The sequence below is a fragment of the Mobula hypostoma genome, chromosome 10 (genome assembly GCF_963921235.1).
Source record: "Mobula hypostoma chromosome 10, sMobHyp1.1, whole genome shotgun sequence".
Taxonomy (NCBI): Eukaryota; Metazoa; Chordata; class Chondrichthyes; order Myliobatiformes; family Myliobatidae; genus Mobula; species Mobula hypostoma.
Genome location: NC_086106.1, coordinates 108451560 through 108591272, shown reverse-complemented (window position 1 = coordinate 108591272; position 139713 = coordinate 108451560). Strand labels below are relative to the sequence as shown.

General features: G+C 42.3%; 1 protein-coding gene across 8 annotated transcripts; it reads right to left on the bottom strand.

Annotated features, from left to right (window-relative positions):
- Window positions 1–25715: 25715 nt before the first annotated feature.
- Window positions 25716–118661, bottom strand: LOC134353104 (long-chain-fatty-acid--CoA ligase 4-like). Of its 8 annotated transcripts, none has more exons than XM_063061012.1 (16): window positions 118549–118661; window positions 67844–67910; window positions 65987–66562; window positions 62576–62753; window positions 59134–59243; window positions 54342–54480; window positions 50406–50556; window positions 48821–48944; window positions 48291–48362; window positions 47790–47929; window positions 45335–45507; window positions 44098–44172; window positions 40759–40947; window positions 35174–35288; window positions 31378–31535; window positions 25716–30079 (listed from the first exon to the last, which is right to left on the bottom strand). In XM_063061012.1, exons 3-16 carry the CDS (start codon window positions 66335–66337, stop codon window positions 29922–29924), a joined length of 2133 nt encoding a protein of 710 aa, XP_062917082.1. In that variant the 5' UTR covers window positions 66338–66562; window positions 67844–67910; window positions 118549–118661; the 3' UTR covers window positions 25716–29921. The 8 variants fall into 8 exon arrangements, with proteins under 8 accessions (XP_062917082.1, XP_062917085.1, XP_062917087.1 ...); XM_063061015.1 differs by having other exon boundaries at window positions 65987–66482; XM_063061017.1 differs by having other exon boundaries at window positions 65987–66226.
- Window positions 118662–139713: the final 21052 nt, after the last annotated feature.

The window sequence follows — 139713 nt, the reverse complement described above, 5'->3', positions numbered from 1 at the left end:
AGAAAATATGAGCAAAAAGATACAAAGTGTAAGATACAAAATCAAAGGAGTCCAAGCATAATTCAGCTCAGCCCAGCATTCGTTATCTGCAGGCTGCCCCGATTCAAAGTCACCCAAAGTAACCACAAAAAAGGTATGACCAGAAACCAGTAACACATCATAACGTGAACTAGTGAGTCCAATCCACACACCGCATCAATTAAGCCTTGCCCAAGAACTCCAGCACCATCTTCCGACAGCATCAAGAGAGGGAGAGACCATTCGAATGCAGGCGAGTGACAGAGAGAGAGAGACCGTCACACACAGCCACCTTCCACCAGCAGCAACAAGCAAGAGGCTGGTAGACGGCGCTGAAAACTCTCCCACCTTCCAAAGCTCGCCTCAACGTATTCAATCTTCCACCGCACTTTAATCAGCAAGATGTGGAGTCAGTCATAGGCTAGTGGCCCGTCTCCAGGCTTCTTGGCCTTGAGACCACATCAACATCGTTCCAATTATATAAATAATTTTCTATGTGTGAGTCTGTACAAAGTGAGTCATGAATTAATCTGAATACTACTGCTAATTTCATTAGATACGACTGCTATATTGGTAGTTTCTCAAGGTGAGGTAGCTGGAGCTACTGCTTGAATTGTTCTGTTTTTACAAAGGTTACAATAGTCCATTGATCTACAAACTTGACAGATCCAATTCAGCACCAGCTGTTAGTTGCTAGATTGATGAATATTATGTCAGAACGTTGATCCTGGCAGTTAAGGATTAACCTTTTAGTTTTTCACAAGATGCATTTAATTTTACAATATTTTTGTCCAAAAAGAATTGCGTACTGCATGGTATGGAAACTGCACTGTGGCAAACAGGACGACTTTACAATGGGTAGTCAAAACTGCATCACCGGCACCCGCCTACCTGCCGTCATATACTGAAAGGTGCCCCAAAAATCCAGCAATATCACGAAGGATCCCACCCTGCTCATGGACTGTCTGCCCCACTCCCATCAGGGAGGAGGCTACATAGCATCCACGTCAAGGCCATCAGACTCAAAACAATTACTATCTCTAAGCAATAGGCTGATCAACACCTCCACACACCAATCGAGCCAACCACATCCCCAATCGCCACTACTTTATCATTTCCTGTCAGAGACACTCCTGTGCCTAACATTGCTTTATGTAAGTACTATCAGTATAAGCTCAGGTCAGGTCACTGGTCTGAGTGCTACTGGTACCATGTAACCCAGTACTACCTGTCGGATGGTCAGGTGGTCGGCAACGAAACCAGCTCCCTCACTGGGCTTGCCTGGTGAGGAGGATGGCTAGACACCCTGCAGGACGAAAAACAAGACCTGTCAAAGGGCGGATGAACCCTCTCGTAGGATCAACGTCCATCTAGCAAACACACGCCGTGAAGTGCAGAAAGGACATCCCTTCCGTCGAAGCTTGGTCCGGCCATTCACTGCAACAGAACTTCCCCCAACCATCTTCGACCCCGCCATGCCGCTGGATCTGGGAGGGGATGTCAAGAGGGTGGGTCTGGACCTGTGCAACCCCCTACTCACCTAAAATCCACTCACGCACACGCTGTTCCTTTCTGGGGAGTGGAGTATAAACCCCACTAACTGACTGAAAGGAACCATCATCATCCTATGGGATGGATAGCCAGAGAGGGAGATCAGTATACGCTATCTTAAGTATTTCTATTTATTGTGTTTTTTATTATTATGTTCTTTATCTTACTTTTTTTTGTGCTGTGCTGGATCCAGAGGAACATTATTTCATTCTCCTTTATGTGTACTAGAAATAACATTAAACAATCTTGAATCTAGAAATACTCAGAATTTTCATACAGATCAAAGTCCTTGAACAAATAAAGAATATAAACACAGAAGGAAAGAAATATAAAATGATACACGCTTCTAAAAGAAAACTGAAAGCAGCAGAATAAATTCTGTAAAGCAACACAAATATTCCAAGGCATATATGTCTTTCATGGTTTGTCAATTATATTATCTGAAATTATAAGGGAAGCAAATACATTTGTGTTATAAATAATAAATGAGATACATTTGTGTTACAATAGAAGTGCATTCATTCCAAAGGATGGTATTCTAGTGGGTTTCTTCAAAAATCCCCAATGATTTCTATTTTTTACAATCTTTGAAATGAAATTTAACCTCACTACAGGATTCAGCTTCCGTTAGTTCCCTAATTGAAACCTGTTTATATGTACTCCTATAACGTTTACAGTGATCTTCTTCCAGTTCTCAAACAATTAAATATTGACTGACACCTTATTATGGTTTTGCCTGGGAACGAAATCCCTTTGGCTATTGAAAATTTAATGTTATCTGGTACTGTAGGTGTAAAGTCAATGAATTATTAAGAGTACATTTTCTGCTAAATTTAAAACTTGAAGGTTTAAATATTCCATATAATTGCTTTTGTAATGTGATAGCCTTCAAAGATTTTTGCTTTCAAAATACATTGCTGATATTTCTGAAAATGTCTAGAAAATGACTGTACTGAATGTACAACTATAGGGTAAAATACTTCTGAGAGTTTAGCAAAGAGATATTATTTCAAGATCACACTTGTCAGAAATTTAGTGAGATATTGTAGGTTACACTTTCATCATGTTAAGATTCTTATTTCCAATAATAACCTTAATAGTTTTAATCAATTGAATGCATTTTCTGTTGATTGGATTTTGGAATGTTAATGCTTGTGACTTTTTTTGTTATTGTATTAAGATATGGGACTCTGTTGCTTATTACAACTCTGGTCAACCCAACAAAAAGCTGTAGTATCAGCTTTCAAACTGCTTTGATATTGAATTCTTGTTTCTCAGCAGTGATCTTCTTTGAGACTCCTTTAATTAATTTAAGAGATTTAGTGTCAAATTACAGAAACAAAATAGGGGTGTATAGGGTGTCCAGGGAGGGGTAGCACCTCCGTTGACGGAGCTTGTGTCAATTCTGGGTCAGCACACTCACCTTTGGTCTCCACTGGATACTCAGCTCTCACCTGTGGCTCCAAGAAGCTGTTTGCATGTGACAGCAGCCACATCCCGATACACTGCTTCGACAGGTGAGGGTAGTCAGCGGCCTCATACCCCGGTGAGATAGGGACGTGCCTGTCCTAGCATGTGAAGTTGGCTCTGGCAGATGGGTGGATGAGATCTACAGTGAGATCCAATGGCTAGGGTGGCAGTTCTAGAATGCTAAATGGAGAGAAGAAGTTGGCCATCTACTGCTACCAAGGATCTCCCCAGTTTGTGATGACTAGTTCATACCACTGGACCCAGACCTCCGAGGTCGATAGAGTGCAGCTGCCCAGCTTTTCCACTCTAAAAACTCTCCCACACAGGTCTCCTGTCATTGTTGGATGTGACAGACAATGAACACAGAAAATAGCTTCAGTCATGCTCCTTAAACTTAATCTACAAAACATTGTGCATCACGTCAAATCAAAAGAATAATTCCTAAACCTGTCAACAATTTACTAAGAATGAAAAACCAAAATTAAGAGGCAGAAAAATTAATCCCCTTTGTAATTACCATGCTAACCTTCCTCAGATGCAATACTGTATATTACCATTCCAACTCGTCCCATTGGTTTATGTAGAAAATTGGACGATCACCTGAATAAATACCCCCTCTCTCTGTAAGATCAAACCGTATGGCAGGTCTTCAACTGACCAAACCAAAATGAAGTCAAAAGAACATTCAAGACAAGTCAGGGAAATGATAATAGAGAAACACAAATCTGGGGATGGGTACAAGACCATCTCAAAGGTACTGAACATACCTCAGAGCTCAGTGCAGTCCATCGTGAAAAAGTGGAAAAAATATGAAACCACAGCCACACTGGCTAGGTCAGGCCATCCCTCTAAACTTAGTCACTGGAGAAGAATGACACTTGTAAGAGAGGTTACTGTGATGCCAATAGTCACTCTGAGTGAGCTGCAGAAGTCAGTGGCTGCAACTGGAGATGAAATTCATAGCTCCACAATCTCTAAGGCCTTACACATAAAAGGGTATTTATGGAAGAGTGGCAAGGAAGAAGTCCTGGCTTAAAAAAAGAATATCCCTGCCCGTAAAGACTTTGCAAAGTGTCACTTGGAAGATACTGTAAAGATGTGGAAGAAGGACTTGCGGTCGGAGGAGACTAAAGTGGAATTTTTTGGCCTCAACACTAAGTGATGTGGCATAAATGTAATACTGCGTATCAGCCAGGTAACACCATTCCTACTGTAAAATGTAGTGGAGGTAGCATCATGCTGTGGGGATGCTTTTCAGCAGCAGAGATGGGAAGTCTGGTGAGGATTGATAGGAAGATGAATGCTGCTATAAAGAAAGAGATCATTGATAAAAACAAACCTGCTAGCGTCTGCTGGAAAGCTTAAAATGGGGATCAAGTCCGTCCAGCAGAACAACAGCCCAAAGCACACTGACAGAGCAACCAAATGAAGAAAATTGATGTCCTTGACTGACCCAGTCGGCGTCCTGACCTTAGCCTAATCGAACATCTCTGGCAAGACCTGAAGATTGCTGTCCAACTAACCTGGCACAGCTTGAGCAATTTTGCAAGGAGGAAACAGCGAATCGTGCTCCATCATTTTGTGCAAAGCTAATAGAGACTTATCCAGAAAAACTACAGACTGTACTAGCTGCGTTTGCTCGGAAAATCCAACAGAAGGTAGTGGATTCATAGAAACATAGAAAATAGGTGCAGGAGTAGGCCATTCGGCCCTTCGAGCCTGCACCGCCATTTATTATGATCATGGCTGATCATCCAACTCAGAACCCCGCCCCAGCCTTCCCTCCATACCCCCTGACCCCCGTAGCCACAAGGGCCATATCTAACTCCCTCTTAAATATAGCCAATGAACTGGCCTCAACAGTTTCCTGTGGCAGAGAATTCCACAGATTCACCACTCTCTGTGTGAAGAAGTTTTTCCTAATCTCAGTCCTAAAAGGCTTCCCCTCTATCCTCAAACTGTGACCTCTCGTTCTGGACTTCCCCAACATCGGGAACAATCTTCCTGCATCTAGCCTGTCCAATCCCTTTAGGATCTGATACGTTTCAATCAGATCCCCCCTCAATCTTCTAAATTCCAACGAGTACAAGCCCAGTTCATCCAGTCTTTCTTCATATGAAAGTCCTGCCATCCCAGGAATCAATCTGGTGAACCTTCTTTGTACTCCCTCTATGGCAAAGATGTCTTTCCTCAGATTAGGGGACCAAAACTGCACACAATACTCCAGGTGTGGTCTCACCAAGGCCTTGTACAATTGCAGTAGTACCTCCCTGCTCCTGTACTCGAATCCTCTCGCTTTAAATGCCAGCATACCATTCGCCTTTTTCACCACCTGCTGTACCTGCATGCCCACTTTCAATGACTGGTGTATAATGACACCCAGGTCTCGTTGCACCTCCCCTTTTCCTAATCGGCCACCATTCAGATAATAATCTGTTTTCCTATTTTTGCCACCAAAGTGGATAACTTCACATTTATCCACATTAAATTGCATCTGCCATGAATTTGCCCACTCACCCAACCTATCCAAGTCACCCTGCATCCTCTTAGCATCCTCCTCACTGCTAACACTGCCACCCAGCTTCGTGTCATCGGCAAACTTGGAGATGCTGCATTTAATTCCCTCATCCAAGTCATTAATATATATTGTAAACAACTGGGGTCCCAGCACTGAGCCTTGCGGTACCCCACTAGTCACCGCCTGCCATTCTGAAAAGGTCCCGTTTATTCCCACTCTTTGCTTCCTGTCTGCTAACCAATTCTCCACCCACACCAATACCTTACCCCCAATACCGTGTGCTTTAAGTTTGCACACTAATCTCCTGTGTAGGACCTTGTCAAAAGCCTTTTGAAAATCCAAAGATACCACATCCACTGGTTCTCCCCTATCCACTCTACTAGTTACATCCTCAAAAAATTCTATGAGATTCGTCAGACATGATTTTCCTTTCACAAATCCATGCTGGCTTAGTCCGATGATTTCACCGCTTTCCAAATGTGCTGTTATCACATCTTTGATAACTGACTCCAGCAGTTTCCCCACCACCGACGTTAGGCTAACCGGTCTATAATTCCCCAGTTTCTCTCTCCCTCCTTTTTTAAAAAGTGGAGTTACATTAGCCACCCTCCAATCCTCAGGAACTAGCCCAGAATCTAACGAGTTTTGAAAAATTATCACCAATGCATCCACTATTTCTTGGGCTACTTCCTTAAGCACTCTAGGATGCAGACCATCTGGCCCTGGGGATTTATCTGCCCTCAATCCCTTCAATTTACCTAACACCACTTCCCTACTAACATGTATTTTGCTCAGTTCCTCCATCTCACTGGACCCTCTGTCCCTTACTATTTCTGGAAGATTATTTATGTCCTCCTTAGTGAAGACAGAACCAAAGTAATTATTCAATTGGTCTGCCATGTCCTTGCTCCCCATAATCAATTCACCTGTTTCTGTCTGTAGGGGACCTACATTTGTCTTTACCAGTCTTTTCCTTTTTACATATCTATAAAAGCTTTTACAGTCCGTTTTTATGTTCCCTGCCAGTGTTCTCTCATAATCTTTTTTCCCCTTCCTAATTAAGCCCTTTGTCCTCCTCTGCTGAACTCTGAATTTCTCCTAGTCCTCAGGTGAGCCACTTTCTCTGGCTAATTTGTATGCTTCTTCTTTGGAATTGATACTATCCCTAATTTCTCTTGTCAGCCACGGGTGCACTACCTTCCTTGATTTATTCTTTTGCCAAACTGGGATGAACAATTGTTGTAGTTCATCCATGCAACCTTTAAATGCTTGCCATTGCATATCCACCGTCAATCCTTTAAGTGTCATTTGCCAGTCTATCTTAGCTAATTCACGTCTCATACCTTCAAAGTTACCCCTCTTTAAGTTCAGAACCTTTGTTTCTGAATTCGGACAACTACATCACAGGTAAGGCCCTCCCAACCACTGAGCCCATCTACATGAAACACTGTCATAGGAAAGCAGCTTTCATCATCAAAGATCCTCACCACCCAGACCATGCTGTTTTCTCACTGCTGCCATCAGGTAGAAGATACAAGAGTCTCAGGACTCACACCACCAGGTTCCAGAACAGTTACTACCTCTCAACCAACAGGCTCTTGAACAAAAGAGGATAACTACTCTCATCTATTGAGATGTTCCCACAACAGATGATCTCACTTTAAGGACTCTTTATCTTCTTGTTATTTATTGTTACTAATTTATATTTGCATTTGCACATTTTTGCCTTCTATGCTCTGCTTGATTTTCCATTCATCCTGTTTTCAGGTACCATTCTATAGATTTGCTGAGTATACTCACAGGAAAAAGAATCTTTGGGCTGTGTGTGGTGATATGTAAACTCTGATAAAAAAAAGTTACTTAGAACTTTCAACTTTGAAAGGTGGTTCAACTAAGTTCTCAGCAAAGGGGGATGAATACTTTTGAACTGCTGTCATGACAGGTTTTGAAATTTTAGTTTTTCATGCTTTACAATTTTCCCTGTTTTTTGGACTCGATTGTGGAAAAAAAGGAGCATGTCATTCACAAATAAAAATTCTCAGTTAAATTGATCAAAATCCTTGGTTGTATTATTTATATACGTGAACAAAGCTGGCTGCATCATTGAATTGAATTACATCCTTCATATATACGAGGAGTTAAAACCTTTACGTTATGTCTTCACACAGAAACTTCTTCACACAGAGAGTGGTGAATCTGTGGAATTCTCTGCCACAGGAAACAGTTGAGGCCAGTTCATTGGCTATATTTAAGAGGGAGTTAGATATGGCCCTTGTGGCTACGGGGATCAGGGGGTATGGAGGGAAGGCTGGGGCAGGGTTCTGAGTTGGATGATCAGCCATGATCATAATAAATGGCGGTGCAGGCTCAAAGGGCCGAATGGCCTACTCCTGCACCTATTTTCTATGTTTCTATGTCTCCATCTGGTATGGAGTAGCACAATGAAATAAATTGCAGAAACTTGTATCACTAGTCAGCTGTATCGTGGGTACCAGCCTCCATTGTATCCAAGACATCTTCAAGGAGCGGTGCCTTAGGAAGGTGGCGTCCATGATTAAAGACCTCTAGCACCCAGGGCATGCCCTTTTCTTACTGTTACCATCAGGTTGGAGATACAGAAGCCTGAAGGCCCACACTGAGTGATTCAGGAACAGCTTCTTCCCCTCTGCCATCTGGTTCCTAAATGGACATTAAATCTTTGGACATTACCTCACTTTTTTTAATATACAGTATTTCTGTTTTTGCATGTTTTTAAAAATCTATTCAATATACGTACAACATAATTGATTTACTTATTTATTATGTTTTTATTTTATTTATTATTATTGTTATTATTTTTTTCTCTGCTAGATTATGTATTGCATTGAACTTCTGCTGCTAAGTTAACAAATTTCACATCACATGCCTGTGATAATAAACCTGATTCTGATTCTGAAATAGTTTAGATTTCATTTTGTTTCCTCGTTACCTGTTTTTTTATGATCTCCTACTACAAAAGCCGAAGTATATTTACACTGTTTCTATTTGCCGATGATCGTGAGAGTAAAAAAGTTCATATTTCCAGGACAGTGACCTTTCCTGCCCTGCCCTGCCCTACTGAGCTTCCCATGGTTCCATATGACCCTAACTGGTTGTGCGTTGTAGTAACACACATAAAGGTTGTTGGTAAACGCAGCAGGCCAGGCAGCATCTCTAGGAAGAGGTACAGTCGAGGTTTTGGGCCGAGACCCTTCATCAGGACTAACTGAAAGAAGAGATAGTAAGAGGTTTGAAAGTGCAAGGGATTCGAACACAGGACCATCCATCTTGAAGTGCAGCGCTGTGCCACTACACCACTAGCTTCTGTACTTCCTCTCTAATGGTAGTAATGGGAAGAGGACATGTCCTGAATGATGTGGTCCATATTGATGATGCCACCTTCTTGAGACACCAACTTTTGAAGATGTCCTCTGTGGTGGGGAGGCTTCTGCCTGTGATTGAGCTAGCTGAGTCCTCTGTAGCCTCTCTCAACCCTGCGCATTGGAGCTAGGCTATGATGCAATAAATTTCTTTCAGCTTGAATTTCTTAACACATGGTTTCACATCCAGAAAATTGTGATGGATCATTTTCTGGAAACGTAGGATTTCAGCGAAGTTGCTCAACCTCAAAGTTACTGCACAAGTTGATTATTATTAGATTATGAGGACACACAGTCCTCTTTTATTGTCATTTAGTAATGCATGCATTAAGAAATGATACAATACTCCTCCGGTGTGATATCACAGAAACAAGGGACAGACCAAGACTGAAAAACTAACAAAAAACCACAAAATTATAACATATAGTTACAACAATGCAACAACACCATAACTTGATGAAGAACAGGCCATGGCACAGTAAAAAAGTTCAAATTCTCTCGAAAGTCCCAGATCTCACGCTGACGGGAGAAGGAAGAAAATTTTCCCTGCCATGCCCGACGACAGTTCGACTCTGAGTCGTCCGAAAACTTTCAGCTCTGATCAGCTCTCCGACACCGAGCACCGAGCACCATTTCTAACCGAACCCTTCGACCTCAGCCTCGGTTGCCAGCAGCAGGCAAAGCCGGGGATTTTGGGGCCTTTGCTCTGGAGATTCTCAATCGCACAATAGCAGCGGCAGCAAACCGAGCATTTCAGAAATTTCTCCAGACGTTCCTCTGCTTCTCACGTCTGTCTCCATCAAATCAGAATTGTACATGGCATCCTACTTACAAATACGGTATCATTTCACCGGAGAGCTGCGCGCATTGCGCTGCCATCTTCTCCTCCCGCCAATCATCCTGATAGGGTGATTAAGACACATGGTGTGTTGGCCTTCATTAGAGGGTTCAAAGGATATGCATGGAAGTGATTCTGAGATTGGAAGGCTTATCGTATGAGGAGTGTTTGATGGCTCTGGGCCTGTACTCACAAGAATTCAGAAGGATGAGGGGGAATCGCATTGAAACCGATCGAATATTGAAAGAGGGGATGTTTCCAATGGAGGGAGAGTGTAAAGCCAGAGGACACAGCCGCAGAATAGAGGGATGTCCATTTAGAATGGAGATGAGGGGGTTCCTGCTGAAGGGTCTCGGTCTGAAACATCAACTGTACTTTAGTTGCTTAGATACTGCCTGGCCTACTGAGTTCCTCCAGTATTTTGTGTGTATTGTGGAGATGAGGAGGAATTTCTTTAGCCTGACTGTAGTGAATCTGCGGAATTCATTGCCACAGGCAGCTATGGAGGCCAAATCATTGGGTATATTTAAGGTAGAGTTTGATATGTTCTTGATTAGTCAGGGTATGAAGGGATATGGGGAGAAGGCAGAACAATGGGACCAAGAGGGAAATGCATCAGTCATGATGAAATGGTGGAGCAAACTCAATGGGCCAATTGGCCTAATTCTGTTCCTGTATCTTATGGTCTTATAGTGTATTGAGTTCAAGAGCTGTATGGTAATCTTGCAGCTCTGTAAAACTCTGGTTTAAAAGGTACATTTAACGTCAGAGAAATGTATACAATATACATCCTGAAATGCTTTTTCTTCGCAAACATCCATGAAAACGGAGGAGTGCCCCTAAAGAATGAACAACAGATAAACGTGAGAACCCCAAAGTCCTCCCCCAGCTCCCCTCCCTCCTGCGTGTAAGCGGCAGCAAACAACAATCCCCCCTCCTCCCACCAGCAAAAAAAGCATCGCACTCACCACCAAGCACCCAGGCGTGAGTTGGCTTCCACAGCTGCCTGCGGCAATGAATTCCACAGATTCACCACTGTCAGGCTAAAGAGATTCCTCCTCATTGGAAACATCCTCTCTTTATACATTGGATAGGTTTCAGTGAGATTGCCCCATCGAAGGTCGGTGGTCGGCGTCACGGCAGGAGACCCGTGTGTCATTGGGCAAGCTGGAATATCTACAGCTGTGTGCGTAGAGACTCGAGATCTTCGGCACAGAGCTTGAAAAAAGCGACGCCATGGACTTTTAACATTGTAAACCAGTGAGTTGTTTGTTATGTCTCCCTGCTCGCAGAGAAAACAGAGACACCTCTTTCTCCCTTATTAGGGAGAGAGAGAGAGAGAGAGAGAGAGAGAGAGAGAGAGAGCCTGTGGTATGTCAAATGCCAGTGAGCAATGTAGTCTTTGGGGTAACTGCAAGTCTAGGTCTTTACTGTTGCATCACTACACCCCTCTTTACACTGGTGGCACAGCAGTGGAAACCGCGAGCAGCTTCAAACTCCTGGGACTGCTCATCTTGCAGAACGTCTTATGCTCTCACAACACATCCTACACAATCAGGAAAGCTCACCAACACCTCTGCTTTCTGAGGAGGCTGAAGAGAGCTGGACTGTGCACATCTATGCTCACGTCATTCTACCATGTGCATCCTAACATGCTGTCTGACTACATGATACGGAAGCTTCACTGTGGTGGACAGGGAGGCTCTATGACAGGTAGTCAAAATTGCCCAGCGCATCGCTGTCTACCCATCACCGAGGACATATTATCAGAAAGGCGCCAGTAAAAGGCCAGAAACACGAGGAACTTACCTGGATCATGGACTGTTCGTCCACCTGCCAGCAGGGAGGAGGCTATGTAATTTCCACGCCAGGACCACGAACAGTTATTTTCCCCTAGCAGTAAGATTGATCAAAACCTCCAGCCATGAACCCACTCCTCCACACCCCCAATCACCACTACTTTACCATTTCCTGATAGAATCATCTTATGTACAGACGCACACGTGCCTAGTGTCATTCTGTGGACATGCAATCAATTTATATATATATATAAGCTATCTTACTTATTTATATTTATTGTGTTTTTTATTATTGTTTTCTTTATTTTACAGTGTTTTTTTTGTTCTGCATCTGACCCGCAGTTACAATTATTTTGTTCCCCTTAGAATTGAAAATACATGTGGACTAAGATGTTAACTGTCCTGTGCTATCACCAGTGGGATCATCAGTTGATCTGCCACCTGTCTTCAGGAGTTTCGGCCCGCTTATGATCAAGACTTCCTCGAGGTGGTGGGCCAGCAGCGCTAAAGCACCACCTCCCACTGGTGAGCTTAAAAACTTGGCATCTGCCTCTGTCAGAGTTGTTGGTCACTTCCATCCAACAGATAGTCTGCTCTTCAGGTGTCTATGCAACTACTGAAGGGTTTGCAAGATATGTATACACTGTCTGACTATCTGCCCCTCTGGACGTACTTGGTCCACACCCATGCTGGTCCTTTCTCTGCTGCCTCAGCTACAGCCCTGCTGGTTGACTTGATCTCTCTTCTAGTGAAGCCAAGGTCACGCAGCCACTTCTGGAAAGTGAACGCAATAACCCCACGGCAGCCTACCTCGAATGGATAGCATGAGACGTTCCACGCTCTGTCTCTGCACTCTGATCTTAATTCTGCGTACTTGGTTAACTTGCGCTCATGGGCTTCATCGATGTTGTCTTCCCAGGGGACTGTGAGTTCACCAATAATCACTTCTCTACTGGTGTCAGACCATACGATACCATACACTTGTGTACTGGAAATGGACATTAAACAATCTTGAATCTTGAAGAGTTGGCACAACATTGTGGGCCAAAAGGCCTGTACTATGTTCTATGATGTAATTGGTCCAGATGAATACAAGATGGAGGTCCGAGCTGAAAGTGAATGGTGGAGAAGCGAGAGGTGGTTGGTGCTGGCAGGATTTGTATCTGGCTCTTGATTTAATTTGAAGCTGAGCGCCAACAACAATTCAACCTAATCCAAGAGCCCTCTAATAGTAGGCTCTCAAATCAAGAGTATGCCAGGGCTCTGAGCTGCTTGGTCTTCAGCATTTCTCCATTACAAAGAGAACGACAAATAGAGAAAATGCACTGTTCGTAGTGTTACGAGAATACACATAAAATTAAGATGTTTGCTGGCCTGGGCTAGCATCAGTGGCATCAGCAGTTGGTCTGCCACCTGCCCTCAGGGGAAGGAGAGATAAGGAACAATGGAGCAGCGTCTGGAGATGTGTAATGAAGGGATGTGGGAGGAAGAGCTGTCTGGAGCGGCTCCCCCCTTTGAGCCCTGAACTGTTTGAAGTGATGGACAGGCGATACCCCAGCAGGGGGATAAAAAGGGACAGGTTCGCTAAGACAGACACACACGCCACCCGAGGTAACGAGACCCTGGAAGCGGTGCGCTTCTCACGAGTGGGTGAGAAATCCCAGACAACGACAAGGGTGGAAAGGTACGATCAGCGGGAACCCGGTGTGTGTCCGCCCTTGCCTGGGTGCCGGGTTCACTGCAGAGGATCGACCGCATCTGGAGGAGGGGTCACAGTCGGTGGCCTCAGGTGACATCACCAAGGACCTGCCCAAAAAGCTGTTTGTGAGCCATCTCGCTGGTCTGTGAGCCATCCTGCTGGTCTGTGAGTGAAGCCGTTCTGAATGATGAGTTGTTCCTATTCTATCTCTCTCTTCCCCCACATTGTCCACCGCCATGGCAACGATTACTGCGAACTGAACTACTAAACTGGACTGAACTTTGAGTCATTTTGAAATTGGTCATTTACCCCTAGACAACGATAGAGCTTGATTGATGCTGTTATCTTAATTCTGTGCACATGTGTGGTTATCATTGTTGAATTGTTGCATTTATTATCCTTTCGATTACTGTGTTGCTTGTTTCTTTAATAAAACTTTCTTAGTTCTAGTACTCCAGACTCCAACTGAGTGATCCATTTCTGCTGGTTTGGCAACCCAGTTACGGGGTACGTAACAGTAGGCAGAGCTCAGCTGATAAAGTACAAGCCGATGAATCTGGTTTTTACTGCGTTTCATTTATTCGCACGGTTTTACATTTGAGTCATTGTCTTTTTTTTTATTCAAAAGAGACAAACTGACAAGAAGCTCTTTGTTTCAAACAGGATTTCTTTGTTAAGTATAGATGTACATCATGTATGGGTCTGTCATGGCACATTTAAATAAGGAAAATTTTTTAATATGAGTCATTTATTATCTAACAGCTTAACAAATCACTTCTTCTTTAGCAATTTGAGGCTCAAGGATACTTATTAGACATAAGGCATAGAAGCAAAATTAGGCTATTCAGCCTATCGAGGCTGAAGAGGGCAGTGTGAGATATACAGACTCTGCCTCAGCAAAGACAGAGCATAGAAATCTAAAGCACATTAAAGGCCCACAATGTTGTTGCCAACCATGCCTAGAATTTCCCTACTGCATAACCCTCTATTTTTCTGAGCTCCATGTACCTATCTGAGTGTCTCTTAAAAGACTCTTTTCTATCTGCCTCTACCACTGTAGCTTGCAGTGCATTCCACGCACCCAGCACCCTCTGTGTGAAAAACTTAACTCTGACATCCCTCATGTACCTTCTTCCAAGCACCTTAAAACTATGCTCCCTTGTGTTAGCATTTCACCCCGAATAAGTTACTGGCTATGCACACAGTCAATGCCTCTCATCATCTTATACACCTCTATCAGGTCACCTCTCATCCTCCGTCGCTCCAAGGAGAAAAGGCCAAGTACGCTCAACCTATTCTCATAAGGTATGCTCCCCAATCCAGGCAACATCCTTGTAAATCTCCTCTGCACTCTCTCTATAGTATCCACATCCTTGTTGTAGTGAGGTGACCAGAACTGAACACGGTACCCCAAGTGGGGTCTAACTAAGGTCTTATATACAGTAGCTATAACATTACCTCATGGCTCTTGAGCTCAAAATGCTGTACTTCTTCAATCATTTATGCTGGGTTTCGCTGAACTTCCAATGAATTTGCCTATGTTTATCATTGGCCTCTTGAATGCTCTTTCTACATTTTGAACTAACATGATCCAGGGATTTCTTCATGTCAGTGGAAATCCAATACCTTTTCCAAGGAAGCTTGGATGATGTTTTTGAACTGTTTTCCCCATCTACCTGGTAATCTCTTGGGATAAAGATTTGGGAGTCTGGCAATGGGTGAATGTGAATGACATGTCTTAGCCATTGAAGCCAGTAATTAGGGCCTCAGTGCTGAGGACCTTAGTTTGAGAGATGTTGACATTAGTTTACCTTTCCTGTCATGTCGGCTATGTCTAGGGGGTGCTTGCACATGCTCACTGTGACTATATAGGTTTCTTCCCCATCCCAAAAATATGTGGTCAATAGGTTCATTGACCAGTGTAAATTGCCCATAGTGTGTAGATTAATAGTAGAATCTGAGAGTAGTTTTTGGAAACATTGGAAGAATAAAATGGGTCTGAGGAGGATTAGTGTAAAAATGGGCATTTGATGGTGAAGAGCCCATTGATTGAAGAACTGCTTTCATGCTATACCTCTGTAAGAATTTGACTAAATTATTGGACTTCACAATGGATAGTGTCTTCTCATAGGCTTTGTTGCTTTTGTTAGCATAGCTCAGTGAGAAAAAATCCTCTCAACATACTGAGTGCAACAAAACCATGTTTAGCAAGCATTTGATGCATAAATTATTTGAGGTTTAATTTATATTAATGACAAAGCTTTCTCTGCAATTTTATTGCTTTTCTCATAAAATTACAGCTTTCTCACAACAGTCTTTTAAAAATTGGTTGCCAATCTTGAGTACCTGAGTTACAGGGAAAGGACTTTATACCCTGGAGCGTAGGAGAACGAGGGGAGATTTGACAGATGCATACAAAATTATGAGGGGTATAGATAAGGGAAATGCAAGCAGGCTTTTTCCACCGAGGTTGGGTGAGACTAGAAATAGAGGACATGGGTTAAGGGTGAAAGGTGAAATGTTTAAGGGGAACGTGAGGGGGAATTTCTTCACTTAGAGGGTGGTGAGTGTGTGGAGCATGTGGAAGTAGTGGATACAGGTTCAATTTCAACACTTCGGAGAAATTTGGATAGGTACATGGACGGGAGGGGTATGGAGGTTTACAGTTCAGGTGCAGGTTGATGGGACTTGACAGATAGATAGTTCGGCGTGGGTTAAGTGGGCCATACGGCCTGTTTTGATGTTGTAGAGTTCCATGACTCTATGACTCCAAGGAAAACAGCCTAACTCATGTCCTGAAGCACTCCCACAGCCCTGGCGGACCCCCTTTGCACCCTGTCCAGTGCTATTACATCCTCCAGATAATACAGCAACCAGAACTGTATGCACTAGTAATCCAGCTGTAGCCTAACTAATGCTTTATAAAATTGAATTAATTGAGTCGAAGAAACATACCGCACGCCTACCACTATGGGTGATTTACAGTGGTGAATTAATCTACCACTCATACAAGATGTGAAAACTCCGCACAGACAACACCAGAGATTTGGATTGAGCTTGGCTTGCTGGAGATGTGAAGTGAAAATTCTTCTAACCTTGCCACCATAAGCTGCACCAATATCTTGCAGTTCAAATATTCTGCCCTCTCTAATGAAGCAAGTATCTCATATAGCTTTATAACCACCCCATCTACTTCCCTGTATGTACATAACTCTAAACTGATTCCACAACCTACATAAAAAATGCTGGTGACCACAGCAGGCCAGGCAGCATCTATTGGAAGAGGTACAGTCGACGTTTCGGGCCAAGACCCTTTGTCAGGACTAACTGAAAGAAGAGCTAGTAAGAGATTTGAAAGTGGGAGGGGGAGGGGGAGATCCGAAATGATAGGAGAAGACAGGAGGGGGAGGGATGGAGCTAAGAGCTGGAAAATTGTTTGGCAAAAGGGATACAAGGCTGGAAAAGGGCAAGGATCATGGGACGGGAAGCCTAGGGAGAAAGAAAGTGTTTGCCACAACCTACAGACAACCTACACAACTTACACAGTTTCAAGGACTTAACAACTCAAGTTTTCAAATATACAGTCCTGTGCAAAAGTCTTAGGCACATGTAAAAAAATCTGCAGAGCAAAGATGTTTTCAAAAATAATGAAATGGGAAGTTTCTAACTATCAAAAAATTACTATTAAGATCAGTAAACAGTAAAAAACTAAATCAAATCTATATTTGGTGTGACCACCTTTGCCTTCAAAACTGCATCAAAACTCTTGGGTACACCACCATGCCGTTTTATAAGAAAATCGGCTGGCAGGTTCTTCCAAGCATCTTGGAGAACTTGCCATAGTTTTTCTGTAGACTTCGCCTGTCTCGCTTGCTCTTGTCTCTCCAGGTTATCCCAGACAGCCTTGATGATGTTGGGATCAGGGCTCTGAGAAGGCCATACCATCTAAAACCATATAAAAAATCTAGGATAGCTTAAACTTTTACACAGTACTGTATATGCATATCTATATGTTTTTAAAAATCATGATATATGCAAAACTTGCCTTCTTTTGCACATTGGTTATTTCTCAGTCTTGCTTAGGTATTGGTTTTCATAAATTCTGTCGTATTTGTTTTCCTGTAAATGCCTGCAAGTAAAAATTTATCTCAAGGTAGTGTGTGGTAACATATACAGTACATACTTTGATAAAATATTGACTTTGACTTGGACTGCCACCTTCGGGGATCCTCACATCTGGAAGAAACATACATGGTCACAGGGAGAATGTGTAAACAGCACCAGAGATCACAAGGGGACCGTATGGGCGGAGCCAATAGAAACATAGAAACATAGAAACATAGAAAATAGACAGTGTACTAACTGTGGTGACACTGTGCTCTTCTTCCATCACAAATTGGATTTGAGAGGTTTAGGAGAAAGCACGAGTTGTGTTTTAGGTGAGAATCATGGCTGTCAACATGTTTGAGGAAAGGTATAATTAGCTCTACTTCCTTAGCTGTGTCACACATTTAAAATAGCACTTCCACACAGAATGATAGGAGCTATTCATAAACCAAAGTCTATTTCTGTTCCTGAATTACACTTAGCATGTGGTTAAACGACAATCCTTTGAAAAGATGTTTGTCAAGATGAGAAAACAAGATCTACTGTAGGAAGTTCTGAAATGAGAAATATCTGTAGATGCTCAAAATATGTCTGTGGAGAGAGAAACAGGATTAGCATTTCAGGTCCACGACACTTCATCTGCTAGTAGCATTTCTCTCTCTGAGCTGATACTATATCCAGCATTTTCTGCTCTTACCTTATTCTTGAAACTAGAGAAATGACATTAGATCGTTTGATCATCCAACCAGGCGAGGCTGAAGAGGGACCTGCTAAGGTGGACAAAATTACGAGGAGGCAATAAAGTCACACCTCTACGAGGCCCACAACCTTGTCGTGGTTTGGAGGCTTGCGTGCCTCAATGACCTGGAGAGCTACGCTGGCTGAAGTCAGGGCTTTATGCTCTGGCTCTTGGTAGGGTCACCTATGCCAAACAGGTTAAAGGGTAAAGGCCATACAAAGAGCTGTCCACCAGTCCTCCAGGTTCAGGGGTTCAGCTGAGGGCTAACAACCCTGACTGGCAAAACAAAATTGTTACGGAAACAGCAATGAAGAATCCTTCTACATCTGAGGGGCCAAGGACGGACTAAGATGGAGAGCCTTCATTACTGCCCTAAGCTCCAGCGGTATACTGGGCAGTAATAAAGTCACAGGGTCACAGAGGAACAACTTCGACCCAACGAATCCATGCCGACCACAGTGCCTGCCGAGCTAGTTACATTTCCCTGCATTCAGCCCATGTCTCTCTATGCCCTGTCCCTGCATATATCTATTCAAGTGCTTCTTAAGTGATACTAACGTACCTGCCTCAGCTACTTTCTTTGGCAGCTCGTTCTATGTACTCAGTATCCTGTGTGATAAAAAAAATGTCACTCAGGTCCCGTTTAAATCTTTCCCCTCTCTCCCTATGTCTAGGACTCCACTATCATGGGGAATGGACTACAACCATCCATCTTATCTACACCTCCCATGATTTTAAACACTTCGATAAAGTCACCCTTCATTCTCCTGTGTTTGTTGGTCAGCATGGACATTTTGGGCCAAAGGAACTGCTTCTTTGTACTACGAGGATCTCAAGTTTCTCCCCACATCCAGAACAAATGTTGATTGTTAAGTTAACTGGCTTTAGTAGAAATTATCCCTAGTGTTGGGAGAACTGGTGGGATCAGGTGGGGGGGGCGGGGGGTGGAAATGGTATTAATAGGAATGCATGAGAGAATAGGCAGCAAGCAAATAAATTGGTTGATGGGATTATTGTAAGAGCTGGCAGAGATTCTATAGGCAATTTGGATTGCTTACAGAGACACAAAAGACTTTTAGTTGCAGATTCCAACATCTGCAAAGTGCTGGATGGACTTAGTGGGCTAGGCAGTGTCCGCAATAGGAAATGGACTTGACGTTTTGTGTTAAAATCCTTCATTTGGATTGCCCTTGAGGAGATTTATCTTTAGCTGCCTCATTGAACCAGGAGGCTGGAAACCTTTGAGCTTTCTGCAGGTGCCAATGTTAAACTTTTCCAGCCACCCAGAAGTGCCAGTGTTAAACTCTTCCAGGCACCCAGAGAGTACTCTATGAGACTCTTGAAATAAAAGATAGTGGAAGGACATTGGTATCAATGTGGCTAATTTACTAGTTTTTTGTCCTTAGAGGTACTCAAGATGTTGATGGTGGAGGTGACAATGCCAACTTTTGAAATTATGAGAACTTGAGAAAAGATTACTGGGACAAGGACTTCAGGTATTTATGAATCTGCACACCAGGTTCAAATACAGCTAATTCCCTTTAACCAATTTCATCTTAAGCCAATTTGCAGAACCTGAATTGCCACTATAATTTAGCAACACCATACCCATTCTGGTTACTTTGCACTAAAAATGACCTTCTTTTCTGTTCTAATTGTTTTCGTTCCATGCAAAAAATGCGTAATTTGTTTGTTTTTCTTGTGAATGCTGATATGACACTGTATGCCTATGATGGTGCTGCAGTAAATTTTTTTTATTGCCCTTGTAATTGTGTATACGATAATAAACTCCATTCTAACTTTTAATTACTCTCACAGTAAAATTTCATGAAAATGCCACTTTACTGAATAGGATTGCAAATTGCATACCAAAGCATGTTCAACAGCAAATGCTTGGCACTAAATCGGGGGTTCCCAGCCTGGGGTTCACAGACCCCTCAGTTAATGGTAGGGAGACAATGGCATAAAAAAGGCTGGGACTCCCTGCATCTCTATTGAGTGTATGCCTCAATCTTTATTTGTGTTAAAATACTAAAATTTGTGAAGTTTACATCTATTGGTACACTTTCTGAGAATATTTCCATTCAGTCAGATTGTCACAATTCTCTTCAAATTCTGTACAATTAAATAAGGCTCTGGGAATTTCTGACAGATCAGCTTGGGTAATATGCGAAGGCAGTCACTGTTGTAGTAGTGTATCCCAATATTGTCTTATCAGAAGAAAATCAATATAAAGATGATGATTATATTGACTCTGGTATATTACTTTACTGCCACGTGGTTTGGAGGTGCACACACTTTATTCAAGGTATTTAACAAAGTGTAATTAAAACATTAAAACACAGTTGGTTGTAAGATCTTTCTTGATTGTGCAAGCAATAAAAACTCATTGCTACTGATTTTTGGCAGCTAAACCTTTTGTTTGAGAGTAGGTTCCAAGATAGCCAAATATAATTACCCCCAACCTATTAAATACACAACTCGAGCGGTGGGGAATTGAAGCCATCAGACAGCAGCTCAGCTTTGGCATGGACTTGTTCAACAGACAAGATTCAAACTCATTCTGTTCTATTCCACTTGGATGGAAACCAATGAGGGGTCAGGTTTGGTGGAACTTGGTCTGTATAGTTCATAGTGTAAATGTAATAACTTTATATTCCTGGGCGTTATCATTTCAGAGGATCTGTCCTGGGACGAGCATGCAAGGGCCATTTCAAAGAAGGCAGAACAGTGCCACTATTTAGAAGTTTACACAGATTCCGCAGGTCATCTAAAACTTGTATAGAGGCACAGTTGAGATTATCCTGACTGGTTCCATCGCAGCCTGATATGGAAACAATGGTGACCAAGAATGGAAAATCCTTGAAAAAGTGATGGATACAGCCCAGTGTATCACAGGAAAAACCCTCCCCATCATTGAGCACATCTACAAGAAGCGCTGCCACAAGAAAGCCACATCCGTCATCAAGGACCCCTCAGCATCCAGGCTATGCTCTCTTCCTGCTCCTGCCATCGGGAATGAGGTACAGGAGCCTCGGGTCCCATACCACCAGTTTCAAGAACAGTTATTGCCCTTCAACCATCAGATTCCTGAACTAACGCAAATAACCTCACTCACCTCAACACTGTGCTGATCACTGAATACAACCTATGGACTCACTTTCTAGGGCTCTACAACTCATGTCTTAGTATAACTTGTTTGTTTATTTGTATAATTTTGCACATTGGCTGCATGTCAGTCTTTGTGCATAGTTTTTCAGTGATTTTATTGTATTTCTTTGTTCTAGAAAATGAATCTCAGGGTACTGTATGGTGACGTATATGTACTTCGATAATAAATTTACTTTGAAAGTTGAACATCAAGATTACAAAGATCAGGTCACTAGAACTATCTCGCCGTACATTCAGTCAATATTTATGTTAATTATTGACTATTTGGACTACCAATGAGATGAGAATAATAGTCACATTTATCGATTCAAACAATAGCACAGTCAATCATTAGCACAAAAGCAATAGGTTATTGTAACCCAAATGCATTCTTACAACTATTTCTGATGAAATGCCATGCCTATTTTATTTAACACTTAAGAACTAAGAGCAGCATTTTTATACATAAACATGCAGGACTTCATTTATTCCCTCAGTTATAAGACAATTCTATATTTCTTACAGAAACGTCTGCATGATGCTAAGCTAGGACACATCATCAGTGATGTTACCTGGGGTTGTCAGGCGTTTTGGGTCTTCCAACACCATACACCCTCGCCCAGGCGACCCGACCGGGGTTGATCAGACCCCGGCCTGTGCCCCAGCAGCAATCCATGGATCTGCCCTCTTTATCCATAGCCATCTTGACGCTTTCTCTGCTGCATCTGTGGTGGTAGAAATGGTTCTCCTTCTTCTCTCTCCCGTGATTCCAAATGCAGTGTATACTTTGCAGAGCGACTGGCCTGCAAAGCCACGACACCCGGCCTCCACGGGCCAACACTTTGCTCTCCAGCCTCTTCTTTGGCAGTTGTTCTTCAGATCTTCATACTTGGCTCTTCTCCATTCGTAGGCCTCCTCCATGCATTCTTCCCATGGCACGGTAAGCTCAAGCATAAGAACGTGCTTCGATGAGTCGGACCACAACACAATGTCGGGCTGCAATTAACTGCAGCTGTTTTCCCAGGTCTGCTTTCAGCTTCCAGTCCTACTGCCACAGTTATGATCACTGTTGTCATTACCTGCAGCCTCCTCTCCACACCACCTTTGGCCACTGTTTCCAACTCCAGATCTACATCCTCATCAAATCTTTGCCACTCTGCTGTCTGGCAGGCTTTGGGCCAGCTGATCCACACGGTCTGAGATGTGATGTTGGGATACACAGCTTGCACCACGCGGAGGCTCTGGGTTCTGTGGGGTGCTTCCTGACCCTGCTCCTCCTCTGTCTCAATCTGCGCATTGTGTTGCTCTTTACACTTCATCCTTGACCAGTGGATTTTCAAGCCTCTCCGGTTCTTACAAATTTTACCACAGACGCACGGTATACTGTACTCGTTGTCGTGTGTCCATTGCACTGGGCCGGTAGCCTTCTGCACCACCCCCTTTCTCGGGTTTCCCTGGGAGTATCTTTCCATTCTATACATAATTCATTCTATACATTTCCATAATGTATACATTATGACCCAATTATTAAATAGTGTAGATGCACAGTCTGATCATATCACACATGAGAATCATTCACCAAAAAATCAGTACCAGATTAACAATGACCAAAACTTGTTCGTAACTGCAAGGCATATGAAAATAGCAGCAGATGCAGAGTCTGCAACAATAACTAAGCAGCAATTAAAGATTCAAAATAAAAAGATCTTCCATGAATAACTCACACAAAGTAGTAGAATGTAGATATAATTTGAAAGAGCCAGGCTTACATGCAAGTGCTCACAAAATCAGAAATGCAACAGGCTTTTTCTTAAAATTATAGATCAATTATTTTGTACTTGTAAATCTTACACTTGTTCAAATGCTGTATTGCTAAATTAGGAAAGGCATTGAGGCTGCAGTCGACTGTAAGCAGGGCTGCATGTATCTGTCTGCGTGCAGATAAATATGAGTTCTTCAAGTGTGTGTGTGTGTGTGTTTGTGTGTGTGTGTGTGTGTGCGTGTGTGTGCGTGTGAGGGAGAAAGAAAGGGGCTTCTTTTACCATTGTTGGGGTCTTGCTATTGTGGTTCCTCGTGTTGTTCTGCAGAAAATTGTGGACGTGCTATGTTGGCACCAGAAAGAGTGGCTTCATTTGAAGGCTGCCCCAGCACTGACATGTCTATCCACGGCCTCCTCTACCGTAGAGATGAAGCCACACTCAGGTTGAAGGAACAACACATTCTGTCTGGGTAGCCTTCAACCTGATGGCATGAATATTGACTTCTCTAACTTCCCACCTCCCCCTCGTACCCCATCTGTTATTTATTTCTATACACACATTCTTTCTCACTCTCCTTTTTCTCCCTCTGTCCCTCTGACCATACCCCTTGCCCATCCTCTGAGTCCACCCCCCCCACCCACCCCTTGTCTTTCTTTCCGGACCTCCTGTCCCATGATCCTCTCATATCCTTCTTGCCAATTACCTGTCCAGCTCTTGGCTCCATCTCTCCCCCTCCTGTCTTCTCCTATCATATTGGATCTCCCCCCCCCTCCCCCTCCCACTTTCAAATCTCTTACCAACTCTTCCTTCAGTTAGTCCCGACGAAGGGTCTCAGCCCAAAACGTCGACTGTACCTCTTCCTAGAGATGCTGCCTGGCCTGCTGCGTTCACCAGCAACTTTGATGTGTGTTGCTTGAATTTCCAGCATCTGCAGAATTCCTGTTGTTTGCGTTTTTAAAATGTAGCACTGTTCCTTTTAAATCAATTTCCTCCTTTTCCAAAGTCACGCGCACTACAACTCCATGCAAGGCATGGAGTTATCCAAAGGTGTGAAATTATACATTAATTTCCATTTGATTGTTAGCTTAAAAAAAAAGGAAGCCTTACTAAAACAAGAAAACATGTTGGGGTTTCTTACTTTATTAACTGCACTAAATTTAAAGGTGTTTCCCTCCCCCTCTCCATTTATGTAAAATACCTCTGCCAAAATGATGAGGCTGCACTGTAGATTCTTTTTAATCTGCGTCCTTTGAGGTGGGTCTTGGTACTGTTGAGATAGTGTGGTTTAACCTTTTTTTGCCCAGAATTGCAAGTCATCGTGTGGTTAGCAGTATATGTCAATTAAGAATGGACAATACATACTTTTATATCTGGACTATCAGTATCCCAGGAACTGAAATCAAAATTCCATTCCAATCTCAAATTCACACATTCTTACAACCAGATGCAATACCTGTGGGTTATTTAACCTCTTGCCAGCTCAGTGAACAGACCTTTAGGCTCATGTTATTGTGCCAACCTTTTAACCTACATTAGTCAATCTAACCCTTCTGTCCCACATTTCCCTCCATTTTTGTGCCAATCCCAGAGGCTCTTAAATATCCCTCATGTATCTGCCTCTACCACTAGTTCTGGCAACACATTTCATACACCTATCCCTGTGTAAAAAAGAAATTACCTCTGACCACCCCTCAGACTTCCTTTCAATCACCTTAAAAGTATTCCCCTATTATAAGCAATTTCCACCCTGGGGAAAAGTCTCTGCCTGTCCATACAGTCTATTCCTCTTATCTTGTACACCTCTATCAAGTCATCTGTCATCCTCCTCACCCAGTTGAAAAGCCCTAGCTAACTCAACCTTCTTGACAAGACATGCTCTAGTCTATAATCTAGGCAGCATCCTAGTAAATCTTCTCTGCACCCTCTCTTAGAGATTCCCATTCTTCCTATAATGAGGCGACCAGAACTGAACTACATTATCTCAGGGCTCTTAAACTCAATCCCCAATTGATGAAGGTCAGTACTCCATATACCTTATTAACTGCACTTAACAGCTTGCATTGCAACTTTGAGGGATCAATGGACTTTATTTATTTTGAGATGCAGTGCAGAACAGACCCCTCACACTTTCAGCAACTCACTGATTTAACCCCAACCTAACAATGGAAAAATTTACAATGAGCAATTAACCTACTAAGTAATATGCCTTTGAGCAGTGGGAGGAAACTAGAACACCCAGAGGAAACCCAAGCATTCACAGGGAGCACGTACAGACTCCTTACAGAGGATATAGGAACCAAACTCCAGTGCCCCCAAGCCTCTCATGCTAACGGAGATCCCTCTTTTCCTCCACATATTAAGAATCTTATCATTAAATTTGTATTCTACCTTAAAGTTTGACCTTCCAAAGTCTGTCACTTCACATTTTTCCTGGGTTGAACTCCATCTGCTACTTCTCCACCCAGCTCTGTATCCTATCAACAGGGTATGTCCCATTGTACCCAACAACCTTCTATACTACCCACACCACCACCAACCATTGTGTCATCTGCAAACTTACTAACCCACCCTTCCACTTCCTTATCCAAGTCATTTACAAAAAAAAACAGTAGGGAATCCCAGAACAGATCACTGCAGAACACCAACCTCCTGGCAGTGATCATTCATCCAAAGGACTTGCTTAATTTAAAGAAAAATACAACCTCGTTCTGTCTTGGAGAGAGACACCTTTAATACAGGCCTATTCTACAGCAAGAATGGCAAACTCATTCTATAATGAGTGTTTCAAACATAAACTTGGTATAAAACGAAAACAGTAACTCCCAGCAATTGTGCCAAGAAATTGGTTTTATTTACACAGATCCATGGGTGGAGAAGGTTCAACCTTAAATTGCACAGAAACATTTCAAGAACTGGTAGCAGTTGGGTGTAATACAAAAGAGAAATGGACATCAGCAATCAAAATGTTTGATCATAATAAATAGAGATTCATATGATATTTTACAAAACTTCAGCACGCAGTAAGATAGTAATAGAGTGAGTTTTATAGCATGCTAAAGCATGACTACTTCACTGGTAAAATTGCTCAAACAAACAGTGATGAAACATTTCCACAGGCAAGATTTTGGCCTTAAATATATTACAAATGGAGTAAAGGTTACCTCTGAATCATCAAATCCATTTTAACATTTCTTATGACACAGGAGGGCATTCAACTCAGAGTTTAACCCATGAATTTACTTCCCTGTAACAAGTTTTCTTTTAGAAACCATCCATTCCCCTCCAATTCTACCACCAATCTACACTAGGAGTGTTTGCCAGAGCCAATTAACCTACGAATCAGAGCATCTCTGGGATGCAGTGGTGCACAGGGAACTTGCCAACTCCACACAGGCAGCGCACAAGGTCAGGTCTGAACCTGGGTTGTGGCTGCAAGTGGGCAGTACCAGCTGCTCGACCATAGCGCTTGCTGTTCCCGTTGATTAGATTTCACTGCAAACACCAGAAGCCCCTCTGCAACTTGTTATTTTTCCAAGAGGCTGTGGCCCAAAACCGTCAAACCCCATTGTCTTATTTCAATTCAATCAGTTGTTTTCTGCAGGAGTTTCTTCCAAGCAGCACAAATCTCTTCCTCACAATCCCTCCCAATCCTGGTGGACTTGGAAAAACATGGGAACAGGGGCAATAAGTTGGAGATCGAGTGAGTTCCATAATAGTTATAGAAAAGGGATGCTATATAAATAAAGGACATTCTTCCTAAATAGGTCTCCCACAAAAACTGCAGTCTGAAAGAAGCTGAAGAATGGAATAGCTCCATTAAATATCAGTGATGAAAGTGCTGATGCAATGCAAAGATAGCTTCAAGTACAGTCTAGAAATGGAGTCAGCAGTCTCCTGTTAATTTGAAATCACCGCCTGCACCATCTGTACCAACAATCTGCTGTGTTTTTTTTGTTTTTAAGAAACAGATAATGTAACAGTAGCATTTCATCCCATCAAATATTTGGGAATTATCCACTGGAAAATGGTATTTTATGGTCTAAAAGCCAACCAGGAGAAGATTTTTCTTTCCTCTCTGGAAACATTAAGACCAATCATAACTCATAGGAACAGAATATGGTGAGTTTCCAGTGAATTGATGTTTCAATACTATCAAATAGCTTCATAGATCACAGCCTATTTGAGGACATCACTCAACCTGATATCATCTTTGGCCTCTTGACTCTTTGCCAGAGGTGGTGATGAAGGCTGAGGTATGGTGTTATTGTTCTGGCAACACACCCTCAGGATCAACCGTCAATATAACCGCTGGGGAAACTGTCACAGCTGAGATCGCAGCCGCCCTTGCCTGGAACAGCACTTGCTGCAGGGACCACTGAACAACATTCAAAAACCGACGACTTATTTTGCTTCTCAACCCAAAGATTCTCATGTGATGTAACAGCCAGTGTGAAAATGCAACACAAGGAGCAGCTTAAAACCAGAAACCTCAAAACGTTCACTACAACATCACAATGAACTGTCTACCTCATCCTCCCATTTACAGACATTAAATAAAGGACTATTCACATGTACAGCAGTTTACAGTAAATGATTCACCACAAATACTTTTGAAGTAGACTGTATATAAAGGATGTTTAGAAAGCAGTTCTAAAGAATTGTCTTTCAGAAAGATACACCCTCAAATACTTTACTTTTTAACCTCAAAATATATTTAAAAAAAACATTAAAGTCCTGTTGATTATGCTAGTCCCTGACCGGTTTTATTCCAATGTGCGATCATTAACATTAATATTTCATTAAATGTTTTACATCTACTACTCACTATAATATTCTTAAAAGTGGGGGGGGGGCTGTTAAGTGCTACATTCACTGATGAACAAACTGATACTCAATGGACAAAGTTTATGGTGGACTCAATTGGAATTAGTGGCTAAAAAGCTTATAAATGCAACTCACCAATGTGGCCCATTAAATGGAAGCCAAATACTTCATTTTTGGCATGAATTGTCTCTGGAATAGCCTCAATGAAAACCTGCTGCTAATGAACAAGCTTTAACACAAACAGAGAATTATATACAAGAGTCTCAACCACAAGATCATGTACTGGCAGTAGGCTTCAGAAATGCCGTGCAAAGTCAGAAAGCAGAGAGAATGTTTGTAAAACACATGTCTTATGGAACTGATAAAACCCATTTTGCATTCAGGCTTTTCCTCTTTTCCATAACCTTCTTCACAAATCTATCACAGGAAAATCACTGGCAGTTGTGCTCAATTGTCATTCCCCAGAATTAACAAACACAGAGTATCTTTGGCTACTGAACCAATGCAGTGCTCCTGCTAATGACATGTGATTAGTTCATATTTGTTTGGACCAAGAGAGGACTAGAAATCCTCAATACTAGGTCCCACATGGACGGGAACAAATGGGGCAAAGTTCACAGCACAGTAGGGCTTTGGGGAAGTTCCAGCTGCCAAATCAAGTCGCTAAGAAGCCAGTCAGATACAACAGTGAAGATTCATTTTCACAAGTGTCACTTTCATATTATTAGAGATAATTGAACCATATAATGAAATGGGTTAACTACCGGGGGGGGGGGGGGGCTTTCCTCTCTTCTCCTTAAGTGGTGGGCTCGCTCTTGGATAATGCTCTAAGCATGTCATCTGCTGACCTGTGTACTGCTTGTAGCATCTTTGAGTGGGAACTGAGGTTGGGAGAGTAGGCTATGTGAGGCGGAAGCAGGTTATGTGCAAAAGGACATGGACGGACACACACACACAAAACTAGTGTATATGCAGTTTTCTCTGTCCACCAGCTCCCAACTAATATTTTCTAATAATTCATCACTAAGTGAATTGGTACGAAACATTTATAAAAATTTGTTTTTTTTCCCCATAAAACAGGCTTTGCAGCAATTCATTTTGTGGTGAATTGGTGCAAAGTACATTTATAAAACAAACAATTGTGGTTCAAGTAACATTTCCTGAACAAAGTTTGGACTTTAGGCAATGCACTGTGAACTCAGGGATTGCTCAGCACCATGTTCGTTGGAATGTCACTTGTGTATTCAACATACTATGTCCCAGAACGGTCATACCATGCTTTCTGAAGGCCAGAAGGATTCTTCTGATGCAAAAGGACAGGAAGATATCGCAGCAGTTGAAGAACAATCTGCCAGATGAAGTGGGAGGTCAGTGATTGCAGGATTATAAACTACTTAACCAGAATAATCATAAAGACACTATTTGCCAATAAATATATCTGGGTCCCCGGTTTTTTTTTTATATAAAAGTGAGATCTGCCTCTGATCAAGGCATTAAACAAAGTAGACTGCTATGAATAGCAACAACTATGTTTTTGGGATATTTTTCCTGTAACGTTTAATACAAATACAAAATAGTTATAGTGCAAACGTCGCATCAACAAAAAACTGCGGTGACATTACCTGACTAGGGGACTTGAAGATCAAGGTGAGTGGAAGTATCCTTTTTTTTTCTTTTAAGAGGTCTTGTTTTAACAAAGAATGATTGCTTACACCAATGATAAACTCAATCCTTGCCTCTACCCCTTGTACATACCAATATATCCAGTGGTCCTTATTTAATGACAAAAGTGGGGTAAAAAAGTTCAGAAAGCCAACATGCAAAAGGACAATGGTCACTAGCAGAAGGCAGGTAGATGGTACAATCTTACATATAAATTTGATTCTTCTCAGGTAAGACTGAGTACATTGGAGAATAACCATGAAGTAGAACATTCTTCTTTTGGTTCATTAATTCATGTTTAAAGTGAGTCACTCATTCACGGACTTTTAATTTATAGGTACACTATGCAGCAGGCACCAGGAAAATATCATCCAGGGGTTTGAAGGGTCTATTTCCCTCCGTACATCCTCTCAATGTCATTGAGGTAGTGGTTCTTCAGTTCCTTCCGCTTGAGCTTGAAGGCATCCGTTACCAGCCCCGTTTCTGGTGTCCATGGCTCTGGGCTCAAACGCACCTTGATGGGGACTTCAAACTTCTGCAGTTTACCTGTCGCCAGAGTGCACAAAATCAGCAACATCAACTTGTGTGTTCTTTCCACTGGGCACCTACCCTTGGGGTTTAGTTCGCCATCTTCCTAATTTCCTCCCTGTAACTAGCAATGGCAAGCTTGTACTTGAAGCAAGGGCAGTCAGACAACAGATCACATTTCTCTTAACCGCCTTGAAATAACTTATGAACAACTGGGAACATCAGCAACTGTGTTCATGTCCTCCCTTTCTTGCTATAGGGCAAATAAAACAAAAACTTCAGACCATCTTAAACGTTTCTTCCTTCAGGAAGTTAATCTAACCAACCAATCTAGTCCCTCCCCCCCATCGATTAGATCAGTCACTGCACTGCACAACAAGGCATTTTAGACCACTTCACTGTTTGCACTGTAAATACTTGCTGATATTTATGTATTTTTGCATATTTTATTCTACATCCAAACTTTAACTTCTAGCTTTTTTTTAAAAAACATAATTCTTTATAATTGCTGAAGTTTTTTTTGCATGTCGCGCCAACGCACCACAAGAAATTCCTAATACATTCGAGTGTAAGTAGCAAATAAAATTGATCCTTGCTTGCTATTTTTTTGGCATGGCTCTAACCTGCAATCCCGATGCTCCAAAAGGCCACAAAGTGGACACCTTAATCTTGATCCAGTTGATATCCCAACTATTGCTTTTTAATAATTTTTTGAACAACAACATTATAAAATAGTCAGTTTCAAATTAAAAACTGACCTAATATCTTCAGCACTCTCGAGCTCTTAAGGGGCCCCACTGTTCCTGAAAACATCCTATTGTGCCCATAGAGACCACATGTTCCTTCTCCAGGGGCACCAAGGCAAGGATGTAACCCTGGAAGAGGAGCTGGCAATTGACTGGGGCAGAGCACCCAATTGCCCGTCACTTGGACCCATGGATAGCCAACTTGGCCAGGCCCAGGAGCAAACTGAACAGAAGCTCCTTCAAGTGACCCAAACCACTCTGCATCGGGTGACTGTAGATCAGGAACATGGGGGTTAAAGAACAACCAGAACTTGAGGAGCAACCCCTTCACTATCTTAATTACTTTGCAGACAATGGCACTAAACTAAAGCTAGAAGGCCATGTTGGTGTTGCCTGTTATATCTTAAGCGCTACAGCTGATGACCAAACAAGTGGAACAAATATTTCTGCATGTTTGGAGTTGCTTAATACAATACATAGACTGAATATTCTAATTAAAAAGCACTGGACAACAATAGTCAGCACTGGAGCTTCTACACTGAATGTGAGCCCAGCGACCTCGGTACTCACTGGACGCTGATGCCTCTTTAATCTCCCGTAGTACCTCCGCCTCCATCTTGCTGTCGTTGCAAATTTCCTCCCAGGTTCCCTGAATTTGCTTCTGCTCAGCGAGAGCAGTCAGCTTCTTCTGATTGGGCACCACAAAACTGATCACATAGGACTGCTCACTGTAAAGGAAGAACGAATGTGGTTTGAAGTTCACCGATAAGGTTAGAAACCAGAATCCCTACTCTGCACACTTAACACTTTCCCCCGCTTTATGCTCTCCAAGAGTGGTGGGTGGCTGAAACAGTGCAAGGGGGAGGTGTTGGAAGTAGATAGGATTGCAATAGTTAACAGCACTTGGACACAAACAGGCAGGGACTAGAGCAGGGGTTCCCAACCTGGGATCCACGGACCTTTTGGTTAATGACAAGGCTCCATCACATAAAGGTTGGAAACCCTGGAATAGAGAGAGACGAGGACCATGTGCAGGCAGATAGAATTAGCTCAGACTGGCATCGTGGTAGATACATCTATAGTGGGCCTAAGGTCCTGTTCCAGAGCTGTACTCTTCTACGTCCTCATGTAGTCACTGAGAGGTTTAACAACTTCCCAACATTTCCACCAACTAGTAAGAACATGACGTCCTGTACCCTGAGATGGTTAAACGTTTCTTCCAGTAACCAGTAATAAGAATTCATCCGCTTTGAATCACCACTTGCAGGCTTCCATTAACATTACAAAAAATAGGCGCCCAGGTGTAAAAACTACCTCCTGTTTGATGATATAGGTGGTGGTAGCTCAAAACAACTCGAACGTGTCACCAGCCATTCTAACTACCTGCATCGTCATTGATGTAGAGAGGGTGGAAATGACCAGATGGTCTTCTGCACCTTACTTAGACCCCCATACATAACCAGCAATCAGGCAAGCCACTCCAACACAAACTCTGTAGCATGTCATTACTACCCACAATCTTTTAAGATCTTTACAAAAACTGTAAAATCGACATTATGTGTAAAGAGTTAAAGCGTCTTTGTTAATGAAATCAAACCAAAAGACATTAGCTCTGTATCCATATTTCAGAGAGTCGTGCAAGTGCGGAACGAGCTGCCAGTGCAAGTGGTGCATGTGAGTGCGATATCAACGCTTAAGAGAAATTTGGATAGGTACACGGATGGGAGGGGTACAGTATGGAGGGCTAAGGTCTCGGTGCAGGTCAATGGGTAAAGGCATTTTAAATGGTTTGGCATGACTGGACGCGCTGAAGGGCATTTTCTATGCTGTACTTTTCTATTCTATGACTCTATAGGTCAAACAACATTTTCATGTTTTTTAGCACAAGGGTTCGATCTGTTTCTCTTTTCACAAATACCCTCTCACTCGAGATATTTTCTGATTTTATTTCAGATTTCCAGCATCCAGTTTTAAAATTTTCACAAGATGTAGGCAGTACATTACACTCCTGTGGTTTATGGGGATGATAAGGCTGGAAGTTGCTGAAAACCACTGGTATTTTCCAATTAACGTGCCATAGATTTCTGGACTCCAGCACAAATATAGAAATTCCCAACAACTGTGCCTTCAACTACCTTGGTATCAAATCCTGGAATTCCCTCCTTAAATGGCCATTGTGTCCAGCACTTACAGGCGGCACATAGTTGTCCAACTTTGAATCCAGGTCTACGGTGCCTCACAGCACTGAAGAACTGGTTTTGAGTCTGGTGTCTGGTGCTGTCTGTGTGGAGTTTGCAAGCTTTCCCTGTGACTGTGTGATATTCCTCCGGGTGCTCTAGCCTCCTCCTTGTGCAGGTTGGCAAATTAACTGACCACTTCAAATTGTTCCTTGGGTGAGTGGTAGAACGTTGGGTGGGTGGGAAGAGTTGATGGGAATGTTGAGAAAAACGATGTTAGATGAAGGATTAGTGTAGTTTTGTGGTTGCTGGTCAGTATGGACTCAGTCAGTTTGCATGCTTTTTCTCCCTGTGACTTCTTTGAGCCAGGCACTAATTCGCTTTGCTGAAATTGTCTGCTGTCTTGTTGTTCAATTGTTTGATGATTATCCTATGAAACAGTTTTGCTTCCTCCTTGATCACTTTCTCCAAATGTCTATTCCATTAAATAAACAGCTTTCCTTCGGAATCCAAGTATATGTCAACTCCCACAGCTTAAGTAATGTTGATAACTTATTTCTCTCTCCATATCCAGAACCATAAGTAATCCATACCTCCTTTCCATTTAAAATCTGCCATTATCTTTCCTTCATTGCACCACCACCTCCCAGTAATACTTGCAATGCCGCTCCAAGACCACCTCTGTGCCACGCTAAGGCCATCGTCAGGGTGGAGGAGCAACACCTTGTATTCCATCTGGGTTGCCTCCAACCCGAAGGCAGGAGTATCGATTTGTCCTTCCAGTAAAAAAAAATTCCCTCCCCTCTTCTATTCTCACTCTGGCCTCTTACCTCTTCTGCTTATCATCTCCCCCTTGGTCCCCTTCCTCCTTCCCTTTCTCCTACGGTCTACTCTCCTTTCCCATCAGATTCCTTCCTCTTCTGCCCTTTACCTTTCCCACGCACCTGGGTTCACCCATCACCTTCCAGCTATCCTCCTACCCCAGCCCCCACCTCGTCCTGAAGAATGGTCTCAGCTCAAAACGTCATTTCCATAAGCATTGCTTTAGATTTCCAGCATCTCCAGAATTTCTTGTGTTTTTCTTTTGCATTTTTACTGGAATTAATTTCCAGACTATCCCCTGGTTAGTCTGGGAGGACCTGGAGGCTTTGCAAGGGGCTTAGAAGAGATTTGCTAAGATATTTCCTGGACTGGCAAGTACATTATGTTCCCCAAGCACTGGAGGCTGAGAGGTGTCCTGATGGAAATATACAAAATTATGCGAGGGGGAGATGGGGGTGATAATCAGAATCATTTCCCCCAGGAATGGAAATGTCAAACACTAGAGGGGATAGGATTAAAGGTGAAAGGGGAGACAAGTTGCATACTTATTTTTATACAGAGTGGTAGGCATGTGGAATGAGATTCCAGCGAGATAAGATAGCAACATTCAAAAGACTATAAGGCATAGGGACAGAATTAGGCCATTCGGATCATCGAGTCTGTTCTGCCTGATCACGGCTGATTCATTTTCCCTCTCAACCCCACCCTCTTGCCTTTTCCCCATAACTTTGACGTCCTTAGTAGTTAAGTACCTAATAGCTTCCGCTTTAAATATGCCCCATGACTTGGCCTCTACAGCCGCCTGTGGTAATGAATTCCACAGATTCACCAGCTTCTGGCTGAAGAAATTCCTTGTCCCTGCTGTTCTAAGGGGGGGGGGGGGCTTCTATTCTGAGGCTGTGTCCTCTCAACCTATTCTCTCCACTATCAAAACATCCTCTCTACCCCAACTTCTAGATCTTTCAATATTCGGCAGGTTTCAATGAGATCCCCTCCCATCCCATTCTTTTAAACTCCAGTGAATACAGGCCCAGAGTGTGCAAACACTCCTCCTACATTAACCCTTTCATTCCTGGGATCATTCTTGTCAACCTACTCTGGACCCTGTCCAATGCCAGCATATCCTTTCTTAGAAATGGAGTTCAAATCTGCTCACAAGATGAATGAATGACATATTTAATATTTTACAGATTAATATTATATCATAATTAACTTACTGATTCTACTTGCCATGAACCAATTGCCTAAAGTACAAAAACTTTATGGAAAAACTGTAGCCAACTACTGAATGAAAACAAAGCTTCCAATATTGTTACAGCAGATTATAATTCATATAGTTACTGGACTGTGACAGAAATCTGACCTACCTGTTTGCGTATGCACATATATTATCAATGAGTGAGCAGCTTTTCAGGGCAGACTCAACTTTGCCCAAAGACACATATTCTCCAGCTTGTAGCTTTACTAAGTCTTTCTTTCGATCTAAAAAATAAACAGTTACATTATCCTAGAATTAGTTTAAGTTATGAAAGGTTACACCATGACGGATTAACACAACAGAAGTGGTAAGGGGATATGCACACAGTTATGTCTTGCAGGCTGTCAAATGATATCAAAACACGAGCAAGCCCCAGGCAAAAAACTACCTGAGCCTTAGGATGTTTACAGCCTTCGAAAGGAATCTCTTCCAATACTTCATTACACTCATGCCATCATTTTCCAGGTGAGACATCACACCGCAGCCCTGTCTACTCCTTCAGGTAGATACATTTTAAAACATCCATTCACACCACTGTAAATTGGGACAGCAGAGATTTGCCCAGTGTCCTGGCTGTCATTTATCCTCAAACGAACCTCAGGAGGAGACAATTGTCAGGTCTCAACCGGATTGGAGTTTGCTGTGTGCCAAGCATGACTTCATGTCTCTGCAGTCTCTGACTCGTGGGTACTTGCACTTCATCATTTATCTGCACTTTTCAGTGTCTTTATTCTGCATTATAATTGTTTTACCTTATTTAGAGATACAGTGCAGAACAGGACCTTCACCCAGTGAACCAGCAACCCACCTACTTAACCCCAGCCTAATCACAGGACAATTTACAATGACTAACTGGTACAGCTTTGGACTGTGGGAGGAATCTGGAGCACCCAGAGGAAACCTACGCAGTCACTGACAGAACACAGAAGCTCCTTATAGACAATGCTGGAACTGAACTCCAAACTACAAAGCCCTGAAATTGTCATGGTAACCATTACAATATCATGGTACCCTGTTCTAGCTCATGTGATGATTTCATCTATATAAACTGTATGTAAGACAGGTTTTTCCACTGCATCTTGGAAAATAAGACCATAAGATATAGGAGCAGAATTAGTCCATTGAGTCCGCTCTGCTATTTCAACATGGCTGATCCAATTTTCCTCTCAGCCCCAAAATCCTGCCTTCTCCCCGTGTTCCTTCATGCCCTGACCTATCAAATATGGCAATAATAAATCACAACTAGCACGTACCAATGTCACTGGTGACAAATTACTTTGAGATGTCGGTCATGACGGAATTAAAACCCAACAAAACCACTAATTGGAATATATCAGGGACAAAGAGTCTTTGTTGTTGCTGCCATGTGGTGGAAGGAACAGAGGCCACCGTTTTGTGAACTTTTCCCTAAACTGGTTCTTGCTCAGGGAAGGTTCGGTCAGAGCAAATGAAAGTGAACATAAAGCCCCTACCGATCATCTGCCACAGACTTATGGAAGAGCAGTTTGTGTCTGAGATGATGTCACCCAAGCCCAGGGTCTGTCTTGAGCTGGCTGTAAAATGACTTGACTCAAGCAGAAACAAGGGAATAAGATCAGAGGCAAGTCCTTAGTTGGGAGAAGAGCAATCAGGTAATACCTCATTGGATCAGAGCCAATGGAAAGTGGACAGCAGGCTAGCCAGATACAGAACCAACAGGAAAACATTACAGTGAATAATAATGGGCAATTGTTGGTGCAGAACAGTGAGAACTCTGGAGACTAAAGATCTCAAGGAAGACCTCCATGCGTGGGGGAAGGAGAAACAGGATCAATTGTTTGGCCAACTGTGGATCCCCCATTTTGCTGTGACATTGGAGTTGGAATCTGGGTGAAGACTGGTACAAAAAGACCAATAACATTCAGGAACCTAAATCATTGACCCAGAGTCAGTTATAACAAACTTTCTAGTTTACATGGTCATTTACAATAAAATTTGAGTTTTTATTTAGTTAAAATTTGCCTGATCATCACTTGACTCAGACATGGGTCAACAGTGACATTGTACACTCAGTGATAGGCTTTTTTCAAAAAAATATAAATCTCTAGTAATATAGGCACATGATATGCATTCCATATTGCATGCAAAAATCCAAAAAATATTCCTGCTAAAATCATGATTTCTTTTCTCTGGAAGTTGGTGACTTTGGGCTCCACTAAGTCCTCTTCTTCAGGAACATTGAACATTACAGGCCATTTGGCCCACAATGTTGTACTGACCTTTTAACCTACCTCAAGATCAATCTAACCCTTCCCCTCCACATCAGCTTTCCTTTTTCAATCAACCATGTGCATATCTAAGAGTCTCTTAAATGCCCCTAATGTATCTCTCTACCATCACCCCGGCTGTGCATTCCATGCACCCACCACTGTGTAAAAAAATAAACTACCTCTGACACACCCCCTATACTTTCCTCCAATCACCTCAAAATTATGCCCCTCATATTAGCCATTTCCACCTTGGAAAAAGGTCTCCAGCTGATCAGTGCCCCTTATCATTTTGTCAAGCTCTATCAAGTCCCTTCTCAATCTCCTTTGCTCAAACAGAAAAGTCCCAGCTCACTCAACCTATCCTCATAAGGCACGTTCTCCAATCCTGGCAGCATCCTGGTAAAGGTAATTTAGATAAAAGCACAGCCCAGGGATAGAATGGAGAAGATACAATGATCTCACACAGGTTGTGTGTTCACCCAGCGACCACATTATTGGTCAGCCAGGCAGACCCATGGCTGATCTCTCTGTAGCCCAGGGAAACCTAATTAATTAGCGATGTTTCCAATCTGAAACCCTGCCGGTCTGGGTGTTTTGGTTTTACACACCATGGACTAATCAGGGTAAACAAAACAACAGATGTATTCAGAGCAAAGAATGCTGCTGCATTCAATCTTAATCTCTTCTTTCTGAAAACGCAATCCCAGTTCACTCCTTCCGATAATCCCTTCCTATCCTTGCCCAATATCTGCTACTAATTAATTCAAGTCCGGTGACTCGACAAGTGTACGAAAACACAGCATGGTTTGTGCTCAGTGCTGCTGAGGGTGGAGACTTCAGCAAGTGAGGTCAGGGCAACGGCAAGTGGAGCCGTTGTAACTTGACATTGGCATTGGATATAAAGTGGGGAAAGAATTGCTGGCAGAAGGCAGGAAAATGGCTAGTGAGCATCTGATTTCTACTCTTATCTATAAAAGTGATGCACGAGAGGGCAGCTCAGCCAAGTGGAATGTGAATCCTGTACCTGTGGAAGTACTGGATGCTCCCAGTGAATTGGAGAGGAACATATACTTAAATGTTTCCAGCTTAAGCACTGGGATTTGGAGATGGGGCTGTGGTGCCAGGTTGAAGACCCTGCTGATAGCACTTCAGGGATATGATCATACTGCAGCTTAAAAGTATGAAGAGAGAATGGTCTACCACCGAGCAACCTGGGAGAGGATAAAGCTGATAGTCCACGAGTTCTCCAGAGTCCCTTTCACAATCAGATTTTCACATCTGAACCCTGATGACTGTGGTGCCTCAGGAGAATGCAGCCAGATTTAGGATAGCAGCACCACAATTGACATGACAGCACCCAACAGGAATAAGAAAAGTGAGATAGAAATGATAGAAGATTCAATAACTAAGGAGATGCAAAGATGTACTTGTGTATATAGATGTGACTCTAGGATGTGTCTTCCTAATGCAAGAGTTCAGGGTGTCACTAAACGGAAGGTAGGGAGAGGCAAAGATTGAACCAAACATAGGTAGAAGAAAGGAGGAGCAAACTTTTGTTTTGGGAATTGGCAAAGAGCTTTAAAAAAAAGGAGAGGATGTATTCTGGCATAGACAAGACAGATTTCTAGATCAGCCATTTTTGATCTATTACTGTGCAATAAGAAAGGGTTAATTGATAATGTTTTTTGTAAGGGAGTCCAGAGGAAGCAGCAACTATAATAGAATTTAACACATTACATTTGAAATTGGTGTAGTTCAATCTGAAGCTAGTGTTTTCAACCAAAACAAAGGAAATTATGAAGACATGAGGGCGCAGCTTGGCTCTGGTAGATTGGAAATCCTCATTCAAATTACACAGGTAAGGTAATGGCTAACATTTAAGAAATAACACATGATTTGCAATAAATATGCAAGTCCTTTCTGAAAATCTGTTTGAATGAAGTCACAATAACAACCTATCACTCAACGTCAGCAAAGACAAAGAGCTGATTATTGACTGAAGGAAGAAAAAACTGAGGTCCATGAACCAACCCTCATTAGGGGATCAGAACTGGACAGGGTCATTAACTTTAAATTCTTGGCATTGTTGTATCAGAGGATCTGTCCTGGGACCAGCGTATCATGCCTCCTTTGTGATAGCACTTACAATGCCTCTATTGTCTGAGAAGTTTGCATAGACTTGGCACATCAACTAAAACTTTGACAAACTTCTATAGATGCACAGTGGGGAGTATCCTGATTGGTTGCATCATGGCCTGGCATGGAAACAACAATGCCTGTAAGAAAATGAATCTCATGGTAGTGTTTGGAGGTGTACTGAACATGTACTTTGAATTTTAATCCACGAAAAGGACCAAATATGGATTACAGGAGAAATTATTAAATCAAAGGAAAAGACTTATAAAGTTACACACATCAAAGTTGCTGGTGAACGCAGCAGGCCAGGCAGCATCTCTAGGAAGAGGTACGGTCGACGTTTCGGGCCGAGACCCTTCGTCAGGACTAACTGAAGGAAGAGTGAGTAAGAGATTTGAAGGTGGGAGGGAGAGGGGGAGATCCAAATGATAGAAGAAGACAGGAGGGGGAGGGATGGAGCCAAGAGCTGGACAGGTGATCCCCTCCGGTCTTCTCCTATCATTTTGGATTTCCCCCTCCCCTTCCCACCTTCAAATCTCTTACTAGCACTTCCTTCAGTTAGTCTTGACGAAGGGTCTCGGCCCGAAACGTCAACTGTACCTCTTCCTAGAGATGCTGCCTGGCCTACTGCGTTCACCAGCAACTTTGATGTGTGTTGCTTGAATTTCCAGCGTCTGCAGAATTCCTTGTGTTTAAGACTTACGAAGTTGCTGTGAGCCTGATGGTTCAGAGCCCTTTTTAAAAAAAAAATCAAGGGATCACTGCGGAATTGATAAAGAAAGGAGAAACAGATATGCGAGCAAGCTAATGAGATATTAAAACAAAAGTTACCGAGGGTATATGTGGATTGTTTACTGATAATTTATAATGGATAATAAGAAATCAGAAGACAAATTTTAAAAATACATAATGTCTATCTTCACAGAAGACCCATAAAACTGAAGGCCCAGAGTGCAGAGAAAATAAAAGAAAATGAAAAAGAGATTGAAAAATGACAAGTCCCTTCCAGGAGGCAAGTGCTTAAGGAACAGCTTTTCTCTTCCAGGAACCCTTAAAGCAGATAATGAATGATGAATTGCAGAATAATGGACAGGTCATTCAGGACTGAAATAAGAAAATTCTTCATTCAATGTGTCTTTGGAACTCTTGACAGCACATGACTGATTTACTGACGATATTCTAAACGGAGATTGAAGGAATCTAGAGCAGAGTGTAGGAAAATGGTGGAGAAAGACAAGTCATTTTGAATGATAAGCTGGGTCAAGAGGTCCTGATGCTCTTCTCCTGCTCCAGTTTCCTGGGTTCTTACCAATGATCTGTAGACAACCGTCCGGGTGGAATTCGCCAACATCCCCCGTGCAAAACCAACGCTGACCATTGCTGTCCTCAAAAAAGTCATCATTGGATGCATTTCCTTTGAAGTACCCCACTGCCACGTTCGGCCCGCCAATCAGAATTTCTCCTCTTGGATTTGGCTGGTCACGATTGGTATATCCCCCTATAGTTGAACAACAAACAACTGTTAAGCAGCAGAAAGTCAGAGAATGCAAATAAGCTCTTTAGCTCATCAAATCTGCAGCAACCTATTCCACACTGATCAGTTTATTCTCCCAGAAACCCAACTCCTCCAGATTCTAATGACTTTCCTACACTCTAGGGGCAATCTACTGTGGCCAGTTAACCTCCCTGCCTTTGGGAAGTAAGAGGAAACTGGAGTCAGTGGAAGAAATTGATTCAACCACAGGGAAAATGGGCAAATGCCACAAGGAGAGTTTTTGGAGGTCAGGACCGAATCTAGGTCATTAGAGCTGCGAGATAGCAGCACTACTAGATATACAACCAAGCTTATTCTGAACGTTTCAGGAAGAACATTTTAAAAGAATGCAACACAAACATTTTCATTTCTTTTTTTAAATTGTCCAGCTGGATTTCTACAAATTAACTGAAAAATCAAAAGCAGCCCACTTTGTTCCTGACATGAACTGATGAATCACTTGGAAAGTCATAATCACATTCTAGGCAGGAACAGTAATGCTGACTGCCACTGTCCAGAATGACTCATTTTCATCCTGGGTTAGCTTGTTGAGCTCAGCCTGTTGGTGGAAGGAAACAGAGGCCTCAAAGACCATGACATTGGAGCAGAATTTGGCCATTCAGCCCATTGAGACTGCTCCGCCATTCTATCATGGCTGATTTACTATCCCTCTCAACCCCATTCTCCTTCCTTCTCCCCGTAACCTTTGAAGTCCTTACTAATCAAGAACCTATTAACCAGTGTTTTAAATATACCCAATGACTTGGCCTCCACAGCCATCTGTGGCGATGAATTCGACAGATTCATCACCCCTTGGCTAAAGAAACTCCTCCTCATCTCTATTCTAAATGGATGTCCTTCTATTGAGGCTGCTCCCTCTGGTCCTAGACTTCCTCACTATAAGAAATATCTCCACATTCACTCCACCGAGGCCTTTCAATATTTCATTGGTTTCAATTGGATCCACCCACCCCCCCCCACCACCACTCTTCTAAACTCCAGCGAGTATAGCACCAGAGCCATCAAATGCTCCTCATATGTTAACCCTTCATTCCTGGAATCATCCTCGTGAACCTCCTCTGGAGGCTCTCCAATGCCAGCGCCAGCACTTTTTTTTAATATATAAAGATAATGGGTCCAAAACTGCTCACAATACTACAGGTGAAATCTAAAGCAGTCACAATACACCAAAGCCCACAGAGATGGAGGATAAAGGGAATTCATTAATCACCCACTAGAAAAAGAGAACACGAAATTTTGTGAGGAGAAACTTTGTCACTGCACCCTGACGGGATTGAACAGTTACAGAATTATACATCCAGGAGACCATCCAGGCAATTTTGCCAATGACAGGCCGCACCACTCTACTAACTATGTGGCTAAACACAGCTCAAATACCACTTACAAATGACACTACAGTGATTGATAAAATCTGAGATGTCAACTAGGTGGGCAAGACCAAGGGACTTCAGGTAGTCAAAACCAGGAGAACACATACCAGGAGAACTCAATGAGGGGCCAGCAGTGGAAAGAGGGAGCAGCTACCAATGTCTTGGAGCACTGTCTTGCGTGCAACATGGCGACGCAAATCACAAAAAGAAAGGCATGCCAGCAGTTCCACTTCATTAGGAGTTTGAAGAGATTTGGTATGTCAGGCAAGACTCTGGCAAATTTCTACAGATGTCTGGCAGAGGGCATTGGTACAGAGGCCTCAATGCACAGGACTGCAAGAGGCTATGGAACGTAGACTCAGCCCACCCCATCATGGCACAACCTTCCCCTCTTTGGAGGGCATCGAGGAGGAGAGGCCTAGAGAAGTCAGCATCCATCAGTAAGGACCCTCACTGTCCAGACATACCCTCTTCTCATTGCTACTATCAGAAAGGCGGTTCAGGAGCCTGAAGACCCACACTCAATGATTCAGGAACAGCTCCTTGCCCTCCGCCATCAGATTTCTGAATGGTCAATGAACCCTACCTTATTATTCCTTTTTTATTTTGCACTATTTTGTTTCAATAGGTACATTCAATGTCATCAGAGACATGTATACAATATACATCCTGAAATGCCTTTTCCTCACAACCATCCACGAAAACAGGAGTGCCCCCAAAGAATAAATGACAGTTAAATGTTAGAACCCCAGAGACACCCCCCCACAGCTCCCCTCCCTCCCGCGCGCAAGCAGCAGCAAAGCAACGATCCCCCCTCCCCATCAGCAAAAAAAAGCATCAACACCCACCACCGAGCACCCCAAGCGTGCAGCAAAGCAACAGCAAAGACAAAGACTTGCAGTACCCCAAAGACTACTCGTTCACCCAGTACCCGACATATCACAGGCTCCCTCTCTCCCTATAAGGGAGAAAGAGGTGTCTCCATTTTGTAATTTGTCCTTGCAATATACCACTGTTTCAAAACAACTTGAGTCATGTAAAACAGTGATAATAAACTTTAATCTGATTGTAGAGACAATGCTTTATAATTTCCTCACAGCCCTGGTGACAATCACAGGGACTGTGATTGACTTGGGCCCCCAGACAGACTTCGAGAAGAGAAAGGGGGAGGGGAGGGAAAGAAAAGTAGTAACTTTGTTTTAACACAAAAAAAACTGACTGACTGCTAAATTTGAATTGTGCATCATGCAAACAGGCTCTTCAGCTATCAAGTTCAGACCAATCATCAAACACCCATTCAGACTAATTCACCTCACTGGCACGCTGCGGGCAATGCAGCAAGGTCAATTAAGCTGCTAACTCACGCTTTCGGGGAGCAGGAGCGAAACCCACAATAGTGCAAAATGTATAGAGCAATGGATGTCAGGATTGAGGCCAGGGCAGTGGAGGCCGTCAGCACTCACCCTGCAGTGGAGCTCCCGGGCTGCCTGTCACTGGTAGAGTATTTTCCATATTGTTCTTTTCACAATCTCTACATTTGACAATGAAATGTACCATGAGTAGTAAGAAGAATGGGGTTTTAATTCTTGTCGCCATGGTACTTGTACCTATTGTAGACGATACAGCCATCCCCTGAAGCTGTGCAAGCTTCTTGGAAGAGTAACCCACTAACTCCCAGCCCCCATACTGTCAAATCACACGGATGCAGGTCTTATAAAAGTACCTTCTTCCCAGTTGCCAAGCTTGATTTCGCAGCAGATAAGTGGAGCTCCAACTCTGCCCGTGCTGTAGTCCGATACTGAAATTGCAGAGAGCATGGTTAGATTTTGGATTCCTTTCAGCAATGAAACATTCCAGAAGCTCTTTACAGAGCCAGTGGTGCAGACAAACTACGTTCCTTTGTGTACTTGCTGAAACCTGCGATCCTGTCAATCTGCTCACTGAAACAATCTGATGTTTGGTGTCAATTCTGCATTCCACATTGTTAAAGAGAAGAACCATCTCTAACTGATGTCATCAGTGACACATCTGGTCAACTTTAGACATGTTTCTCCTCTTCACTGGAAGGAGTGAAGACCCCCCAAGCAGCAACTCACAGCAGTGTACAGATTGCTTCCTTGTAAATCTTGTCAATTATGACAATTTTGATTTTAAATTTATACTTGTGAAAAAAAGAATTTTTAAAAAGCAACAAAATACTGAGAATATGCTGATTTTCAGAGGTCACCTGTGTCCTGTCATTCCATAGGTCGAAAAAATGGACAAAGGAAAACAGATAGACAAACTCAGTTTTTGGAAAGTTCAGTGGAAATTACAAAGTCAGAAAATCCATGTTAATTTTATTATAATTGCTGTTTCCAAATCTTAATCATTCTGGATGTTCAGAACACCAAAACATCAAAGCATCTAATCAAATTACTTATGCAGAGTGGGACCAGGATGGGAATTGATCAAATTCCCTGTCCCTGATTCCTTCAGATTTAGATATTGAAAGCCAAAAGTGGAAACCTGAGGGAAGAAGGGGAAATCTTTGGGCTTCACAGAATTGTTTAGCAGCAGTGAACAATGTTTGGATATCCACGCACACATTTGGCAATAATCTTAAGACATAAATCTTCCCATTAGTTTCCCAAACACATGTCATCTTGACCCAGGTTAACCTATGAACTAAGCCACATGAAACAAGCATAAACAACCATCATTTTCCTCAATGACTCTAGCACCTGCATGCAATTTAGTGTAGAGAATAGGATTTCATACATATATGCAAACACACAAAAGAAAAATTTGCTGTTCACATTAAAATACAGCACCAATAATTAATAATTCTCCTCCATCTCCATTTTGTAGCCTGTAGTATATTCAAGTCTCCCCAGTTAATTTCCTTTTATCACTACTCTTGCTTTCCCATGAGACATTACCACACTCCAAGCAGCACTCTTGTTAGCTCAGTCACTCACCTTCAGTGATGGTACCAGCCCCACACGTTTCTGTCAAGCCATAGCCTTGACCTACTGGACAGCAGAAACACACATTCATAAACCTCTGTGTCTGTGGGGAAAGAGGTGCACCTCCAGACAGCATCATTCGAACATTTCCTCCCAATAGCGCCTTCACTTTTTTAAATAATAACCTATGATAAAACACACACAAAAAAAAATGCTCTTTAAAGTGGGTCTCACAAGATGCTCGGGATTGCAAATACCCCAAAGCACTGGAAATGATAGAGATCTGCATGACAAATTCTCCCCCCCGCTATTTAAAGACTGGCTTTATTTGTCACATGTATTTTGAAGCATTGAAACATACAGTGAAAAACATTATTTGCGCCAATGCCCAACATGGTCTGAGGACTGCGGTGGCCTCACAGGTGGCATTAACACTTCCAGTGCCAACACAGAATGCCTCAACTCACTAACCCCAACATATGCCTGTGGAAAAACCGTGACTGGTGATGCTATAAAGCGATTGCACTAGCCGCTATTTTACTGTGCTACCCCTGTCAAATAAAACATCTACAACACTTTATGAAGTTCCCCAAACTACGTTTGGGAAGTTGGTGATGTGCAGATTTGGAACAGTGGGCAAACAACATTTTAGTATGTTCACCTGACCCGATACCATCTTACTAAGGTTTTGAACTTTATCAAACTCTCTCCGCATCTTGAAATCCATTCCTATTTCCCCATTATCCATGCTCAGCGACCTACAGTGGTTGTCTACCTAGTGGCAGCTCAGTTTAAAAAAAAACAAACCTGGCCCCTCTTCTAAGTCACTCTGAAACCTCTTCTAGCTTTATTACCCTCAGGGACTTCAGTTCCCGTCTCTTGCTCAGGCCCAGTCTTTTTATCATTCTACCACTGGAGATGCCCAAATTTCCTCCCAAAACGGTCCTTTACCGAATGCAGTATTGGGATTCCATCCTCTAGCCTATATCCACTATTTGCATCTGTATTGCATCAAAACATGCAAGATATTTATCTGAATAATATAGTCATAGAGCACTGTCCAGCAGCAACAGGCCCTTTGGCTCATGTATTCTGTGCCGAATTATTATTCATCCTAGTCCCACTGACCTGCACCCGGATCACAGCCCTCCATACACCTTTTATTCATGTTCTTACCCAAATTTTTCTTAAATGCTGCAATAGAACCCAATCCACCACTCCACTGGCAGCTCGTTCCACACTCTCACCACCGAGTGAAGAAGTTTCCCACTGCATGTTCCTCTTAAGCATTTCACCTTTAACCCAGTCCTGACGAAGGGTCTCGGCCTGAAACGTCGACTGTACCTCTTCCTAGAGATGCTGCCTGGCCTGCTGCGTTCACCAGCAACTTTGATGTGTGTTGCTTGAATTTCCAGCATCTGCAGAATTCCTGTTGTTTGCATCCCTAGTTCAAGTCTCGCCCGACCTCGGGGGGCAGGGGAGAGAAATGCCCACTAGCACTTACCCTATCTATACCCGTGTTTTTTTTAAAAACAATATCTGCATACATCAACCTTCACAAATGCAATGATGATTAAAAGCAGTCATTCATTGTAGCTGCATTGAGAGTTATTTCTATTGGACTATTTTGGTTTACCCTCAAAAGTACATCACCGTGGAGACCCAAGGTGGGATGACACTAACAGAAGGGCCTCAGTATGAATGAACAGTCCTAGAGTATCACTGAAAGAAGCAGTTATTTCCTTGTAAGAAATAAACATGGGAGACAAGAGATACTAAGGGACACAACTCAAATGTTTTCACCTCCAAACAAAGATTAAGGAAAGGCTACACTCGTGAAGAAAGTGAAAGGTTTCTCAAAGGTAGGCAATCTACCATTGGAGACAAGCTTACAGTTACTATCAGGGTAAAGTGCATTTAGTTGTTGAAGGAAAATACAGCTTGGTTCTTTTAAGGCTGGGCGCGGAGAATGTGCATTTTATGTCCTGGTCAAATGCCAGACTGCCTTAGTCTGCCCAGAATAGCATTTCTCTGCAACACAAATCACTTGCTTGCCAACAAAAGTTGGCAGAATCAGAAACTTGCCTGTGGGCAGGAAAGGAGCAACACAGGCTGAACTGGCCTGATATGAGCACAACTCCAAGCCCTTCCCATCTGACAAAGGGTCTGGTCTCTGTAGGTGTGGAATCTCTTTATGCACCAAGTGGAAAGATCCTTGTCCCTACCCTGGCTGGTGCAAGTCCAGAGGCTAAATGCTTTGCCATTTGGCAAGTATCTGTGTTCACATCAAAAATTTAGCACCAGTAGAACTGCGGCAAGAAATGAGTGAAGTCCACTTGTATCTCACTACAGCAACTACGTTAAAAATACTTCCCCAAAATAAAACTGGTTTTTGTGTCAATACAGAACAATTTAGATTTAGATCCAGTTTCAGTGAAATCTTTTAGGTAATATTGAGTTTTCTTACAGGTTGCAAAGAGGTGCATCGTAACCCCTTTTGATCTGTTCCAGCTTGTAATCATAACAGAGCTTGAACATGGTTCTCTGCAAGTAGTTCATTTCCTGCACCTTGCTCATGAGGTTCTTATAAATTCGGTCCATAATTTCCTGAAAAGACAAAGGCAGCCAGTTTACCATGGGAAAATATTCAAAGAAATAATGTACCTCCCCTTCTCCCATCACCAGCCATATCCTATAATAGTGAATCAATATCCCCATGTTTGTTAGCAAAACTTCAATGTGGAATTACATGTTAGAAAATACTGACATTTAGCAAAATAGCCTCCATCAGATTATGATTCTGTCTGCCAAAATGGCAATTCTACTTAAAAGTAAGTGAAGGTTCCTTCAGAATCCATGTACCTCTCTCCCCACGAGTTTTGGGATTCTGGTGATAAATACAGTGTTTTACTAGAAATTACACCCCAGGCTAGAACACTTAAGCTCTTGTCAACATTCAGACACTCACTGGGACTGCTGCCATCAGTGTTGGCTTCAGGACTGTACAATCCCCTTTACTGCCCTTTTTGATCCGGGTTGACTGTGAAACAATAGAGAACAAAATTCAGTAGTGTTGCCACTTTTTTTATTCTACTTTTTCCATTCAACTACTGAACAATTTGTTGTCGTCTGGAAAGTAAATTTAGCAACATACAAGCTCAGCAAGCGTGCAGAGCAAGTGAACTGGGAATGTGAAGTGTAATCTCCCATTATAAAAGCAAGCCATTTCCACTTCTTTTAAGTTTGCGAAACCAAATAGCTTATTCCCCTTCTAAATTCCCAAAGTAGAGATATACAAAATTTATAAAAATGCTTTTTGACAGGAAGTTAATTCTAAAGAGTTGTGGATAACCTCCACTCTAAAAGGCCTATTACTGTAAAGGCCCAAAACAGCGACTGTACTCAGTTCCTCCAACATTTTGTGTGTGTTGCTCTTGATTTCCAGCATCTGCAGATTTTCTTGTTTGATATTACTGTAAAGTCCAAAATGTTGCTCACCTGGTCGGACAACGTTTGGGGGGATGAGTAACCGATTCGACAGCCATAAGCAACACAGGAGATTTCTGCAGTGAGTTCCAGCACATGAGCCAATGGCAGATATCCAATGTACGTATCTTTGGGTCTAGAAATAAATTTTAGCATTTTTAGTAAAAACTGCAAAGGACTGATGCTGAAACACTCATTCAGTCCTGAGGTTAGTTTTAGTCATGAGGATTTATACAACAAAATTCATGATACTTGGTATATTTTAGAAATTTTGATTCCAAAATTTCAGAGCTTTTTTCTTTGATAAAACCATTTCTAAAATATAACCATAGTTTCTAAACAACTCAATGAAAATATAAAGGCTGGGTACATACCATAAAATAGTCATGGGACAAGTTTAAAATAGAATTCTACAACCACAATAAGTAGACTGCAAGGGCCAGGACTGAAAGATTGAGTTGTAAATGGTGAGACCATTCTAATCCTAAATTCCTAGGCCCCAGACAACTGGCTCCTCGTCATTCAAATTTTCCACCTCTGATCCCATCACATACTTCCCCTCGAGTTCTCGCTGGATCTCTGAACTCCATTTCAGTTTTAGCTTAAATCTTCTTTTGGCTAACTTCTCCTAGCTCCTTTAAAAAGTCATCAAGTACAGACAGCAATTACGTTTCTCTCCACAGATGCTGCCTGCTCTACTGAGCTTTTCCAGAGTTTTCAAAGCTTGCTTTTTTTTTAAACAAAAGAGCCTAGTATTTCAGTGTTTATAGTGAGATAGTGGTACTTACAACCTATGAATGCCCCAAACTCCGAAATTTTGTAATTAAACAAAAAGCCTCACAAGACCATGAGACATAGGAGCAGAAATAGGCCATTTAGCCCATTGAATCTGCTCTGCCATTCCATCATGGCTGATTTATTATCCCTCTCCTGCCTTCTCTCTGTAACTAATCAAGAACTTAACAGCGCAACACACAGAAAATCCTGGAGGAACTCAGCAGGCCAGACAGCATCTGTGCAGAAGTGTAAACTGTTGACGTTTCTGGCCGAGACCCTTCATCAATCCTGATGAGGGGTTTCGACCAGAAATGTCGACCGTACTCTTTTCTATAGATGCTACCTGGCCTGCTGAGTTCCTCCAGTATTTTGTGCCTGTTGCTTGGATTTCCAGCATCTGTAGACTTTCTCTTGTTTGTGAAGAACATATCAAACTCTGCTTTAACTATATCCCATTACCTGGCCTCCACAGCTGTCTGTAGCAATGAATTCCACACACTCACTAACCTCTGGCTAAAGAAATTCCTTCTCATCTTTATTCTAAATGGACCTCCCTCTATTCTGAGACTGTGCCCTCTGGTCCTAGACTCACCAACTATAAGAATCATCCTCTCCACATCCAGTCTATCAGGCCTTTCAATATTTGGTAGATTTCAATGCGATTTCCCCCTTCATTCTTCTAAATGAAGATCATATAACTCTGGCCTACAAAGTCAATTTTGACAAATGACAGTTTGCCCAGTGAGATCATTAGTTCTTAGATCAACGAGCAGCATTATCTGTCAAAACCAGGTAAAGCTGCAAAAGTATAACTACTTACCCCAGCTCAGGTATCCTTTGACACTGGCCTGTCATTCCCGCTATTAAGTTACTGTGCAACATCATCACTCCCTTCGGTCGACCCGTAGATCCACTCGTATACATGACAACTGCTAGGTCTGATGGGACAGGCTGGGAAGGTGTTGTGTCCACTGTGCAGGAAAACAATTGTTAATCAGTGTTGGGCAACTTATCAATACAGAATATCTTCCACATCAGCTGCAGTTCTCATTTTTAAATTTGTACATTGATTATTGTTTTCAATGTGCAATTATGGGCAGTGCAACTTAACAAGCAATGGAAAAGACTTTGTAATAACGTCAGAATGATCAAGACATCTGGGGGAAGAATTTTTCCCCCCACAAGACCATCCATGTGATCCAAGAAACAGTGGTTATTACAGACCTCTAATGTGACGCACAGAATTTAGTGATATTTTGTGTTTTGATCCAAAGCTCACTGCCACAGATCACTACTGGGAAGAATTATGGCTCAAGTTATTTTGTGACTGTTAATTTAAAATGAGAGCAGATAGGGATAGGGATTTAGAATACTGCAGGATCAGAACGATGTGAAACTATTGGGTAGGACAGTATTATAGAGTCAAGGAATCAGGAGTTATATAGCATGGAAATTAGTCCCTTCAACCCATCTCATCCTCACTGACCAAAGTGCCTTCCTAAGCAAGGAAGTTGCATCCCAGCTGTGTAGATATGCAAGCCTGGGCAGCACGACATGGACGAGCCCCCCCCCCTCAGGATTTCTGCCTGAAGTTGCGTCTATATCCTCCCAATCCTCTCCCACTCATGTGCCAAACCCAAATATCTTGTTCATTTGTTTTGGAAAAGGATTCAAGTTCTGGGAACAGTACGTATGAGAAGTTTTTGGTGGCATGTCATAACTAGGCAAGGATGCTGAGATTAAGTGCTTTGGGATGAGTCAGTAGGCTGCACTTCAATGAGCTCTGCACTTCCAGTTACAGCCTACAGAAGCCACATTTAGTTGCACAATCTGGAGAAACTTTATTGTTCACCTTCAATCTTTCACAGTAAAACTAGTCACTCAGTTCAACATGTCAAGGCCAGAGTTTCACAACCAGAACCTCCCCCTCCCCCATGCCTTTTCATATAACCCCAACACCAAATCCTACTAACAACATACATCAAAGTTGCTGGTGAACGCAGCAGGCCAAGCAGCATCTATAGGAAGAGGTGCAGTCGACGTTTCAGGCTGAGACCCTTCGTCAGGACTAACTGACTCTTCCTTCAGTTAGTCCTGACGAAGGGTCTCGGCCTGAAACGTCGACTGCACCTCTTCCTATAGATGCTGCTCGGCCTGCTGCGTTCACCAGCAACTTTGATGTATGTTGCTTGAATTTCCAGCATCTGCAGAATTCCTGTTGTTTGCGACCAAATCCTACTTCTTTCTTTCTCATAGACCAACTCATTTTCTCCCTTAAATGCATCTAAGTAAATCACTTCAATGACTCCAGTTTGTTATATTTTTTCATATGTGGGCATTGTGGCAAGAATGACATTTATGGGCCATCTCCAAGTGCCTTTCAATCAAGTGGTTTGTTATGCCAATTCAGGAAGCGGTTAAGAATTGATTTTTGAAGTTGCACGTAAACCTGACCAGGAAAAGGGCAACCAAGTTCCTTTGTCAGAAGGTCAGTCCTAATGAAGGGTCTCGGCCGGAACGTCAACTCTTTATTCCTTTCCATAGATGCTGCCCAACCTACTTCAGCAAGTTATGTGCGTTGCTCTGGATTTCCAGCATCCGTAGAATTTTGTGTGTATGATAATCAGTTTCTTCTTCAATAAGCAGTTCAGTTACTGCTAAGATCCAAGTGTTTTTTTAAAAAATAAAATCGTATTATTAAATTAACCAAATTTAAATTAAGTAATAAACATGGTGGAAGCTAGTTCCACAATCCAAACCACTGCTGAGGTCAAAAAGTATTTTTCAGAATCCTCTATGGAACTTTTTTTTGGCTAATTCTCACATTTAAACAGAACATACAGAATTAAAACTTGTCAGTCATGGTCAGGAATGAACTTTGTCCCAGAAAAGAATGGCAGAGCAGGAAAAGGGTTACTGCTACTTGGCCACATAAGCAGTGCCCAGTAGAGACAAGATATGGTAAAACTACCCTGAAATTCAATACTGACCACTCATCTGTGCTTAAGAGCCCTTCCTAGGAGTTGGAAAAGATTTAGACAAGCATCTGAAAGTTCAAATCTGCTGAGGTGAGAAAGATATTACGAAATGCACACTACGTGCTCTATTCATGACCTATTATGAAAGTATTACTCATCTTTAATAAAATGCCTTTTAATACAACTTATACCGCTTAAAGTTTTGATTAACTTGCTGAATATTCTGTTCTCCAGGACAAGGGCGAAATAGAAGCAACGTTAATTTGCTGGAATGCAGATATTCTTAGAATAGTTCAAAAGGGCACCACAGTGGCATAGCTTGTAGGGCTGATACCTCACAACTCCACAGAACAGGACGTCACCAGCAATGGGTAAGGTCCTAGAGGATCAGAGTGTAGCAAATGTCATGCCTTTGTTCAAAAAAAAAGGGGAAAAAGGGAATAATCCAGGTAATTATAGGCCCCAGTGAGCCTCATGGCAGTCGTAGAGAAGCAATTTTTTTTTTTTTTTAAAAAGAGGGTGGCAAAGGAGCTTGACGAGGGTAAGGCAGTGGAAGTTATCTACATGGACCTTGGTAAGGCATTTGTAAGGTCCCTCAATGTAGGCTGATTCAGAAGATGAATATGCATTGCAAGTTTAGGTTCAGAACCGACTTGCCCATAGAAAACAGAGTTAAGGATGGAAGGTTGTTATTCTGGGGGGAGGTCCCATGATCAGTAGCATTCCACAAGGATCAGTGCTGGGACCTCTGTTGCTTGTGATAATTAATAATTTGGATGATTTTGAGATTGTGATGATTTTGAGATTGTGATCTCAATAATTTGGATGAAAATGTAGATGGTTTAATTAGCAAGTCTGGTGGAGTTGTGGACGGTGTAAAGGACTATCACTGAATGCAGTGGGAAATAGATCAGTTACAGATGTGGGCAGAGAAGTGGCAGATGCAGTTTAATCTGGGCAAGTGTGAAGAGGTTAGGTGAAGTTTGAGATGTTTTAAATAGATGCATGAACATGAAGGCAATAGTGCGATATGAATTGATTTACAGGAGGAAGACAGAATATAAATTGACACCGAGACAGGTTCAGCATCCTGGGTCAAAATGCCGGTCGGTCCAGGGCAGTACTCCTCTATGTCTACATCTGATATACTTTCAAAGTATTTTGAAATAGAGGCAAGTGGAAATTTCTTCTCACTGAGGATGATGAATCTCAAATTCTGAGTTCCAGAGTTGTAGAGGTCAATGAGCTAGATGTACTTAAAGTGTCTGTGGGGGTGGGAGTTGAAAACTATGTTGGGGGGGGGGGTCTGACAACGAGGAATTGAAGCTATGGTTAATGAGGCGTAATTATCTTGAAAGGTGGGTCAATCCAGAGACCAGGTAACCTGCCCCTGATCCTATTTGCTCCTGTCCTTGTGTTCCATTGACTAGAGTTCAGTCATGACCTTTGGTGCCATCTCTGAAGTTTGCATGTTCTGCCAATATCAGAATAGGTTTTCTCTGGCTCATATAAAAATGTAGGGTAGGTGCACTGGCCATTGCAAATTTCCCCTGGTGCGTAGGTGAGGGGGAGAATCAACAAGGTTTATGGCAAAAAAAAAGTGCCTAGGATTGGTGTAATCATGTGCTTGGTGATCAGTACAGATTTAGTGAACCTAAAGGCTTATTTCTGACTTTGACTCCCTCCTCAAGCATTTGCCTATAGCGAGCAAGCAGTAGCAACGGTCACTTCCAAAACATGCCGTCAAGCAACAAGTTGTAAGTAAGTCCTGCACGTACATATCTCTGGCTTGGCTCCAAGCTCTTCCACGGAAGTCATACTGTGAATCTGAAGGGTCTCTGGGTATCCTGAAGTATTTACGGTCTTTTTGTCCACATAAATGACATGCTTCAGATTCTGAATTTTTGGTAGTACATTCTGTCAAAAGAGAAATTTGAAAACATAAAAAAGATTGATGATATGCTGGATTATATAACTTTTATAGTTAGTTATGAAGGTAAATTTCTTACGACTGAAGATCACAGATGTTTACTGCCTCAAAAGTCATCTGACCATTTGTGCCTGTGCCAGTCCTTTTCTCAAGTAATCCAAAACTAATTTCCTTGACCCGTTCTTTCCACTCAGCCTTGCAGTTTGTTTCACCTCAAACACTGATCCAACTATTCCCACACTAAATGCCTTGTGCATTTGACAAAATACTACTCAGTCCCGGCAATCTCTTTTTAACTTGTTCCTCATTAGGGAATTGAGCAGATGGCCTTGCATCATCCTTCCCAAAGAAAAACTCTTTCCATCAGAACGGTTTATAACTTTTAATACCCTCTTATAAATTGTGTATTCTCATTAGAGATTCCACCCAATTTTATGCCATTATTTACAAAATCTTAAACTTTTATTATTAGAACTATTTGAGCTTCTCGATTTTGTTTCCTACACTTTACATCCTCTTTCCATTATGTATATGCTCAGTCCAGTTCTCCTCTTCTGCACCATTATTACACTCTGTGTTTGTAGATTTTGCTCCAGAATTCCAGCACCCATGGTATTTTGATCCATGATTAGTCAGATTGTTTTTCTGAACCATACAGCTCATCATTCACATAAGACTCTTGATGCTCAATTTGTAAACCAGGAATATTAGGGAAAAAAATAACAACTTCTTTCTGTAATCTTTTATTCCCTCATAAATAGGGATAGAACCAATGCCTTTTCTTCAATTAACTTCAAGCCTTTCAGTTGTTCCTGCAAAACAACACTTCTGTTTCCAGAATTAGTTGTAAAACCTTACGCAATATATTTCATTAACAGCAGCATTGTACCTACATTGTCTTAATTTAGATTCCCCTTTCCTGTACACAATCTTATCTGCCTCATTTCATTTTCCAAACAATTGTTTGATTACATTATATTCACGTCTGGTTTCCATTTGGTCATACTCATCTTAATGCCATTTCAAACAAATTGTACATGATACAATTCTGACAAAGTACAGAAAAGCTAAAGAAAAACACCTCAATCTTTTGAGATCATTTTGCATTAAGTGTATTAATTATTTAGTAATAACCTTAGTTAGTAATACTAAGAATTTTTGGTTTAGTAATACTAAACATTTAGTAACAAATCAGAGACAAACAAGAGAAAAATCTGCAGATGCTGGAAATCCAAGTAGCACACATAAAATGCTGGAGGAACTCAGCAGGCCAGGCAGCATCTATGGAAAACAGTACTGTACAGTCGCTTTTCAGGCCGAAACCCTTCAGCAGGACTGAAGAAAAAAAGATGAGGAGTAGATTTAAAAGGTGAGAGGGAGAAACGTAAGATGATAGTTGAAACCGTGAAGGGGCAGGGTGAAGAGCTGGGAAGTTGATTGGTGAAAGAGATACTGGGCTGGGGAAGAGGGAGTCTGATAGGGGAGGACAGAAGGCCATGGAAGAAAGAAAAGGGGGAGGAGCACCAGAGGGAGGTGATGGGCAGACAAGGAGATAAGTTGAGAGCGGGAAAAGGGGATGGGAAATTGTGTGGGGGGGAGGCTAGGTGGAGGTCAGTATGTCATTACTACAGCACCTTTCCCCCCCCCATCTCCCGTCTTCGGGTATGATGGTGAGGTTAGGATTAGTGCAGAGGGAGTGGAGAGCAGAGCGTTCGGAAGGAGTGCGGTTGGAATTGGAGGAGCGTTGAATTTGAGTCGCTTGATGTCCCGTCGGCAGTTAGCAAAAAAAAGATCCAGAGCAGGCAGAAGAACAGGGTGGGGTGTCCAGGAAAAGGAGTTGGGGGGGCGGGGGTTGAAGACAGGGGAAGGGGTCAGTGGTGCAGGGTGCAGAGTCCTTGCCAAAGAAATAGACTTGGAGACAGAGGAAGAAAAGCTCAGCACTGTGGTGGGTGGGTGCAGAACTCACTGGACTGTGGATGCAGGGGGACAAAGGTGAAGTTCCTACTGAGGACAGAACGTTTTGCCTCAGAGAGGGCAAGGTCAGAGGGAGTAGTGAAGATCAGCCATTGATGAGAGCTGGGACCAAAAAGTGGGGTGGAGGGGGTTGGTAGTGTCTGAGGAGAAGGGAGGTTTGGGGTGTTGAGGGATGGTGGGGGTGAGAGGAATATGGAGTTACCGACGACCCAAGAGCTGGTGGTGGGACCTGAGAGAGACAGGATTGCAGAGTGGTGGTGGGGAAAGGGGTGATGGGGATTGCAGAAGTACGTGAAGACCTGTCTGAGAGAGACAGGATTGTAGAGAACAAATACTTAGTAATAATAATTTTAACATAGAACTGTATAGCACAGTAAAAGCCCTGTAGCCCATGTTGTGGTGACCTGTTAATCTACTCTACAATCAATCTAACCCTTCCCTCACATATAGATCTCTATTTTTCCTCTTATCCTTATGCCTATCTAAGAGTTTCTTAAGTGTTCCTAATGTATTTGCCTCCACCATCACCCCTTTCTATGCACCCACTGCTGTCAAAAAACTTACCTCTAACATCCCCCCCCCCGTGCCTTCAAAAGGCCTGTTTCTGTGCTGTAGTTTTTCTATGGTTTCTATAGGTCAGTGGGACTAGGCAGAAAATGGTTCGGGACAGCCAAGAAGGGCCAAAAGGCCTGTTTCTGTGCTGTAGTTTTTCTATGGTTTTCTATTTACTTTCCTCCAATCATCTTAAAATTATGCACTGTTGTATAGGCCATTTCCATCCTTCGAAAAGTTTCTAGCTGTCCACTTGATCTACGCCTCTCACCTTCCACACTGTCAAGTCACTCTCACCACCCTTGGCCCTAGCCTGCAGACTGATTATTATTAATATAACTAATTTATCTATATTTAAGATGGTAAGAACAAGTTCAAGAAAGACAGTCACTGAATTATTTAGTAACAGTCTTTCTTGAACTTATTCTTACCTTCTTTTCAACATGGCCAGTCTTGGCAGAAATATTTTAAAAATATTGTCATATACAGTGGCAATGCAGGAATTGAAATCTTCTCACAACTTAAGTAACTTGAGATTGCTTATAACCGCGACGCCATTTACTCTCGTGTTCTCCTTGTGGCATTCAGTGGATGCTCTGGTGTCCTCCCACATCCCAAAGCTAGGTTGACTGATAGAAATTATCGTTAATTAGAAATTAATGATAGTAAGACTATTTAGGTAATTTCTAAATTATCATTAATGGAGGTCACAGGAGGTTGAATTGGAGATGAGCCATGAACTGGCATGAGTGAAAGCGGGGTTTATAGGGACATAGATTGAGATATGGGAGGGGAGGAAATTATACAAGGGATCCAGTACTGATTCAATGGGCCAAATAGCCTTAAATGTTTAAGGAAATATGATAACTGGTATTACACTGTAAGCTATCAGAATTTCATGTCACTGTGACTCAACAGAAATTGGCAATTACTTTAAACTAATTAATTTATATAGAGTCATAGACCACAACAACATAAAACAGGCCCTTCGATGCCAAACAATTAATCTGCCTAATCCCATCAACCTACACCTGGACCATAGCCCTCCAGATCCTTTCCATCTATGTACCTACCCAAATTACTTTCAAATGTTGAAATCGAACTCACAATTTCAAGTTGAATTCCATTTTTACTAGTCAAATTGAAACATTGGGACACATCAAATGCATTGATAAAAGCTAAGTGGATCACACATTGAAGGATCAAAACATTAAGTTTTTATTCACTCTACAAACTTTATAACTGGTGCTTGCATAATATAACATTCTCTGCACATGCTGCAGCATGACTTTTACAACATTAAGAAAAATTTCACCCTTAAATTATAAGCATTTATAAAACTCAAGAGCATATTCAAAAGACGCCTCATATGGGAGACATTGCCCAAGGATAGATCATACAAAAAAGCAAAACACTGCTTCATCATTTCATAATGGATTATAATAAGTTATTTGCAACTCATCTGTGTAAGAGGCAATGGGATGTGTAAAAATTTCTTTTACAAGACCATAACACAGAAGGAGAATTAGGCCACTTAGCCTATTGAGCCTGCTGTGCCATTCCATTATGGCTGATTTGTTATCCCTCTCAACCCCACTCGCCACATAACCTTTAACACCCTTACTAATCAAGAACCTGTCAACCTCCACTTTAAATATACCCAAAAACTTCCTCCTCAGCTGCCTGTGATTTTGAATTCCACAGATTTACCACACCCTGGCTCAGGAAAGTCCTCCTCATCTCTGTTCTAAACGGATGTTCCCCTATCAAGCTTCACTTTAAATATATCCAATGACATGGACTCCACTGTGGTAATGAATTCCACCGATTTTCTGCCCACTGGCTAAGGAAATTTCCCCTCATCTCTTTTCTAAGGGGACGTCCTTCTATTCTGAGGTTGTGTCCTCTGGTCCTAGACTTCCCCACTCTATGAAACATCCTCCCCACATCTACTCTAGCTAGGCCTTTCAATATTTGATAGGTTTCAATGAGATCCCTCTTCATTCTCCTAAACTCCAGTGAGTAGAGACTTAGACCCGTTAAACATTCAAATGTAACCCTTTCATTTCTGGGATCATCTTCAGCTTTCAGTATTCTATAGGTTTAACACTCACCTTCAACTTTGAGTCAAGGAGTTCTGCACTTGTGATAAGATGAGTTACATCAGATTCATTTAGTCCATAAGCTACAGCATCTTCTCCAAGGGTAGCATAAATCGTCACAACTAGGTCAAAGCAAAATAACTCTAATTGAAGTCTATGCAAAATACACAGCAAACATAGGAATCAATTTCAATATTAACATTTCACATACAATAAAGGCAAAAATAAATCTCTTGATGGTAGCCTTAAGAGCTAAACTCAATGTGGCATTAGTTGATTGGCATCTCGGTGCAGAACATATGACATCATCAAAAGGTGCCACCCTTCATATGAGATAGGCGGCCAAGGGACTCTCCCCCTTCCAATACACATCCAGAGTAGAAGGCAAATTTGAACTCTGTTTCTCCCTCTGACGCTGCTCAATCTGCTAAGTATGGCCAGCTCTCATTATTAGGTCTTTGGATGTGTTACCTTCGACAACTTGAGTCACTTTCTTTCAAATTTGCAGGGTTCTAACTCCACTATATTAAGATGTCAGTGCGGCAGTGAGGTCACTCTATTGGAGATCCTGTCTTTCAGATAAGATATTAAAGCAGGGGTCTCTTCCAAAATAGACACAGTTATACTGTCTTAAAAGCAGATGGGTGGTCTTTTTGGCTAATGCTAATCATCAGGTCAAAAAAGATCAAAAAAGTCAGGAAACACATTGTGACTGGAAGACATTCACAGCTAAGGCTTAATGGGAAGTACTGAATGCATTTAACAGCGGCGTGTCCTAGTTACTCTGTGTTAATCATCAGTACACTTGCAGTGGTTTTGAAAAAATATTTAGTGTGTGGGAAGAGCCGGGAAAGTAGCTGCTGGGAAGAGGAGACTGGAAAGATCTGAAATTAACTCTGGAATATCAACCATCCTTGACTGACATGACATCATTGTGTGGAAACATTAAAAGTTACTCCCTTCGAAACGGAGCACAGATGCAAGTCATTATCAGGAATCCCACTCAAATATGACATACTTGGAAAATACACATGCGGGGTTTGATTTTCACCCATAGATTACTCAGCAATGCGAGACACAAACCATCCGTTTCTTTCCATCTCGCCAGGAAATACGAGCTTTCCTGAGTGACTTGTTTGGCAATTGTTGGGGCTCTGAAAGTAACTGTTTAGCTTCTAATCTAGTTAGAAACTATAGACGGTACAAATTGAGGGAAATAAAAACCGTGATGGAAAAAGCCAGTGATAAGGCAGTTGGCTCTTTTACCCAGAATGGTAATGGACCGTCGCATCTTTCTACTCCTTTCATTAATACTTTTCTCCCAACTTTAAACAACTGAATAGGTGACCCAGTTTAAGAGTGGGAAGTTAACGTGGACCTGTAGCACACTGCAATCTAACGTCACAGAAAGACAGACAAACTGTGTTTCACAGTTTATTGAGCAATTGCCCTCTGTGCTTTGTTCTTCTTATATACAAGAAATGGTTTGACAAATATCTAATCGACAATCACCGGAAAAAATTATATTACTTTATGGTTGTCACATTGCTGCGGGGGGGGGGGGGGGGGGCGGGTAATGTTGCAGTGTTTTCCAAGTTAAAGTGACAAGATATGAAGCTGTTCATTTTCTGTAAACCATTTCAAGATATCGGAGAGGCTCTGAAGGCATAGAAGCTCCTTCAAGTCACTGCAAGTTTGTTAAATCATATCCAAGCCTCTTTTCAAAACTTCAACCCATGCAGGTAAAAGAGGTTGCGGTGTTGTGTGGGCTGATGGTTTACCTTTTAAGGAATTAAAGATTCATGTTAAAGTTTGACCCTTTTGTCCTCTCTGAAGTGGATTTGAAATCAGCGCCAATCCCAGCCCACAGCACAGAAGACGTGTAAATGGAACCAGGGGTAACAATCTCTTGCAAGGGAATTTCAGTCTGTGTCTGTGACTTTTCACGCAGTCTAGAGAGACAGCGAGCTTCGAATCCACGCAGTCCTTGGAGTCGCTTGATGCCGGTGGCCGGAGTTGGAGACGTCGTAAGCGGTGTGCGAGGAAGCCGAAGCGAGGCCAGCGGGCAGGAGTCCAGGCCAGGAAAAAAGCAAGCCCTAGCCGGCTGGCTGTCCCATCCATTCTGCTCTCCAATGGACATCAAATTGGACTGCATCCGACTCCAACGAATTACTCGGCGGGAGTACAGAAACGGATGGAATCCCGGATGCCACCATTCAGCTGTTTATTTATGTAACAGTTTTCCCCCAAGCCATCGAACTACAAACCTACTGCCCTCTGCTTTATTGTAATGCCTGCACTGTACTGTGTACTTTACGCAGTCCTGGGTAGGCCTGTAGTCTAGTGTAGTTTTTGTGTTATATTACGTAGTTCAGTGTAGTTTTTGTATTGTTTCATATAGCACAATGGTCCTGAAGTACATTGTCTCATTTTTACTGTATGCTGTAACAGCAGTTATGGTTGAAATGACAGTAAAAAAGTGACAACTTGAAAAGGTGATGCCTCAAGGCAGCAGCATCCATCTTTAAGGACATCCATTACTCAGGCCAAATCCTCTTCTCATCACTGCCATCAGGAAGGAGGTACAAAAGCCTGAAGAGCTGCTCAACGTTTTAGGAACAGCTTCTTCCCCTTTGCTGTTAGATTTCTGAACACTACTTATTTATCATTTATACTTCCTATTTAACTTATTACAAAACTGGGTGGCACAGTAGTGTGGTGGTTAGCACAACACTTCATAGTACTGGCTACCTGGGTTCAACACTCCACCACTGTCTGTAAGGAGTTTGTACATTCTCCCTGTGGCTGTGTGGGTTTCCTCTGGGTGCTCCAGTTTCCTCCCACAGTCCACAGCTTGTAAATTAATTGGTCCTATATTTTGGCTCAGATTAAATCTGGGGTTTACTGGGAGGCATCGCTCGAAGGGCCTATTCCGCATTGTATCTCAATAAATAAAATCATCTCCGGTGGTCTGTGGGGATGAATCCACAGTGAGATTTGACAGCTAGGAAGGCTGTACTGCAACGCTCCGTGGAGAGCGAAGGGCATGACAGGGCACAGAAGACGTCATGGTCATCTACTGCAGTCAAGGAAGATCCCGGTTAGTGACGCTTCTTCATACCACTGGACCTGGACTTCTGATGTCGAGAGAGTGGAAATGCCCCAGTGCAACAGCTTTGCACTTTAAAAACTCTCCTGCACAGGTTTCCTGTCATCATCAGACATGATGGACAACCACCAACTGTAATTTGCAGTAATTTTTTTTTTTTTTTAAATGTACTGCAGCCACAAAACAACAAACTTCATGACATATGTCAGTGATACTAGACCCAATTCTGACATTAATAGAATTCACTGAACAGCGACATAGCATATCCCAATTAGTTCAGTTACCAGAGTAAATCCCAATGAGTTGCTCCCCTTTCAATTTGCATTGAGCCCATCAAATACTTACGTGGAAAATTATACTTGAAGCAAGCTTGAGCTGCAATCATCCATTCAGCCCTGGTTTCACAGAAGATGCCAATCATATCCTTTGCCTTCAGTCCCAATGCAGTGAGACCACTGCCAAAGGCATCTACATGGTGACTGACTTCCTCATAGGTTAGCCATTTATATTCCCCAAGAATTAGCTGCAGGGAAGTCATAACAAATGAGCTATCAATAACAAAGCAAAAGGTACCGGGAGACAGATACATTCGCAATCACGAGGAAATCTGCAGATGCTGGAAATTCAAGCAACACACACAAAACGCTGGTGGAACGCAGCAGGCCAGGCAGCATCTATAGGAAGAGGTACAGGCGACGTTTTCGGCAGAGACCCTTCATCAGGACTAACTGAAAGAAGAGCTAGTAAGAGATCTGAAAGTGGGAGGGGGAGCGGGAGATCCAAAATGATAGGAGAAGACAGGAGAGGGAGGGATGGAGCTAAGAGCTGGAAAGTTGATTTGCAAAAGGGATACAAGGCTGGAGAAGGGAAAGGATCATGGGACGGGAGGCCGAGGGAGAAAGAAAGGGGGAGGGGAGCACCAGAGGAAGATATAGTGAGAGGGACAGTGGGAGAAAAAGAGAGAAAGAAAGGAAAAAAAAAACTTCATTAACTTTGCCTCCAATTTTCACTCTGCCCTCAAACTTACCTGGTCCATTTCCGACACCTCCCTCCCCTCTCTTGATCTTTCTGTCTCTGTCTCTGGAGACAGCTTATCTACTGATGTCTACTATAAGCCTACAGACTCTCACAGCTACCTGGACTATTCCTCCTTCCACCCTAACTCTTGCAAAAATGCCATCCACTTCTCGCAATTCCTCCGTCTCCGCTGCATCTGCTCTCAGGATGAGGCTTTTTTATTCTAGGACGAAGGAGATGTCTTCTTTTTTAAAGAAAAGGGGCTTCCCTTCCTCCACCATCAACTCTGTTCTCAAATGCATCTCTCCAATTTCACGCACATCTGCTCTCACCCCATCTTCCCGCCACCCCACTAGGGATAGGGTCCCCCTTATCCTCACCTACCACCCCACCAGCCTCCGGGTCCAACATATTATTCTCCGTAACTTCCGTCATCTCCAAAGGGATCCCACCACGAAGCACATCTTTTCCTCCTACCCTCTCTGCTTTCCGCAGGGATCGCTCCCTACGTGACTCCCTTGTCCATTCGCGCTCCCCCCACCAATCTCCCTCCTGGCACTTATCCTTGTAAGCGGAACAAGTGCTACACATGCCCTTACACTTCCTCCCTCACCTCCACTCAGGGCCCCAGACAGTCCTTCCAGGTGAGGCGACACTTCACCTGTCAGTCGGCTGGGGTGATATACTGCGTCCGGTGCTCCCGATGTGGCCTTCTATGTATTGGCGAGACCCAACGCAGACTGGGAGACCGCTTTGCTGAACACCTACGCTCTGTCCGCCAGAGAAAGCAGGATCTCCCAGTGGCCACACATTTTAATTCCACATCCCATTCCCATTCTGGTATGTCTATCTACGGCCTCCTCTACTGTCAAGATGAAGCCACACACAAGTTGGAGGAACAACACCTTATATTCCGTCTGGGTAGCCTCCAACCTGATGGCATGAACATTGACTTCTCAAACTTCCATTAATGCCCCTCCTCCCTTTCGTACCCCATCTGTTATTTATTTTTTCCCCTTTCTTTCTCTCTTTTTCTCCCTCTGTTCCTCTCACTATATCCTCCTCTGGTGCCCCCCCAACTTTTCTTTCTCCCTAGGCCTCCTGTCCCATGATCCTCTCATATCCCTTTTGCCAATCACCTGTCCAGCTCTTGGCTCCATCTCTCCCCCTCCTGTCTTCTCCTATCATTTCGGATCTCCCCCTCCCCCTCCCACTTTCAAATCTCTTACTAGCTCTTCTTTCAGTTAGTCCTGACAAAGGGTCTCGGCCCGAAACGTTGACTGTACCTCTTCCTAGAGATGCTGCCTGGCCTGCTGCATTCCACCAGCATTGTGTGTGTGTTGGCAGATACATTCAACAACTTATTGAGTGACATTTCGCAAAAGCAACCTCATCGCAGAATCCAACCCTGGAAGTAGCATATACTAAACTTGGCCAAGTGAGTGAACAAGCCCTGAGAAATTTACAGGGTGGCACGGTAGCACTGCAGATAGCACAACTGCTTTACAGTGCCAGTGATTACCAACTGGGGTTCGATTGCCGATGCTGACTGTAAGGAGCTTGTACATTATCCCCATGGGCTTCCTCTGCATGCTCTCGCTTCCTCCCACGTCCCAAAGACACACAGGACAGGGTTACCAAGTTCTGGCCATGTTATGTTGGTGCCAGAAACACTTGCAGGCTGCCCTCAGCACAATCCCGGGACTGTGTTGATCATTGACACAAAATAACACAGTTCACTGTGTGTTTTAAATGTCTCATCGTATGTGTGAAAAGTAAGGCTAATCTTTACATCTAATTTTTTTTTAAAAGCTATTGAGGCTTACGTATGATGAAGGGTAGGATAATGATAGGCATCTAGTGCATTCCACAACTTCTCCCAACACATGCCATACCTTGTGTAAACATCAGCAGGATCAATTCAATCAATTCACTGCATTGGACTGCATGACAGTGGAGTGGAGGTGGGGAAAATCTTAATTTCTATGGTTTAAGAGTTTGAGGGGGAAAGGGGAACGTGTGGAAAGAGATGCCAGAAGGAATTCAAAATACTTGGCAACAATTGGCAAATGGAATAATTTTAAATGTTTCTTGATGCCAAAAGGCAACTTGCATTTTGCTCTGTGGAGGAGCTAGAATGAGCATGAAGCTGAAAAAAAAACCAAAAGACTCAAACTCCTTAAAGGGGAAGAAAAGACATCCAGTGTCTGCTTGCTCAGGAGAGGTGGAAAAGGATATTGGTTCTACTTTGACCCTTGCATGAAAATAGAGTTTAGGTCAACATGAATAAACCTGCATGCTCAGGCAAAAACTATTGCTTGTGGCCTCCTCACCTATTGTTCACTATCTGGCCCAATAGCATCATTCCCTATCTGGTCCAATAACATCGTTCACTATCTGCAGACCTTGACAGTGAAGCTGGAGGAAACTTAGTAGGTCAGAAATATACAGTCAAACTTTCAGGTCAAGTACAGATCGGCTGCTCATTTTCCTCCTTAGATACCACCTGACTTGCTAATTTCCACCAGCATTTGGCATGTTGTTCCAGATTCCAGCATCTGCTGTTAATTACATCTCCGGGTTAGGAAGTAGTTGCTCTGAAACTCCTGATCCTTTGCACAAGCTTTAATCTAGTCTGGTTGCACAGGGACAAAGTATCGTTGCAACCAAAACTCCTCCCCTTTCTGCTCTAATGTTGCTTGTACAATTTGTAAATTAATATCACCACGAGTTTCTTACCTTCTTAAACACTTTGCCGTTGGTCTGAACTTCGTTTTCTTCACTCAACATCTCCCGCGTACCCAAACAATTGTTCTTCCGGAACTTCTTTACAGCTGCTTCAAAGAGTTTGTCCAGTGTATCCAGCCCAGGGAAGTCCACTCTGGCAAGGGAGTCGAAGTGGTCGGCGGAGCGGAATGGACTGCCGGGTTTTTCAGATATGGGCTTTGCCTTGATTCGTTTTGCCATGGCCTTTTTATTCTTTGCATCAGAGAGGAAATACCATGGGACAAAGGTGAGCACTGTGTATAACCACATCAGCAAGTAGACAGGAAGCAAGAAAATGTGGGGCACCTCTTGTTTAAGGTTCATGATGGATTTGTTTCTCCTCCAAGTTTTAGGAATCCCAGAGGCAAGAAGCTTTCTAGAATCCACTGAATGTCTCTCAATGTCAACTGACTACGCTTCTTGGCTCAGCTTCCAGAAGTTGCAGAAGTGCAGTACAACTAAAGCAATGCTGGAGTGTGACGTGATCAGGAAAGAGAAAAGACGCTAAAGTGAAAGCTACACCACCGTTTTATAAGCCAGGAGCAGGCACTGGTCAGTTCACAATAAATGGAGCGCAGGAGAAAGAGAAATTGGACAAGTTAGTACCATAGTTAACATACTAACTAATACAGACATTTAGCAGTGAGAAGATTAAAGTGGTATGATGCAGTGAATTCACAGGCATGTGCAGGAAGGATTAGCAGGGGCAAAAGCCCTTTAAATTGAGGATACATGTTTCTGCACGTATCCATATAAAATGTCTCTTTAACATCCCCATTCAGAAGCAGTCAGATGCAGATTCCCATACATGCCCCCAACGAATGTGAATCCATCAGTTCAGAATCTTGTGCTGATGGGAGTCCAGTTAGACATCGAGTCACCAAGTGGGCCACACAGAATGCAGTTTAAAACATGAAGCTCTTACTTCCCATGTTAACTTGCAAAAGCGCATAAACACACACATTAATCACTTTAAATGCACATCAGACTTGCAGACTGTGGCTTTCCCTTTTAAAATCAGTTCAGCAGCTTGCTCGCCATGTTTTCTGTACCGCTTTGACAAAATAAAGTCAAAGGGAAATAGTTTAAGATCTAGACTGCACACTGTATGTCTGGAGCTTTTAAAAAACAGCTTAACATTCACTGTGACCCTGTTACAGTAATACAACTAGAGATGAGCTAGTATAACTAAAACACTGGCAATTTTGGCTTCTTCCAGCCCAAAGGAAAAGTAATCACAAAGCAGGGAACAAAAAATATTTAAGTATACCAGTAAAGTGTTATTTCTCCTTGTACATGACCATAATCCAGTCAGAAACACAATGAAACAGCATTCCTTAAAATCACTATGCAATTTGAAGAACATTCATACAAGAAACTTCATTAATAGAGTTTCAGAGAAAAAAAAATACCTGGGCTAAAATGACAGACCACAGCACTATTGATCACATCCACCTCTAGTTATACAGCAGCTGCATCAAAAATATCAAGGTGCCTCACAATACGCATATGAAAAAAGTTGTCTAAATTCTGGACTTTGGGTTCTGAACAATTCTAGCATATAGTTCAAATAAAGCAACACAATTCTCACAGGCTGTAAAATAATTGCACAGGTTATGGCTGAGTTGGTTCAACAGCAAATCACTTCTACTCCTTGTTGCTTAGCATTTAAAATACATTATCAACATTATTTAACAAAATTGCATCTTGATTTCCAGGTGAAGATCCTCCAGGGTCATTGTACAAACAGCTAATGGTCTCTCTGTAAAGGAGCTATGCTGGTGAACGGATTATTAGAAGCACATTTCTATGTGGTGTTCAAGTACTTACAAGGGATCCTACTTTGGTAATTCTTCAGGTCGTTTGGCAGTTCCTGTATTTTTGGATTGGTTTAAACCTGCCAAAAAAAACAGAAGCAAAACAAATTGTTCATATTAGCAAGTCCAGATACTCTTTGTTACTTACACTCCTTGATCGCAACTAAAAATCTATGACTCAGTGCAATTAGTTGATCTTGGAGTTTAATGGTTGTGGGTTAAAAATTCTACAGAGAACACCATGAATTCTGTCAATTATTGTTGACAGTACCCTCAACTATCTCAAGATTCTGAGCATTTCATATTTCTAAAACCTCACATTTTTCACTCAGTAATTTTATACAATTATTCTGCTTCCAACATCTCTGCTGCTTTTTATGTAATCCTGCTCTTTTCCCATCTCTTCCTGCACAGAACTATTGCAGGGTTACCCTGATTCTCACCTTCCACCCTAGCAGCCTCTCCATTCAACTAATAATCCGATAATCCCTCTGGATTTTCTGGGAACTACAGCAGGATGTCATCACCAGACACAATCTCTTTTTCTCTATGTCAACAATTCATAAAGGGACCACTCCCTTTATAATGCTTTGGTTAAAAATTCCATCTTCACCAATACATGCTCCCTTTATAGTTCCTCACTACCCAAGTGAGAAAGGCAGCATCCATTATTAAGGACCTCCAGCACCCAGGGCATGCCCTTTTCTCACTGTTACCATCAGGTAGGAGGAGGTACAGAAGCCCAAAGGCACACACTCAGCGATTCAGGAACAGCTTCTTCCTCTCTGCCATCCGATTCTTAAATAGAAATTGAACCTTTGGACACGACCTCACCTTTTTTTTAAAAATATACAGTATTTCTGTTTTTGCACATTTAAAAAAATCTATTCAATATACATAATTGATTACCTGCTTATTAGTTTTATTTATTTATTGTTATTATTTTTTCCTCTCTGCTAGATTATGTATTGCACTGAACTGCTGCTAAGTTAACAAATTTCACATCACATGCTGGTGATAATAAACCTGATTCTGAAGGCAACACAATATCATTTCTTCCAATTCAGTGTACTGCACAGAACAGTATCCCTTTAAACTGGGGATGAAAACTAAATAACCCTAACCCCAATGCCTGCAAAGGTGGCCCAGAATTATCAAGCACCCATCTATTTCATTCCCATGACACTCTGACCTCTGAATTTGGCTTTCCAAAGCTCAACACAAGCTCAATGAACAGTCTCCTCTGACTGGGTGCAATGCAACCTCTAGACTCAAAACAGATAATGAACAATTTCAGCTTTTGCAATTCAAACTTCTAAAGCTCCACATTTCTCTTTTTGTAATTTTATATAATCATTTTGCTTTCCCCATTTAAAACTTGCTTCCTTATTTATCCCAACTCCAATCCATTTTACCTTTGGTCGGCACTCCATTCCTCCTACCATACACCCTCGCACTCCATTCTGTCCAGCCTCCTCACCATTAAAGTTGGCTTCCCTGCTACCACATAAACACGCTGACAATAGCTCATCAGCCCGAAACACAAACCATCTAATCTCGACTACTTCCAGCACTTCCTGTTTTTAATGGCACTTGATCAAAGCCAGATCCTCACTGTCAAAGGTTGACTTAATTAGAAACCAAGGCCTCATTTCTCCTTGAGGACATTCCCTGACACAATTTAGAGCATTGGAGACATCTTCATATTTTAACATGTCCGTCATTAACATAATACATCAGCATGGTTCTCCACCATGGAGGTGCCCTTCTATGCACCAATTAGCTGTAAATTCTCAACGTTACAACCATAATTGCACCTCAGGGAAAAGGCATTTCATTGGCTAAGAAAGATGGCATGAAATTCAGAATCCTATAAAGTATTATATAAATGCCAAGTATTTCCTTTCAGCACTCTGCATGATTAACTTGATCTAAAATATTTAAACTTTTGCCAATATATCATGCCTATAAGTCCCACCAATTTGCAGAGTACACACTTATTGCAGGAACAGGACACACTCAGCTTATACCCCGAACAGGTTTATCTAATATCGTCACAAACCATACCAAACCTCTGTAACTAGTAACTCAGTCAAAAGACAAATTCAAAGTAAATTTCTTATCAAAACATATGCATGTCACCATATACTACCTTGAGATTCATTTTCTTGCAGGCATTCACAGTAGAACAAAGAAATACAATAGAATTAGTGAAAAACGACGCACCAACAAAGACTGACAAACAGCCAATTTGCAAAAGGAGACATCTGTGCAAATACAAGGATAATAATAAGTAAATGAATACTGAGAACACGAGTTTGAAGCGTCTTTGAAAAAGGGTCCATGGGTTGTGGAATCAGTTCAGTGGTGAATGAAGTTAACTTCGCTGGTTCAGGAGCTTGATGGTTGAAGGGTTACAACTATACCTGAACCTGGTAGTGTGGATCCCAAGGTTCCCGTACCTCCTTCTGGATGGCAACAAGTGAGAAGAGAATATGGCTTGGATGGCGGAGGTCCCTGTTTTGTTGTGGTTGTGCTCAATAGTAGGGAGGGTTTTTCCTTCGATGGACTGGGCTACATAGATTTTTACAAAGTGCAACTCCCTTTGAAAGCACAAACATCAACTAGAAAACACACTGAAGCGTATATTGGAGTTGATGCTGTGCTACGTCATCTGGCACACTGTCTTTTATGAACATAGAACATAGAACAAAGAATAGTACAGCACAGTACAGGCCCTTCGGCCCACAATGTTGTGCCGACCCTCAAACCCTGCCTCCCATATAACCCCCCCACCTTAAACTCCTCCATATACCTGTCTAGTAGTCTCTTAAACTTCAATAGTGTATCTGCCTCCACCACTGACTCAGGCAGTGCATTCCATACACCAACCACTCTCTGAGTAAAAAACCTTCCTCTAATATCCCCCTTCAACTTCCCACCCCTTACTTTAAAGCATGTCGTCTTGTATTGAGCAGTGGTGCCCTGGGGAAGAGGCGCTGGCTGTCCACTCTATCTGTTCCTCTTAATATCTTGTACACCTCTATCATGTCTCCTCGCAGCCTCCTTCTCTCCAGAGAGTAAAGCCCTAGCTCCCTTAATCTCTGATCATAATGCATACTCTCTAAACTAGGCAGCATCCTGGTAAATCTCCTCTGTACCCTTTCCAATGCTTCCACATCCTTCCTATAGTGAGGTGACCAGAACTGGACACAGTACTCCAAGTGTGGCCTAACCAGATTTTTATAGAGCTGTGTGGCGACCCACTTTCTAGCACCCACGAACCGGCTCACAAAACAGCGCGCACAGGCAGAAGGCCAGCCCCAAAAAGGGCGCCAGGCCATCTTCACCAGCAGGGGGAAAATCCCACGCGCGGAAAGGGTCTGGGAATATGCATTCCCCACAGCAGTCCCGCCCCAGGGAGGGCGGGAACGGAAAGACTTTAAAGCAGGCCACGAAGTTTGAATAAATCTCTTCATCGCAACTCCAACTCACCAACTCGGTGTGGTTATTCTAGCGCTGTGTGTAGCACACCGCTACAGCTGCATCATTACATTGCGACTCTTAAACTCTATCCCTCGACTTATGAAAGCTAACACCTCATAAGCTTTCTTAACTACCCTATCCACCTGTGAGGCAACTTTCAGGGATCTGTGGACATGTACCCCCAGATCCCTCTGCTCCTCCACACTACCAAGTATCCTGCCATTTACTTTGTACTCTGCCTTGGAGTTTGTCCTTCCAAAGTGTTTTACCACCTCACACTTCTCTGGGTTGAACTCCATCTGCCACTTCTCAGCCCACTTCTGCATCCTATCAATGTCTCTCTGCAATCTTTAACAATCCTCTACACGATCTACAACACCACCAATCTTTGTGTCGTCTGCAAACTTGCCAACCCACCCTGAAGCTGCACAAGTTCAGACAGTATAGATAAAAGATGCATGTTTCACATACCTGTGAGCTGGCGAGGGCAATGTTATGCTATTTTCCTGATAGCTCTGCCATTCTCTGCTGCTTTAGAGTGACGTAGTTAATTCAGAAACAAAGGTTCTGAACTTAAAGAGGGGTAACTTTGAAGGTATGAGACATGAATTAGCTAAGATAGACTGGCAAATGACACTTCAAGGATTGACGGTGGATATGCAATGGCAGGCATTTAAAGGTTGCATGGATGAACTACAACAATTGTTCATCCCAGTTTGGCAAAAGAATAAATCAAGGAAGGTAGTGCACCCGTGGCTGACAAGAGAAATTAGGGATAGTATCAATTCCAAAGAAGTAGCATACAAATTAGCCAGAGAAAGTGGCTCACCTGAGGACTGGGAGAAATTCAGAGTTCAGCAGAGGAGGACAAAGGGCTTAATTAGGAAGGGGAAAAAAGATTATGAGAGAAAACTGGCAGAGAACATAAAAACGGACTGTAAAAGCTTTTATAGATATGTAAAAAGGAAAAGACTGATAAAGACAAATGTAGGTCCCCTGCAAACAGAAACAGGTGAATTGATTATGGGGAGCAAGGACATGGCAGACCAATTGAATAATTACTTTGGTTCTGTCTTCACTAAGGAGGACATAAATAATCTTCCAGAAATAGTAAGGGACAGAGGGTCCAGTGAGATGGAGGAACTGAGCGAAATACATGTTAGTAGGGAAGTGGTGTTAGGTAAATTGAAGGGATTGAAGGCAGATAAATCCCCAGGGCCAGATGGTCTGCATCCCAGAGTGCTTAAGGAAGTGGCCCAAGAAATAGTGGATGCATTAGTGATAATTTTTCAAAACTCGTTAGATTCTGGACTAGTTCCTGAGGATTGGAGGGTGGCTAATGTAACCCCACTTTTTAAAAAAGGAGGGAGAGAGAAACCGGGGAATTATAGGCCGGTTAGCCTAACGTCGGTGGTGGGGAAACTGCTGGAGTCAGTTATCAAGGATGTGATAACAGCACATTTGGAAAGCGGTGAAATGATCGGACAAAGTCAGCATGGATTTGTGGAAGGAAAATCATGTCTGACGAATCTCATAGAATTTTTTGAGGATGTAACTAGTAGAGTGGATAGGGGAGAACCAGTGGATGTGGTATATTTGGATTTTCAAAAGGCTTTTGACAAGGTCCCACACAGGAGATTAGTGTGCAAACTTAAAGCACATGGTATTGGGGGTAAGGTATTGGTGTGGGTGGAGAATTGGTTAGCAGACAGGAAGCAAAGAGTGGGAATAAACGGGACCTTTTCAGAATGGCAGGCGGTGACTAGTGGGGTACCGCAAGGCTCAGTGCTGGGACCCCAGTTGTTTACAATATATATTAATGACTTGGATGAGGGAATTAAATGCAGCATCTCCAAGTTTGCGGATGACACGAAGCTGGGTGGCAGTGTTAGCAGTGAGGAGGATGCTAAGAGGATGCAGGGTGACTTGGATAGGTTGGGTGAGTGGGCAAACTCATGGCAGATGCAATTTAATGTGGATAAATGTGAAGTTATCCACTTTGGTGGCAAAAATAGGAAAACAGATTATTATCTGAATGGTGGCCGATTAGGAAAAGGGGAGGTGCAACGAGACCTGGGTGTCATTATACACCAGTCATTGAAAGTGGGCATGCAGGTACAGCAGGCGGTGAAAAAGGCGAACGGTATGCTGGCATTTATAGCGAGAGGATTCGAGTACAGGAGCAGGGAGGTACTACTGCAGTTGTACAAGGCCTTGGTGAGACCACACCTGGAGTATTGTGTGCAGTTTTGGTCCCCTAATCTGAGGAAAGACATCCTTGCCATAGAGGGAGTACAAAGAAGGTTCACCAGATTGATTCCTGGGATGGCAGGTCTTTCATATGAAGAAAGACTGGATGAACTGGGCTTGTACTCGTTGGAATTTAGAAGATTGAGGGGGGATCTGATTGAAACGTATAAGATCCTAAAGGGATTGGACAGGCTAGATGCGGGAAGATTGTTCCCGATGTTGGGGAGGTCCAGAACGAGGGGTCACAGTTTGAGGATAGAGGGGAAGCCTTTTAGGACCGAGGTTAGGAAAAACTTCTTCACACAGAGAGTGGTGAATCTGTGGAATTCTCTGCCACAGCAAACTGTTGAGGCCAGTTCATTAGCTATGTTTAAAAGGAAGTTAGATATGGCCCTTGTGGCTACAGGGGTCACGGGGTATGGAGGGAAGGCTGGGTTCTGAGTTGGATGATCAGCCATGATCATAATAAATGGCGGTGCAGGCTCGAAGGGCCGAATGGCCTACTCCTGCACCTATTTTCTATGTTTCTATGTTTCTATGTTTATCAGCTATGCCAACATCCATAGTCAAAAGGGGCACAGACAGGCAGCAAGGACAATTATATTCCCCAATAAGCAGATCTCATTACCATCTAGACACCCCTCCCAATCACATAATGGCTTAAAAACAAACAGTCTACAAACCCTTCACATCACACATCACCCAATCCATATCCTTTTTTAGTATACTGCAAAGAGAGTTTTAATAGGCTCAATCGTTTTTTTACTGAATTTCTTCATCTCCCAATAGCCCAGGGAATCAGGTAGTACACAAGAAATTACGGTTACAAATATTACAGCTGTTGCGGTGTACTTGTCCAAACCAAGCTGAACACTTGTACAGTTTACAGCATATAGAGAGGGAAGGATTTGTCTAAAATGAAGCGGGGGGGGGGGGAATGTTCATTTGAGAAGCGTGGTGAGGCTTCTGAAAAGCGAGAGAGGAAGGAACTGTCAACATCACTTACGAAATACCCAGATGAGCCACAATGTCCAAGACCATAGATCTCAGAACAGCCCAGATAAAGACCATTTCTGCCCAGCATAAATCCCAATGGGCCAAATGGTTCAGCAGGCTTCTGCTATTCTATCTCGCGTGTTACGACTGCTGAAGTCATCAACTTCAACAAAAAGAGTATTTCTATCTTAGCTGGGGCCAAGAGGCATTTTTGAACAGTTGTTTATCCAAGATCCGGCTTTTGCAATGTTTATATTTGAATTCTGTAGGAGTACATTAATGCAGGACGAGTTCAAATATTTTGAAACCTGTTTAGAAATAAATACACATGGGTGGGGGAAAAGAGGAAATTCAGCCAAGGTAGCTGAACTAATAAAACAGGAATTACATGCTCTCACGCTTAAATAGTTTCCACTAACATGACATGTTGGACGACGGAGTTTGAAAAGCAGATGTGATGCGCAGAATTGGAAGACAAAGAACAAGACTTCATTGGGTTGCCTGTGACTGAAGGAGGAATTGCTTAACACTTTCATCGTGTGGCAGGACGTTTATTATTGGCGTGAATGAAATGAGATTTATTAATGGATTAAAACAAGAAAGCTGCACTTCAATTCCTCCTTCTCAGCCCAATATTGCCGCATTATACTTTTGCGGAGGTTTACAGCAAAGAGCACTCTGACCGGCAGCATCACAACAATGGTATGCTGCCTCCAAATGTGCTGCCTACTGTAATTCTGCGAAGGGTTGTAGACTCAGCCAGTTCCATCACAGGGACATCCCTTCCCCAACCGAGGGGATCTTCAAGAGGCAGCATCTGTCGTTAAGGTTCCTTACCATCCCAGAGGTGCCCTCATCTCAGTGTTATCATCGGAAAGGAGGTCCACGAGCCTGAAGACCCATACTCAATGTTTAGGAAAAGCTTCTTCCCCTCCACCAGATTTCTGAACAATCCATGAACCCAGAAACATTACAACATTACTTGTTTTTTTTTGCACTTATTTTTGTAGTAATTATACATATATAAAAAATAGCAACATACATCAAAGTTGCTGGTGAACGCAGCAGGCCAAGCAGCATCTATAGGAAGAGGCGCAGTCGACGTTTCAGGCCGAGACCCGAGTCTCGGCCTGAAATGTCGACTGCGCCTCTTCCTATAGATGCTGCTTGGCCTGCTGCGTTCACCAGCAACTTTGATGTATGTTGCTTGAATTTCCAGCATCTGCAGAATTCCTGTTGTTTGTATATAAAAAATAAATGAGTTCCACTGCACTGCTGCCACCAAACAAATTTCACAACGTACACCAGTGATACAGACCTGAAGATAGAAGATAGGTTGACTGGCAAGAGGCAAAGAGTGGGAATAAAGAGATCCCCCCCCCACCCCCCAGTTGGCTGTCGATGACTAGTGGTGTTCTTCAGCATCAGGGCCAATTCTTTTCACATTACATCTCACCAAAATGGATGACAGAATTGATAACTTTGCAGACAATGTGACAATAGGTAGAGAGGCAGATAGTGTTGAGGAAGCAGGAAGTCTACAGAAGGACTCAGACAGATTAGGAGAATGGGCAAAGAAGTGGCAGCTGGAATATAGGGTAGCGAAGTGCATGGTCATGTACTTTGGTGAAAGGAATAAAGGTGCAAACTATTTTAAAAAAAACAGGGAGAAAATTCAAAAATCACAGGTGCAAAGGGACTTGAGAATCACCGTGTAAAAAACTCGAAAGGTTACCTTGCAAGTTGAGTCAGTGGTAAGGAAGACAAATGCAATGTTAGCATTCCTTTTGAGAGGACTGGAATACAAAAGCGAAGATGTAACGCTGAGGTGTTACGGTATTGCAGAGACCGCATTTGGAGTATTGAGAGTAGTTTTGGGCCTCTTATCCAAGAAAAGATGTGCTGACTTTAGAGACAGTCCAGAGGAGGTTCTCAAGAATGAAAGGGTTAACATATGGAGGAGCATTTGACGGCCTCTGGGCCTATACTCACTGGAGTTTAGAAGAATGGGGGGGCGGGGGAAAGAATATCTCATTGACACCTATTTAATCTTGAAAGGTATGGATAGAGTAGATGTGGAGAGGATGTTTCCTATAGAGGGAGTCTGGGATCACAGGGTACAACCTCAGAATAGAAATCGTGATGAGGAGGAATTCCTTTAGCCAAAAGGAAATTCTAAATTCTCTACTTTATTAATAACATTTTCTGTTAAAAACTATGATAAGCAATCAGCACAACGAAGAGGTGAGCAAAGACAAGGCTGACTCGAGGGCCGAGGTGTGTGGGTGTGAGACGGATATGGAGAGAGGTCGAGGTGTGTTCAAGGAGAAGTTGTCGGAGCGAGGTCTGATCGATCTAAGCACTGGGCTGATTTGGAAAGATCGGGTACGGGCCAGAACGTGGCAGCAGGGCCCAAGCACACCGCCATCTATCCATGTGGTGGGGCTCGGGTCTTACAGCGAAGAACAATCCAGTATTTGGACAATTTAAACACTGGGCTGGGTGGATTGAAAAGGCAGGGTGTCAAGGCCAGAAGCAAGGGTTGGGCCGGTTCTGCTTGCTGCACCAATGTCTGCTCCACTTTTTGCTGCACTAAGGCCGAGGCTGTGGGCCTGCTCTGGCCTTCATGTCTGCATGCTCTGCTATGTGATGAACTGGGGCTGCGGGCCTATTCCAGGCTTCATGTCTGTAAGCTCTGCTATGCGAAGAACTGAGGCTGAGGCTTTGGGCCTGCTCCGGCCTTCACACCTACGGACTCACCTTCATTCTGAATGCTACCGCGTGCTATTATTGTTTGCACGATTTGTGTTTCTTTCCACTCTCTCTGCACATTGGGTGTTTGTTGATTTGTTTTTCTAAATGGTTCTTTTGGGATTCTCGTTTTGTGGCTGCCTGCGAGGAGACAAATCTCAAGGCTGTATAATGTATATGTACTTTGATAATAAATGCACTTTGAATCTGGGGAATTCTTTGCCACAGACGGCTGCGTAGGCAAAGTCATTGGGCATATTTAACATGGAGGTTGATAGGTTCTGGATTAGTCGGGGTGCCAAAGGTTACAGGGAGAAGGCAGGTTAATGGGGCTGAGAGAGATAATAAATCAGCCATGATGGAATGGCAGAGCAGACCTGATGGGCTGAATGGCCTAATTCCATACCTTTGTCTTACGGTTGTGATTGAGTCAATTATACAAAAATAAACCCACAGTATTGGATTAATGGTTCACTCATTTAGTATCGGAAAGCCAATCTGTGGTTATGATCTTTTAATTACATTTCCCATGACACCTCACCCCGCTACAACCTCCTCCCTGGTGTGGTGTTGGGGTAAACCTGAAACCAACACGTTTTCATCAAAATAAAGTTACCACAGCAGGCAGGATCTCCTGCAAAGTGGAATCCGTGCTCCCGGGATATCAGGAGACCTCAACATTTGGGAGATCAGTCAATATGGATCAGTAACAACGTCTCGCTGACAAGTCGACACAGGCGCACCTCAAGGATGTGTGCTTAGCCCACTGTGCCATTCTCTCTACACCCAGGACTGCGGGGTTAAGCACAATTCAAGTGACACGTGCAAATTTGCAGCTGACACATGTTACTGATGTTGAAGATGAGGCAATACGGGAGAGATCAGCCGATGAGTAGTGTTGGAACAACAGCCTCTCACCCAACATCAGCAAGGGCAAGGAATTGATTGTGGAGTTCAGGAAGGGGGAAAGTCAGAACACACACCAGTCCTCACTGAGGGGTCAGTGGTGGAAAAGGTGAGCAGCTTCAAGCCCCTGGATGCCAACATCTCAAAAGGATCCATCCTGGGCTTAACACATTGATGCAATCATGAAGAAGGAATGCCAGCAGCTCTACTTCATTTGGAGTTGGTATAGGTATATCACCAAGGACTCCCACAAATTTCTACAATCTACAGTGGAGAGCATTCTGTGTGCTTTCATCATGGAGGCAAGGAGCTACAGAGTGTTATAGACTCAGCCACTTACTCCACAGGCACAACGTTCCCCACCATTGAGGGAGTTTTTACAAGGTGGTGTCTCGAGGCAGTTGCATCCATCACCAAGGATCTTCATCATCCAGGACACGCCCTCTTCTCTTTAGTACCATCAAGGAGGAGGCCCACAGTCAACAAGTTTAAGAACAATTTCTTCCTTTCGGCTGCCGACCGGGTGGTGTAGTGGCATCTGCACCAGACTTCGAGGCCAGTGGTCCTGGGTTTGAATCCGGCCGGCTCCTTGCATGCTGTCCACCTCTGCTGGGTTGAGCGTCGAGTTAGCCTCGTTAAAAAAAAAATAGACAAAAATGCAAAAGAAACGGCAAGGTTGTTGACCGATGCGCCACAAGGTGCGGAGAAGAAGGAGAAGAACAACAACCACTATCTCAGCTATCAGGTTTCTGAGCATTCCATTGACACCACCTCACATTCCCCTCTATTTGAACTAATTATCTTGTAACTTACGGTAATGCCATGACTTGCACTGCACTGCTGACACAAAAACAAATTTTATGCCATGTCAGTGATTATATATCTGATCTGATTGCCTTCTAATCAAAAGATCACATTAGATGCTTGAAACGTTTGCCTGCTCTCATCAGAAGGGCAGCAAGTTCTACCATTGCTTCAAAGTTAAACTATCAGGATTTACTTACGGATGCTAGGCATTAGTGACAGCACAGACAAGAGATTTAGAACTCTTTCATCATGGAAATGGCTTCCAATAAGGTTGCACAGAGCTCGAGGAAAAAGGCGAGGCTCTCAAATAATGTGCAGCACACCCACTTATTTACAGTTAAGTTGATAGAATCACATTTGGTTTGTTTTTCTCAGAAGTAGGCCACTCCCCCCTCCCAAAAAAAAATGTAAACCCAATTTTCACACAGAGCTCAAAATGACCTCACTTGCTTCTATGGAGCTGTGACATGGGGTTCATGTCACAAAGACATTCACAATGTCCACTCAGTAGGCACACAAACATAATGAGAAAATATACTGTTATATTATGATTCACTTCAAATCATAGGTCGTTGAGGCTAATTGTTTCTGTCTTCACAGTTATTGCCTGATCTTGATATTTCTAGCACTTTGTTATTTCAGATATCCAGCATATGAACATTTTGCTTCAAGATCATGTTTTATTCATATCTTGATTACATTGCTGAATATCAGATCTACCAAGAGAACCCGGTTACATCCTGGCCTCAACTTTATTTTTTAAGCCTGTACATTATCCATTTTCCTTCTTGTCTGGCTCTCTCATTCTGTTTATCTCAGTCTGTGCTTCCTCATCAACAAATGTGCAATGAGTTTACAATACGTTGCATCGGACTATCCAGAATAAATCAGAACACACTTCTTCAGTGGTTGTTGCCAAGTTGCTGATGAACCATCGCCTTCACACACTGCACCTTGTGTGAAAAAAATTGCCCGACAGCACTTTGCCACTGTGCTGTCCTCATCATTACTCCTTGGCATTCACAAGGCCCCCAAGCCATGCACCGCCCACAAATTTTAAAATTCAAGGTCGCAGCATCGCCCCCCCAAGCAACACTAGTGCAAGTTGCACCAATGCAACCGCATGGCAATTGTTCTGCTGCACTCCCGACTCGTGCCTGGGGTACGGTAGTAGTGGTGGACACAACCCAGTCCTTCACAGGGAAAGCCCTCCCTGTCACCAAGCACATCTCCATGGAGCACTGCCAGAAGAAAGCCCCACCATCTTCTCATTATCACTACTAGGTATGAGGTACAAAAGCCTTAGGCCACAAGATACAGGAGCAGGATTAGAACGCAAACAACAGGAATTCTGCAGATGCTGGAAATTAAAGCAACACACATCAAAGTTGCTGGTGAACGCAGCAGGCCAGGCAGCGTCTCTAGGAAGAGGTACAGTCGACGTTTCAGGCCGAGACCCTTCGTCAGGATAATAGGGAGTGGTACTCCAAACTATAGACTTTTTTAAAAAATGGAAATAGGGCTACAGTATTTTCCTTTTGTACTGCAGTTCCAAATCTGATGGGCAACCTTTTTAATAATGCATGAAGATCATCAGCTCTGTTTACACCACATGTAAGTTTTCGACATGCACTCTGTCCTATCTGTTTTAAGGTTAAAAGGGGTCAGTATAGGTTTATGTTGAAATCCATTTGACCTTGCACTCACTCTCTCGGTTAACAGTCAAATGCAACACTATGCTGTCAACCACAGATTGTGGAAACTTTTTTTTGAGTCATTGTCCCTTTCACTGGCTGGTGAACTTAGGACAACTTGCACATTATTTCCAAAACTTAGCACATCTATTTTATAATAACCCTTACTGTCAGTGCCCTCCCTGATCAGTGTACTAGAGCTCTGTTGCAAGTGAGTTTATTAAAACCCTTCAGGCAAGCAAATTGCATACAGCTCCAAATACACCTTCTGACATGGTCTAACAAGCCACTCAGTTCAGGAAGAGACATTCCAATTCAGTACTAATTGACTTTTTGTCAAGACCAGGCCTGCCTACACCCATCAGTCAGCATCTAGTCCAGGCCAGGAAGCAAGCTGCCCACATCAGATCTTCCATGCCCAATTCAACTCTCGCTGAATATGAATGCGGGAACATAGTCTGAAGAGCTCATGTCCAATAAAATGCACACAGACACACGGAAAGGAAAGAGGCTGCCAACTGAAGGATTGTGGACTATGACATACTTAGACTGATAGTGATTTCCTTTTAACACATTTACCTACCCACTGGTGAAAGATCTTACACCTGGAACATCAAATTTGTTTCTTCCTACCTGCTGAGCATTTATAACTCTTTAGATAGCCAATATCTATAGTTTGACTTCTACACTCAGTAGAAAGATGCACCTGCTCATTAACGCAAATATATAATCAGCCAATAAAAACATGCAGACAGGGTCAGGTGCTCAGAATGGGACAGAAATGTGATCCAAGTGATATTGACTGTGGAATGATTGTTGGTGCCAGATGAGATGGTTTGAGTATCTCAGAAACTGCTGATCTCCTGGATTTTCACACAGTCTGTAGAGTTTACAGAGAATGGTGTGAAAAATAAAAAGAACATCATGTTCTGCCAGCAAACATGCCTTAGCAAAGGTCAGGGAACGGCAAGACTGGTTCAAGCTGATAGGAAGGCGACAGTAAATCAAATAACCACGTGCTACAACAGTAGTGTGCAGAACAGCATCTCTGTCCACACATGCCAAACCTTGAAGTGGATGGGCTACAGCAGCAGAAGACCATGAACGTACACTCAGTGGCAACTTCATTACGTACAGAAGGTACCAGAATAAAGTGCGACTGACTGTATTTACCCGACAACACTGGCTCTAAAATACAAGACAAGATATACAAATGGATCACAAATCTACTGTAAAGTTCAACTGAATTGCTTCAACCCAAGAAAAAACAAATTTACTTCTTTTCAAATGGAGTGGTTCAAGTTTATTCAACAGCACTCCACGATGTCCCAGAGTAATTCACAGTTTAAATTTTAGAGCAAATAGCTCCTTTAGAAAAATAAATCAGAAGCTAAACTATTCCCCTTACCAGCAGAATACACTGAGCAACTCTTGGATTCACAGCCAATGTTTTCAGCCAGCTGCAAGGGTCTGGAATGCAGCGTGTGGAGACAGAACTGATCTTTTTATAAGCAGTGTGCTTGCTACACCCTCAGAACTAGCTCACTATCCTCAGTACTAGGTGAAAGGGGAGAACACTTGGGCAGGAAGTGATTCAGAAATCCAACTGGGACACTATGTCACGGCAGAAGTTGTTACAAAAAGGGAAAACTGAAATCAACATTAAAAATCACGTTAAGGCAGATCCAATGAATGATCTCAAACCAACTGAGTCACATGGATTACAAGTGCACAAGGTTTTATGTAGAATAAACATTTAGCTTGACCTTAGCCTGGCAAAGAATTGTTTCTTTCTCAACAGACTTTGCTGTGGGTTACACAACTTTGCAGAGAGACAGCTTCCAAAAATCAAGACCCCAGAGACATATAAATATGCGCATAACTCGTACGTTGATACTCGTTCGTCATACTCCTTTTAAACTCAGATAGAATGACCAATTAGAGTAAAGGCCAGATCTGTGGCACATTCCAGGTCCTTCGAGAAGGTGAATGTGAACTGCCTCCTCGGGTGGCGTTAGCCAAGTGTGACTACTGAAGCATCAGGCAGGGAAGGATAGTTTTAAGAGCCCTGTTAGGCCCCAGTCAGAATGGATTGGCAACGTCTTCCCCATAGTCACCATCAGTACGGTGCACCACAGAGCTCTACCCACTCCAGTCTTATGATTGTTCGGCTGAGAACAGCCCAGTTAAATTTCCTGATGACATCACCATCGTTGGCGAAATTAAAAGCAGCGATGAATCGGCGTACCGGAATGAGACTGAAAGTGTGGTTGAGTGGTGCTGCAACAACCTCTCGCGCAATGTCAGCAAAACTAAATACAGTGGTTGATTACTGACCACAGGAGGAAGTCAGGAGACCCATGAACCAGCCCTCATCAGGGGGGAAATGGAGGTGGAAAGGGCTAGCAGCACCCAACTGTCATCACAAAGGTGGCCATTCAGCATCTCTACTTTTCTAGAAGTTTGCCCAGGTTCGATGTGTCACCCAGAAAAAAAACACTGACGAACTTCTATGGATGAGCAGTGGAGAGTAAACTGACTGGTCTCATTGTGGAATCACCAATGCCCAGGAACAGAAAATGGTGGAGACAGCCCAGTCCATCACAGGCAAAGCCTTCCCCACCACTGAGTACATTTCTGTGGAGTGCTGCCACAAGAAAGCAGCATCCGCCATCAAAGACCACCTCCCCGTCACTATCCACCCTACGCTCTCTTCCTGTTACTACCAGGAGGTCCCACTTCAGCAAGTTCAGGAACAGTTATTATCCTACAACCACCAGGCTCCTGAACCGGGATGGATAACTTCACTCACCACTACTCTGAACTGATTCTACAAACCACAGACACCCGACAACTCGTCATCAGCCTTACTTGCATTTCCATTTACATAGTTTGTCTTCTTTTGCATGTTGGTGTGTACTACTTTATGCACAATTTTTGTAACATTTTGTTGTAATTCCCCCCCCCCATAAACACCTACAAGAAAACGAATCCCAAGATAGTACATACAGTACATGGTAACATATATGTACTTTGATCATAAATTCACTTTGAACTTCCAGATGTTATGAAGGAATAATAATATAAACAAAGCCAAGCTGCACTGGGGTATAAAATTAAATCCAGACTTGATTATGGGGACAAACCAAGGTCCATTCCCCAACCCCCAGCCCCACCCTCCCCTACCAACCAAGAGCTCTACAGAAAAAGGATTGAAAAAGGACAACATACTGTTCATCCACTGATATTGATCAGTGTGATAATACCAAGCATGTCACCTAGACAAATGCTGAGCAAGGCCCGAAGCAACCCAAACAGTGGTGGGATCTATCAGGCTCATGACAGGCAGCCAGATTCTCCTTCCTTGTAACAGAGAATCACGGAAATATACAGCAGACACAGATGCTTTTGGCCCACCTTGTCCAGACTGACCATTATGCCTATGTATGCTTTCGCCATTTGCATTAGAATGCTGTACTAGAAGAAACTGAATTGTAATCTCGACTAAAGAACATATATAATTTATAGTCCATTAGGTCAGCATCTCCTCAGTCAAGTACGCCTTTTAAATTGTGCAATTGTACTTGCAAAAACCAATGTCCTTTAACAGTAAGTCCTACAAAAAACAATAAAAGTAGTGGATATGGCCCTGTCCATCACGGGTAAAGCCCCTCCCACCAATGAGCACATCTACTTGGAGCGTTGTCACAGGACAGCCGTGTCATCAGGGACCCCCACCGCCTCGGACATGCTCTCTTCTCGCTGCTGCCATCAGGAAGGTATATGAGCCTCAAGTCCACGATCATGGACGGTTATTATCCCTCAGCCAAAGGGCTTTTGAACCGGTGGGGATAACTTCACCTGCCCCAGCACTGAAACGTTCCCACAACCTATGAACTTACTTTCAAGGACTCTTCATCCCAGCTTCTCGATATTTATTCCTTATTTAGTATTATTTCCTTTTTCCATTTACACAGTTTGTCATCTTTTATACATGGGATGAATGCCCAAGTTGGTGTGGTCTTTCATATTATGGTTACTGGATTTATTGAATATGGCCGCAAGAAAATGAATCTCAGGGTTGTATACATGTATTTTTGATAATAAATTTACTTTGAAATATCTGAGACAAGTTTTACAGCCGGCAGAGAAAAGCAGGAATAACTGCCTCCAGAAAAGCAATTAAAGAACAGCAGAACCCATCAGCTCAGTTCCCAAGTTGGCCAGGCATCTGGAGTAACCTGCCGTGCAGTAGCCTGGTCCTCCTTTGTGTAGGCTGGGAAGCCTCAACCGTCAGCTTCATTCCAGGCCAAGCATGCCGGGACAAGTCAGGAAGGGCTCAATGGAGCACCTACAAGATAAGAACTTCATAGAGTGAGAAGAGCTCAACAAGATTGGGTGGATAAAGGATTTTAAACTGCTGCCAGCTCATGGCATAGAGATGCTAACCCACTAGCATGACTTAATATCAAAACCCCTCAGTTAAAACTGCCCCCCCCCATATGTTGGTCAGTTATTCACTGTGTGGGGGGGGGGGAAATGGTGAAAAGAGGCAAGAAAGGAATACAATTGAAAAAAAAATGATGGCTGAGCATAAATGCTGAAATGAATATTAGGTGAATCGGCCACTTTTACTCTAGGGGTTGATTTTATAGCGATGAAGAAACTGGAAGTAGTCAAAATAAAACATGGTTAGCAGGGGAACAACCATATGCTCAAAAATGGAGCAAATCAGCAATAGATCACACGAGACCATCTTTACATTATAACCACAGGAGAAAAGAGCATGCTGATACGCATCTCCACAATTACTTTGAAATGTTTTAATAATACATTTCTCATGGTAACCAAGGTTAATTTGCTTTATGATTTGAGTCATATTCAAGTCTTAATACAAGAACATAAAAACATAGGAATTCCACAGATTCACTGGTCTCTGAGAAAAGCAGTTTCCTCCTCCTCTTGATCCGAAAGTCATTCTCCTAGTTCTAGTCTTACTCACCAGTGCAACGAGCGTTTCTGCTTCTGTCTTATCTGTTTCTTTCATAATTGCATACATTTCTGTAAGATTACTTCTGAATTGCAGAGAATATAGCCCCAGGCAACTCAATTTCTCATCATAAACTAACCTTTCCACCTCCAGAATCTATTTGATGAAGCTGCGCTCTACCCCCTCCAAAGGCAGTACATTTTTCCTCAAGTAAAGAAACCAGAACTGCATACAATTGCAAATCCAGGTACAATCCCTGTACAGTTGCAGCATTACCTCTGTTTTTAAATCCAAACCCCCTAGCTGTGAAGGCCAACATCTCATTTGCCTTCTTGATAAATTGTTGTATTGCAAACCAAACTTTTGCTCCCAAGTTTGTCTGCATAGCAGCGTGTTGCAATCTTTCACCATTTAAAAATAATAACCTGATTTTCTATTTTTCCTTCCAAAGTGGATGACTTCACATTTACAGTTGCTGTTCATCTGCCAGGCCTTTACCCACTCACTAAACCTATCTATATGCCTCTGCAAACTCTCCGTATCCTTTGTGCAATTTGCTTTTCCATTCAATTTAGGATCATCAGCAAATATAGATGCGCTACTCTTGGTCCCCTCTTCCAAGTCATTAATGTTCCTTTTCTCCCCCCCCCCATCCACCGTAACAAAATATTTCTCCCAAGTATGGGAGCTCAAGCTTCACGGACTGAGATGGAGTCTGCTGCTGAACCATAGACAAGACTACAAGCATTGAGGTCCCTATACAGTTCAAAGGTGAGCAGGGCAATGTAAAAGCAAACCTAAAAGCAAGATGTTTTAGGAATAAAACTGTGCCAAACAAGCTTTCCAATGAATGAGTACAAACAGACTAGTAGCAGTAAGAACCTTAGAGACTTAACATGCTATGTCATGCATGGCCACAAACAGGGAGGCTGTAGCGAGTTAACATATAGTAGGAGGAAGAGGCAAGAAAACCACACAAAGATCTCGTTATACTTGTTTACATCAACCGTGCTCAGTAATGGTTCACAGTCAGGCAATTATTGAAGTCCTGTAGTTAAATGTCAGAATATCATTCACCAAGGAAGAGCAAAAAAAAACAGGGAGACATTTTAAGACTTCAGTTACAGCTGAACCTGAATGTACACACTAAGAATTAAAGTCGAAATCTTGAACAATATAAAATACTGCAGAGGTTTGATCGAGTGAAAATGCAAAGCTGGGGATTAACAACAGAAATTTGCAATGAAGGAATTGGATGTGGGATGGTGGCCGCTGTCAATACCAACACATTACATTTTTAAAAAGCTCCTGTGTAATGTACAGGCAAGATAAAAAACAAGGTGAAATTTGTGAAAATATCTTTAAAAGAGAAGTCAGGGAATGTGGAAAGCACAAGAGAGGAGATCTTATAGAAATGTATAAAATTATCAAAGGGATAGGGTAGTTAGAGGGAGGAAAGTTGTTTCCACTGGTAGGTGAGACTCGAACTAGGGGACATGGCCTCAAGATTTGGGAGAGTAGATTTAGGATGGAGATGAAGAGAAACTACTTTTCCCCAGAGGATGGTGAATCTATGGAATTCTCTGCCCAATGAAGCACTGGAGGCTACCTCAGTAAATATATTTAAGACAAGGTTGGCTAGATTTTTGCATAGTAGGGGAATTAAGGGTTATGGGGAAAAGGCAGGTAAGTGGAGAGGAGTCCATGGCCATTGAATGGTGGAGCAGGCTCGACAGGCCAGAGGGCCTCCTCCTGCTCCTATTTCTAATGTTCTTATAAGATTTAGATGGCCAACTATTAATTCCCAAGAAGTTTGAAACCACCCACGACAGTGCAGCCTGCTTGACCGGTACTTCAAATCATCCTGAACTTTCACTACCTCTGTCAATGTACGAAATATCTTTACTGTCATTGCATAGTATAATTTGTCATGCACCAATACAACGAAAATGAGTTTGCAACTCTCGTACTCAATGCTATAAAACAAATAAACAATAAATAAAATCAAGTAACCAGCCAGTACAAGCAATGTCCAGCAGTACAAAAGCACAACTCAGATGCATGACAGCCATAAAACCAGTATTAAAGTAGCAATATAACAAATTTATGGATGATGCTTGATCGATTGGTTCAGAGCAATTATAGCTCTGGGGAAAAAGCTATTTTTTCAGTCTAGAAGTGTGGGCTTAGACAATCTTATAACATCTGCCAGATGGAAGAAGTTCAAATAGATGATTGCATGGGTGTGTACTGTCCTTACAGGTGTTTGTAGCTTTCCTTAGGCAGCGAGAGCTAGGAGCTGGGAGCTGTGTCCCGATGATCTTCTGTGCGCTAGAGACGACCCACTGAAGGGCTTTCCTGTCAGCTGCTGCACAACTGAGATACCACACAGAGATGCAGTATGTTAAGATGCTCTCTATGGTGCAGCAGTAAAAGGTCACCAGCATCTGTTCAGGTAGACCAGCTTTCTTCAGCGTCCTGAGGAAAAACAAGCGTTGCTGTGCTTTCTTAACTATTGTTGTGGTGTTAGTGGACCATATAAGGTCTTCTGAGATGTGTATTCCCAGAAACCTGAAAATTGAGTACCTTTGGCAAAATGCACAACAATTACACGCCCAAGCACCACCTCTACTACCAAGGATGAAGAAGGCAAGGGAAGGGGGGAAACACCAGGGCCACTTTGAAGTTGCACACCTAGAATTATTTCACCAGTCCTGCATTTTTACTGGGAGATCACTGTCCAACAGCACTGTGGGAGCATCTTCTCCAGAAGTTTTGTGGTTGAAAAGGGCAGCTCACCACCACCTTTCTCAAGGGCAAGTCAGAAATGGCAATGAACACTGGCTTTACTGGCAATGCACACTTCCCAGAAATCCTTGATAATTATCAGGTGAATCAGACACATTTACTACCCATTCCAAAATAAATTTCATGCACCAAAACTCAAAAGGCAAGTTGGAATTCTGACCACATCTCTCCCCACAACAGCAAAACTCAATAAGCCATGCATCTTATTTCTAGGATCATGGACACAGTTTAAAAGCAATTCATTAATTGTTAGAGTATCCATCTCAGCAGCTGAAGGCAAAGTCAGGAATTTTGGAGAAAGGGATGACTGTTTACCTGATCAATAAGGAATGATTGTTTACTGATTACCTTCAGCTCAAAGAAACTTTTCCTTTCAGAGTTGAATAGAAAGCCCTGCACTTTGTTTTGACGCAAATGTACACCCAAGAACCCTCATTCCTATTGGTAAATCTGTTCAGTTTAAAGACAAGCTAGCAACCATTCTTCTTCAAATTATAAGTACTTTACAATCCTCAAGCATTGTAAAGGAATATAATATGGGATTAATAAATGCATTGCCATTACAAAACATATTGCCAATACAAAATTTACTTGCAGCCAGCTCCCTTTTGGGTATGGGCCTTGTTAACCTTGCTCTGGGCTTACAGTCATACTAAACTCGCAACTATGTTGATTTCCAGAACACGAAGTAATCATGTAAACAGTCACCAATACAGAGGATTGGGTTGACTCCTTTCCTAGTGCAGGGAATGGACTCTGCACTGCCGTCAGCAAGATTCAGCTGAAACCTGGAGAGATTCTGTTTAAACTTTAAACAGACATGTCCCAGTACACTATGCTGAAACGGGGAAAACAGATCTCCGGCAAAATACCGGAGAAGATTGCAGTCTCGAGCTAAAATAACTTAGCCTGAGGTGGCACTGTTTTGCTGATAATAAGGGTTCATTATCACTTTAAACAGACATGTCCCAGTACACTATGCTGAAACGGGGAAAACAGATCTCCGGCAAAATACCGGAGAAGATTGCAGTCTCGAGCTAAAATAACTTAGCCTGAGGTGGCACTGTTTTGCTGATAATAAGGGTTCATTATCATTTTCTCTACAAGATGTGACACTGGCCTCTCCACCTCCCAACCAAGAGACACAGCATGAACAAAATCTCTGGCCCACCAAGTCTACATGGACCAACAGCCACCTGTTTACACTAATTCTACATAATACTTTAGCTTTTACAATGTTTCTACTTTCAGGTGCTTGATTCCTTAACCTTTTCCTCAGTACAAGAACAAACCCTGTCCAAATCCAGGACATCAGATTCTGCATCCACTCTACAACTGGATCCTAGACTTCCCTCATTAACAGACTGCATCAGCAAGGACAGGCAGCCACACCTCTGCCACCATTATCCTTGACAGCAAAACTATCCTAATCCCATTGCTTTAATCTCTCCACACTCACGACTGTGTGGCCAGATTCTGCTTTAACTCATCTACAAAGTCTACAGATGGCACCACGGTAGTGGACTGGATTTCAATAAATCGACAAGACAAGACATAAAGCCTTGTGGCATTGTGTCAAAATAACAATCTTTCCCTCGATGTCAGCAAAACAGAAGAGCTGATTGTTGATTTCAAGAAGTGGGACAGAATATATACCCACGAGTTTATCAATGGTGGTGAGGTGAACGCACATCGTTTATCAGTGTGAACATTACCAATAACTTGCCCTTGCCCAATCCCATACACAGTCAAGAAAGCACACCAGCACCTTTATTTCTTTCGAAGCTTAAGGAAATATAATATCCCCATTGACCCTCACCAACTCCTGTACCCCCGAACACAAGAAGTTGAAGAGTCGCGAATGCAGCCCAACCCATCACACAAACCAGCTTCCTTTCCATTGACTGTCTACATTCTTTGTTGCCTCAAAAAAAAAAAGCAGCCAGATTAATCAAGGCTCCCTCCCACTCTGGTCATCTTCTCTTCTTCTCCATTCCCCTCCCCTTGTGCAAAAGATACAAAAGCTTGAGAAGAGGTATTATCTGGCTCAGGGACAGCATCAATCCCACTGCTTAAGAGTCTTGAACAGCCCTCTTATAAGAGCAAGGTTATCTCTTGATCTCCCAGTTGACCTCATCATAGTCCTTGCATCTTAGTTGACTATCTGCATTGCTCTCTATGTAACCAGATTTTGCATTTTGTTATTGGCTGTCTTCTGTACTACCTCAATGCATACATGTATGGAATGCTTCATCTAAATGTCATGCAAACAGAAGCTTCTCACTGTATCTCACTACATGTGATAATAATGGACCAGTTATGAGTGAATATTGACACCTGCATATTCAATTCTGTAACCAAAGAAAATAAAACCATTTATCCATTAACTTCTCAAACTAACTTCAATTCTTACATCATTGATGCCAGGCAGATCTAGAACAAATAATGGTGACAAGAATTCATTTGGAGCCAGTAGAGATTACCAGGAATTTTTTCTCATAGTCAAATCACAGCCATAAAAATGGGGCAGACTTCAAGCTTGGACTCGAAGCTCGTGACCAATACATGGAGCTTCCAAGAGATATACAGCAGATATAATAAATACAAGTAGGTGTAAAATTGGGTAGAATCACAGAAAAACATTTGGAAAAGTAGCATTTAAGAACATAAAACAACTGAAGAATTTGTGAACATGTATTTTAATTTGGGCAACATCACACTTTATTTATCAATTCTAATACAAGCCTTGGCTGTAAACTTGACTTGAGAATGAATTAAAATAAAAGCAGGAACTTGCCACTCTGCAATAACTTCTTGAATTTGTTGGAACATTTATCATTAAATATTGTAACTTGTGGCCAAGTTTAGAAATAGGAAGGGGTGATAAAAAGAAAGGAAATAGATTATGTAGTTCAAAGCATAGCAGTTAGCTCGACACTATTACAGTTGGGGCATCACAGTTCAATTGCGATGTTGTCTATGAGGAGTTTGAGTGTGACTGCGTAGGTTTCACCTGGGTGCTCTGGTTTCCTGCCACAGTCCAAAAGATATATTGGTCATTGTAGGGTTAAATATAGGTGGGTTGCAGGGTGACACCGCTCACTGGGCAGAAGGGCCTGTTTTGCACTGTATCTTTAAATAACAGATAGATCCTTCACAAACTGCAATAAATTAAAACAAAACTCAGTCAGTACCACTTTTGAATTTGTTAGTTAGAAATTGTAAAATGCAGGAAAATGCCACAATCTGCTTCATAGAGAAACAGCCGGGGGGGGGGGGGAAGAGAACACCAATCCACCAATGTAGCATTAATAAAGTAGAAAGACAACAGCTTGGTTAGTGTTAGCTGTGTTTCAGGTGGAAATGCTCATTTCAAACCCTCTTCAAAGAGTTGAGCCTTGTTTGGTTATTGAGTTATCAGCGATGCAGCCTCACAAATAAAATTTTAAATGTGGGACTTTGTGCTCCAAATCACAACAAGAGATATTCTAGCACTTTTTTCCCCAAAAGTGCTGCATATTTGTCCCTCACCTGATTAAAATACTTACTCAGCCATTATTCCCAGGACCCTGACATTCCCAATGGGCGCAGAGCATCATGGTTAAACTTGCATCCGCAGAGGTCTGGATTATTTTCCTGGAGACTTGAGTTTGAATTCTGCTAGGGGTGCCGGTCATTTTTGTTGAAATAATTAAATATAATCCTGAATATTTTGTAGCAACTGAACATAGAACCAGCAGACTGCTATGAAAACTCATAGTTAAGTTTTTAAACTTTGTTTTAACTACAAGTCCTTAACTATAAAGGACTTATAGTTAAGTCCTTTAAGGAAATCTACCAACCTTAACAAGAGTAGCATTCAGGTGACTCCAGCCTACAGCCACGTGGGTGATTCTGAAACAACCCAGTGAGCTACTAAGTTCAAAGAACATTTAGGGATAGACAGTAAATGCCAACTACCATCACGAAAAGAATAATTTTAAAAAATATTTTCCTGTTTTCCACATCAAAGTAGCAAAATGTGCACTAGGATACACTTTACTGATTTAAGCTTTTCCTTTTATTTAAAAAAAATGTCAAGAGCATAGCTGTGTCTTAAGAATCTGTTTTGGATTAAACTTTGATAGACCGAGTACTATTGTGAAACTATTTTACACAATACTTCGACTAAACCTCCACAGGCCTAGAAGGTAAAAGATTCCAAAGCACCACTATGCTTGTGGTGAAGAAATTTCTGCTCCTTTCTATCCTAAATGGCTGCTTTCTTATCCTCTTAAAGAAACCCAATTCTAGTCACACAGCCAGACAAAACATAAACTCCACATCTAACGTACCAGCTCTGAAAGAATTTTGCGTATTTAAATGAAATCGCTAATCGTAGATAAACACAGACACAGACTACCCAATTTCTCCACATATGGCTAATCCACCATCCCAGCAATCAATTTGGTCAACTTCTGGCTGCATTCCCTCCAGTTAAGTGTATCTTTCCTTTGGCAGACCCACAGGTAATGCAGTAGGATATTTCTATCGTTGCATTCAAATTCACTAGCAATGAAGGCCAACATCATTTTGATCTTCTCAATTGCTTGCTTCACCAGCATATCAACTTTTGAGTGATGAAAAGCACAACGTTCACCATTTTAGCAAGAATGTTGTTTTCTAAAGAAAAGCTCCAAGAAGTAAAATAAAATCAAATAAAGGGCAAATAGGGGTTTGGCCATCAACTGCAAGATGACTGAATGCATGGTTGTCACAGAGGAGAAAGAAATTCAGAAACGTGAACTGAAAGTGAGCAACAACACAAACAAACATGGGAGCATGATAACGTCTGATGGTTGAACAGATGTGGAATTTAGAAAGATTGCAATTGCTAAATTCATACTCCAGTGTTTAAGCAAGATAGTAAAGAATTCTATGGGTACGAAACTCAAGTGTTGAGGTGGTACCTTCATTCCACACCAACAAATGGAAGCAAATGTTGGACAATATCAAACCAAAATGAGGGAAGACTCGAGGCAGCGGAAATGTGGTTTCTGAGAAAAATGATGAAAAATATCAAGGGCGGACAGAGTAACAAATGAAGTGTTGCAAAAACTGAAATAAGAAGAGAGCTGATATCATCAATCAGGAAAATTTCTGGGGTATGTACTGAGGAAAGAAGCTCAAACATGAGAGAAAAACTGATGGAAGAGAAAAAATCACGGTTGACAGTGCATGGTTTTCATGAGTTATGTCAAGGGATGGACAGGCTAAAGTCAGAATCAGGTTTATTATCACCGGCATGTGACATAAAATTTGTTAACTTAGCAGCTGCAGTTCAATGCAATACATAATCTAGCAGAGAGAAAAAAAACATAATAAATAAAGTAAATCAATTACATATATTGAATAGATTATTAAAAAATGTGCAAAAACAGAAATACTGTATATTAGAAAAAGTGAGGTAGTGTCCAAAGCTTCAAAGTCCATTCAGGAATCAGATCACCGAGGAGAAGAAGCTGTTTAAAGAGTTTATTAGAACTTTTCAGATTAAAGACAGATGGAAGACCATGATTGCCCATGTCATATGACACAGCACATGCGCCAGTCGTGCATGCAGCCTGGTACAGCCGTTCCGATCTATTCTTACTTTCTTCTTGTTATTTTTTGTATTTTTTTCCTCATGGTAACACGTCGAAGTTGCACCCTCTCTAACATGCTGGTAGAGAAAGTTTTATTTGGGTTTCCTTTAGTGCTGGAAATGGTTACATCCCGACACGCGGGACAGAAGCAAGGTCACACTGTGTATTCCACGGACCAGCAAACACCGGCCGGCTTAGCGAACAGAGCGGTGGACACCCCTGCTGAAATTCGGAGGAAAACACACAGAGGGGGATCACAAAGCCGAAGAAAGAGGACTGGGTCGAGACAACAGAGACTTTTGGAGAAGAGGAGTTTGGTGGGTAATACCGTTCCAGCTGATCAGAAGTGCACTGAGAGCGGTAAGCGTAGGAAGGAGTTGGGTGCTTACTGTTTTAGCTAACAACGGATGGTGCAATCCGGGGTATATTACGATCGAGGAATGTGTTTGCAGACTGGATATTGAACTTTTCACTGTTGGTCTTCGGCCACATTCCACCGCGATACAACACTGGGCGGCACGGGAGGTCGTTCCTGCCTGTGGCCATCGAACGTGCAGCTCCTCCCGTGGAGGGTCAGACACCCTGAGCCAATAGACTGGTCCTGGACTTATTTTCCATCTGGCATAGTTCGTATTTTGGTGTTTGATTGTTGGGTTTTTTTGTATTGCTATATTTATGCTCTATTCTTGGTTGGTGCGGCTGTAACGAAACCAAATTTCTCTCGGGATTAATAAAGTATATCTATCTATCTATCTACATGATGATGCTGTTTATTACCAGATATCCAAACTCTTCCATTTAATAGTTAAATAGCTGGATTCAGTGGCAGAGCAAACTCAGAGTCAACAGTTCCACCACCTGATAAAAACTTACTTCAACAAGTACTAATGGGAAAGGGAGACCAGTTCTCCACAACACCATCCTGAGTTATGAAAGGTATTGAAATGAATTTACTTTATTACTTACATCCTTCATATCCATGAGTAAAAATCTTTGTTACGTCTTCATCTAAATATGCAATTTATAGTAATTTATAATAAATAGTATACAACTTAGAAATACAGTTGTGTCAGCATGAATTAATCAGTCCGTTAGCCTAGCGGAAGAAGCTGTCCCCAGAGCCTGTTGGTCCTGGCTTTTATGCTGCAGTACCTTTTCCTGGATGGTAGCAGCTGGAACAGTTTGTGGTTGGGGAGCCTTAGGTCCCCAATGATCTTTCGGGCCCTTTTTACACACCTGTCTTTGTAAATATCCTGAATAGTGGGAAGTTCACATCTACAGATGCGCTGGGCTGTCCGCACCACCCTCTGCAGAGTCCTGCGATTAAGGGAGGCACAGTTCCCATACCAGGCAGTGATGCAGCCAGTCAGGATGCTCTCAATTGTGCCCCTGTAGAAAGTTCTTAGGATTTGGGGGCCTCAACAGGATAGCAACCCTCTTCCCTCAATTCCTCTCCCTACTAGCTCCTATTCTCTAAACACAATCAAGAGAAAAATCTGCAGATACTGGAAATTCAAGCTACACACAAAATACTGGAGGGACTCAGTAGGCCAGGCAGCATCTATGGAAAAGAGTACAGTTGACGTTTTGGGCCGAGACTCTTCAGCAGGACTGGAAAAAAAAGATGAGTAGACTGAAAAGGTAGGGGGATGGGAGGGAGAAACACAAGATGATAGGTGAAACCGGGAAGGGGATGGATGAAGTAAAGAGCTAGGAAGGGCTGGAGAAGAGGTTAGTCTGATAGGAGAGGACAGAAGGGGGGGGAGGAGCACTAGAGAGAAGCGATGGGTAGGCAAGGGTGGGTGGGGGGAGAAGGAGATGGGGAACGATGAAGGGCCTTTTAAATCTACTCATCATTTTTTCTCCAGTCCTGCTGAAGGGCCTTGGCCTGAAACGCCAATTGTACTCTTTTCCTGGCCTGCTAAGTTCCTCCAGCATTTTGCGTGTGTTACCTATTCTCTGAATAGTTGCTGGCCACGTAGTATATTCAATGACCATGCTTTAATTTTACTTCTGAAGAAATGTCATTAACTAGAAACATGAATTGTTTCTCTCATAATAGATGTAGCCTCACCTGCTAAGCATTACCAGTATCCCGTTTTCATTTCAGATATCCAGCTGATCCAGTCTTCTGCTTTCCATCCATTTTTACCCCAAAACATGCAAAAAAGTTACTATTCTTGCTAGATGTTAAATCAAATTGCACTCCATGGTCTCAATTCCACCATTTTTACCTCTAGTACCAAGGAAGCACAGTGCATTACAATAGTCTCTAATTCCCCAGTGAGCACAGTACTGGATTTTTAAATTATGGAACACTTATTCCCAATCCTTTCATTAAAGATACTGAAAAAGTACACTGAGATGTTTACATTGGTACAACCACATTACGGGAGATGAAATTTTGAGTACATTTGTTAAAATAGGATATAATTAACAAAATATCCTATTCCAAAGTTTAGACTTCATGTAAGGCAATGCGAGAGAATAGGTTAGGCCTCACTTCTGTTGCTAACATCATGTTGGCCACGTGCCCAATTTGTGCATCTGATGTGCTTGTTTTCTTTTGTTAACCTAGTCAGTGACCCTGCTGGTAATCTTCAAGAGTTAAATAGTTTGAAATCGGCCTTACCAAGCGTTTAAGCTCCAGATCAATGCTGCTTAACGCAACGTACATCTGACAACAATTAGGAGTTGAATTTGATTAGTGTTTCGGGCCTTCCTGCCTGATTTATAGAGATTTCAAAAACTTTGTAAACTAGCAGCAAGTCTACAGCAGTGTCATGGAGTCCCGGGCATGGGAAAGCACTAGATGCACACTGCAGCCTGAACACCACATTTTTACTGCTCAACATATCACCGGGAAAAGATCACCCGAAATTTTTGGAGACTTACTTGTATTAGCTGCTGCATTACAAAACAGAGCAACAAGGTCTTTCAAAGTCTTTAAGACCTAATCATTTAGAATTATTTTTATTTTAAAACTCTCTTTGCAGGCAATTAAGACTTAAGTCCACTGGTGGGTGAGGAGTCACATATATGGCAGACATGGCAAGGAGAGCAGATATCCTTCGATGAAAGACTTCAAACCAGATGTAGGGAAAAAAAAACACCATCTCTCACAAATATATCCCTCATGGTTTCAGAACCAAAAGCAGAAATAACATTTCATAACATTAAATGAGCATTTCCATCATTTTCCTTTCCCAGGACCAAGCTAATTTTGGACTTTTGCATGGTTAAACCCCACTCACTAGTTGAAGACCATAGAAGTTACAGTATTCTGACTTAGAATGCACAGATGTCTGCTACGCAGTGGATATTATCCTGCAGTAATGATGCATGATGCAGTCACATTTTAAACTTAGAAATTTTTCCTCCATGGCAGAGTGAATATGAAAAGAAAACCACAATACAATCTTTGGTTGGTGTGGGGGAAGAGAAAATAGAAAGTGGAGAAAATTCAGATCTAAAAATCACGATTCAAAATCATTCACATAATTATATAATAAGATGAAAAATAGCCCACAGCTTCATGCAGTACGATCCGTTGATTAAGTACACATGCAACTGATTAATGCTGGAGTGAAAAATAGCAAAGATAGGAGGACAAAAGATGGCCAAATCATTCAACACTTCTCCTGAAAGTGTGACGTCACAGAGAAAGCGGCTGGCAGAGTTTGACAAAGGACACGTGGCATGTAATATGATCTTGCTGCAGTGCAAGATGTGGAACTAAAAAAGTAAATTCAAAGCAGGAATAAGAATTAAACTTGGAGGTTATGAGCCACCTTGGAGAGCATGCAAGCATGTTGACAGGCTACATCACTGTCTGGTATGGGGAGCAGGGGGTGGGGGGGGGGGCTACTGCACTGGACCAAAAGAAGCTACAGAGAGTAGTAAAATTAGTCAGCTTCACCTTGGGTACTAGCCTCCATGGTATCCAAGACATCTTCAAAGAGCGGTGCCTCAGAAAGGCAGCATCCATTGTTAAGACCCCTGTCCCCCCAACCCCCATCACCCGGGACATGCTCTCTTCTCATTGTTACCATCAGGAAGGAGGTACAGAAACTACCCAGCGATTCAGGAACAGCTTCTTCCCCTCTGCCATCTAATTCCTAAATGGACATTGAACCCATGAACATTACCTCATTTTTAAAAAAATTTTTTTTGCACTATTTTTAATATTATATACACACATACTGTGATTGATTTACTTATTTTTTCTATCTATATTATCATGCATTGCATTGAACTGCTGCTGCCGCCAAGTTAACAAATTTCAGGACACATACCGGATTCTAAAGGTGACAATTCAAAGGTTTGTTACAATCAGCCACACCTGACAGATTACCCAGCTGGCAAGGTTTGCATTCTATTATTTAATTTGAGATATTAAATATTGTGGTGCATGTGTATATATATAGTAACTGGGTTGACTGTCTGGACACGCCCCTCTGCTGACTGCCCCTGTGGCCTTGCCCCTCCTTCTCAGTCCCGGGCAGACACTCACCATGGACGTCATATTGTACAGCGAATAAAATTGAAGCACCTTCAATAACTCCAAAAGAGTGAGGTTGGGTAAAATACTGAAAGGCTTTTATTCGCTGTACAATACAACCTCCATGGTGAGTGTCTGCCCCTGGACTGAGGGGGAGGGGAAGGCGAAACACCTTTATACAGGATTCTGTGGGAGGAGCCACAAGGGCAGTCAGCAGAGGGGCGCGTCCAGTCAACCCAGGTACAACATATATGTGGTTTACCACATTTATACTGCGATACATTTGATATATCACCAAAGACTTTGGCGAATTCCTACAGATGTACTGTGGAGAGCATTCTGACTGGTTACCTCACCATTCTGGTATGGAAGGTGGGGGGCCCTGCACAGGATTAAAAAAAAAGCTGCAGGAAGTTGCAAACTCAGCCCTCCCCCCCCAACCCCCGGCATCAAGGACATCTTTTGAAGTGGCCTCGAAAAGGTGGCATCCATCATTAAGCACCTCCAACATCTAGTACATGCCCTCTTCTCAGTGCTGCCATTAGGGAGGTGGTACAGGAGCCTGAAAACACACACTCAAAAGCTTTAGGAACGGCATCTTCTCCTCCACTGTTAGATTTCTGAAGGAATAATGAACCAACCTATCAACATTACCTCATGATTTTTGCCCAACGCCAGCCCCCTAGGCCTGAGTCGACATAGTAGTAGTTTGCACTACTTATTGAATATTGTATTCTAATTTGTCTATTTTTTATTTTATAAATGACCTAGATGAAGTGGAGGGATGGGTTAGTAAATTTGCTGATGACACAACGGTTGGGGGTGTTGTGGGTAGTGTGGAGGGCTGTCAGAGTTTACAGCAGGACTTTGATAGGATGCAAAACTGGGCTGTGATCTGGGTTGAAATCCAAGTGTGAGGTGGTTCATTTTGGAAGGTCAAGTATGATGGCAGAATATAGTATTAATGGTAAGACTCTTGGCAGTGTGGAGGATCAGAAGGATCTTGGGGTCCGAGTCCAAACGACACGTAAAGCTGCTGCGCAGATTGACTCTGAGGTTAAGAAAGAATACGGTGCATTGGCCTTCATCAATCATGGGATTGAGTTTAGGAGCCGAGAGGTAATGTTGCAGCTATATAGGACCCTGGTCAGACCCCACTTGGAGTACTGTGCTCAGTTTTGGTCGCCTCACTATAGGAAGGACATGGAAACCACAGAAAGGGTGCAGAGAAGATTTACAAGGATGTTGCCTGAATTGGAGAGCATGCCTTATGAGAATAGGTTGAGTGCACTCGGCCTTTTTTCCTTGGAGTGACGGAGGATGAGAGGTGACCTGATAGAGGTATATAAGATGAGAGGCATTGATCGTGTGGATAGTCAAAGGCTTTTTCCTCCAGGGCTGAAATGGCTAGCATGAGAAGGCACAGTTCTAAAGTGCTTGGAAGTAGATACAGAGGAGTTGTGTTTTGTTTAGAAAAACGCAGAGAGTGGTGAGTGCGTGGAATGGGCTGCCGGCGACGGTGGTGGAGGCGGATACGATAGGGTCTTTTAAGAGACTCCTGGACAGGTACATGGAGCTCAGAAAAAGAAAGGGATATGGGTAACCCTAGGTAATTTCTAAGGTAAGGACATGTTCGACACAGCTTTCTGGGCCAAAGGGCCTGTATTGTGCTGTAGGTTTTCTATGTTTCTGTGCATTGCTCTGTACTGCTGACGCACAACAACAAATTTCACATGTCAGTGACGTTAAACCTGCTTCTGAAGGACTGCATCACCTTCCCTTTATAATGAGACAGGAGGTGACACCTCTGCTGCCAATAATATATTGTATATACATAAAATAAAAACACAGCACAGGGTGAATATATATACTTTGACAGGGAGGGGTGGGGGTAAAAGAAGGATGCAAAAACGTTTCCGGACAAAGAAAGATGCACTGAGTTTCTCTCCTCACCGGTAATTATAAGTTATTGCTGCAGGACACCTTGGATCAGTTATTAAGATAGGGGCCTGAAACCAGGGCCATTCATGGCTCAGCTGACGACAGTGAATGGAGCTGTATTTTTCATCACTAATCTGCCTAATTCTGGTCGACAGCTGGCTCCTGGTTGCCAGGCTCCGGCTCAGTATTTCACTTCCCTGCTTTAGGTTAAGGCGGCTCCCTCCCCTTGCCTGGGCAGCCAATGCGCAGGCAGCTCACCGCTCACCCCACACCAAACGACTCTCACCACCCCCAAGGCAGCCAGTGCCAGCAGGTGCACTCTTTCCACTTGCTAATAATATCATGCCTCCAACAAATTCAATGCACAATAGCTGCAGTGAGCATTTCCAGCCTCCTTCAATATTTTTATTGATGAGACAAGCTCTGCTAAGCGATTTAGCTGCATCTTTTTTTTTAAAAAAACACTTTGTCCCCACTTTCTGTATCCATAAGACATAGGATCATTTGATCATGGCAGATTTATTTTTCCTGTCACCCCCTCTCCTGCCTTCTCCCCTCAATTTTGACACCCTTTGTAATAAAAAACCTTCAGCTTCCGGGAATACAAATACCACCATACCAGACATGCCCAAGCATCGACCCTGATGAAGATGGCAGAGTTTGTCATCAAAACGCCACTTATAATCAATACCTGTTCCCAGCTGGAAGCCCAAGATGAGCTTATTTATCATATATGCCAGGAAAGCACTAGATCCTTTTTCTATCAACCTCCACTTTAAATATAGTGAATAACTTGGCCTCCACAGCTATCCATAGCAATGAATTCCAAAGATTCACCACCCTCTGGCCAAAGAAATTCCTCCTCATCTCTGTTCTAAAGGGACATCCTCCCGGCCTGAGGCTGAGCCCTCTGGTCCTAAGCTCTGCCACTGTTGGAAATATCCTCTCCACATCCACTATCTAAGCCTTCCAGTATTCGGCAGATTTCAAACAAATCCCCTTTCGTTCTTCTCAACTTCAGTGATCACAGATCCAGAGCTTTTCAATATTCACTCTCTATGAACCATCTTTTGTCACAAATTGTTCAGACTGTCCTCCTCAGCAAAAAAAAAATCATTTCTGTTGCACAAAATGTCGCACCAGGTTAAGAGAGAACTTACTTTTTTTTTTAAAAAAGGAAGGAAAATGGTGGGAATAAACCAGGGACACAAGAGGCCATGGATGCTGGAATCCGGAGCAAGCCCTGACGTAGGGTTTGGACACAAAACATCAACCATTCCTTTGCCTCCACAGATGCCGCTAGACCTGCTGAGTTCCTTCTTGTGCTAAGAAAAGATATTGCCTCCTCCCGTTTACAATCTATAATAATATAGACCATTACATTATTCTATGCTATGGGGCGACACGGTAGTGTAGTGGTTAGCACAACACTTTACATTACAGGAGACCCGGGTTCAATTCCCGCCACTGCCTGCAAGGAGCTTGTGACCACGTGGGTTTCATCCAGATGCGCCTGTCCAAAGATGTACCAGTTGGTAGGTTATCTGTCATCGCAAATTGTCCCATTATTAGTCTAGGATTAAGTTGGTAGCTTGCTGGACAGTGTGGTTTGAGGGCTGGAAGGGCCTATTCTGTGTTGCTTCTCAATAAAATTAGTTAATTATTTGCAAAGACCAAAGCAGGAAGTGGTCTGGTGATTATTGACTGGAAAAACAAGCTTCTGTTAATGAAATGGGCACGGTGGCAAATGGAGAAAACTGGGGAAATAGGGGAAGCTATTCAATTTGACAGCAAGGGAAAAGCAGAAGTATTTTTTTTAAATGAAAAACCACACTACTTCTGCACATTATAGCAACCCTTTCAGGGATTGAGTTTATCAGTACAAATCTCATGGGCATGAACTGTACTGGGCACCAGTATCAAAGGTGGGCATTGCCCCTTGGAGAGCCACAGATAAGCTGAAGAAGGTCAGTGCAGGCTTGCGGAGGAAGGACAAACCTTCAATGAGTTTCTGTGCAGTTGGCAACAAGGAGGGCGAAACATTTTAGAAAGCTTATTTGCATTTTGGCAAGGCTTTTCACAGCACACCGTGCAACAGCTTGATCAGGAGCAGTGGATTCCAAGGAATGGTGCAATTCAGGTCACAGTTTTGCAGAAAGCCAAGAGTATGGTCAAGGGAAATTTTGGGTACTGGGCATAGGTGCTAGGCTCCTTGCTTTTTACAGTGTGGAGAACTGGATAAATACCGGGTGATAAACATGCTGGGATTAGCACTGTTGTGTAGGGTGGGAACACAAGGGGTTCTTGTGCTGCAGGCAGATGTTGGTAAGTTGGTTAGGGACAGTATGTGACAGAGAGCTCAGTTCAGAAGGCCACAATGTAATGCATCTGGAGGTGGGAAGCAGTCAAGCAAGGCTAGGAGGTAGGCAATGGATTGTGTGGAAGAGTAATGGGATCGTGGAAACATGCCCAAAGATCGATGAAGGTTGCAGGACAAGTAAGATGTGTGGGAAGGTATACAGGGTACTTGCCTTATATTGGTCGAGGCCCAGGAGATCACACTGAAGCACGGTGGGACATTTGGTGTACGGGTACAGTTCTAGTCACTGCATCGTATGAAGGACAAGGGAGGCTGCAGAGGAGAATGACCGAGGTTTGTAGCACGTAAGACAGCCAGACTGGGCATTTGCTGGTGGTCAGTATCAAATGGGTGGAAAAGCCAGTGCTCGGGCTGGGCTGGTGGTGGGGCTGGAGGGAAGGAGAGGTAAAAATTGGGGATCTGAAGTTGGAAAGGGTGGGGGTGGAGGCAGAAGGGCTTTAAAGGGCACGTGAAAAGGCTTCAGGGTTGTGCAGCAAGAGCTGGGTAGGGAGCAGGATTTACCTAACTCACAGTCTGATTTTGCCAAGTAAGGAAATAGTGGGCCAAATAGACTTCTCCTGTGTCAAGAATATCTCTGACTCTCTGAGCTTAAAAGAATCACGATGCTGAAAGGGCTAGATACAAATGCAAATTAGCTGTCTTCATTGCCTGGTTTGTTAAAAGAACTAGGAGACATACAAGCACAAATATAGAACCTTGTAGCCCCATGTGGGAAATACAACATACTTAGTTATGAGAGGCTAAGATAGAAAATACTCTCATGTTCCTTGACAAGTTTGAAAAATGTAGTTACCATCTGGGAGATAAGGAACACCTGGCTATTTTAAGATCATTCAATAAAAACCAACCAGGCTGAAAATAAATATCAAAAACTGGCTGGAGACAATGTAAGAGGTGAAGATTTGAAAAACAGGTTAACTGGAATCTCTGATCAAGCCAGAGCATCAACATTTCCCCTATGTAGACTGAGAGGAAGGCAGCATAGGAAAGGCCCTTGTCCACACCATTAAGCCTTGCCCATTAAGCTTCATCCTATTTACCTGCATTGGCCCTCCTATACTCCATTCAAAGGACTTTTGAATGTGGCTCTTGTACCTGCCTCACTCTTTGCAAATCATTCCGTAAATGCACCACTCTCCATGCGAAGCTGCTATTCCTCAGGTCACCATTAAACCTTTCACTTCTTCATTGATTCTGTAATTGCTATTATTCTAGAGATTTATTAAGTACACCCACAAGAAAATGAATCTCCAGGTTGTATATGGTGATATACATGTACTTTGATAATAAAATTTACTCTGGACTTTAAACCTATGCCCTCTACTTTTCATTTCCGTGTCCCTGGTAAAAAGGTTGTGTGCATCCACCCCATGCACGCCCCTCATGGTTTTATACACCTCTACAAGGTCACCCCACAATCTCCCACACTCCAAGGAATAAAGTCCCAACCTGCTCAGCCTCATTAACTAAGGTCCTTGAATCCTGAAAGTTTCTCTGTGCTCCCCCCAATTTCAAGAATACATCAGGGAACAACCATCAGATTAAGCTGCTTGGATTTCCAGATTTTCTTGTAGGGGATAGGTGGAATAGGTTAAAGGCTGATAAAGGAGTCAATTGTGAAGGACAAGTGGACCTTAGAAGAAAGGAAGGAGGAGAGGAACCAGAGGGAGGTGATGGGGGGGGGGGGGGTGGAATAACCAGAATGCAGAGTAGAGAAAGAGAAAGATTACCAGAAGGTGGTTAAAAAAATAAATTGATGTTCATGTCATCATGCTAAAAATGAGTAATATTTCATGTCGTGTTGTAAACCAGAGATTCCCAACGATTTTTAAATGCCAGGACTCATTGTAAATACAGATTATGTTTTATATGTAAACAGCTGAAATGGAAAAAAGCAAAAAGCAAGTCACCACCCCCTCCACCCTCTTCCCACCCCACCTTTGGTTATCAACTTCAGTAGCATTCACTGTGGTGATTAACATGTCCATTAACAGGAAAAAAAAATCTAGAATATTTCCATGTTCCCCCTCTCCCAAAACTCATAGCATTTTGGGCTTCTTTTATCCAAACATTTCCAGCTTTGGCTTTCCCCCACCAGAGTTTACCTTGGGCAATTGTTGTTCATTTCTCTTCATTCCCACCCAAGCTTTCACTGAAAGTGCTTTTCTGTACTTTAAAAATTGAAGTACAATATGGACAATGGTATAAAAAAAAATGGCAAAGGTGAAATTTCTCTTCTAACTTGTTTGCAGGTCTACGCATCACAAATTAAGCTAATTGATTGATACATTTCTAGTCAAGGCCAGAAAGTTCTGGAAACACTCAGGCAGCATCTGCGGGAAGAGAAAAAGTGTTAGCATTCAGCTCAGTACACTTTGCCCAACATCCTCAATTTTTTGATTTTCAATTTCAAATCAAAAATCATTTTATGGTTGGAACACTTGAAAATGATTCAAAAATACCAGACGATAATAATATTCAAAGCTGGAGAAGGAAAATATTACGTCCAAATTGTAGACACGTGGACCAACTTCCCAACTGCCCAAGCACCATGGGAAATCTGAACACTGCCAGAAGCTTGTCTTGAGGCAGAATCACACTTTCAACAGCAGTGCAGATTAAAATAAAACAGATGATTTGGTTTGCAAGTCATTTTTCATTTCTCGCCATCTCGGACAGCTGCTCAAAATGAAGATGTGGACATTCAGGATTGGGAGGAAAAATTTCTTTACTCCAGTTTCTGGATGCTATTGGAATAAAAGGATATTGGATAGGATGGCAGATGATCATGAGGCAGAGGATCAGCCATACCATAATCAAACTGTCTTGAGGGATCATACAAACCAATCTTGTTTCAACATTAAATCCTTGAAATACAAATGTCAGTCTCCCTTTTGATGTAGTAGAAAAGCAATCCTTGCAGGATTAATACTTCAGGAAAGCATCCATGTGGCTTGGAGGTGGTGCTGGGTAATCACGTATGCTTCTGAGTTTCACCTTACAGCACATCCTTTCCCATGAATTGGTGGCTACATAGAACTGCTTTTGAAAGCCAATTTGAAGTGACAGATAACTTGCAGATCTCAGAACACATTGAAAATAGTCTTTCAAAATCCATGAGGGAAAATTAAAGATATGCAAACCCAAGAATCTTACTCCTATAAATCTGGTCTCATGAAATAACTGGAATTATTTTAATGTCATGAAATATTGCAGCAGCAATATCTAAGCAGACAACCAAAATCTATCTATCTATCAGTGTCAGCATTTCTCTGACCACAGCCACAATCTTGAGAGAATGAGAATATTTGTGAACAGTGATGGACAATGCATACTTTTAGGATGAATAACACAAAATGACTTTTCCAGCTGCTTCAATACATCATAGCATCTTTACTGATGCGCACAGTCTCAAATCAAATTATTCCAACTGCTTGCATTTGCATTAGTGTATTTGCATCATCTTTCACAATATCTGCAAGCCACATTACAAAATGAAATGTGCAAACAGTACAATTTTTATTGGTTTACTACTGTCACTTGCGTGGAGATACTACTGCTACATCGACTCAGGCCTAGGGGGCCGGCGTCGGGCATTGCGGAGATACAGTAAAAAATAATTGTTGAGCATCCCATCCAGACACATCGTGCCGTACATAACTACACTGAGGAAGGAGAAAGAAAACAGAATGCAGAACGGTGCTGCGGGTACACAAGGTGGACTGGGAGACGGAGAGTTTGTCTTTTGCCATTTGAGAGGTCCATTCCAGAGGGATAGTGACTGTCCAAATGTGTTAGTTTGTGCTCTTGGGGTTTTATATAAAGCTATCATTCTAGATTATATCACTTTACAAATGGCACGCAGAAGACAAAAGGGCACTATAATTTTAAAACTTATTACCAAATATCTAAAAATTAACCACTGTGTGAATATTCCATTTGTGCATTACATACTCTGAAAACCTGCAGGTCTAAATTGCTTTCTCACTAACATTTAAAAATAAACACTTTAAAAGCATAATAATTGCAAGTCTTGTTGGACACCTTGCCCCTCAAGATCACCATCTCCAAACCAAATGTAATAGCAACAAATTCATCCAATTTTAACTGAGGTGCTCGATAAGTCGCTCTACCACATCACATTCCACTTCATTTTCACACTAGTGAAAAATGTGAAATACCATTCATAAGTTGCTGCGCAATCTGCGATCCGTATCTCAAAACAAAAACTGGCTGCTGTCATCGCTGACTGACACGCAACCAATGACCACTAATAACCCCAGTCTCTAGAGAGGCTGGCTGCAAAGATGTCAGGCCGATGCGCGCGCGTGTGCGCGTGCGCGCACACACACACACACAGAGTCTGGATTAATGGCATCGTGCAGGCAACAAAGAATATGTTTCAGTGCACCTTTAAAAGGAGGAGACTATCAAATGGTTTAACAGCTTGTTTAAAATAACAGCCAATTGCAAACCAACTGCAGAAGTACAAGCAATCCTTGTGTGCTGTTCATCGCCTTATAATTTATACATTAACAGCTTTAAAAAAAAGATTAGCAACAGAGTGTAATGTGAGAAGTGTATAGAGGCGGTAATACTTCATTAATGAGAAGCAAGCTACTTTTTAAAACAAAGCACTATTCTTGGCATTAAAAAAAATGGCTAATATCTTCATGAAAGTGAGATAAAGCACAAAAGGAACAAGATTGAACAAAGCTTTTCCAAATATGAAATGTGAGCAGATGAAACACAGGTGTAACATGGAAATATTAAACTGTGATATGTAGAAAACAGTTTCAACTTGAGCAATTTTAATATGCCTGATCAGACCAGTAACTTTATTCACTTCTTTTCTTCCTCCTGTCACAAGTGGTAACTTTCAGGAGCCACACCAGATAATTAATCTCTTGAAACAGACAGACACAGTTTTTAACTCATCTATTCAAATATGGAGAACATCACACATTTTCATGTCCTTACCTGCTCTAAGGTTGAAAACAGACTTTCTCCCTCCTTCCCCCAATCTAGTCCAACAGCAGCTCCTTCACGACTGACCAAACTCAAAGTAGGCAAAGGGTTTACTTTATTGTCACCAAACAATTGATACTAGAGGGTACAATCATCACAGCGATATTTGATTCTGCACTTCACACTCCCTGGAGTACAAATTGATAGTAAATAGTAAATATTTAAATTATAAATCATAAATAGAAAATAGAAAAGGGGGAAAGTAAGGTAGTGCAAAAAACCGAGAGGCAGGTCCGGATATTTGGAGACCTGCCTTTCACTAATTCACCCACACTACCACAAAGTGCTTGCTTTGCATAAAATCATCACACAAAAAGGTAATGGAATTTGATATCTAGGAGTAAATAAGATTACTGAATTAAGCAAAAACAATCAAGAACCCAAATGCAGAATTACAACAACTAGCACAAATTAAGCAACCAGAGGTGCCGGGGGAAAAGTAAACCTGGTTCAGGGCACTGTGTGATCCTAATTCTGTGGGACTTTCAGCAGGCAGACCACTCACCAGGGCTTATTGGGAACTAATGCCATCTTTGCGGGACAATTTCTAAAGGGAACAGACACACAACATAGCTGAAAATAACACTTTTGTAGAGATGTTGTACAGTGTCTAGAGACCAAGGAATGGACAAGGCAATGTAAAGAGCCATACTAAATGCTATGGTTGGGTTCGATTACCCTGCAGTCATAGAAACGGTAGCATCTAAAACCCTCTCCATTGAAATCTCTTTGGCACCACCCTCCAAATCTTTTTTACCATTGTCAAAATCAAATCTCCATGAAAGACATTTTTTCAGGAATTAATTGGGTCAGTCCAGCCCCAGAGACGTGGTTTGAACTAGATCGCACTGCTTTGAACCCATCCATCAGCTGTTATAAACCCAGCAAAAACCCGGCACAAAATATTTGCTTCATAAGCAGCACAACGAGATAGCCACGAAAGCAGAAAGCGCTGGATATACTCAGTAGGTCAAACGGGATTAGGAAAGAGACAGACAAAATGAATACACACAGTACAGGCCCTTCGGCCCACAATGCTGTGCCAACTCTTTAACCAACTCCAAGATCTAATATTCCTCTCCCATAACAGCATTCCATTTTTCTTTCATCCATGTCCCTATCCAAGAGTCTATTAAATGCCCCTAATGTATCTGCCTCTACCATCGCCCCTGGCAGTGTGTTCCCACAAACTCACCATTCTGAGTTTTAAAAAAGAAACACACCTCTGGCATCGCCCCTGCACTGCCCTCCAAGCAAGTTAAAATTATGCCTTCTCATATTAGCCCTTTCCATCCTGGAAAAAGTGTCTCTGGCTATCCACTTGATCTATGCCTTTTATCATCATCTCCCCATCTAAAAATTCACCTCTCATCCTTCTCTCCAAAAGGGGAAAACCCTAGCTCACTCAAGCCATCCTCAGAAGACAAGTTCTCCAACCCAGGCAGCATCATGGAGGGCAGTGGAGATCATTAAAAAGGAAATTGTCCAAAATATCCAAATGGGACACTTATCAGCACCGTTGCTAATCCAGCAGCTCAGACTAGAGATTTGGCAGGTGCTACTCCCTTGGGTGACTGATTCCACAGTGCCCAATGCAAGGGCGGCCTCGAGTTCCTCTGCAGCACCAGCAAAACAAAATGTCCTCTCCTGCCCAGGGGATCTTGCTGTGCACAACCAGACTTCCGTTTCAGCAATCTCACTTCAGAAACATGGTAAAGCACTTTGAGGTGCTATGAAGGAGGCCACAAAAAGCCCTGAATTTAAAAGAGAAAAGACAAGATCATTTATATTCACTAAGTAAATCAAGGCGATCAACAGGGTGGGCGGCACAGTAGCGTAGTGCTAGCACAACGCTTTAGAGTACCGGGTTCAATTCCTGCAGCTGCCTGTAAGGAGTTTGTACATTCTCCCCGTGACCTCATGGGTTTCTTCCCACAGTTCAAAGACATACCAGTCGGTTGGTTAATTGGTCATTGGAAATTGTCCTGTGATTAGGCTAGAATTAGATTGAGGGATTGCTGGGCGGCGTGGCTCGAAGGGCTGAAAGGGCCTATTCCAAAGGGTGCTCCATCTCAATAAGTAATTAAAGATCAATAGTCACCAACAATGAGCTGGCAAAATGCTGACAGCAGGCAAGTAGAAGAGTGGTCAAAAAAAAAATCAATGCTGTACTCACATTGTCACACTGCACAGCATTTTCCTCAAAATGTGATTGTTCAGCTCAGAATGGCTGAATGCAATCTACTACAATTAAGAAACACGCCACGATCTCAAGTGGCTGCAATACAATGCTCGGGCTGCTCCTTCAGTGAGCAGACACACGATGTCTGTGGGAAGAAAGCTGCCTAGAAGCAACAGCAATCCCTCAAGGTCTGGGTAGGGCCACACGCCCTGCATTGCTATTTGCTGCCACGGGGCTGATGGAAAACAAAGGCAGGGTGTCAGGTATGGAGCTGGTATGCGAAAACAAGTCCATCAATCCTGACAAGTAGTGAAGTCTGCAACTAGTCACCTGGTGAGAAGATATTTATGATAAATCAGTTCTGTTACCGGGTCATCATCTGGACACATTAACTCCACTTAAGGCCAGAAGACATGGGAGCAGGATTAGTCCATTCAGCCCATTAAGTCTTAATCCCATTCTCCTGCATTCTCTCCAACATTTGACGATCAAGTACCTATTAAACTCTGCTTTAAATATACCCAATGACTTGGCCTCACCAGCCATCTATAGCAATGGATTCCACAGATTCACCACTCTCTGGCTAAAAAACATCATCCTCTTTTCTGTTCTAAAGGGATGCACTTCTGTTCTGAGTTTGTGCCTTCTCGTTCTAGAATGGCCCACTATGGGAAACATCTTGTCCACATCCACTCTATCTAGGCCTCTCAATGTTTCGTAGGTTTTAAATGAGATCTTCCCCCCTCATTCTTCCATAGTCCAGTGAGTACAGGGCCCAGAGCCTTCAAATGTTTTTCACATGTTAATACTTCCATTTCCAGGATAATTCTTGTAAAAATTCCTCTGGACCCTCTCCAATGCCAGCACATCCTTTCTTAGATATGGGACCCAAAACTGCACACAATACTCCATATGTGGTCTGACCAATGTATTATAAAATTCAGCACGGATACTTACCACAAATGCTGCCTGACCCATTGAACAAGTAGTTATGATTTTAAATACTGACATGCTCAGTGGAGTTTTCCCCTACTACCTAGAGATTCCAGAATTTGGATTTGTACTGCCAGTTAAAGGCTCATTGATTCAGCAGTGGTGCAGGCAACGCAGCCACCTCACAGTTCCAACAACCCAAGTTCAATTCCATCCTCTGGTGCTGTGTGTGGAGCTTGCATACTTTTCACGTGAGCACATGGGTTCTCCTGGGTGCTCTCGTTCTCCACCGCCCCCCCCCCCACCGTCCCAAAGACAGCCGAGGGTCAGTAGATTAATTGGTCTCCAAATTATCTCTAGATGGTGGCAGAATTAGAGGGATGTTTTGGGCACGTGTGAGAAAAATGGGTTATAGGGAAATTCGTGACAATGCTCTAGACCAGGGGTTCCAAACCTGGGGTCCACAGATCCCCTGCTTAATGTATTGGTCCAAGGCATGAAAAGGTTAGGAACCCCTGCTCTCGAGCCAGCGCAGATTCAATGGGCTGAAAGATTTCCTTTCATGTCATGAAGAAATGTGAGAAATACATACTGAGATTAAAATGTGGGGATTGTAATATAGACATTTCTTTATTCAGGAGGCTGAAGATGCCTAGTCATTACTACATTCAATGCCTAGATTGTTCGATTTTTGGATACCCAATGAAATCAAAGAATACAATGGAAGAATAGAGAAGATATAAGATTAGCCATGTTTTTAACTAAATGGCAGGTTTGGTCAATATCAGAATACTAACAAACATCATGAAATTTGTCATTTTGTGGCAGCATTACTACGCAAAATAAAAATTACTGCAAGTTACAAAACTAAACAACACAAAAGATTAATTTATGAAAAGTAGCTTCGTGAACTGTTTAGATGGCAGAGGGAAAGAAGCTGTTCCCAAAATATTCAGTGTGGGTCTTCAGGTTCCTGTACTGTACCTCCTTCCTCAATGCAGTAATGTAAAGATGGCAAGTCCCAGGTGGCAAGGGCCTTTAATGATAAATGTCACCTCCTTGAGGAAACACCTCTTGAAGATTTTCTAAGTTGGAAAATCTTGAGAGGCAGACAACTTACTAGGTTACACACAAGGAAATCACTTCAAGTTCTCCCCAGATTTAACTATTCATGAACAATAGGGCCATTTCATCTGCAAACCTTAAATGAACCCTATTGACTGGAACTACCATTTTGTCATTTATGTTTTATGATAACTACTAGATATTGACAATCACCATTTCTCAGGAGAAGTGGGTTTTTATTTATTTATTTTAAAGAAGATAGGAAAGAGCTGAAACAAAGATATGTTGGTTTACTGGATTCACAATAAATGCCATAATCAGCAGTGTGGCACATGGACATAGCCAATTAGTTCCGTGCTACAATTTAAAAACTGATTAAAGTAGTTTATGCTAAAACTAACTCAATGTTTTCAGGGTAGCTCCAGCCAATTTTTTTTTTTTAAATATGTTCCAGGAAAAGGGTTGCAAACAATCTGCTGTGCCAAGGAACTAACGGAGCACTGGCTCCCAGATCCTCCTCTTTGTTTCTTTTTATAAAAGTGTTCTGCTTTTAGTTGGTCTCTGCTTTGAGGCACTTTCTCTTATTCTGGCTCAGAAACTGTACCGAGTCCACCTGAGCACAGTAATGCTGCGGCAAGTTAGTTTTCATTGCACCTGTGCATACATTTATTTGTGAATACAACAATAAACTTGACTTTGACCCTTATACCATTAACATTGCTGAGCAAAGAGTAGAATTCACTCAAAAGACAATAGTATTTGGCAAAAACATGCAAGTGATTGCCGCACCTACATTTTCACCAGATATAACCCAATACATTTCCTATACAGCTCCAAAAGCAGACATACAGAAGACTCTACTTAACTCAGACCATTGCAGTAACTATACCTTAAACTCCGTAGTTGAGGCATACATTTAAAAGGTACATTTTGGTTTGAATGGAAAACCTTTCATCCGTAGTGAGAGACCAACTAACCAGCTTCTACCAGCCTTGAACAACCCAACTCGAGATTCAGTATCAGCTGTCCTTGATACTATAACTTTGGCAAGCAACAACTCAGGAACATGTCGCATTGTAAATCTATTGGCTTACATTTGGATTATATTGTAAATGCCAAAATTTTACTTTAACATTTAAATTTAAGAGCTGCTCTCAAAACGCAATTTGCTACAGAGCCACTCTTGACTCGTCAAGCTAGTTAATGGCCAGATTATATTAAGATTAGCTTTATTTGTCAGGTGCACATAGAAGCCTATAGTAGAATGTATCTTTTCTTGTGGCAATAACCAACGCAGTCTGAGGATTGAGCTAGGGGGCAGCCTGCAAGTGTTGCCACGCTTCCAGTGCCAACACAGGATGCCCACAACTCACTACATTCTTTGGGACGTGGAAGGAAACCAGGTCAGAAGGAGGACTTACAGACAGTGGTGGGAATCGAAACCAGATCGGTGATCGCTGGCACTGTAAAGCAATTGAACCAACTGTTACACTATCATGCACTGGTCTGGCATGCTTGTGATGGCATGAAACCAGGTAACATTGAATGGTAATTTCATGAGCTCCGATCTCTGCTCACTTTGCAGGAATTGTCAAGTGTTAGTAGGAAACGCAAACCTTCCTTAAAGACAGCACATCTGTCAGCCAAGTCCTGCTTAAGAAGTCACAACTATGCAATTCAGAAGAAGGAAGAAGGGGAAGACAGCAAGAAAGTACAAGCTGCTTTCGAGAAAAGATTGCTAAGAGTAACAGAGCTAGTCATCTAGTAGTTGTATAAATGGGTGGATGGCATGCAAGGGAAGAGGAAAATTTTGACAGGCCAACACTTGAATCACACATAAACAAATACATGCTGCACCTCGTGAAGCTTCACAATATTAAAGTACACAAGTTGTTTACAAAGTCAATATGCCAGTTTCATTAAATTAAAAGGCATGCACTTGCCCAATCATCAGTCATCGTAAACGAGTCACCTCAAGTCAGATCGTTGAACTGGGTTCCTATGAAAATACTGGTGTCTTTGCTAACTGAGGCAAAGTTCAAGTTGTTCAAAAAGAATTGAGTTAGGCTAGAAAAACAAGACAAACGGCTAAAATTCCTTTCTCAGGTATATCAAAATGGTCAGAAAAACAAAAAAGTCCACAAATTAAAAGACTAAATGGCCAAAAGGCAAGTGCTAGAAGATGCATTTTTTATCATACTATATGACTTAAGGGTATTAGATGCTTAGAAACAGATTATTCCAATCAGTCAGCAACTGTTGAATCTGAAGTCAAGACCATCAAAATTTCCTCAAGTTCTGTGAATCATGCATTTATAATTACATTGGTTGCTGTGGTAATTACAATTGCCAACAAATTACAATTACAACCACACCTTTTACTATAAATATTACTTTAAAGTAATTTGAGCTACAAGAGTATATTGCAGGAAACCCAAAGATGGCATAGGAAATACCGGCAATATGAAGCAATTGAATTGGACACTGACAAAATTCTGCGACAAGTGTAGCATGTAGTTTTAGAACAAGTTTTATTAAGTATTCTTTAGAATCCTTCTAACTTATCAATGGTGAAGAGAATCAGCTGTCTTTCTCCATCCTTTTATTCTTTAGTCCCCAATCATGAATGTTGGCAGCTTACATCTTAACCAGGGAACTTGAAGGGAGTCCTAGAACCAGCACATAAATGCCATTACAAAAAAAAAGGCACAACAGTGCCTCGACTTTCTTAGAAGTCTGCGCAGATTTGACAAACCTCTATAGATGCACTGGAGAGTATCCAAACTAGAAACAACAAGGTCCAAGAATGGAAAAGCCTACAAAAAAAAAGTAGTGGATATAGCACTGTCCTTCACAGGAAAAGCCCTCATCATCACTGAGCACATCTGCAAGGAGCTCTGCCATAGGAAAGCAGCACCCATCATCAAGGACCCCTCAGCATCCAGGCCATGCGCTTTCTTACTGCTGCCATAGGGAATGAGGTATAGCAGTCTTTGGTCCCACACCATCAGGTTCAGGAACAGTTGCTACTATTCAACCAGCAGGCTCTTGAACCGGCGTGGATAACGTCATTCAACACTGAACTGATTCCACAATCTATGGACTCACTTACAAGGTCTCTGTAGCTTATGTTCTCAGTATTATTTAATTATTATCATTACTATATTTGCACAGATTGTCTTTGTTTGCACCTTAGCTGCTTGTTAGTCTGTGGTGTTTAGTTTTTCATTGATTCTATTTTATTTCTTTGTTCTACTGTGAATGCCAGCAAGAAGATGAATCTCAAGGTAACATATGGTGACATACACGTACTTTGATAGTAAATTTATTTTGAACTGCGAAAAATCTAGGCAATGATGAGTCTATTGCCTTCTGTGCTAAAGCTTAGATTTAATCTTTCATCTGTAGCCCCATGTTCTACCCATCCCACCATTTCTGGAACCAAGCTAACAACTCACATCAGGGCTTTCAGAATTTTCCATACTGCTTTCATTTCACAAGTTTCCAACATTTTCTTCATAGTAGGCAATAAGTTAAACTCTGAAGAGTCTCAAATTCCTGGTGACTACCATTACCTATGTATTGAAGTGGGACAGCACATTATGCTCATCACGGAAAGCCCAGCAGAAATTGTTCTTCCTACACCAGCTTAGGAAACTTAATATCTCAGGGTGTACTCTGGTGCATTCTTACTCAGCCGTTATTGTGACAGTGTTGTGACCTCCTTTATCACCGTTTGGTTTCCCGCCACTTCTGCCTATCCAAGCCCAGGTTGCAGTAAGTGGCCCACTTAGCAAAGATGACTGGCTATCAGCTACTGACGTTAAAAAGACCTGTTCATCACCAGAATGAAAAGCTAAGAAATTACTGCTGACTCCATCCACCCTAGCAATCACCTATTCACCAAACTGCCATCAGGGAGGCGCTAGAAGTCTATCACCACCAGAACTACACATCATCTCTGAAGCTTCTTCCTTGTAGCTATCCAACTTCTCAACAAACACACTCCCAACACCCTAAATGTCCCTGCACATCCACTAAATGGCCGTTCCTCCTCTCCTTGTTCTGTTCACATTTATTTTAAGTTTGATTATTGACATTTGTGAATGTGACCATTCTGCTAATTGTTGATTGCTCATGGCTGTTTGCATTATTGCCTTGTAAATAGATGGTTGCTCATTGTGTTGTCTGTTATGGTATGCTTGGCACCGAAACACAATCAATTCTGGTTTGTTTCACATATTGGCGATAAAGTGATTTTGATTCTCATGAACAAAAGAAAGTCTGCAGTTACTCGAAATCCTGATGAACAGCCTCGGCCAGAAACGTCAATTGTACCCTTTTCCATAGATACTGCCTGGCCTGCTGAGTTCCTCCAGCACTTTGTGTGTGTTATTCTGATTCTCATTCTGAGATTAAGACATAGGAAATCTAGGGACTGTGAGGAGGATAAATTTTATCACATGGAGAATGGCAGTTCTTTGGAATTCTGTACTTCAGAAGGATGCAGTCATGGGGTTGATGTAAAAACAAGCTGAGCATTTTGGAGATTCAGGCAATCAAGGGACATATGGCTAGTGCAGGAAAATAGCATTGAGGTTGAACATCAGCTACAGTTTTCATGAATGGCACAGCAGTTCAAAAGGGCCAAATACTTTAATCCTAACACTTCTTTCTTGACTGCGTGTCAGAAGGAATAGTCAGAAGGCAAAAGGTATGTATTTCATTATCAATAATGGTCAAAAATCTATACCAAACCACAGAGTAAAATGAGAAGTACGAGTCCTTGTTTGAATATCATTCAGTCCAAATGCTTCATAATTCAATTAGTAATTTGGATCGTGAACTAAATTGGATAAGAAAGAAACACACTTTGGAAGATCACACTTGAACCCATTGGTATACAAGGTTAAATAGCAGATTCTCAGCAGGGTGAAGGAACGGTGAGATCTTGAGGTCCAACTCCATAAATCCCTCAAAAAGAATACCATGCATGTTGCAAAATGTAAAGAGTAGACAGCCGGTACCCATTTCATCGGGCAGCAATGGCCAAAACCAGAGGACATCTGTTTCAGGCAAGTGGAGTAAAGTTTAGGGGAGATGTCCAGAGGTAGACATGCTTTTTTTTAAGAAAAAACACAATATGTAGTCAATGCCTGGATTGCATTCTTCAGGGTAATGGTAGAGGCTGATACCACAAAGGCACTTAAGAGGATGCAAGAAAAGAATAGAGGGTTGCGGGCTATTTGGGAGGAAAGGGTGAGATTGATGGTGGAGTAGGTTTATATAGGTCAGCACGACATTATAGTGTGACCTACATAAACGTACTCCCCGATAATCCCGTCATCTTCTAGGCTCTAAATTGCAAACTTTGGCGGGAAAAATTTGGGCAGGATTAAACTGGGGCAACTATTCTGGAAAGATACCATCCCTACAATGGGTAAAACAAAGCAGAATAGTCTCCTCTGCGACTAGATTCTCTGATTTTAATGGATAATGTTCATTTTGTTAAATTTTGACACAGCCATCACTTTTACTAAGTGAAAAAAAGAATTTGCCTTTTAGAACAGCTTTATACACAATTAGAAACAACAATCATACACAGATCATAATCCCAACAAAAACATTAAGGAAAATTTTAAACGTGTTTTGACCGATTGAGTGGGAAAAACCACAATCACTAAACCTTTTTGAGTCAAAAGTTACTTTTAGAAGCCTTCAACTGCGAAATCTGCCAGACACGGGAAACGATGACCTGTTCTCAAAATATCAAATGAGCTCATCAGCCCCTGACTCAGTGGTAAAGCAGCGTCTTGAAAAGGCTAAAGATAGACTTTTTAAGAGCTAGATTTAAAGTTTTAACTGCCTATTCCCAAGAAAAAAAAGGTTGCATTGCTTACTTCTAATCACCACTTGCACAGTAGGGGAGCCGGTGACTGGCTCTTCCACTTTAGGACATTGCTGAGATTATGTTACTGGGGGGGGGGCAGTGTAACAGTGGTTCTGCTTTAGAATGTGGCTCGGATTAGCTCACTCCGCCGCCGTTCCCGATGTGAGTATCTGCGGCCACAGATTAGTGAAAGCGGCTTCCAGAGCCGGAGTGAGCAAGTCCACCCAGATCAAGCTCAAATAAAGCAGATTTGCCAACTGTGTATCAGATTTCTCCTTAAACTTGACCGGCTTTCCATCACTGTGAACATCAACAGACACCTCACATGGGGCGCTCGTGCGTACGTTGCTCTAAACGCACCGAAGCAGCTCCTTCCACCTGCTATCTCCTCTCAACTTGCACCACGCTATTAAGATGAATATATATTTACATTACTTGCAACAGGGAGACAGCCAAAGTCCGTGCACCCACACCAGGCCCCCTTACCTTGCCTCTCTTCACTCCACACGCCGCCGAGTCCGACACTGCAACGACCAGCCACGCAGTGTCAATGCCCGCTAGTAACCCCCAACCTGTAAAGGGGGGAAGCCCGGAAACACGGGGAACACGTCATCTGATTCGATTCTCGGTGGCCAATGGGAGCGCCGTGGCATTTAACCCCGCCCACTCCTTTCCCCCGACTTGTCCCTCTCCGGAACCGCAGTCCCGGCTTCTGTCAGCGGTGTAGATTGTGTGAGCGATACCCGAACTGCTCATGCTAATTTTGCAGAAGTAATTTGTATGACCGTTCTTCAGAATTAAGCACAGGCCATGTACAGTATTTCAATGGGTTTTGTGATCTGGCATCTCCAATTCGAGTTTTCCAGGTGTGTGCTTCCTACATTTCAAACACCTGTTATTTTCATTGGTTGCATCTCTCAATTTAGAGCTAAGGTAAATATTTAAATAGATTTGCACATTCAGCTTTGGGAAGGTGTTCGAGAGGACAATACACTCTGTTCATCAGCTACTGACTTCCTGCCAACTGTCTGACGTTAAAGGAGAAAAGGGGCTGTTCTAAAAATCAAAATAACGACGTCCACGTTGGTAACATTAGCCACTTCAAAAGCGGCCTCAGCTTTTAGCTGCGGAAACTTCCATCCGCCCCATTTTAAACCCTCGCAAACGATTACTATGCTCACCTCTCCAATGTCCCATCTGTCACTCTCCATAACGTTGAGCTCGCCCAAACATCTGTTCAATGCGTCTTCGCACATGTCATTTGTACATTGTCACTTGTTCGTTGACCTACATTGGATCCTAGTACCGTAATGAAAAATTCTCATTGTTTTTCAAGCACTCGGTGGGCTCACCTGCATGCCTCCGTAACCCTTGTAGCTTTACAAAACTCTGAGATTGTAACAAAGATCGAGAATCTAATATATTGGACATGTATCCATTAATTTTACATAGGTTGGTCAACCCTCTCTATACTGTTACATTTTATTGCTGAAAGGACTAGAGCTAATTTCTTATCTGCAATTGGGTACGTAGAAACTAATTGCTTTCTTACCTCATCTGTCATTTAAAAGGTATTTTATTAGTCAACTATTCTCCTGTATCTTATAAAGTCAGTTCATAGTCATAGTCATACTTTATTGATCCCTGGGGGAAATTGGTTTTCGTTACAGTTGCACCATAAATAATAAATAGTAATAAAAACATAAATAGTTAAATAGTAATATGTAAATTATGCCAGGAAATGTCCAGGACCAGCCTATTGGCTCAGGGTGTCTGACCCTCCAAGGGAGGAGTTGTAAAGTTTGATGGCCACAGGCAGGAATGACTGTTAACTTTATTGTCACTTGCACAAATACTTATGTGCACAGGTGCAATGAAAAATCTAGATGCAGCAGTATCATGGGCATATAGCATCAGAAATGCCACATTCACAAGTAAAATACAAATCAAAAACATAAATTATTCACAATATTTATGAGAAAGAACACAGAACAAAAGCAAAGCAAAGTTTGCTTTGGTGCAAAGTGATCAAAATTGCGATCAGGTTTTTGCCGGTTGGTTTAAGAACCAAGTGGTTGAAAGGAAGTAGCTGGTCTTGAATGTCGTGGTGTGGGACTTCAGGTTTCTGTACTTTTCGCTTGATGGTAACTGCAAAAGTTGGCATGGCCCAGACGGCGGGGATCTTCGATAACAGACGTTGCCTCCTTGAGGCAATAACTCATGGGTACATTTCTCCTCTCCAGTAGATACTGCTGATCATGGGGAGGGATGTGCCCATGAGCTATTGGGCAGAGTCCATCACTCTCGGCGTTATGTTCCTGTGCATTCAAATTGCCATACCAGAACATGATGCAACCAATCAGGAAACTTCCAACAGTACACTTATAGAAGTTTGTTAGAGTGCTTGGTGACAAGCCAAACCTCCTTAATCTCTTAAGAAAGTAAAGATGTTGGCACACTTTTCCTTACAGTTGTATCTATGCGTTGGGGCCAGAACAGGGCATTTGATATGTTAATACCCACCGCTGATTCCCCAATGTGGACTGGCACTCTTTCTGAAGTCAACAATCAGCTCTTTAGTTCTGCCGACGTTGAGCGAGAGATTGGTTTTGTGGCACCACTGTACTACTTCTCTTCGGTAAACTGACTCAGCACCACCCTGCCATTCATCCAGCACCACCCTGTCATTCATCCAGCACCACCCTGCCATTCATCCAGCACCACCCTGCCATTCATCCAGCACCACCCTGTCATTCATCCAGCACCACCCTGCGATTCATCCAGCACCACCCTGTCATTCATCCAGCACCACCCTGCGATTCATCCAGCACCACCCTGCCATTCATCCAGCACCACCCTGCGATTCATCCAGCACCACCCTGTCATTCATCCAGCACCACCCTGCCATTCATCCAGCACCACCCTGCGATTCATCCAGCACCACCCTGTCATTCATCCAGCACCACCCTGCGATTCATCCAGCACCACCCTGTCATTCATCCAGCACCACCCTGCGATTCATCCAGCACCACCCTGCCATTCATCCAGCACCACCCTGCCATTCATCCAGCACCACCCTGCGATTCATCCAGCACCACCCTGTCATTCATCCAGCACCAGTAGTGTCGTCAGCGAAACTGAAGATGGCACTGGAGCTGTGCTGAGCCACGTAGTCATTGCACGTATAACGAGTAGAGATGGAGGACAAGGCGCACCTGTGTTGATTACCAGCAAGGAGGAAATGTTGTTCCAGATCCTCACTGATTGAGGACTGTGATGAGGAAGTTGAGTGTCCAGTTGCAGAGGCCCAGGTCTTGAAGCTTGCTGATGAATTTGGATGGGATGATTGTGCTGTACGCTGAGCTGTACTTGATAAACAGCAGGCTGACATATGAGTCAAACAGTATTGAGATGTAGTGTCAGATAAAACTCTGAAATTTAGAAGTTGGGCCTGAACTTGAATGCCAAATGCCTGATGGCATTACAGTACTTCCAATTAAAGTAATGAGCTATTAAGATAATTGTAGGCCCAGAGCTACTGATGTATATGATTCTTTTGAAACTCTCAAAACTGTTGCCCTCTCGTTCCAGACACCCCTCCCCTGACAAAGAAGATCCTATTTATGCCATTTATAATTTTATAAACCCCTATAAGATCACCCCTCAGCCTCCTATGTTCCAGTGAGTAGAAACCCAACCTATCCTGTCTCTTGTTATACGTAGAGGCCCGCCATTCCGGGCAACATCCTGGTGAAACTCTTCTGCACGCTTTCTATTGCTGCCACATTCCGTCTGTTGTGCAGCAACCAGAACTGTACACGTAAACAACAGGAATTCTGCAGATGCTGGAAATTCAAGCAACACACATCAAAGTTGCTGGTGAACGCAGCAGGCCAGGCAGCATCTGACGAAGGGTCTCGGCCTGAAACGTCGACTGCACCTCTTCCTACAGATGCTGCCAGAACTGTACACGTCCTCCTTTGTTTTGTACGGCTGCAGATCAACGACCCAGCTGCGACATAGTGCAAAGCGCAACAAGGAGCACAACTCCAAATGCTAAGAATCTGAAGCAAAAACGGAAAGAAAACCCATCACTCCGTCCGCCACAAAAGACAGGATAGCTCAGCGGCTCCCCATTTCAATTCGACTTCACATTCCAATTCTGATTTCAACATGTCCGTCTACGGTCTCCTCTACTGCCACAATGAGGCCACACTCGGGCAACTTGTGATGATATGTCAGCGCTCAAAAAAATGTTGGATTTCAGAGGTTTTCAGATTGTGGAATTTCGGATAAGGGATACTCAGTATCTATACCCGGCAATCTTAATAATGGATTTATCTTCACATTAGGATGAGATAGAAAGAAAGGTTGGTATTAATTAACCAATACATTTTCCTAGAATGTACCTTATACAACAAGGTCATCCACCAGCTCAATTGTTCCTCCAACTATGAGTTTGCCATTGACCTTAAACTGAGATATGCTGCAGGAATCCAAAATAATAACAGCATTCGTTAATCTGTGAAGGCTATACTATAACTATAAATTACTGTGAGCTGCTGTGGAAAATGTCATCTTAACCCTGTAGTGTTCAACTAAAGAGAAACAGGAAGACAAAGCTTTTTTTTTCTCATATCTCCACAATCGAGGAAGTGATTCAAAGTTCAAAGTAAATGCTATTATCAAAGTGCGGATATGTCACCATATACAAATCTGAGGTTCAGTTTCCTCAGGGATTTTCTCCTCATCATTCATTTTGAATAAGCTTAGACTAAATTGTTGGTAATTACAAATAGCAGTACTTAAAATAAATTTACCTAAAAATGCTTGTTAATAATTACGTGTGGATTAGGTAACTAAGCTGTAAATGATTGTCGACTGCACAATTCCCCAGAGTTGCCCAGCACGTATTTCAGTCTCACTTCCCAGGACTGCACATTCATGGTCCCCATTCCTCTGCAATACACAAGTAAAGCCTTGTGCCAGAAATTTCCTGATGTAACTTGGAAATGGATAGCTTGCATTTTACACAAAAAGAAATGAAGTCTCATAATACTAAAAAAAAACTCAATGCAGTTGAGTTTCTACAAAGTAATCTAGTGATAACGATATTGTTATTTATGGAGCCTTGCTGTGAACAAATTAGTTTCTTATACTACAAAGGGACTGTAGTTCATGAAGTACCTCATTGGCGAGAAAGGGTTGAAGGATGCCAGGAAAAACGAAGTTATATCCTTTCTTTCACATAAGACAGTACAGATGACTTATCTCCCCTTAGAGGAGGGGCTCCCAACCAGGGATCCATGGACCCCTTACTCCATGGCATAAAAATGCATGGGAACCCCTGCCTTCGAGTTATGGGGTGATGGCATCCTTGAAGGACAAAGGATAGGGGTACTGGAGTGACCTCTCTACAGCCTGAGCCTGGGTGGAAGGTGTGGAGCTCCTGTAATGCCCAGTCGTCAAGATCGCCCTCTTGGCTTCACCAGTGTGGTCCAAAGGAAAGCGAAGCAATACGTTTGGCACCAGCTTGGCTTCAGGAGTTGCCGGAAGGATGTTCAGTGGCGTCCAGCCACCTTAGAGGCTCCTCTCCAGATTTTCTGACTGGATTTACTCCTGAAGCCTTTGTCTCTCCTGTGTGTCATCAGCAAAGAGGCATTACTTGAGGCTTGCTGTTGGAGAGGCTACGTATCACCAGGAAGAGACTTACGCATTCAGCTCTCCTTTTCGTGGTGCTAGAGCGACAAGCTCTCCCCACTGCACTATCAGACGAGATGCGTCACAACAACCAATTGACACATGGAGTATAGCACGGAAAAAGGCCCTCGAGCCCATACTTGCCCATACTAACCAAGATGCATATTCAAGCTAATGTCATTTCCCAGCACTTGACTCATTTCAGCCCGAAATGTTGACTGTACTCCTTTCGATAGATGCTGCCTGGCCTGCTGAGTCCCTCTAGCATTTTGTGTGTGTTACCAATCTTGCGAAGTACATTAAGTTTAAAGGCATAGAATGTGCTTCAATGTTTGACTGCTCCAACCAAACCAGCAGAATGAGTTTTACTGATATTGTCAAAGTAATACAGACACTTTTAGAACTAAAGCCATTGTTGATTGCAGAACACTTTAGGTTTCATAAACCAAATCAAAAAGAAGGGGAATCCATTTCAGTGTATGTGGCTGAAATGAAGCAATTGTCTGAGCATTGTCAGTTCGGTAATGGGCTTAATGATGCACTGAGAGGACGTTTTGTTTGTGGTATCTTACAAGAAAACTTTCAAAAATGGGTCCTAACTGAAGCACAGCTCACATTTAAAAGAGCAGTTGAAATCGCTGTTTCAATGGAAAACACAGAGACACAATTGAGTCTCTGTGCAGTCAGAAATGAAGGAGTGTGAACAAAATTGCAGCATCTAGGTCAACCTGGCCAAACAAATTGTGTTACCGTTGTGACATTTGTTCACATATATCAGACCAATGTAGATTTAAAGGCGAAACTTGTAGAAAGTGCAACATAGTAGGTCACATACAAAGAGCATGTCAGACAGACAACAATAAATGGATTGCACAGAGAAGAGAAAAAAATAAAAAGTCAAGTTGCAGTTTGAAAAAGAGCACCAGTGTGCAGCCATTGATGAAAAATCTGATTATGATAACAGTGATGCAGGACTGAGTTGCCTTGAGATTTACAATGTGAAAACTAACAATAGACACGCAATATGGCTTGCACCAGCAGTGAGTGACAAATTAGTTAAACTGGAATTGGACACTGGTTTAGTTGTTTCAGTCATTCCACAAAAAGAGTTTGAAAAGCATTTCAAAGACACCAAACTGAAGCCTAGATATTCCTAGATATCCAACTAGGAATTTATACTGGAGAAAAGATAACTCCTGTGGGAATGACATGTGTAGCAGTAAAATACAACAATTAACAAGCCACATTGAGCTTATATTTGATAAAAACGGGAGGTCTAGCATTGTGGGGAAATGTTTCGCTGAGGCAGCTACAACTTGTTTGTTTCTATTTTCTGTGCATAATCCCGAGTTCTGTTTGTTTTTATGGCCATTGTGGGTATATTCAAGTTCAAGTTTAATTATCATTCAACCATAGATGAATATCCATGAATAGAACCAAATGAAACATTATTCCTCCGGGGCATAGGTGCAAAACACGGTCATACACGGCACAAGGCACATGTACCACATATAAATTTGCAAGTTTATTGATGTGTGTGCGAACACTAACTCTATTCTTCTACTCCATTTAAATCATAGACAACCTACAACACAGAAGCCTAGAACTGTATAGCACAAGAACAGGCCATTTAGTCAATGATGCTGTACCAAACTAATTAAGCCAAGCCAGCGATATTGAAGCCCTTCTGACCATAAATGGTCCATTACCCCTCCATATTCATCTGCCTATCTAAGAGCTTCTTTCACATCTACCTTTTCCACCATCCCTGGTAGTGTATTCCAGTCTCTATGTGGGAAAAAACAGCCTCGCACATCTCCATTGAACACTTCCACCTCTCGCCTTAAATGCATGCTCTCTAGAATTAGACAGTTTGACCCTGGGCTGGACAATTATATGCCTATTTGCTCCATCAAATACCTACTGGTTGAAAGGGGGTTGCCCCACCTAATCCAACCATCCAATACTAGGTCACAACTCTTCAGATACAAATCTAGGTATAGGCAGTACAATATACTTATCTGGATTCTGTTAGCATTCTGTTCCTGAGAACTATCTGTAAGTCAAGTTCCTATAAGTCAGAAAAGTTACTTTTCTTTAGCAATCTGTTCTTATCGATCTATGTAGAGAAGAGAAGAGAGAAATTACCTTTCATCTCGTGAGAGAGCATAGGCCATCAACTTTTTGCTGTTGATATTTCTGTGGCAGGCAATTTCTTTTTTACGAGGTCAAGTTGCTAGCTCGATACTCAACCCAGCGGGGATGGAAAGCGTGCGCGGGAGCCGGCTGGATTCAAACTCAGGAGCCTTCGCTCCAAGGTCCGGTGCTGATGCCACTACGCCACCAGCCGGCTATATCGATCTATATACATGTGCTATAATCTTTTCATTCTCTGAATAGTTACTCTAGCACTATCCATAATTAAAATATTGGCATATATACTATCTGCTGTTACTAATACCATGAAATAATATCATATTATTATTGTTTTTATTAGCAGTAGCTTGAAAATGCCTTGAAATGTATGGGAGAATTTGTGTAAGGTCAGAGTTCAGGTCACACAGTAGGTAACCTGTGCTGTTTGAGCGTGATGGAGGCTTCTACTACTTGTCGGGCAGTGTGTTTCAAACCCATAGCACCCTCTAGATCAGGGGTTCCCAACCTGGGCTCCACGAACCCCTCAGTTAATAGCAGAAAAAAGTTTGGGAACCCTTGATCTAGATTGAAATCAGTGTCTTCTGGTTTTTGACCTCACTGCAAAGGGAAATTTACTTTAATTAGACTATAGACTAGTCAAGCTCCTCCTATTCATTTTTCTTAAGTTCTACTCCTGTTTGGATTAAGAGGAGTGCATACAGTTACAGCATTTCCTCTTTGTCCTTCTGTGGGTCCTTGTCAAAAGCCTCATTAAAATCCATGATGCTCTGCTCACAATGACCTTTTTTATAAAAAAAATTACCCCCACAACAAATTGATCAAATTGGTTAATAATGACCTTCCCATAACAACTGTTACCATTTTAAATGTTCTACTTTCTCAGTCTTGCTTTTAAAAAGAATTACATGCTAGTTGGTTGAGAGTTAACTGAAGGAAGATTAACTTCCTAGTAAGAGGAGGTGCTGCAACTTTTGAAGACTATTAGGAAGATAAGTCCCCGGTGCTGGACAGGATGAGACCATAAGACATAGGAGCAGAATTAGGCCATTCTGCCCATCAAATCTGCTCTGCCATTCCATCATGGCTTTTTTTATTATTCCTCTGAAACCCTTTCTCTGCTGTCTCCCCATAACCTTTGACACTCTTACTAATCAAGAACCTAGAAACTGCACTTTAAATATACTCTATGATTTGGCTTTCGCAGCCATCTGTGGCAATGAAATGCACAGATTCACCACCATCTGGCTAAAGAAATCCTTTTCTGAGGCAGTGCCCTCTGGTCCTAGACTTCCCCACTATAGGAAACATCCTCTCAATATCCAGTCTATTTACGCTTTTCAGTATTTGATAAGATTCAATGAGAACTCCCCTCATTCTTCTGAACTCCAGCAAGTACAGGCCCAGAGCAATCAAACAGTCCTCATACATTAACCCTTTGATTCCTGGGATTATTCTTGTGAACCTTCTCTGGACTCTCCAATTCCTGCACATACTTTCTAAGATATAGTGAGATAACTGCTCACCATATTCCAAGTGTGGTCTGACCAATGCTATTTAAAGCCTCAACATTATATCCTTACTTTTATAATCTAGTCCTCTTGAAATGAATGCTGCATTGCATTTGCTTTCCTTACCATCAACTCAACCTGCATGTTAACCTTTAGGGAATCCTGCAGAAGGACTTCCAAGCCCCTTTACACCTTTGATTTCTGAATTTGTTCCCTGTTTAGAAAATTGCCTTTATTTATTCTACCAAAGAGTATGACCGTAGACTTTCTTACATTGCATTCCACCTGCCAACTTCTTGACCCATTCTCTGAATCTGTTTAAATCCTTCTGGCGTCTCCTTTCCTCCTTAACACTACCTATCCCCTCCACCTATCTTTGCATCATCCGCAAACTTGGCTATAAAATCATCAATTCCGTCAATCAAATCATTGATACATAATATAAAAAGAATCTGTCCCAACACCGACCCCTGCGGAACACCACTAGTCACTGGCAGCCAACTGGAAAAGGCCCACTTTGTTCCCATTCTTTGTCTCCTGACAGTCATCCAATTTTCTATCCATGTTGGTTTCTTTCCTGTCGCCAGAGTCACACGCAAAAACTGCTGGAGAAACTCAGCAAGTTAGGCAGCATCTATGGTGTAAAACAAACAGCCGCCATTTTGGGCCAAGGCTTTTCATCAGGACTGAAAAGGAAGGGGACAGAAGCCTGAATAAGAAGGTAGGGGGACAGGGAGGAGTACAAGATGGTAGGTGATAGGTTAGACTAAGTGAGGGGGAAGTTGGATAGGTGGGGAAGGAGGATGAAGTAAGAAGTTTAGAGGTGAGGCTAGTGGCAACCTGTAGCAAAAAACAAGATGCTAGGGAATTCAGAGGGTCAGACAGCATATGTGGAGGGAAATGGACAGTTGATGTTTCGATTCAAGACCCTTCATCTGGACTATGTTTTTAACCAATTACATATTCAGACATCCCACCTCTCCCGGAAGTTCCGGGAGTCTCCCGCATATTAATAGTTGCTCCCTGATGCCCACAAATTATATACAATATCCCGCAAATCAATTTTTTTGAGAGCACAAGAGCAACCACGAGAGGAGAGAGAGAGAGAGCGCGCCATGGCAGAGTGTTCCAAAAAAAGAAAATATAAAACATACTTCACCCCAAACTACACTAAAGTGTACCCCTGCCTAATAGGGGTCAAAATATTGACAGTGTTGCTCGCTGCACTGTTTGCAACAGTGACTTTTCTACTGCCCATGGTGGGTTAAGACTGTAAAAGACGTGTTGAGGTGAGTTTAACAGGTGTCATTCATTCATTAGCACAGCTAACGTTATTTAAACTAGCTGGCTAGCTGCAAAGGAGCTACTCTATTGCAGACATCCCACCTCTCCTGGAAGTGCCGGGAGGCTCCCACAAGTTGATGGTGCTACCTCCTTGAAATGAGTTTTTGCAGGGTGGGATGTCTGAATTATTGGAAATCTATGCCTGACAATCCTATGCAACCGCAAGATATTAACCAAATGTTCTCAAGCAGTCGTAGTGTGGGATAGAAATAAAATTAATTCTGAAGTAAATGGCTATTTTCTGCATTAAATAATCACAAAACATTAAATACACAAGGATATTCCATCATCAATCATCATCTCAATTATCTAGTTTACCTTTGATAAATGGAGGTGACTTTTTCACTCAGGAATATGTAATGTTCCTTTAAAGGAAAGTATGCTTACAACATACTCTGGAGGAAAAGAACTCTGAGAATAAATCCTAACCTAACTCTGAGAATTAGTATATTACATGAATGTCTGCTGATTTAATTGATTCCATCCATCTCAAATAATCTGAATGTAATGTTTTTCTCACTTTTAAAAGCTGAACCAATAACCCCTAATCCTTAGGGTCTATTCTGATAACAAAGTGTTCTTAGAAGTATGTTTCCGCTCGAACAGCAAGCTTCAGAGCCCCTTAAATTTCACTCGGTACTAAATATGGGCACACTACTTTGACATCTATGTACCAAAGCTGTAGTACACTTTGCTTTATATTCATTCATCCCGGTAGTATACCTCAATTTTTCATATAATTACCTCTTGTAAGTGCACATTTTTAATAATTTGTCAAATGTTATCTCAGGATTACCCTTTACAACCTTGAACAAGGCCCTTCTATAGTAAGAGTATTATTCGAACATTCCCTTTGAAAAGATTTTCTTCAAGAATAGGCTGTTTTGTGGAAACATCCTTTAACATGTGCAAAATTGACAATCTTGTACACATGACTTCAACAGCTGTTTCTCCAGCTACTCTTAACCCGTAAAAATCTGATCTTTTCCACTTTAGTGACGGCTTGCCATCAGTTCTGGTCATTTCCTCTCAAAACTTAGTCAACATAAAGAAACAGAATCTCCATTCGAAATGCAAATGATAAACTCCTTAAAATAATATTAATTTATATTCCATGTCACGTCTTCCATCAATTCCTCCAGACTGATAAATTAGCAACTTGTTAATTTTTCCACTATGAACACTTCCTTTCGGAATCATTGGAGTCAAATCTTCATTTTACTTATCATTTAGAATCAGCACAGATTTAATATGGAAGGCCAAGTTGAAGAGCATGTGCTGAATATGTACTTAAGTCAGCCACTGGTTCTGTGATACCACACACTCAGCAATTTTGCATCACATTAGCCTCATTAGGGGTCTATGCTGCAACAAACTTGGATATAATGGAGGAGATACTTTAACATCAGCAAAGAAAATGGAATTTTATTCAGGTTAAGTGCAAAGTGTTACATTTTGGAACAACAAATCAAGGTAGGACTTTTACATTGAACGAAAAGATTCTGGCTACTGTTGTAGAACAGAGGGACTTTGGTGTACGTGACCAGAAGTTCTCTTAAAGTGGAGTCAGGGGTATATGTGGCTGTAAAGAAGACAGTTGACATGTCGTGGCATTGCACGTAAACGTTGGGAGGTTTTATTACGATTGTCCAAGATGTTGGTGAGGCTACGTTTTGACTATTGTGTTCAGTTTTGGTAACTGTCATAGAAAGAATGTGATTAGTCATAGTCATAGTCATACTTCATTGATCCCGGGGGAAATTGATTAAACTGGAACGTGGCTATGTTTTGCAACTTCAAACCATCAAATGAATTCCAAGGAAGACATAAGGGTCCAAAGGGTGAGTCTAACTTTGTGTTTACTTTAAGTGAAGTGCGCATGTATCACCTGGTAGTGTGATGACATATGCGATTCACATTTTTGCATATAACCATAATGAATGATTTAAACTGCAAAGAATGCTTAATCAAACAATATATTTACAAGATTACTCAAATACTACTGAAATATTAAATACACAACACTCCTCACAGCTTAGCCATAAACTCCAACTCAAAAGAGAATATATCTCAATTAGACACACAATATACTATATAATACAATTACCATATACAGACATCCACAGCATAGTAAATTTTCTATTGTCCCATTCAGGCTTAAAGACTTAATCACTGTGGAGGCTTTCTTCCTCTTCTGGAATAATGTGTTTCCTAACAAGGGGCATCAATCTGCTTAGAACACAGAACATAGAATAGTACAGTGCAGTACAGGCCTTTCAGCCCACAATGTTGTGTCGACCCTTAAACCCTGCCTCCCATATAACCCCCCACCTTAAATTCCTCCATATACCTGTCTAGCAGTCTCTTAAATTTCGCTAGTGTATCTGCCTCCACCACTGACTCAGGCAGTACATTTCACGCACCAACCACTCTCTGAGTAAAAAAGCTTCCTCTAATATCCCCCTTGAACATCCCACCCCTTACCTTAAAGCCATGTCCTCTTGTACTGAGCAGTGGTGCCCTGGGGAAGAGGCGCTGGCCATCCATTCTATCTATTCCTCTTATTATCTTGTACACCTCTATCATGTCTCCTCTCATCCTCCTTCTCTCCAGAGAGTAAAGCCCTAGCTCCCTTAATCTCTGATCATAATGCATACTCTCTAAACCAGGCAGCATCCTGGTAAATCTCCTCTGTACCCTTTCCAATGCTTCCACATCCTTCCTATAGTGAGGCAACCAGAAATGGACACAGTACTCCCAATATGGTCTAACCAGAGTTTTAGAGAGCTCCATCTTACCCCTCGACTCTTAAACTCTATCCCTCGACTTATGAAAGCTAACCCTACATAAGCTTTCTTAACTACCCTATCTATCTGTGAGGCAACTTTCAGGGATCTGTGGACATGTACCCCTACATCCCTCTGCTCCTCCACACTACCAAGTATCTGGCCATTTACTTTGTACTCTGCCTTGGAGTTTGTCCTTCCAAAGTGTACCACCTCACACTTCTCTGGGTTGAAATCCATCTGCCACTTCTCAGCCCACTTCTGCATCCTATCAATGTCTCTCTGCAATCTTCGACAATCCTCGACACTATCCACCACACCACCAACTTTTGTGTCGTCTGCAAACTTGCCAACCCACCTTTCTACCCCCACATCCAGGTCGTTAATAAATATCAGGAAAAGCAGAGGTCCCAGAACCGACCCTTGTGGGACACCACTAGTCACAACCCTCCAATCCAAATGTACTCCCTCCACCATGACCCTCTGCTTTCTGCAGGCGAGTCAATTCTGAATCCAACTGGCCAAACTTCCCTGGATCCCATGCCTTCCGACTTTCTGAATAAGCCTACCGTATGGAACCTTGTCAAATGCCTTACTAAAATCCATGTAGATTGCATCCACTGCACTACCCTCATCTAGATGCCTGGTCACCTCCTCAAAGAACTCTATCAGGCTTGTTAGACACAATGTGCCCTTCACAAAGCCATGCTGACTGTCCCTGATCAGACCATGATTCTCTAAATATCCATAGATCCTATCTCTAAGAATCTTTTCCAACAGCTTTCGTAGTCAGAGTCATAGTCATAGTCATAGTCATACTTTATTGATCCTGGGGGAAATTGGTTTTCATTACAGTTGCACCATAAATAATTAAATAGCAATAAAACCATAAATAGTTAAATAGTAATGTGTAAATTATGCCAGGAAATAAGTCCCGGACCAGCCTATTGGCTCAGGGTGTCTGACCCTCCAAGGGAGAAGTTGTAAAGTTTGATGGCCACAGGCAGGAATGACTTCCTATGACGCTCAGTGTTGCATCTCAGTGGAATGAGTCTCTGGATGAATGTACTCCTGTGCCCAACCAGTACATTATGTAGTGGATGGAAGACATTGTCCAAGATGGCATGCAACTTGGACAGCATGCTCTTTTCAGACACCTCCGTCAGAGAGTCCAGTTCCATCCCCACAACAGCACTGGCCTTACGAATGAGTTTGTTGATTCTGTTGGTGTCTGCTACCCTCAGCTTGCTGCTCCAGCACACAACAGCAAATATGATAGCACTGGCCACCACAGACTCGTAGAACATCCACAGCATCGTCCGGCAGATATTAAAGGACCTCAGTCTCCTCAGGAAATAGAGACGGCTCTGACCCTTCTTGTAGACAGCCTCCACAGACATAAGGCTCATTGGTCTATAATTACTCGGACTATCCCTACTACCTTTTTTGAACAAGGGGACAACATTTGCCTCCCTTCAACCCTCCGGTACCATTCCTGTGGACAACGAATCTCTTCCCTCGCCTCGTTGAGCAGCCTGGGGAATATTCCGTCAGGCCCCGGGGACTTATCTGTCCTAATGTATTTTAACAACTCCGACACCTCCTCTCCCTTAATATCAACATGCTTGGCAGGTGAGCCTTGTGTCTGTGAAAGCAAACCCAAGTTCTGAGACTGCAGGCCATGATTCTAATAGCTCTGGGCACCTTTTCTTATGTTATGACTGCACTGCCCCTGAGAAACGCTGTCTCATTCTGCCCTGCAGAGCTGGTGTGCGGTTAGAATGACAATAAAGTTTTTTGAATCTTTGAATCTTTGAATCTTGAATCTTTCTTTTCCTTTCTCGGCTTCTAGCTGGTGCATCTTGATCTTGAGATGTTGAACTCATATAAAGACTTGCTGATGCCACATTTGGAATATTGCGTAGTTCAGTAGATGTTTGCATTCAGCTTTTTGGATGTTGCTGGGTAGTTCAGTGTCCATTGTCCATCATTAATTGCTCCTGAACTGGAATAAGGAATGCAGACACAGAGCTGTTTGACTCATGTGGGTAGATATGTTAATCTTAGCCAGAGCTGTTGCTTTTGAAGTACCTTCAAAATTAGTTTATTGAGGGAAAGCTGACTGGAAAAAGAACTTACAATTGTCCCAATAAAAATATAATCAAATTAACTACACACCAAACCATTTGGACTTTCTAGTATTGTTGGATTTTAAGAGACGTGTAAATAAGAGGGAAACGCCGAGTTAATTTAGCTGGAAGAAATTAAAGTTGCTTAAATTAAACATTTTTTTGAATTTCTGATATTTCCTAAGATAGTTTTGATTCTTCTCATGACCCTTATCTCAACGTAAAGGTTGGAAAAAAATCTCACTCTATAAGTATAGCTGCTCAATCGTTACAGTCCTTTCATTGCAGTGCTGGCTGCCCCTGAGTGGTACATTGTGCTGGTCTATATCAATACAAAGGAGATTGCGGCAGTATTTATTTATTGTGGCCGACTCAAGTTTACATTTGGGAGACAAGTTCCCAGGTCATTTTGTAGTAAGAACCGTTACCTCATGTTTCCATGCTCATTTCCACTTGTTTAGGGGGTGACCCACACTGAGGTGTAGTTCTGTGTGGTCCCAGATGTTCTGAGCAGGAAGCTATTCTGAATTTGCAAGGCTGTTGATTTTCACAGCCACATCGAATGTTGATTCAAGTTAAGCTCGCTGAGTACAAAATAGAAGCAGGTACCTGGCTGCTTAAGGTAATTGAGGTCATAGCCACCCAAGCAGGCAATGCTGTGAAAGTACAGACTGGGGATTGACGTGGAGACTTTCCTGTTTGTGTTGTTCATTGCCAAACTAAAGTGATGCAATAACAAACAGAAAATAATTGTCCCTGTGGGGTTACTCACAGTCAAAGGAAAATAAATATCTCTTTTAGCGTAATTGTATCCTCCCCAACCTATAATTCTCCCTTGGCTAGCCATGTCTGACTTTTTCTTCTCACTCTCTGTATGTTTGTTTCCTCCGTGCTATCTCTGCATCTTTTTCGCCGGGCTCAAATTTTCCCAGATCTACTGTCTGCTTGGAAAGCATGTAAACATAAATCAATATAACTTCCTGCAGGTTAGTCACAGTTGCCATGGCAATGGCTGCTACTGTTGGTAATTCTTTTTCCCAAATGGAATCATAGCCTGTCCTTAGGCCTGCCACTAATGCATTGCAAACAAAAAAAAAGACTGTTTTGCAGCACCCGTCCCTAATCCCCTCCCCATATAGTTAGATATTAAGATAATAATAATAATAATTAACATTCTTTCTTATGTTACCAGATGTACTTTTTATTAATTTTGTCAAACTCAGTTAATGGCAAACTCCTTGCGTAGGGAGGATGATGTTTAAAGTTTAACACAGATTTGGTGTTCACATTGAATCTACAATCCTTGACTTGGTGGTGACTGCTAATTGACCATAGTTGACACCTCTGAGTCGGTGATTTTGAAAATGAGATTGACAGACTTCCATCAATCAAAGATTCAAGATTGTTTATTGTTATAGTGTAAAGGTGAACAAAATGATTGTTACTCTGGATCCGATGCAGCATAATAAGCACAATCAGCATAAAGAACACAATAAATATACTGTAAATACATAAGATTTTTCCAGGATTTCTCCTTGTTGTAGTGAGTAGGCCTGTGTGCCTCAGTCACCCAGAGAGCTACTGACTGTTGGCTGGAATCAGGGCTTTATGACTTGGTTCCTGGTAATAGGGCCTCTGCCCCTTCCCTCTTCAGTCCTGATGAAGGGTTCTGGCCCGAAACGTTGACTGATCGTTTCCACGGATGCGCCCCGACCTGCTGAGTTCCTCCAGCGTGTTGTGTGTTCCTTTCACCCATAGGTCAAAGGTAAAGGGACAGACAAAGGGTAGTCCACTGGTTCTCCAGGTTCAGGGGTTCATCTCAGGGCTAACAATCCTGACTGGTAAAACAAAATTGTTACCGAAACAGTGTTGAAGAATCCTTCTACATCTGAGTGCGACTGTATTCCTGAGTCTCCACCCAGAACTTGTCTGACTGACAGTAATGGAAACCGAGAGGAAGCTGCTGACATGATGAAGGAAGCTCTGAACACCACCAGAGATGGAGGACCTTCATTGCTGCCAGCGGCGTAATGGGCAGTAAGTACGAGGGGTGATTAATAGGTTCGTGGCCTAAGGTAGGTGGAGTCAATTTTAGAAAACCTAGGCACAATTATTTTTCCTACATTTACGCACTTAGTCCAGCGGTCGTGGAGCATACGGATCCCTTCTTTGTAGAAGTCAGCATCTTGGACCTCCAGAAAGTGGTCCACAGCAGGGGTGATTGATAAGTTTGTGGCCTAAAGTAGAAGGAGATGAATTATTAACTTCAAACTTTCTGCATTTTCACTCAAAGAGTTGAACTGCATGTGCATGTAATGAGAGCTGTAGAACTCATCTCCTTCTACCTTAAGCTACGAACTTATCAATTACCCCTGCTGTGGACCACCTGGAGCTCCAAGACGCTCTCGTTACATACATGTGCAGTTCAACTCTTTGAGTGATAATGCAGAAAGTTTGAAGTTAATAACTCATCTCCTTCTACCTTAGGCCACGAACTTATCAATCACCCCTGCTGTGGACCACTTCTACAAAGAAGGGATCCGTATGCTCCATGACCGCTGGACTAAGTGTGTACATGTAGGAGGGGACTATGTTGAAAAGTAAATGTGCTCGGTTTTCTAAAATTGATTCCTTCTACCTTAGGCCACAAACTTATCAATCACCCCTTGTACTTAAGATTAGCTTATATATATTGATTGTCTGTACATGAAGTGATGCTAGGTACAGGTGTGTTTAAACACAAAGTGGCTCTAACAGGATAAGGATGAAGCGGTGGTGGTGGTGGGGTGTACTCCTGACGACTTCGGGGAATGCAGTGGATGCTAAATGCTAAAGTGACGATGACAGAATAACTGAGAACAACAGCATTAAAATTCTGTGAAAGTGGAAGCTCCAAAGGAAGGGGATGTGAAAGATGTGGTTGGTTCAGAAGTCTGACTGCAGTGGAAAAGAAGCTGTTCCTGAGTATTGTTGTCCCTGGTTTCAGGGTTCCAGAAGGAAAGAGAGAAAAGGGAACGCCATGCATCCGTGGCGATACTGTTGGACTCCCTGAAGGAACACACTGTGAAGATGGAACGTGGTGACGAGCCTGTGATGGACTGCAGGTTCTAATGGTCCAGAGCAGAGCAGTTGTCACACCAGGCTAAGGTGCAACCCATCAGGATACTTCCAGCAGAGCATCTGTAGAAGTTCAGGTGAAACCTTGTAGACAAGTTGATGCCAAAGAAATCACTTACACTGACGCACTTTCTTCATCACTGCGTTAGTATGGGAACTCTAGCTGAGGTTTCCGTTCTGTAGAGGTTATAGTATTATCAAAGTTGTTGGTAATATGGATGTCCAAGAAGGTGATGCTATCAACTATCTCTGTAGTAACTGTGTTAATGAGGACAGGGTTGTGTTTTCAGATCAACAACCATCTGCTTTGTCTTGCTGACGTCAAGGCCTAGGTTGTTGTTCTGACACCATGACGTAACGCTCGCAATCTCTTTCTTGTATTCCATCTGATAAGGTCACTGTTCAACGAGAATCTGACTGTACTTGCTGAAACTAAATGGACTTCACCTGCTCCTATGTTCCAAAAGGTAATAACCATACAATGAGTTTTTACTTCGCGGAATTCTCCCACTGTAGCAGAGGGAATGCTGTCCAACTTTTCAAAATTATTATGATTATTATACAGCATGTAGTGCTGCATTATTTTCTCTGTGGTAAAAGGTCCTTGATGTGAAGATAACGGAGAGAGATTATGGGGCTTTTTTTTTACAACGACCTGGCTGGTGGCGTAGTGGCATCAACGTCGACTTTGGGACAAAAGGTCCCAAGTTCGAATCCAGCCGGCTCCCCTGCACGCTTTCTATCCGTGCTGGGTTACGAGCTGGTGATCTCTTTGGAAACTCACCCGGCAGAAGGCAATGGCAAACCACTGCTGTAACTTGCCTCGTACGCGGTTCCCCACTACGTCAGTGAGGTGTGGAGGGAAATCGTCCGCTAACCGGGAAACTCTGGATGCGTCGTATCTTTCCTTTCCCCTTTTACAAAGGGAGCATGGCAGGTTTTGCTGTAGGCAGCAAATGACAGAGACCTAACTTGCATCTTTCAAAGAAAAATGCTTCAATTTGGAAAATATGTATGGCTTTAGGGAAGAGAAAATTGCAGAAGTTCATCCTGAATCCCAGAAATATGGATACAAAAATATAACATGCGAGCTGGGCTTTATGACAATCAAGATTAACACAGATAGGGGATTTAAGCAGGAGAATCTTGCAGGAAAATCAGGTAGGAATAAAATGTAACGACACTTCTGCTATAATGTGATAGTTACATTCCTGTGAGACCACAAGTTATAGAAAGACATGTTAGAGCAGACCAGGCTGTTGTAGCCTTCGAAACACTGATTTAGAATGGTTTTCCCAATTAAAATATAATTAACGAGGCCAATGTTATACTAATCCATCAATCTCATTATAATAAATTTGCATTATGGAAACATGCGTTACAGCAGAACTAACTAGTTGTATTAAAAGGGGATTAAGACCTTGTGGTTTATGCAGCTGAAGACCAGGATGGGGTGAAGGAGACAGGAAAAGCGCATGAAGTCAGGAATGGAGGGAAATAGAATTATTGGTGGGCTGTAAAACTGGAGGAGGTAGGGAAGGAGAAGACCATGGATTCATGGACATTTGGAGCAACTTTTCTGATGGCTGATACCTACTCAGAGTTCCTGTTTCTCAGACAAGCGAATCACTCTGAGCTCCACATTGATTCAAGATTGTCTACTGTTATTCTTTAGTACACAGGTGTAAGGAGAACAAAATGATTGTTATTCCTGATCTGATGCAGCAAAAAAATACACAACAAACATAAAGACACAATAAAAAAGCCGAATATATATAAATAAGCATTTGGTTTATATGCATAGAGGGATCGTATGCCCATAAAGTGACACTGGGAACAGGAATGAAGTAGATAAGGTAACTCTGATAGGAAATGAGTGGGTAATGGGTGGTGGTGTTGATTAGCGTGATGGCTCGGGGGAAGTAAATGTTGTTGAGTCTTGTGGTCCTGATTTGGATGTTGCATAGCCTTTTTCTTGATGGGAGTGGGACAAACAATCTACGTGCATGTGGGTGGGATCCTCTATATACGTCTTTATATACATTTTCCTATTATACACTCATATTATATTATTTATTATTTTATTTATTGAGATACAGCGCGGAGTAGGCCCTCCCGGCCCTTTTCGAGCTGCACCACCCAGCAATCCCCGATCTATCCCAAGCCTTATCACTCGACAATTAACCTACCAACCGGTACGTCTTTGGACTGTGGGAGGAAACCAGAGCATCAGGAAGAAACCCATGCAGTCACGGGGAGAACGTACAAACTCCTTACAGACAGTGGTGGGAATTGATACTGAAAACCAGGTATTGATACCGGGTCACTGGTACTGAAAAGCATTGTGCTAACCACTGCACTACCATGATGCCCCTTATTATAATAATACTATATATATATATATATGTGTGTGTGTTTGTGTGTGTGTGTGTAAAATACTGTTTTATATGTCCTTAAATATTATTAAACATCCTTCTGTATGCTCTCTTCAATTTATAATTTCCTGCCTCGGGAGATTCTCTTTACAAGACTTCTCCAGGTTTGAGCCTAGTTGAATACTAATAGTTTGTTCTCCTTGGAAGGCTAATCACCTGTCCTATTTGAACTGGGAACTGGTATTTAGTTTTCAACTCAGTCTTAGGAACACGGGTTACACCAGGAATTCTTTTTGGAGCCATTTGCTCTGCCTGCAGAACTATATCCCCTGGTGTCCTAGGCAATATTTTCCTCACAAGCAACGTTGCTAAAACAAGAAGTATTTTGTTTCCTGTGCATGTGGCCCTGATTTCCTGATGTTGTGAAAGATTCTGTGTAAATGGATTTGTTGCTCTTCATGAAAAAAGGAAGGTGAGATTTGTTTGTGCTGGTGAAATCACAGAAATGGAACATTTTACAGAATATATTGAAAGT

Excerpts from the sequence above, each read along its gene's own strand:
- LOC134353104 (XM_063061012.1), bottom strand. The coding sequence starts at position 66,337 with ATGAACCTTAAACAAGAGGTGCCCCACATTTTCTTGCTTCCTGTCTAC. Across the intron at positions 62,754-65,986 it reads ACGGCAAAGTGTTTAAGAAG|CTAATTCTTGGGGAATATAA; the intron begins GTAAGAAACTCG and ends ACTTCCCTGCAG. Across the intron at positions 54,481-59,133 it reads TCCTTGACTCAAAGTTGAAG|AATGTACTACCAAAAATTCA; the intron begins GTGAGTGTTAAA and ends CTCTTTTGACAG.